The sequence below is a fragment of the Pan paniscus genome, chromosome 19, assembly GCF_029289425.2.
Source record: "Pan paniscus chromosome 19, NHGRI_mPanPan1-v2.0_pri, whole genome shotgun sequence".
Classification (NCBI taxonomy): domain Eukaryota; kingdom Metazoa; phylum Chordata; class Mammalia; order Primates; family Hominidae; genus Pan; species Pan paniscus.
The window spans coordinates 65,589,442-65,726,520 of NC_073268.2; the positions used below are offsets into that span (position 1 = coordinate 65,589,442).

A 137,079-nucleotide genomic window follows, 5' to 3' on the forward strand; every position below is an offset into this window, starting at 1 on the left:
AAGCCTGGGGCAAAGCTAGGTCTTGGCCAGTCAGCAGCCACCACGTGAAGCAGCCCCTGCCCCCATCACCCCCGGCAGCCTTGTGCCCTCCTCCTCGGGGTCCTCAGCTCACCCCACCTCAGTCGGGCCTGCTTCAGCGGTTAAGTACCTCTAGTCTGAACCTTAATCGTGAGGCGGGGCAGCCCCCTCCCCACACCCTGTAGACACTCCCCCGTCCTCCGCCCCCTGGACTTGTTTGGGCGGGAAGAGCCTGCCTCATCTTTTCTTCCTACCCTCCTACCCAGTGGCCAGGGACCCCAGGCTTCCTCTGAGACATCCACCAGCGGTGATGGGTTGGGACCAATCTCCCCCACTCCTCTCCACCCTAGCAGCAAGGTCCCCGCTCTCGATATTGCCCCAGCACCTGCACTGGCCCTCTCTGATTTCCCAACTCCAGCCCATTCCAAGTGCTGAAGGCGGGTCGCTAGGTGCTGGGACCTGGGCGCGGGGCAAGACCTTGGGCTGTGTGGGGTGCAGGCTGGTTTACTGGGTTCACGATTGAGGGAGTGGTCTGGGGGTTAGGTGTAGGGCCAGGCTGCGTTGTGCTCTAAGGGGCAGGTGGCAGGCGGTTTGGGGGCGGCTGTGGTCAGACAGGGTGGGGTGGCGGTGGGTTTGGGGAAACCGCAGCAGCCCACCTTGGGGTCCCGCGAGTGCCGAGGGAGCTGCCGGGGCATGGTGGCGCGGGGCCCGTGGTCCTGCCCGGCACGACCCCCGCCCCGCAGCGCCCCGCAGCGCCCCGCCCCCGCGGCCCCGCTCGCGACGCGTCTCCCGCGGCGCCCCGCCCCCGCCCGCAGTGCCCGGATGCGGGTGACGCGCGGCCGCCATCTTTCCGTCCCGGGCAGCCAGCGCCAGTCGGAGACAGCGCGAGCCGCCGCCGCCATCACTGCCGCTGCCAAGTCCTCCACCCGCTGCCCCCGCCATGTGAGTCGGCCGCCCGCCACCCTCACCGCGCTTCCCTGCGCCGGCCGCCGCCCTTGGCAACCAGCCGTGGGGAGTGCCCGGGGTCTCTCCTGCGTTCCCCGCGCCCCGGGGCCAGGCCCAAGCCGGTGACTGCGCGCGGGCGGCCGAGGAGCCCCGCGTCCTGGGCTGGCCGGCTCGGGCGATGGCCGCGGGAAGGAGCGGACCCAGTGTCCTCCTGCCCCTCCCCGCCCCTGTCACCGCGGCCGCCTGTCTTTTCGGGTCGACCCGGATCGCATCTGTGAGGTCGCCCTCAGTTGACAGGCGGGGAAACTGAGGCCGGGGGGAGGGGGGGCCTCGCTCAAGGTCACGCAGCTCATCGGCGGCGGGGCTGGACCGAGACCAGGGCTTACATCGGGTGGCCTTCCTCCCGAAAAGGAGGACTGGAGGGACGAGGATGGACAGGTGGATGGGCGGAGCCCTGGCTGCGGGGCCGGGAGGCTGCAGGCCCTGGGTCTTAATCCGTCCCTGCTCCTCAGGTCTGCTACCGCTGCCACGGCCCCCCCTGCTGCCCCGGCTGGGGAGGGTGGTCCCCCTGCACCCCCTCCAAACCTCACCAGTAACAGGAGACTGCAGCAGACCCAGGCCCAGGTGGATGAGGTGAGTGTGGGGGGAGTCAAAAGCAGTAGGAGGGACCCTGGGGGTTGGCGTATAGGTGTAGGGGCCCATGTTGGTTTGGGAGTGATGACAGTTCACGCCTGTGGGTTTGCGGACAAAGATACCATGCCCCATCCCTGTCTCCCTGTCAGCACGCACTTGGAAGGGCGCTGGGGGTGTTAATCAGCTTTGCTAGCCTGGGGTGTGCCAGCCTGGGCAGGTGTGCTCTGGTGATGGACAGAGCGCCTGAGGTTCCATAGAGGGAGGGTGTTGCTATGACATCTGAGATGTCACCAGCATGCCCCTGATGTGTGCTCCTTGCATGTCCCCAGGTGTGCTAGGCATGTTCTGTATGTCCTTGGCATGTTAACCTGGCAGCATCAGGGTGCATGTTCCATGTGTGGCACGGTGGGCACATGTTTGAGGATTGCCCTCACTGAGGTGGGCCTTGGCACACCCCCCTGCCTCGTGGGCCCTTCTCCCAGGTGGTGGACATCATGAGGGTGAACGTGGACAAGGTCCTGGAGCGAGACCAGAAGCTGTCGGAGCTGGACGACCGTGCAGATGCACTCCAGGCGGGGGCCTCCCAGTTTGAAACAAGTGCAGCCAAGCTCAAGCGCAAATACTGGTGGAAAAACCTCAAGGTAAGGGTGGGGACAGGAAGGAGGACTGGCGGGTGAATGGCGTATCATAGTTTGTCTTACTGATCCTCGCCTCTCACCCCCAGATGATGATCATCTTGGGAGTGATTTGCGCCATCATCCTCATCATCATCATAGGTGAGTAGGGTGAGAATGGCCGGGGCCCTTTCCCTGGAGAGGTTTCCCCAGTGGATTCTAGGTTTTGAAGGTCATTAACCTAGTTTTTACTTTTCAGCCAAAAACACATATAGCTGCTAATCGCAATTCTGATTCATCTAGAGCCAAAAACTTTGATGTTATTTAGCCTGCATTTTGCCTAGTTCTTGGCAGTTTTGTTAACATTTGGAAATAGGAAAGCTGGTGTATCCATTGAGGACCCTTTAGGCCTAAGAGCCCAGTCTGAGAACCCTGGAATTGAGGAGTGGGAGAAAGGAAAGGACCAGGGGCTTGAGACATGACCAGGAAGGCAACCACCCCATTATTTGAGAGCTTGCGGTCTCAGAGGCTCAGAGGATTAGGGTCTGTGGCTTCAAGGCCATACCATGGAGCGGAAGGGACCTCAGAACCTACCTGTCTAGCCCCTTGCTTTGTAGATGGAAAAACTGAGTCCAAGAGAGGGTGTCAGCCAGCTGGGGAGTGGGGAGGATTGGAGCAGGGCCAGGCCTGACACACTGCTTTCTTGTTCTCTCTCTTTCTCTCCCCTCTCCCTCTTCCTCATCTTCTTCCCCTCTCTCCACAGTTTACTTCAGCACTTAAATCCCTGAGGAGTCTGCCCTGCCTAGAGAAGGGCCTCTCCCCCCACCCTCAGCCGTTCCTCCACCTCTCAGCCATATCTTTCAGCCCCCCCTCCCCTGGATCCGTGTGTGTGTGTCCGTGTGTGTGTCCCCCTGTAAATAGCCAGCTGTTATTTATACATATATAATATTATATATATTTGGTCTGTTTGTAGTTTTATTACTAGATGATTTTTCCGGTTGTCCTTAACAACCCTTCCTGAGGTTCCCTTCACCTCCTCTCTCTTGCCTTCCTTCCCTTTCCCTTTCTTCCTGACTAGCCCCAAGTCCCTTCATTTGCATCTGCTATGCAATAGTCCCTCTCCTTTCCTTCTTCTTCCCTCAGATTTAGCTGATCCTTCCTCCCACCCTGGCCTTCCTTTCCTCTTTCCTCCTCACTCTCCCCGTCATGCTCCCTCTGCCCCGCCCTCAAAAAAAAAAAAAAAAAAAAAACAGCACCTGTCCAGGCTTCCTTAGGTGCATCTTCTTTGTATCCATTGGGAGGCTCTGAGACTGGCCCCACTTGGTCCTAAGAATCCCAAGGTCTTTGGGAGCGTCCAGCATGTTAATTAGCGTATCATTACATACTGCCATCCCTTTCCATTTCTTTTTGTTCCATCACTCTTCTCTCAACCTGTGTTTCTTTTTTTACTGAGAAGTTAGTCCCCATTAGTTCTTGTATCACATTTTCATTTGCACGACATTACTCGCAGGTGGTGGGGAGCCTGGGCTTTTGGGGAACCAGGCTGCCCTGGCCCCCAGCATTGCCTCCTCCTAGCCCCTCTAGTCCAGTTTGCCTCCCTTACCCTCATTTTCCAAACCTCTTGTACCCTCCTCTCCCTCCCCCAGCTGGTATGTAAGTGTCTTGAAGTTCAGTATGTTATGATGGACCAATAATTCTGCCACTTCGGGTTTCTCCCTACATTCCTGCTCCCCAGTTTTCATGTGGGGTACTCAACTGACATTCCCATGGGGTTTCCCTCCCATCTGCCTGATCCACCTCCTCCTCCCACCAGGAGAGTTGGGGGTTGGCCACAATTGATCTCTTGTGAGAGGGGTGGCTACCAGTGTGTGTGGGGGGGTCATCACTGCCTTGGGGAGGAGTGGGGCAGGGCAGAGAATCCCCCCAATTCCTGCCTGAAATCTCTGGCCTCACCCCTGCTGGGGGTTGGACTGAAAACCCTCCTCCCCAATTTGGGGGGTGTTGCCCCATCACTGCCCAGCTTCTCTGACTGCCCCCCCTGAATTTAGGGTGGGGGTACTAGTCACTGCCAATGTGTGTATGGGACTTGCTGGAAAACGGGGATGCTCGCCCCTCTCCAGGACTATTGAGCCCAGAGAGAGCTGTCCTCTCATTGGGTGAACTGATTGAGGAAGGGTCTATTGTCTTTTTAAATGGCACAATTTTAAGGGTTTGAGGGTACAGTCCCTTAACCTGCCACGGGAGGGGGCCCCCAAACTTTCTTCCCCCCACACTTCTGGTTTTCTGTGTGGAGGGGGAGCAGGGATATCTAAGCTGTGGTGTGAAAGGGTAGGAGAGATGCTGGAGGTGGGGGTGCTGTGTTCTAGACCCCCCATATTATCCCAGTGTCCCCTGCCCCCCTCTTCCCCCACCCCATGCCCCCAATTCTGTGGCGCATCCAGATTGTGAAAATGTACAATAAATGTGTAATGAGTATCCAGGTGTTGTCTAAGATCTTTTTTATTTTTTCTATTTTTTTTTTTTTTTTTTTGGTTGGGGGAGAATAAGATCTTTTCTTAACCAATGGGAATAATATTGGATCGGAAGGTATACCAGGAAGGTTGAGAAGATACATTGGTAATGGACTGGACTTTGCAAGAGGCCCTGACCTTGGGCAGGGCAAAGTGTGATTCTCAAAGTGGCCACAGGGGGGCACTAGGAGTTGGTAATGGGAAGTGTCATAGCCAGCCCCTGTGTCTCTAAGCCCGGTGCGCCCTATGGTCTAGGGGTTCCCAGCTTTCGTTTCCCTTTACTGGGGCATGTTCCTGCTGTTGGACTCCTTTCTACTCCTCGATTTAACTTCTAGACGCTCTGCAGTGGCTCCCGTGCAGCAGTAGATGAAGTAGTTGGCCATTTCTGTGAAGCATGTCTTCCCCTCTGTGCCTAACCCAGTGCCAGCGCCCAGACGGGGTTAGTAAATTGTGGTTTAAATAGGCTCACAGAGACAAAGCTGAGTATGTTGTGGAGCTGCCTGTAGATGGCCTACTACCCCTGTACTCTGTTGTATGACTTGTGACTTTAGACCCCACACTGAACTGCCACAGCCTGTAGGTCCAGGAGGCCCCGATGTGGCATCTTAGTATCCCTGTTCCCAGGTGCTTCAACAATGAGTGGCCGGCCGCGGTGGCTCACGCCAGTAATCCCAGCCCTTTGGGAGGCCGAGGTGGGCGGATCACGAGGTCAGGAGTTCAAGACCAGCCTGGCCAACATAGTGAAACCACGTCTCTACTAAAAATACACACAAAAAATTAGCCGGGGATGGTGGCGGGCACCTGTAATCCCAGCTACTCGGGAGGCTGAGGCAGAGAATTGCTTGAACCTGGGAGGTGGAGGTTGCAGTGAGCCCAGATCACCCCACTGCGCTCCAGCCTGGGTGACAGAACGAGATTGTCTCAAAAAAAAAAAAAAAAAAAAAAATCCACTTAACACGATGTTGAACACATGAGAGTATATTTTAGGTAGAGTGTGGTGGCTCACGCCTGTAATCCTATCACTTCGGGAGGCTGAGGCAGGCAGATCATTTGAGGTCAGGAGTTCGAGACCAGCCTTGCCAACATGGTGAAACCTCATCTCTACTAAAAATACAAAAAAATTAGGCGTGGTGGCATGCGCCTGTAATCCCAGCTACTTGGGAGGCTGAGGCAGGAGAATCGCCACCGCGCGCGGCCTTTTTTTGCTTTGAGACAGTCTCGCTCTGTCACCCAGGCTGGAATGCCCTGGTGCAATCTTGGCTCACGCAACCTCCGCCTCCTGGGTTTAAGCAATCCTTGTGCCTCAGCCTCCTGAGTAGCTGGGATTACAGGTACCCACCACCATGCCCGGCTAATTTTTGTGGGGATTTTTTTTTTTTTTTTTTTTTTTTTTGAGACGGAGTCTTGCTCTGCCGCCCAGGCTGGAGTGCGATCTCGGCTCACTGCAAGTCCCGCCTCCCGGGTTCACGCCATTCTCCTGCAGTAGCTGGAACTACAGGCGCCCGCCACCTCGCCCGGCTAATTTTTTGTATTTTTAGTAGAGACGGGGTTTCACCGTGTTAGCCAGGATGGTCTTGATCTCCTGACCTCGTGATCCGCCCGCCTCAGCCTCCCAAAGTGCTGGGAATACAGGCGTTATCCACCGCGCCCGGCCGTCGTTTTTTTTTTTTTTTTTTTTTTTTTTAGTAGAGACAGGGTTTTACCATGTTGGCCAGGCTGGTCTCAAATTCGTGACCTCAAGTGATCCACCCACCTCAGCCTGCCAAAGTACTGGGGTTACAGGCGTGAGCCACCGTGATTCTTATAATTAGGTACACAATCATTACCAGAACGTCCAACTTGATTGAAGTCTTACTATATGCCAGGCAGTGCTCAGGATTTCGCACTTCCAACTCAAATCCCTTCCAGGTTTAAGAGTTCCCATGGGCCCCAGGACCCGCCTGCTTTATGGTGTCGGGGACTTGGGTTCAAGTTTTCGCGTTGTTACTGACTAGCGTGTTACAGGCGAACAGATTATGTAACCCCCCTGGATCTCGGTCTCATTTGTGAGGCGGGGGGAGTATGTGAGCTGGCCTCCTCAGAGTTTGTGAGAAGCGCCTGGCCTGGCCCGCAGAAAACAATCAGGAAGAGGCTCTCTTATTTTCATCGTCACCAAGACACCGTGCTGAGATCTGAAGACCGCTTCACCCTAATACTCTCACCTTCCAGCTTCAGGGAGCCTCGGTGGGACCCAGGGCCGGAACCCCAGCGCCAGAGGCGCCCTTGTCACGCCCGGGTCTCTGTACAAAGTGCGCCTTATACGCTGCCACCGCTCACGTCTGCGCCTGCGTGCAGGTCACGCTCGCTGCGCCTGCGCAGATTTAGCAGCCGTGGTTAAGAGTGTCTTCAAGGAAAATCCCCAGCTTCTGGGTAAACAAGTTGCCGCGTGAGACCGCCTGCACGTGTACCCTACAGCTCCAAGACCTCTCAGCCTATGAGAAAGCTTGGAGAGCGGGACTGGCATTTACGTCACCAATCTTGGCAGGTCGGGGGTTATTTCCCCAGCCAATAAGAACCTCAGAAGTGTCGAGGGCGTGGCTTCCTGTCAGTCTTCCAATCCCCGCGTTGGGGCGGCCCCTCTCTCACGTGTATCTCTCCCGCCCCCGTTGGCCTGCTGACCAATGAGAAGACGATGGCGGCCGGAGGTGCCAATGGAGGCTGTGCGGGGGCCGGCGGCTGCACGCGGCACGGGGCATGGGTCGGCGCCCCTAAGCCAATAAGCGTGGGGGGCGTGGCAGCCCGGCCCGTGGGCGGGTTTGGAGGAGCCAGTGTAATGCTAGAAGTCCTAGAAGAAATTTGGAGTGTGCGTGCGCGCCGAGCGGTGAGTGCTTGGGGATGGGGGAGAGATGCGGGGCGATCGGTGTGGACTTTTCCGGGGTGGTGTGGTCGGTTAGGAAGGTGTTAAATAGAGTGTGTGTGTGGGATCATGCAAATACGTGATAACTGCGGTGGGAGCTCTGATGGTTGTGGAGAATAGGGACCGTGAACTCAGGTCTAGAGGGACGGGGTGGGAGTTAGTGACATCAGATCCCTCGCCCCCGTGGAGTCCCTGGACACTTGACTGCCAGGGGGGAAGGGCTCGGAAGCCCTCTGCGACCTGAGGGAGCTCCCTCTCAGGTCGGGACTGAAGGAGCCCCTGCTCCCAGGGTGTTTGGGTGGTCTCCTTAAACACTTGAAAGAGGCAGAGGTTCGGAGGCCGGAGGGAGGCCCTGGTAGGGCAAGTCGGAGGGTACCAAAGGGTTGGCATGCTGATATGAGAAAGGATGGTGTTTTAATTTGTGAGACCCAGAGCCAGTCACATTACGGCTCCGGGCGTCTTTCTCATGTTAAACGGAAGGGTTTAGGCCTCAGAGTCGTCCTTGAGAATAGACGTGGGGTAGCAACTATTGAGTCCTGAGAGGATAGGGTTGGGGTTTGGGCAGATTGGCTGTGCACGTCTTCCTGAGACCCTAGAGGTGGGGACGCACCAACAGGGTGTTTTGGTATCTGTCTGTACAAACAACCAGGCCAGGCGTCTGGTAAAGTTGGCCTGAGGTAAAGTAGAAAAGTGAGGAAGTGGGCTTCGTAGGAAATCATTGGGGCTGGTGGCTGCTTGGGTGATCTCAAGCACTTTGTGAGCCTGGGAAAACGGGCTATGATGTTAAGTGTGTGGGGAGTGCAAACAGTGGCTTGGGATCAGGCCTAAGGCAGAGAAAGGGGTTGGATGGAGTCTGTGTTCCTGGCACCAAACTTAGAATTGGCTGGATATTTGAGAGGCCAGGTTTGCCAGTGCTGGAATGCAGCTTACAGGTTGGTTAACACCTCACAGGTTCCTCAAGGGTAAGAAACCAGAATGACAAGCCATTATTAGAGTTCAGATTTTTGAATCCTGGGCTCCATTTGTTAAGAGCTTGAGACCATGTTATGAGGCACTGGACAAGTTTAGTAACTTCCGTGCCTTAGTTATCCCCCATGGAATGGGGATAACGATATCTATCTCACGGGGTTGTTCTGGGGATGAAATAAGATAATATAAAGTGCTTAGCATAATGCCTGGGTTATGGTGAGAGATTTATGTGAATGCTGTGGCTGGGAACTAGTCTCATATTCTCAAGTTTTTCTGCAAGTTTTGATGGCGTCCCATTTCTCTCTTCCTGGCTCTTTTGGTCTTCAGGCAGCAGTCCAAATTCCCTCATTCCTCCCTTCCAGCCCTCTCCCAGCATCCAGGCCCTAGACTGGGCCACTTGCTCTGTCCCAGTTTGATTTTTTCATCCTAGGCCCCTTCTCCTCCCTGTCCGCGCCCCTCTCCCTCTTCCCCCGCCCGCTGTCATAATAAGAGATTCAGGCTCTGAAGGGGCTTCTGGAAGGTAGCAAAGGTGCGTGTTCTCTCCCAGAGACAGGACCTCCAACTTCTCCGCCCTGGGTCTTTGGTACCAGGCCAGCAGATGTGTACAGTTTGGGAGAGAGGAAAAGCCAGAGCTGCAGGAACAAGCTGAGGAGCGGGCAGATGGGAGTCCTGAAAAGAGAGCCAGGCGTGGTGGGGGGAGGTGTGGGGAGGGGGCCCCCTTCCTCCTAATCCTCTCTCCAGGAATCCCTGGCTTTGGGACTGGACGGCTGTCGTTTTGTTGGGGGAGGCGCCCAGGCTGGTTGCATGTCCTGGGCCACCAGCCAAGAGAACATGATGTTCCCAAGTGCGCTGGCCGCCGCCCTCTCGGGCTGGCCGCCTCCCAAACCGCTGCCTCTCCAGTCTCTCCAGCCTCCCTGCCCCACATTCCGAGGCAGCTTCGCCCCGCCCCCTTCTTCCGCCTTGACGTCACTGCTGTCTCCCGCCCCCTCGCCTCCATTGACGGCAGCAGGGCCTGGTTACTGTGGGGACGGTGAAGCAGGACAAGAGTCTTGGGAGCAAACGGGGGCTGCTGGAGTGCTGGAGCCTTTTGTCTATGCAAAAGACAGGGAGATGGAGGCGGGAGATCAAGGACTGCCTGGGTTAGGGGAGATCACAGCTAAATCCCTGAAGGGGGAGAAAAACCATGTTTCCAGGGAAGAGGTATCTGCAAACGAGATAAGGCCAAAGCCACAGTATGAGTTGGGGTGGGGAGGATCATTTTCAGGGAGAGGAGACTGAGAATCCAAGCTCCTGAATCTTTTTTTTTTTTTTTAATAGAGACGGGGTTTCTCCATGTTGGTCAGGCTGGTCTCGAACTCCCGACCTCAGGTGATCCGCCTGCCTGGGCCTCCCAAAGTGCTGGGATTACAGGCGTGAGCCACCGCGCCCGGCCTCCAGGCTCCTGAATCTTTTGTTTTCCTGTTTCGATTTTTCTGGGTTAATTTATAACACGATCTTGTCTCAGCTTTTCCACAGAGCCCTCCCCTTCACCCTTCCCTCATTGTTCAGGAAAGCTTAGGCCACGTGACAGTGAGGGGAGTGCCCCCACAATGATTATGTCAGCAGCTGCTTGGAGGCCTGTTCATCTACTACCCACGTTTCCAGGGAGCCCTGCGAGGAACTACTCATCATGGTCCTGGATGGAGGGGTCTGTGTAACTGCTGCTCTCCTGAGCCCAGACTAACATTTTATTGCCTGCAAATCGTGCCCCTGTTCTCTTTCTAGGACTACTCCTCTCTTTTAGAGAATCAGAATTCCCAGCCCCCTTTCTCCTGTTGACACTCTTTTCCCACCTCCCCAACCTATCCTTGTTTTTAAAAAAAAAAAAAAAATCACGTTTATCGATCACTTGCCATGTGTCAGGTCCTGTCCTGGGCTCTGGAGACTGCAGTGAATGAGACAGATGACGTTCCGTCTGGGCCCCTGGAGTTTGGCTTTCTCTTTTCCAAGCAGTGGAAATATGAAGCCCTTGCCACCCCACCTTTCTCTGTCTAGGGCCCCAGCTGGCCTCTTCTCTGGGCCATCCCCTTGGTCCCTCTGTAGTCCTGGCTTCCTGGCCCCCACTTTTGGGGCAGCTTTAACTGTGGGTGGCTGCGTCCTCTGGAGGAAAGTACTAGACACCACGTAGGCTGCCTGGAGACCTTGTCTCTGAGTGGCCATAGAAGCACCTGCCATTGTTTCCCTTCACAGCCACTATTGGCTCTGGTTGCCTCTTCCATTGTCCGCATCCTTCCTCCACCCACTCACCCACCGGTCACACGTGGACCCTTAACTGTCCTCTCCCAGGATTTGAAGTGTCAGAGGAAGTGCTTCGGTTAAAGGGCTTCATTATGTAGAACGAAGGTTGGGAGGGAACAAGGTTGGGAAAGGAACCCAGGAGAGGCCCAGGCAGGTTTCTGTCTCTCCCCTCCTCTCAAGGACCACCCATCTCATCCAGCTGGCCTAACTTGCAGCGCCATTCCTTTTCCTCACCCTTGGAAAGGCGAAGATGCCAAGATGTTGTGTTCTGCAAGGCTAGTGCGTTCAGGAAGTAGACAAGTCTTGAGCACCTACTCTGGCCCGGGCTTTTTCCCTAAAGAGGCGCAGCGTATCTCCCTCTCTCCTCCCTTCCATTATTCAATGTGCAAGCGTCCTGCGCCCATTGGCTGGGCGGTGTCTGGGGCTCTTCAGCCCAGCACCAGCACCCAGGTCCACGTGCGCCCGTGTGTGTGACACAGCCCTGACCTTAGTGGAGGCCACTAGCCAATCAGGCGCCGGGAAGAGATCCCCAGCCAATCGGGGGCGGGGCCTGCGGCTCCATCGGCAAGAGGCCAATGAGGGGGCAGTGCCCGGTATTATGCAACCCGCCTCCCCGCCCGCCCGGTGGAGCTTCCACTCGGCTGCGGGCTGGAGCGGCGGCGGGCAGGCGGGCGGAGGACACTCCTGCGACCAGGTAGGCATCTCTGCGGCCATCCTGGGGCCGATCTCCGTCCCTGAGCCGGACCGCTGCCACTTCCAATCTGATGGGCTACTTTCGGCCCAGGCAGAGGGCACACTGTCGTCCTTACCGCTACCCACCCTCTCCCTGCCCCCAAGGACCGAAGTCCTCCTCGAAATCTTGCACCGGGAGTCTGCACTCCTGACCCACTCATCTTACCTCCAGCTTGTCCCCACCTCCCCGTCCCAGCTTTCCCGGCCCCACAGCCGACTCTCAGCGGGCATGCCCCGGTCTTCTTGCTCGTTACTCGAGGGGCCCTAGGTTTGCCCCGGTACCAGGACCCTATTAGGCTTTCAGCGCTCCCCGTGTCTCTGTTCTCCAGTCCCTGGCCCTGCGCCGCCTGTGATGTCAGCCCACTTCGGACTAGAACATCCCGTTCCCAGCGCTCGTTCCTGCTGTTGGCCACAACCTTCCCTTTTCCCCTGGCGCTCAGAAAATGCTCAGTAGTGGGGGTGTGGTTGGACGGGGAGTAGGGGAAGAAAGATCTGTTGACTGTTGTGCGTCTTCTGCCCAAGGCTTGGGGTTGGTGGGGGGGTCTGGCCAGAAAAGTAGGGGACTGAAGAGAGAGGATCCTCGGGTCCTTGACGATGGCAGGTTGCCGGCTTCGGTCCTCGTGGTGGGGAAGCAGCGCAGGGGCTAAAGAAGGAAAGGCTGTGTTGTCTTGACCAGAATGACTGGGATCCAGGCGAGAGTCAGGTTGAGGGGCTTTTGCGCCGAGGGCAGTGGCCGTTGTGTTTCGTCCTGGGGAAGCCAGGACCAACCCTGGAATCCTAATAGGCCGTCCCACTTCGTACGGCCACCGAGCCATCCTGGGACTGGGGATATGTAAGGGATGCGTGACCCCCCCGGCCGCGCCCACCAGTGTGAGTGGGCCGTTCCCCCACTTCCGCCGGGAAATGGGGGAGGGGTCGCTCCTCCCGCCCTCCTGTGGTCCCTCCAGCAACCGCTGAGCTCAGCAGCTGACGTCGGTTTCCCTGGCGACCGTGGCGGCGGCGGAAGCGCGTGGTGGGGCCGCGCACGTCGGCGCGCATGTGCAGCGGGGGTGGCACCGCCCCCGGATAAAATTAGCCTGGAGGCCTAAATATAGGAGGCGACCAGCTCACCTCCTGCTCCGAGGCCTTGGAGGCCCAGGCAGAGTGGACACCTAATGGGAACTTGGGAATGGGAAGTGTCCAGGTTTTTGCCTACAGCCGTGGTTCTCATTGATTGCTCAGGCCATGGTGGCAGGGGATGTGAAGGAAGGCCTCGGAGCACCTTCTCCCGCTGGCAGTCCCCCTAAGGGTACAGGAAACATCCTGACTCCCCATTGGAAGCCCCAGGCCTCGGTTCCACTCCCATCAGTCCTGCATGAGGCCAGGCAGGGGGAAGGTCTGAGTGAAGCCAGCAGGTGCTCTGGAGTTAACAAACCAGCTTTCTGCAAGCCCTGCTTCCTGGTCTCCCTCTCCAGGTACTGGCTGTGATCGAACTTCTCAACCCTCAGAGACTTAGATCTTCCACCTCACTCCCTCAGCCTGGCCTCCAGGCCCCCTCGTGCATCCGTGGTGGCCTCTCCGCCTTCTCTGTTCTGTTCTCCCCATGGCCCAGACATGAGTGGCCCCCTAGAAGGGGCTGATGGGGGAGGAGACCCCAGGCCTGGGGAATCATTTTGTCCTGGGGGCGTCCCATCCCCTGGGCCCCCACAGCACCGGCCTTGCCCAGGCCCCAGCCTGGCCGATGACACCGATGCCAACAGCAATGGTTCAAGCGGCAATGAGTCCAACGGGCATGAGTCTAGAGGCGCATCTCAGCGGAGCTCACACAGCTCCTCCTCAGGCAACGGCAAGGACTCAGCCCTGCTGGAGACCACTGAGAGCAGCAAGAGGTGTGTATGGATGTGTATGTTGGGTCTAGGAATGGTCTTGGGAGCAGGCAGAGCTGGGTGACAGGCCTCGCACTGCTGGCCCTACCTGTAACTGGGCCTGTTGCTGTCTCCTAGCACAAACTCTCAGAGCCCATCCCCACCCAGCAGTTCCATTGCCTACAGCCTCCTGAGTGCCAGCTCAGAGCAGGACAACCCGTCCACCAGTGGCTGCAGGTACATAGGGTGAGGCTGGAGGAGAGGTCTGGGGGCCCAGGCCACACTCTGGGACTAATGTCTTTATCTCTTTCTTCCCTGTGGGCCCCGCAGCAGTGAACAGTCAGCCCGGGCAAGGACTCAGAAGGAACTCATGACAGCACTTCGAGAGCTCAAGCTTCGACTGCCGCCAGAGCGCCGGGGCAAGGGCCGCTCTGGGACCCTGGCCACGCTGCAGTACGCACTGGCCTGTGTCAAGCAGGTGCAGGGTAAGTGGTGTGTCCCAAGAGGGAATGGCCTGGGCCTGGGCTCCTGTGTTGAGGCAGCCTCCTTACTGAATGCCTCACTGCCTCCACTCTGCAGCCAACCAGGAATACTACCAGCAGTGGAGCCTGGAGGAGGGCGAGCCTTGCTCCATGGACATGTCCACCTATACCCTGGAGGAGCTGGAGCACATCACGTCTGAGTACACACTTCAGAACCAGGTCAGCGGCGGCCTGGCCTCTGCATCCCGACGCACCCCTACCCCTTCTCCCACAGCTCTTGAATCTGCTCTTGCTCTCCCCCTCCTGCCAGGATACCTTCTCAGTGGCTGTCTCCTTCCTGACGGGCCGAATCGTCTACATTTCGGAGCAGGCAGCTGTCCTGCTGCGTTGCAAGCGGGACGTGTTCCGGGGTACCCGCTTCTCTGAGCTCCTGGCTCCCCAGGATGTGGGAGTCTTCTATGGTTCCACTGCTCCATCTCGCCTGCCCACCTGGGGCACAGGGGCCTCAGCAGGTGAGGTGCCCAAGCGCTGTGGGGAGGCATGAGCAGTCCCAGGAAATTCCTGCTGTGAGGGGCCAGGGAACCCAGACTTTCCCTTAGTGGGTTCTTCGCAGCCTAGGGAAGGGACAGGAAGCTGTGCTCACTCCTCTCCTGTCTGTCCCAGGTTCAGGCCTCAGGGACTTTACCCAGGAGAAGTCCGTCTTCTGCCGTATCAGGTAGGTGAGGGGAACTGGAGAAGATCTCTGCCTCCTTTTTTTTTGTTTTTGCTTTTTGAAAGGGAGTCTCACTCTGTCACCCAGGCTGGACTGCAGTGGCACAATCTCGTCTCACTGCAACCTCCGCCTCCCAGGTTCAAGCGATTCTCCTGCCTCAGCCTCCCAAGTAGCTGGGATTACAGGCATGCACCACCACGCCCAGTTAATTTTTGTATTTTTAGTAGAGACGGGGTTTCACCATGTTGGCCAGGCTGGTCTCGAACTCCTGACCTCAGGTGATCCGCCTGCCTTGGCCTCCCAAAGTGCTGGGATTAAAGGCGTGAGCCACCGTGCCCGGCCTACCTCTGCCTCCTCCTGCCCCCTCCCCAGCGTCTTTGCTGTTGTCTGCTGTGACCTTGTTGTTGGAGGAGTGGGTGGCTCTCTGTTGAAAGTCCCTAATGCTCCTCTCTCCTTTGCTAGAGGAGGTCCTGACCGGGATCCAGGGCCTCGGTACCAGCCATTCCGCCTAACCCCGTATGTGACCAAGATCCGGGTCTCAGATGGGGCCCCTGCACAGCCGTGCTGCCTGCTGATTGCAGAGCGCATCCATTCGGGTTACGAAGGTGGGCAGGTCAGGGCCCTGGCCTGGTGGGGGCTGGGAGGAAGGACATTTCCTCATGGCCAGACATGAATTTGGGAGGCGTGAGCCACACCCTTTGAATTTTGGAACAAGAAAAGCTATTGTAAAGATGAGGATTTGAGCTCCTCTTAGAGGTAGAGTTGAATAAGGTGCCCAAGCTAGAGGAGGGCAGAGAAGAATGCTTTGCTTGCTCTCAGTCGTGTTACTGATACAGGGCATAGGATTGGCCCAGACCATCTTTGGGCCCATAGTGCCCGGGGCAGAGCTGTGTGGCAGATCATCAGCCAGCCTGGGCCCAGGCAGAGTGGAGGGCTGAGGAGTTGGGCATTCTGGACGAAACCCAGTGACCACACTTTCTGTGCCTCAGCTCCCCGGATACCCCCTGACAAGAGGATTTTCACTACACGGCACACACCCAGCTGCCTCTTCCAGGATGTGGATGAAAGGTGAGGATAGGACCTAGAGGAGACGAGGGCAGCCAGGGCTGAGGCCATGGCCACTCTGATGCCTCCTTCCCGTTCAGGGCTGCCCCCCTGCTGGGCTACCTGCCCCAGGACCTCCTGGGGGCCCCAGTGCTCCTGTTCCTGCATCCTGAGGACCGACCCCTCATGCTGGCTATCCACAAGAAGAGTGAGTTCCTCTCGCCCTGCTCGCCCTTCCCACTGTCCTGGGCTTTTGAATGGCTGCCCTTGTGGTTGTATCTCTTGGTGCCTTGGTCTCCTGGATCTCTAGTGGCATGGCCTCCCTCTTACTCAGCTCTCCCTCCCTTTGACCGCTCCTCTTTTCCCACTTCCATCAGTCCTGCAGTTGGCGGGCCAGCCCTTTGACCACTCCCCTATCCGCTTCTGTGCCCGCAACGGGGAGTATGTCACCATGGACACCAGCTGGGCTGGCTTTGTGCACCCCTGGAGCCGCAAGGTAGCCTTCGTGTTGGGCCGCCACAAAGTACGCACGTAAGTGGGCCATGCCCCCGAGCTGGCGTTGGGGATAGGGCAGTGCGGTGGGGCACAGGACTGGGCCAGGGCTGGATTCACTCTTCACCCTACAGGGCCCCCCTGAATGAGGACGTGTTCACTCCCCCGGCCCCCAGCCCAGCTCCCTCCCTGGACACTGATATCCAGGAGCTATCAGAGCAGATCCACCGGCTGCTGCTGCAGGTGAGAGTAGCGGAGAGGGAGCGTGGGAGGTGAGAAAAGGTGTGGGAAGCGGGGTCAAGCCATCTAACCTGCCCTCTCCCTGCTGCAGCCCGTCCACAGCCCCAGCCCCACAGGACTCTGTGGAGTCGGCCCTGTGACATCCCCAGGCCCTCTCCACAGCCCTGGGTCCTCCAGTGATAGCAACGGGGGTGATGCAGAGGGGCCTGGGCCTCCTGCGCCAGTGAGTGACCTGCTCCTACCTCACCCTCTAATCGCCCTTTCCCCTCTCCTTCTTGGAACCAGCACTGCCAGTCCCAGAGTCTTGCCCGATTCTCCTTTGCCCTCTCCTTCCTGCCTTTTCCTTCTTGTCCTGCTCCCATCAAGGCGTCTGTGCCTCCCCACTGGTACCTTCTTGTTTTATTGTGCCCTTGGCCCCTGACACTGGCGACACCCCCTGGTTCTGCTCACTGTGGTGCTGTGTCCCACAGGTGACTTTCCAGCAGATCTGTAAGGATGTGCATCTGGTGAAGCACCAGGGCCAGCAGCTTTTTATTGAGTCTCGGGCCCGGCCTCAGTCCCGGCCCCGCCTCCCTGGTGAGTTGATGATGATGTGTGGGTGAAGAGACAGACCTGGGGGGTCCCCTGACCTTCACCCCCAACCCATTTGCTGTTTTTTTCCATGTGAGCTTGAGAAGGCTATTTTCCTCTTTCTCTCTTTGCCCCAGCTACAGGCACGTTCAAGGCCAAGGCCCTTCCCTGCCAATCCCCAGACCCAGAGCTGGAGGCGGGTTCTGCTCCCGTCCAGGCCCCACTAGCCTTGGTCCCTGAGGAGGCCGAGAGGAAAGAAGCCTCCAGCTGCTCCTACCAACAGATCAACTGCCTGGACAGCATCCTCAGGTAAGGCCTGCCAGGCATCTTCTCCACCTCGGGCTCTAACCCTGCCCACCCCAAGCCCTGCTCTGATGCCCTGTGCTGTGTCCATCCCCAGGTACCTGGAGAGCTGCAACCTCCCCAGCACCACTAAGCGTAAATGTGCCTCCTCCTCCTCCTATACCACCTCCTCAGCCTCTGACGACGACAGGCAGAGGACAGGTCCAGTCTCTGTGGGGACCAAGAAAGGTAAAGATCCAATGCACCCTGCTCCCACTGCCCTGTCCTGGCCTGGTGGCCCTGTGTCTTTTCCCTTCTGCTTCTGGGCCCTCTTGCTCTGCCCTGCCCTCCTCCCCAGCCTCCTGGTCTCCAGACTGTTCCCTCTGTTCCGTACCACCATCCCCTTCCCCTTTTCCCTGGGATCCTCTCTCCTGACTTCCCGGTGGGGGTGGGGATGGTAACTGGCACCATCTCTCTGCACAGATCCGCCGTCAGCAGTGCTGTCTGGGGAGGGGGCCACCCCACGGAAGGAGCCAGTGGTGGGAGGCACCCTGAGCCCGCTCGCCCTGGCCAATAAGGCGGAGAGCGTGGTGTCCGTCACCAGTCAGTGTAGCTTCAGCTCCACCATCGTCCATGTGGGAGACAAGAAGCCCCCGGAGTCGGGTATGGGTGTGGAACTGGGGGGCAGTGCTTGGGCTCCACCGGTCTCCCAGCTAGAGCTCCCTCCTGCCTTTCCCCTCCCCTCTAGGCCCTGATGGAGAGAAGGAGGCCTCCTGTGACCTGGGGCTTGGGGCTACTGCTTTTTGCTCTCCCCTCCCTGCCAGGCTTCTCGGCTTTGCCCTTCCCCTGTTCTGCTTCTCGTATTGTTACTGTCAGTTGAAACACAAAGTCTGGGGTAGAGGGTTTGCCCTGAGGTGCTGACCACACAGGGTCTGAAGGCAAGGAAAATTGAAGATCCCTGAAGGGTCTTTGGATATTGACCTTGAAAATCATGAGGGGCTGGGCATGGTGGCTCAGGCCTGTAATCCCAGCATTTTGGGAGGCTGAGGTAGGAGGATCACCTGAGATCAGGAGCTCGAGATCAGCCTGGGCAACATGGTGAAACCCTGTATCTACTAAAAATGCAAAAATTAGCTGGGCGTGGTGGCGCGCGCCTGTAGTCCCAGCTACTCGGGAGGCTGAGACAGGAGAATCGCTTGAACCCAGGGGGTGGTGGTTGCAGTGAGCTGAGATCGCACCACTGCACTCCAGCTTGGGAGAAAGAGTGAGACTCCATCTCAAAAAAAAAAAAAAAAAGAAACAAGAAAATGTGTGAGGGAAGGCCAAGGGGTGGGCTTCTCTTCCAACGAGAGTTGTGACGGGGTCATCCCAGTAGACTTCCTGGCAGGAAGTGGCCACTGGAGGGGCCTGAGTATCGTCTCTTCTTCTGGGCCAGCTTTGCATGGAGAGGAGGACCCAGGGCCAGCCGTTGGCAGAGAGGTGACCAAGAAACGTACATGGAGACCAGGCTTGGCTGTGGGGCAGAGCTGCCAGGGGTTGGCTAGGCTATCAGACAGGGAGGGTGTGGTATGGATGTGTTGACCCCTGAAGTGGTTCTGATGACTTTTCCCTATCTCACTCTCCTCAGACATCATCATGATGGAGGACCTGCCTGGCCTAGCCCCAGGCCCAGCCCCCAGCCCAGCCCCCAGCCCCACAGTAGCCCCTGACCCAGCCCCAGATGCCTACCGTCCAGTGGGGCTGACCAAGGCCGTGCTGTCCCTGCACACACAGAAGGAAGAGCAAGCCTTCCTCAGCCGCTTCCGAGACCTGGGCAGGCTGCGTGGACTCGACAGCTCTTCCACAGCTCCCTCAGCCCTTGGCGAGCGAGGTAGCCACCTGGGGCCTCCTGGAGCCTGCCCTCTGCCCAGTCTAGGACTGGATTGTCGGGGGGTGGGTCTTAAGGGAGGTGTTTCTGCTCCAGGGACCCAGGCTGGTGTTGCTTCCACCACTAGGCCCTGCCTAGGGACAGGCCCCTCGCTAGCTTCTCCCCACTAGGATGGGGTTCCGGGCTGCAGCCAGAGGAGGGCAGCCTGGGGGGATGGCAGTGGGATGGGCAGGCAGAAGTGCTGTCTCCAGGTAAGCGACTTCAGGCCTAGCCTGGGGGCAGGGGCAGGAAATATGCCCACTTAGGAGTCAGTTGTCACTGATGAAGAGACATGCATAGATTCTGGGCCAACTCTGGGTGGGGTCTGGGCTTCAAGGGCAGGTGGAAGGCAGCCCCTCCAGGTGCCTGAGGGAGATCCCCTGCAGGCAGACGCAGGACTCAGGACTGGGCTTTCCAGCCCCACTCTTCACTCCATTGCAAGCTAGGCAGAATACGGCCTCGATGGGCAGGAGGAATGCCTAAGCTGGCAGTGCCCACAGGAGTTTGGCGGATGGACCAGAGCCATCTGTCCATGTGTCCATGGACTCACCCTGCTTCCTCCATCTGCCAGCATGCCTCCATCTTCCGCACACCCCCAGCTCGACCCCTCATGTAACCTCTCCCTGGCCTTGTTCCTTTCTCAATAAATCCCCTTGTCCCTGGCTCCTGTGATTCTTCCCTGAAGGTGCCCCACCTCCTGAGTCCCCCGTTCTGTGTGGGTTGAGAAGTTCTCTCTGGGACCTTGGCCTGTCCTCTCCCTGGTCAGTGTGTCAGGGCAGTGTGGGTAGCAGGGGTACTAACCCCAGGTTGAGGCCCTTGCTAACCCTAGTCTCTACCCACAGGCTGCCACCACGGCCCCGCACCCCCAAGCCGCCGACACCACTGCCGATCCAAAGCCAAGCGCTCACGCCACCACCAGAACCCTCGGGCTGAAGCGCCCTGCTATGTCTCACACCCCTCACCCGTGCCACCCTCCACCCCCTGGCCCACCCCACCAGCCACTACCCCCTTCCCAGCGGTTGTCCAGCCCTACCCTCTCCCAGTGTTCTCTCCTCGAGGAGGCCCCCAGCCTCTTCCCCCTGCTCCCACATCTGTGCCCCCAGCTGCTTTCCCCGCCCCTTTGGTGACCCCAATGGTGGCCTTGGTGCTCCCTAACTATCTGTTCCCAACCCCATCCAGCTATCCTTATGGGGCACTCCAGACCCCTGCTGAAGGGCCTCCCACTCCTGCCTCGCACTCCCCTTCTCCATCCTTGCCCGCCCTCCCCCCTAGTCCTCCTCACCGCCCGGACTCTCCACTGTTCAACTCGAGATGCAGCTCTCCACTCCAGCTCAATCTGCTGCAACTGGAGGAGCTCCCCCGTGCTGAGGGGGCTGCTGTTGCAGGAGGCCCTGGGAGCAGTGCCGGGCCCCCACCTCCCAGTGCGGAGGCTGCTGAGCCAGAGGCCAGACTGGTGAGCACTGACCCCTGCGTCTGCCTGCCAGCCCCCACCCCAGCCCCGCCCCTCTGCCACCCTGTGCTGCCTGCTGTCTCTGCCAGGCTGGCGTCTCAGCCTCCAGGAGGTGGAGGGAGTCCCCAGCTGAATTTCTGAATGAGGCAGAAATTGGCTACCTCCTCTTTAAAGGGACAGTCCTGTCTGTCTGACAGGTGGTGAGGACATCTCAATAACTTCTGAGAGAGCATCTGTCACTTGGAAAGGGTCTGGCCTCACATCCCCACTCTTCGCCAGCTTTCTTCTCTCTCAGCCTGGCCCTACTGTCACGAAGTGGGGAGCAGAGACCACTGGGGTTGGATGTGCCTCTCCCCACAACCAGTAAGAGCAGTTGAAGGGAGGCCTAGGTGCTGACCCCTCCATCCCTCCTTGCCCCCCTCCCCTCCTCCAGGCGGAGGTCACTGAGTCCTCCAATCAGGACGCACTTTCCGGCTCCAGTGACCTGCTCGAACTTCTGCTGCAAGAGGACTCGCGCTCCGGCACAGGCTCCGCAGCCTCGGGCTCCTTGGGCTCTGGCTTGGGCTCTGGGTCTGGTTCAGGCTCCCATGAGGGGGGCAGCACCTCAGCCAGCATCACTCGTGAGTACCCCGCCTCCAGCATCTCCCAGGGTAGGGCAGTGATTGGGGAGCCGGGAGCCCAGGCCCCGTCTTGGCGGAGCTTCCTAAGGCCACTGGGATGGACATGTGGCCTTTGAGGGAGGCCTTGTGAGGTCCCAGGAGTGGGCATGCAGCCGGCCTGACTCCCATTGGTCTGCCCCCCACTTCACAGGCAGCAGCCAGAGCAGCCACACAAGCAAATACTTTGGCAGCATCGACTCTTCCGAGGCTGAGGCTGGGGCTGCTCGGGGCGGGGCTGAGCCCGGGGATCAGGTGATTAAGTACGTGCTCCAGGATCCCATTTGGCTGCTCATGGCCAATGCTGACCAGCGCGTCATGATGACCTACCAGGTGCCCTCCAGGTGAGGCATTTCAGAGGCCTTCTTGGCCTTCCTTTCAGAGGTAGTAGTGGGGGCAGTTTTCTTTTCTGGGGCTGGCTCTGCCCTGGATAGGATAAAGGTTTCTATCTTTCTTCCTGCTCCTTGGAGCCCTGTTACTAGTTCCTCCCAGGAGGAGAGCAGGTTTCCTGGTCTTGGAAGCCTTGACCTCCCATAGCCCTAGTTTAGGGGAGGAGCATGAGGTGGGAAGCTGTGGTAGAGGAAGGATGCCAGCTTCATGGGTCCTGGTCCGGGTCCTGGATCCCAGCCTCTGCCTTCTGAACCCCTTCTTGGGCAGGGACATGACCTCTGTGCTGAAGCAGGATCGGGAGCGGCTCCGAGCCATGCAGAAGCAGCAGCCTCGGTTTTCTGAGGATCAGCGGCGGGAACTGGGCGCTGTGCACTCCTGGGTCCGGAAGGGCCAACTGCCTCGGGCTCTTGATGTGATGGTGAGAGAAGCCTGGGACGGGGAGAAAAAAGAATTGAGCTCAAGTTCAAGGGGGAGAAAAAAGAATTGAGCTCAAGTTCAAGGGGGAGAAAAAAGAATTGAGCTCAAGTTCAAGGGGGAGAAAAAAGAATTGAGCTCAAGTTCAAGGGATCGAGGCCAAGAGCTGATCTCCTTGATGTCCTTGGATCATTAATTCTGAAGAATGTTGATTCCACTAAATTTGCTGTGGATTATAGAATATTAAGCCACATGAGTCTTTGCAGAACTTTTCACAGCCTATCCTATGCTAATATGCATTGTGACTGTCCTGTAACGGCATCTGGGTAGAGGGCACAAGGCACTGTCCAACCTTGTTGGACCGCAGGTGCATCTGTGTGGACTGGTGCTTCTTGGGAGTACATTTCGGGAAGCACAGTGGGCTGGGGGTGGGAAGCTGGGCTGGCAGGTTAGCAGTGAGAACCCTGTCTGACTCTCTCATGTCCATTTCTCTCACCAAGGCCTGTGTGGACTGTGGGAGCAGCACCCAAGATCCTGGTCACCCTGATGACCCACTCTTCTCAGAGCTGGATGGACTGGGGCTGGAGCCCATGGAAGAGGGTGGAGGCGAGCAGGGCAGCAGCGGTGGCGGCAGTGGTGAGGGAGAGGGCTGCGAGGAGGCCCAAGGCGGGGCCAAGGCTTCAAGCTCTCAGGACTTGGCCATGGAGGAGGAGGAAGAAGGCAGGAGCTCATCCAGTCCAGCCTTACCTACAGCAGGAAACTGCACCAGCTAGACTCCATTCTGGGACCATCTCCAGGAGTCCATGAGAGGCTTTCTTCTCCTATGTCCCAATTCTCAGAACTCAGATGTGGCTAGACTAACCAGTGGGAAACTGCCCCAGCTTCTCCCACCATAGGGGGCCGGACCCCCATCACCAGCCTAGGATCCAGGGGCTGCCTCTGGCCTCTTAGGGAGCAGAGAGCAGAACTCCACAGCCCAGCCCAGAGGAGTGTCACCTCCCACCTTTGGAGAGGAATCCTTCCCTCCCCTGGACAAAGTTGCTGACAAGCTGCTGAAGTGGCCTCTCCATATTCCAGCTGAGCCTGAATCTGACTCTTGAGGTTGGGGCTGCACTTATTTATTGGGGGAGACAGCTCTCTCTCCCACCTCCTCCCCAGATGGGAGGAGAGCCTGAGGCCCAAGCAGGACCCGGGGGTTCCAGCCCCTAGCTGCTCTGGAGTGGGGGAGGTTGGTGGACCATGGAGTCCCTGGTGCTGCCCCTCAGGTGGGACCCAGGCGTTCTCAGCTGTACCCTCTGCCGATGGCATTTGTGTTTTTGATATTTGTGTCTGTTACTACTTTTTTAATACAAACAGATAAAAACGCCCAGGACTTTGTGGAATGAAGTTTGGGGTTGGGGTGAGGGGAGCATGTCAAGGGGAGATGTGGCCCTGCTTTTGGGAAGGTTGTAGTGAGGGTGTACAGGGCCATCTCCGGACGACCCCCATTCCTCTTTTCCCCCATCCTGTCCAGGTGAGGGCCCTGCTGAGCCCGCTACGTCCACGTCCAGCTCAGACTCTGCTGTCCCCTCTAGCATGGCCTCAGCTGGGTTTGCCCTGGGAAGGAGAGCTGAGAGGTGCGTGTGGCCAAGGGCTTGGGTAAGCTCCAGCCCGGGTCACAGGTGGCCAAGGCAGAGGAACCCCGCTTAACTCCGTGGTGCCCTGAGGTATTCGAGGGTGTTTATCTTCCTTGGCTTCCTTTTTTTTATTTGAGACGGAATTTCGCTCTGTCACCCAGCTGGAGTGCAATGGTGCAATCTCGGCTCACTGCAACGTCTGCCTCCCGGGTTCAAGCGATTCTCCTGCCTCAGCCTCCCGAGTAGCTGGGATTATAGGTGCCTGCCACCGCGCCCGGCTAATTTTGTTTTTTTAGTAGAGACAGGGTTTTTTCACCATTTTTGGTCAGGCTGGTCGCGGACTCCTGACCTTAGGTGATCTGCCCGCCTTGGCCTCCCAAAGTGCTGGGATTACAGGCGTGAGCCACCGCGCCCGGCCTTCCTTGGCTTCTTGGTCACCACATAGAGAGAGCCCTTCAGCAGGTCAGTCTAGGTAGCTAAGGGACACATGGAGTCATGTGCTCACTCATGGTTGAGTTGGCCCCAAAGGTGTGGAAGAATGGAGAAGCAAAGCATTAACCCTTTGGCTCAGAACCTGAAAGGGAAGAGGCACCTTAGGAAGGGATGAGTCACTGAGGAACCACTGCAGGCAGTTTGCTGATTTTCACTTACTGTCACCCACTAAGAGCTGATTTATCTTGAGGCACACCTGTTTTACGCCGGCGCCGTGGCTTAGCTGGTTAAAGCGCCTGTCTAGTAAACAGGAGATCCTGGGTTCGAATCCCAGCGGTGCCTAAGTTAGCGGGGAGTGATACTTTATTGCTGCAAGTACACTTCTCCACTTTCAAAGGGCCTTTCTAAGCAACATTTCTTCTAGAATCTCCCTAAGATTCTTCTTACATGCCAATCCGTCTTTGGACCTCCGTTTCCCTGCACTTTTAGTGTGTATTGGAAACTACAGATTCTCACTTCGGTTTCATGAAGTAGCCTGAAGTAGGCATCTCAGGGTCTGTCCTCAAGAGTATGGAAGACAGGGCTCGGATTTGGACCCGTTTTGTTTCCATCCTATGCTCAGGGAGGAGAGGGAGAATAGGAAGGCTGCCGCTCCAATGGGGCTGCTAACGTCTGCTGGAGGGAAGGCATGGTCTGCGCCACCGAGCCGAGGCGCACGAGCGCAGACGTCTCTAGGCAGCGCGGGTGGAGCCGGGTGGAGCCGGCTGGAGGCGAGCGTGTTGATAGGCAGCTATAGTTGCGCAGGGCCAACAGCGCACGCGGCTGTGATGGCCGAGTGGTTAAGGCGTTGGACTCGAAATCCAATGGGGTCTCCCCGCGCAGGTTCGAATCCTGCTCACAGCGTCAGTAGTTTTGGTATTTAGGTAGCTCGGTCTCTGGGGAAGGAAAAAGCAGTTTGTTTTCTGGTCCTTTCCTTGGAGAATCTCCCGCGTTATTCTGAGAATCTCAGAGACTCGGCCGTCAGGGACTAGCCCGCGAGCGCCCTCTTGCGATTCTCATAGTCCTATCGACCTGCAAAAACTTTTTTACTGCCGATTTCAATTCCTAACGCCACCACACTCGGGTGGCTCCTTAGTGCTACTCAGCAATCGTTACTTTCCTCCAATTCATTCACTCTCATACTGCCCCATGAGACTGTTTCATTCCTACCCTCACCTCAAACTACGAATCCCTTCTCAGCTTTTACTTCCTGATTCACTGAGAAAATAAAGCATTCCGGAGTTCCCCATCAACATTCACATCGCACCTACCTACCTACCTAATTGAGTCGGTGACCACGTACTCTTCTTTTCCTTCATTATTGTAGAAGAATGCTTCCACCTAAAGCCAACCCCTACTTTTACTAGATTTCCCATCCCTCTGGCCATCTCAAAGACACTGCTTTTTCCTATACCATCAAAATTTCCCTCTCAGCCGGGCGTAGTGGCTCACGCCTGTAATCTCAACACTTTGGGAGGCTTGACAGGTGGATCACTTGAGGTCAGGAGTCCGAGACCAGTGAAACCCCAATCTCTACTAAAAATACAAAATTAGCTGGGCGTGGTGGCTGACGCACGCCTGTAATCCCAGCTACTCGGGAGGCTGAGGCAGCAGAAGCTCTTGAATCCGGGAGACGAAGGTCGCGCCATTGCACTCCAGCCTGGGCAACAATAGCACAACTCCATCTCAAAAAAAAAAAAAAAAAAAAAAAATCCCTCTCTACTTGATTTTTCTCTTCAGCCTACAGACACTAATTTCCCCCAATTTAGAAGCAAGACAACAAAAGGTATCTTGACCCCACACGCCTGTCCAGCTACCACTCAATTTCTCTACTCCCTTCTACAGCAAACAGAGCAAGTTATCCAATTCCATCTTCCCACTCTCCTTTGGACCCTTGCTAATCAGGTGTCCACCGCCCCCATCAAAGCTGCCCTTGTTAAGGTTGCCGAATGATCATCACATTGCTAAATCTATTGACCATTACTTCGTGGCAGCTGATACCGATGCTCACTCTTCCATTAGAAACACTCTTCGCTTGCCTTCTAGGACACTACGCCCTTCTGATATTCCTTCTATTTCATCAGCAGCTTATTCTCAGACTTCTTTGCTGTTCCTCACCTTCTGGATCTCTAAATGTTGGACTGTTCCCAAGGCTCAATTTTCCAACCTCTTCTCTATCTGTACCCACTACCTTGGTCATTTCCAGTTTCATGGCTTTAAATATCAGGTAATACATTATTACATCCCAGATTTTCATCTCCAGCTCCAGAACTCCCCCCTGAGTTACAGATGCTTATATATTATTGCCCACATATCATCTACACTTGGAAAAAGCTAATACAGATCACAAACTTAAAATGTGCAAACCAAGGCCGGGCGCGGTGTCTCGTGCCTGTAATCCCAGCACTTCGGGAGGCCGAGGCGGGCGGATCACCTGAGGTCGGGAGTTCGAGACTAGCCCAACCAACATGGAGAAACCCCGTCTCTACTAAAAACAGAAACTTAGCCGGGCGTGGTGGCACATGCCTGTAATCCCAGCTACTCGGGAGGCTGAGGAAGGAGAATCACTTGAACCCGGGAGGCGGAGGTTGCGGTGAGCCGAGATCGGGCCATTGCACTCCAGCCTGGGGAAAAAGAGTGAAACTCCGTCTCAAAAAAAAAAAAAGTGCAAACCAAACTCCTAGGCTTCTTCCCCAAACCTCCTTCACCTGTGATCCTTTCATCTCAATAAATGGAAATTCCATTCCTTCAGTTATTTAGACTAAAAACCTTAGCATCATCCCTGATTGTTCTCTTTCTCTCCCACTCTACATCAAATGAGCCATTTCTATTTAAAATATGTTAGGGTCAGGTGTGGTGGCTCACACCTGTAATCCCAGCACTTTGGGTGGCCAAGGCAGGAGGATCTCTTGCGTCCAGGAGTTCAGGACCAGCCTGAGCAACATAACAAGACCCCAGTCTCTGTGAAGATTTAAAAAAAAAAAAAAAAAATAGCTGAGCATACTTGTTGTCCTAGCTATTTGGGAGGCTGAAGAGGGAGTATCACTTGAGCCCAGGAGGTTGAGGCTGCAGTGAGCAGTGATTACACCACTGAACTCTAGCCTGGGTGATGGAATGAGACCCTGTCTCAAACAAAAAAAGAAAAAAGTCTAACATTTGACTATTTGCCATTACACCATGGTCCAAGCCACCCTCATCTCTCACCTAGATTATTGCAATACCCCCTAAGTTATTTCCTGGCTAGTTCCAGAGTCTACTTTTTTTTTTTTTTGAGACAGGGTCTTGCTCTGCCTCCAAGACTGGAGTGCAGTGGCGTGATCTGGGCTCACTGCAGCCTCCTGAGTTCAAGTGATTCTCATACCTCAGCCTCCCAAGTAGCTGGGTCTACAGGTGTGCACCACCACGCCCAGCTAAATTTTGTATTTTTAGTAGAAATGGGGTTTTACCATGTTGCCTAGGCTGGTCTCGAACTCTTGACCTCAAGTGATCCACACCCCCCCACCCAGCCTCCCAAAGTGCTGGGATTACAGGTGTGAGCCACCACGCCTGGCCTCTACTCTTTTTTTTTTTTTTTTTTTTTTTTGAGACGGAGTCTGGCTCTGTCACCCAGGCTGGAGTGCAGTGGCACGATCTCGGCTCACTGCATGGCTCCGCCTCCCAGGTTCAAGCGATTCTCCTGCCTCAGCTGCCTAAGTAGCTGGGACTATAGGCGCGCACCACCATGCCCGGCTAATTTTTGTATTTTTAGTAGAGACGGGGTTTCGCCATGTTGGCCAGGATGGTCTCGATCTCTTGACCTCTTGATCCACCCGCCTCGGCCCCCCAAAGTGCTGGGATTACAGGCGTGAGCCACCGCTCCTGGCTGGCCTCTACTCTTAATATATTGGGTAGATTGATCCTTTTAAAACATAAATCAGGGACCAGGCACGGTGGCTGACACCTGTAATCCCAGCACCTGGGAGGCCAAGGCGGGTGGATGACCAGCCTGGTCAATATGGTGAAACCCTATCTCTACCAAAAATACAAAAATTAGCCGGGCATGGTGGCGTGCACCTATAGTCCCAGCTACTCGGGAGGCTGAGGCAGACGAATCGCTTGAACCTGGGAGGCGGAGGTTGCAGTGAGCTGAGATCATGCCACTGCACTCCAGCCTGGGCGACAGAGTGAGACTCCGTCTCAAAAATAAACAAACAAACAAGAAAAGAAACATAAATCGGATTCTGTCATTTCTCTTTGAAGTCTTCTAATGGAGGTATCAATATGAATTCATGGTTTTTATGTGTACAGATACAGGAATAAATATAATAAATATATACACATACACAACATATACACATACACATATTTCCTAGCTCTGTCCACTGAGTGAGCCTAGAAACAATGATATCCCATACTAAATGCCCAGATCTTGGTTACTAAATGCCATTCTGTGCTAAAATTCCAGGACTGGGGCTGAAGAATTAGAAGATGATCTTGGAACATTTTGTTGCACCAGAATGTAAAGAAATGCTCAAAGAATATTGGGTATGTATATCAAAAAAGACAGCAGCTAGGGTCTGCAGCCAAAGGGGCTCCCATTGGCTAAATCTGGGACAATTTGAGCATTAAAATTAAGATTGTGATGGATTCTAATAAATGAATAAAATAAAAACCCAAAAGTAATACTGATATAAATAAATAAAGCACCGTGGCTCATGCCTGTGCAAATCCTGCAGTTTTGGAGGATTGATTGAGCCCAGGAGTTCTAGACTAGCCTGGGCAACGTAGTGAGATCCCCATCTCTACAAAAAATTAAAAAATTAGCCAGGCCTTTTGGTGTACACCCATAATCCTAGCTACTTGGGAGATTGAGGAGGATCACTTGAGCCCAACAGTTCAAGGCTGCAGTGAGCTATGATGGCACCACTGCACTCCAGCCTAGGCAACAGAGCGAGTCCCTGTCTCAAAAAATGAATAAATAAATAAATAAATAAATATTCTTTGTACTATTCTTGCAAAATTTCTGAAAGTCTGAAAATGCCAGACATATTGCCACCTCAGGGCTTTTGTGCTAGCAGTTCCCTCTGCCTGAAATGTTCTTCCCCAGTTATCCCATAACCTGCCCAGTCATCACTTAGATTTCGCCTTCTCAATGAATCCTTCGCTGATTGTCCCTGATGACATCTAAAATTACAATTCTCACTCTCCACTCCCCTTCTCTGATTGATTTTTTCTTTTCTTTTTTTCTTTTTCTTTTTTTTTTTGAGATGTAATCTAGCTCTGTCTCTCAGGATAGAGTGGAGTGGCCAGATCTTGGCTCACTGCAACCTCCGCCTCCCGGGTTCCAGTGATTCTCCTGCTTTAGCCTCGCGAGTAGCTGGGACTACAGGCATGCGCCACCACGCCCGGCTACTTTTTGTATTTTTAGTAGAGACGGGGATTCACTATGTTGGCCAGGCTGGTCTCGAACTCCTGCCCTCAGGTGATCTGCCCGCCTCGGCCTCCCAAAGTGCTGGGATTACAGGCGTGAGCCACTGCGCCCCACCCAAGCTTAATTTATTTCTATAGCACCATCTAACAAATGATTTGCTTTGTATAATGTACATTGACTGTTTCCCCTAAAAGAATGTATGACTCATAAGGGCAGAGATCATTGTCTGTTTCTTTTGGGGCTATATCCCCAGGGCCTAGGACAGATCGAGGCCCACAGTATGCACCCTATAAATATGTGCTGAAGAATAAAGGAGGTTCAGGGATCCAGACCTTTTGTGTTTGTGGGGCTTTAAGTTCCCTAAGTGGTTTCACTGCCCTGTTTTCTCTGCCTGGGTCTGTGCTGCCCCTTCTCTTTTCTTTGATTTTGCCACCCAAGGCAAGCTGAGCGGGGCAAGACCTTAAGTTTGCCTTGCGGGCCTGGAGAGCATCTATCCTGGTCTTTCCTTGGCCCAGGGTCCTGGTCCTCTTACTTCCCAACCCCCAATCCCCCAGGACCCAACCCTCCAGGAACTCCCTCTACCCAGGGCCCCGGGGCTCCCAGGAAACCAGCCTTCCTTTTGAAGAACTGAAGAGGGAGGAGCTAAGTCTTGGAAATCAGGACTGGGGAGACTTCACAATGGGGGAGGGGAGGCTGGGATGCTCTACCGGCTACTCCGTTCCTTCCCCACCCCCTGCGTTCCTTAAGCCCAGCGCACGTGGGACACGAGCTCCCCTCCCCCAAGCCCCAGTGTGGCCCACTGTTGAAAGGGCAGCCAGGAAGAGGCTGGAGGCTCAGACGTCCACACACACGCCATTAGGCCACGGTATAAATGGACACAGCCACAAACTGTGTCAGGCCCATGCTGACAAAGAGGCGTGCAACCACACAGAGACCCCCACTGACACTCTGTGACACAGATATGCTGGGGATAGGAGTGGGAGAACATCTTCATAGGCCACATCTGCACTGGACCAACGAGCTCCAGAAAATTACCCAGCCCTAGGTCCGGGAGTCTGAAGCTTAAATGATTTAGAAGGGGGAGGTGGGGAGGGAAACAACTATTTAAGTGTTTAAGGAAAAATACGGCCAGGTGTTGTGGCACAGGCCTAGAATCCCAGCGCTTTGGGAAGCCAAGGCCAGAGGATCGCTTGAGGCCAAGAGTTTGAGACCACCCTGGGCAACATATTGAGACCCTCATCTCAAAAAAGAAAAAAGAAAAAAAAAAGGGAAAAAGTACAAAATTAGGTACAAAAAGTAATATTTAGAGTGAAATGAGAGATGGCAACAACTTACAAATTTTAAAAGGTGACAAAGGCCGGGAGCGGTGGCTCATGCTTGTAATCCCAGCACTTTGGGAGGCTGAGGTGGGCGGATCATGAGGTCAGGAGTTCGAGACCAGCCTGACCAACATGGTGAAACTCCATCTCTACTACAAGTACAAAAATTAGCTGGGCGTGGTGGCACGCCCCTGTAATCCCAGCTACTCAGGAGGCTGAGGCAGGAGAATTGCTTGAACCCAGGAGGCAGAGGTTGCAGTGAGCCAAGATGGATGCCATTGCTCTCCAGCCTGGGCGACAGAGCAAGACTCCGTCTCAAAAATAAATAAGTAAAAATAAAATAAAATAAAAGGCAAAAATTTCACACTGTCCAGAAAAATAACTTAACAGTTTTAATTTTTTTTCTTTGAGACAAGGTCTCACTCCTGTTGCCCAGGCTGGAGTGCAGTGGCACAATTACAGCTCACTGCAGCCTCGACTTTCCCAGCTCGGGTGATTCTCTCACCTCAGCCTTCCAAGTAGCTGAAACAGGAACAGGCCACCATACCTGGCTAATTTTTTTTTTTTTTTTTTTGTATTTTTAGCAGAGATAAGTTTCACCGTGTTGCCCAGGCTGGTCTCAAACTCCTGGACTCAAGCAGTCCACCTGCCTTGACCTCCCAAAGTGCTGGGATTCATAGGTGAGCCACTGCGCCCAGCCAGCTATTTGTAGTACTTACTGCCTACACACCTCTATAGCACTTTCCATAGACTAGCTGCTAACTCTCTATATTTCAAATCTTGTTTCTCCTCTACCACCCATGACTCATAATGTCAAGAGCCATCAGACATTCATATCACATGTGTCCTCTGGCCCTGCACACTTCCAGCACGAAGCCTAGTGACTGGGCAAAGGAAATAGGAGTATCCCTGGAAGCCATTCCTACCCTAGATGAGGAGGCTAACTTAACTCAATATTGGCTGAGAACTGTGGCTCATGCCTGTAATCCTAGCACTTTAGGAGGCCAAGATGGGAGGAACACTTGAGACAAGCCTGGGCAACATAGTGAGACCCCAGTCTCACAAAAAATTAAAATTAAAAAAAAAAAATACCTGGGTGTGGTGGTGCATATCTGTTGTTCCAGCTACTCCAGAGGCTGATGTAGGGGGATTGCTTGAGCCCTGGAGGTTGAGGCTGCAGTCTCACCACTGCACTTCAGCCTGGGGGACAGACAGATCAAGACACCCTGTCTCAAAAACAAAGCAAAACAAACAAAAACACCAAAACCCCAAAACAAAAAAAAACTATATATGGAAGTGACTACAAATCATCTAAATGTATCCCACAAATCCAACTCAACTTCTCCACAGCTAGATCCCCCAAAATGCTCACAGCCAGCCACTCTAACACTGGGGATGAGTGGTGATGTGATGGACAGGCCGCAGGAGCAGCCAGAGTAGAGACTGGCCTTTGTCAGTTGCAGTGAAATGCCGAAGGTATGCACAATTTGTTTTTTTGAGACGGAGTCTTGCTGTTGCCCAGGCTGGAGTGCAGTGGCATGATCTCGGCTCACCGCAACCTCCGCCTCCCGGGTTCAAGCAATTCTCCTGCCTCAGCCTCCCGAGAAGCTGGGATTACAGGCACCACCACCATGCCCGGCTAATTTTTTTTTTTTTTTGAGATCTGCCCACCTCAGCCTCCCAAAGTGCTGGGATTACAGGTGTGAGCCACTGTGCCCGGCCTCACTTATTATTTTTAATTGACAAATAATTATATATATTTATGGGGTAAAATGTGATGTTTCCATATAAGGATACATTGTAGAATGATTAAGTCAAGCTAATTAACACATCCGTCACCTCATCTACTTATTTTTTCGTGGTGAGAACATTTAAAATAGACTTTTGAGACTCTGTCTCAAAAAAAGAAAAAAGAAAAAGGAAAAAATTACTTATTCTTGTTGGATACAGGTTAAAAAAAGAAAAAAGTGTTCATTCACTTATTATTATTATTATTATTATTATTTTTGAGACGGAGTCTTGCTCTGTTGCCCAGGCTAGCATGCAGCAGCGCTATCTCAGCTCACTGCAAGCTCCGCATCCGGGGTTCACACCATTCTCCTGCCTCAGCCTCCCGAGTAGCTGGGATCACAGGTGCCTGCCACCATGCCTGGCTAATCTTTTTTGTATTTTTAGTAGAGACGGGGTTTCACCGTGTTAGCCAGGATGGTCTTGATCTCCTGACTTCCTGATCTGCCCACCTCACCCTCCCAAAGTGCTGGGATTACAGGTGTGAGCCACTGAGCCCGGCCTCACTTATTATTTTTAATTGACAAATAATTATATATATTTATGGGGTAAAATGTGATGTTCCATATAAGGATACATTGTAGAATGATTAAATCAAGCTAATTAACACATCCATCACATCATCTATTTATTTTTTCGTGGTGAGAACATTTAAAATAGACTTTTAATAATTTCATAATATACAATACGTTATTACTAACCATGCTGTGGAATAGATAGCAAAATCTCCTTCTTCATACACCCTCTTTTCTGGATTTCCAGAACACCCCACTCCCCCTGGTTTTCCTGTTGCCTCTCTGACCACTCTAGTCTCCGTTGCCAATTCTTCCTCCTCAACCAATCTCTAGGTGTTGGGGTGCCCCTGAGGTCCATGTTCAGCCTTTTCTTTTCTTCTTCTTCTTTTTTCTTTTTTTTTTGTTTGAGACAGATTCTCATGCCCAGGCTGGAGTGCAGTGGCCCAATCTCGGCTCACTGCAACCTTGGCCTCCCGGGCTCAAACAATTCTCCTGCCTCAGCCTCCTGAGTAGCTGGGACTACAGGCGTGCGTCACTATGCCAGGCTAATTTTTCTATTTTTTGTGGAGATGGGGTTTTGTCATGTTGGGCAGGCTGGCCTCGAACTCCTGACCTTAGGTGATCCACCCGCCTCAGTCTCCCAAAGTGCTAAGATTACAGGCATGAGCCAACACACCCGGCCCATGTTCAGTCTTTTCCCGCCACATTTTCTCTCTAGGTGCTCCAGTCTTATAGCATTAAAAGACGTCTATCTCCCAATCACTCCAGCATATTTACCCTCCAGCTCTGATCCCCAAACTTGTATATCCCTAACCTATGTGTGACCTCCACTTAGATATCTTTTTTTTGAGCGGAGTCTTCCTCCGTTGCCGAGGCTGGAGTGCAATGGCGCAGTCTAGGCTCACTGCAACCTCTGCCTCCCGGGTTCAAGAGATTCTCCTGCCTCAGCCTCTGGAGTAGCTGAGACCACAGGCGCATGCCACCATACCCGGCTAGTTTTTGTATTTTTAGTAGAGACGGTGTTTCACCATGTTGGCCGGGTTGATCTCAAACCCCTGACCTCATGATCCACCCGCCTCGGCCTCCCAAAGTGCTGGGATTACAGACGTGAGCCACCGCGCCTGGCCAGGATGTCTTAACTAATATGGCTAAAGTATAATGCTTGATTTCTCTTCCTAAACCTCTCCCCGACCCCACAGGTTTTCCCATCTCAGTTAAAAGCCACCACCACCGTCTACCCAGTTACAGTCATGCGCTGCATAACAATGTTTTGGTCAATGATGGACTGCATATATATATATGATTATAATGGGGATTGCCAGATGCAATGGTTCACGCCTGTAATCCCAGCACTTTGGGAGGCCAAGGCGGGCAGATCACTTGAGGTCAGGAGTTCAATACCAGCCTGGCCAACATGGTGAAACCCTGTTTCTACTAAAAATACAAAAATTAGCCGGGCGTGGTGGCTAATGCCTGTAATCCCAGATATTCGAGCAGCTATTCGAGAGGCTGAGGCAGGAGAATCGCTTGAACCCGGGAGGCAGAGGTTGCAGTGAGCCGAGATCCCACCATTGCACTCCGTCCTGGGCAACAAGAGCAAGATTATAATGGGGCTAAAAAAAAAATCCTTATCGCCAGGCGCGGTGATAAGCACTTTGGGAGGCCGAGGCTGGCAGATAACGAGGTCAGGAGATCGAGACCAGCCTGAGCAACATGGTGAAACCCCGTCTCTACTAAAGATACAAAAGTTAGCGGGGTGTGGTGGCACGGGCCTGTAATCCCAGCTACTCGGGAGCCTGAGGCAGGAGAATCGCTTGAACCCGGCAGGCGGTGGTTGCAGTGAGCCGGGATCGCCCCACTGCACTCCAGCCTGGGCAACTGAGTGAGACTCTGCCTCAAACAAAAAGAAAAAAAAACCCGAAAAATTCCTATCACCCAAAGATGGCATAGCTATCATAACATTGTAGTGCCATGCGTTACCTTTTAGGTACACAAATGCTTAAAATTGTGTATAATTGCCTCCAGTATTCAGTACAGTACCATGCTGTAGCTGTACAGGTTTGCAGCCTAGGAGCACAATAGGCTGTACAGTGTAGCCTAGGTGTGTAGAAGGCTCTACCATCTAGGTTTACATCACTACACTCTGTGATGTCTGAATAATGAAATTGCCTAGCAACGCATTTCTTTGAATATATCCACACGTTAAGCAAATACATGATCGTACCTAAGACAAAGACCTAGGAGTAACCCCTTCATGTTTTCTCTCCCCACCACCACCTCAAGGCATTGCCTAAAAGACTGCTTCAGCACCCTAAATGAGCCCTCTGCCTTCATTCTCCAAATAGCAACAAAAGCGATCTTTTAATTTTATCTATCTATCTATCTATCTATCTATCTATCTATCTATCTATCTATCTATCTATCTATCTAGAGTCTCGCTCTGTCGCCCAGGCTGTAGAGCAGTGGCGCGATCTTGGCTCACTGCAACCTCCCCTCTCAGGCGCGGACCATCACCCCTGGCTAATTTTTTTTTCTTTTTTCTTTTTTATTTCATTGAGACAGAGTCTGGGTCTGTTGCCCAGGCGAGAGTGCAGTGGTGCGATTACGGCTTACTGCAACCTCGCCTCCCGGGTTCAAGTGATTCTCCTGCCTCAGCCTCCCAAGTAGCTGGGATTACAGGCCCACGCCATCACTCCCGGCTAATTTTTGTATTTTTAATAGAGACAGGGTTTCGCCATGTTGTCCAGGCTGGTCTCGAACTCCTGGGCTCAAGCGATCCGCCTGACTCAGCCACCCAAAGTGCTGGGATTACAGGCGTGAGCCACAGCGTCCGGTCCAAAGTGATCTTATTAATTATTATTATTATTTTGAGACAGAGTCTCGCTCTGTTACCCAGGCTGGAGTGCAGTGGCGCGATCTCGGCTCACTGCAAACTTCGCCTCCCGGGTTCAAGCGATTCTCCTGCCTCAGCCTCTAGAGTAGCTGGGATTACAGGCGTGTGCCACCACGCCCGGCTAATTTTTGTATTTTTAGTACAGACGGGGTTTCCCATGTTGGCAGGCTGGTCTCGAACTCCTGACCTCAGGTGATCCACCTGCCTCGGCCTCCCAAAGTGCGGGGATTACAGGCGTGAGCCACAGCGCCTGGCCCCAAAGTGATCTTTTAAAACATAAGTCAGAGAATATAACTTTGCTGATGAAAATCCTCCACTGGCTTCCAATTGCCGTTATAATCCAAACTCCTTCAATACTCTCCAAGATCCTGTGGGATGGGCTACGCCTGACTCTCCAATCTGATCTCTGCCACTCTGCAAATCCTCCATCCCGAGTTCGCCGGACCTCTTTCTCCAGTTCCCACCAGCAAATAGCTCTCCTGCCTCAGAGCCTGTACTTGCAGATCCTTTTGCCTGGACTCAAGGCTGCTGACTACGCTGGCATCAAATATCACTTCTTCATAGAGGCTGTCTCTTACCACCCAGAGTAAAGTAGCCCCTCACTTTCAAGTCATCGCCATGACCTTTTTTGTTGTTGTTGTTGTTGTTTTCTTCCCACAGCCTTATAACCATCTGAAGCTATCTTATGTTATTTTTTGCTTTCGTAGTTATTGTCTGTCTTCCCCTCTGTAATATAAGCTTCAGGAAGGCCCAGACCCAATGTACTCCTTACAGTACTCGGCACACAGGAGGCACCCCATAAATATGGGCTGACCGAATAAATCCAGCAGCTGCGCACACAGGCATATAGATAGATGCACTTTTTTTTTTTTTTTTTAACAGTTTCCTTCTGGAGGCCACGGTTACTACTTAGCGCTAAGAACAGAGCATTGGCAGTCACAGATACAATCCGAGGACGAGACAGAGACCCAGACCCTGGCGCAAATAAAACAGGTTGAAAGAAACGGGAGGGACAGCTCCAGGGTGAGTTCCAGAGAGAGAGACCCAGACAGACTAAGGCCGAGACCCAGATTCACTCAGCGAACCTGAGCCCCGAGCCCACAGGCCCCGGCAGCGACCGCGGACAGAGCCAGGAGGAGGCGAGCGGTGGGAGGCGGAGCGCGCCGGAAGGGAGCGGACCGCGGGGAGCCCCGCCGCCCCGCCCAGCCGGCCCGCCCCGCCCCGCTCACAAGTGGTCGCCGCAGGTGGCTGTGCGCCCACCCGCCCGCCCTCGGGCCCGACGCGTGCGGGATCAAAGCGGCCGGGAAGGGGCGGGGAGGGGAGGTGGCAGGAACCTGGAAGTGTCAGCGAGCTTCCCAAGGGATGGCAGGAGCGTGGGAGCGCAGAGTCCCGGGAGGCGACAGAGACTCGGAGAGACGACGAGATACCAGAGACCCGAGAGAGCCAGAGGCGGAGATGCAGACGCCAAGACGCGGAGAGACGCGGAATCAGAGATGCGGAGGGAGGAGACCACCGACACCAGAGAGACCCAGGGCAGAAGTCGCTGAAGATCTGGAAAAAACGTGAGAGATACAGAGATGGAGGAGCTAAGAGACACTCAGAGACCCGGAAAGGAGGCGAGACAAAAAAGGCATAGACCCATAGACTTAAGAAAAGGAAGCGTGCTTCAGAGAGAACGGAAAATAACAGAGGAAGAGAGGTGGAAAGAACAAGGGATGTAGAGTGGGGGGCGGGGAGACCTGGCCCTTCCCCCGCGGGGGGCCGAGATCCGAGCACTATGTCCTTTCTCAGGGTCACGCCTGCGGAGGTGCGGGCCGGGGGCGGAGGGAGGGGGGTGTGGAGGCTGCAGGACCCCCAGGCTGGGAGGAGGGGAGTGCGAGGGCGTGCGGAATCGGAGTTTAGGCCTGGGGCTGCAAACTCTGCTATAGTCAAAAGGTTAAGATTAATATTTGGTAGAAATATTTAAGTGAAGACGTTTCTTACAAATGCTACCAAATATATTATCCTTTTTTTGGAGGGGAGAAAAGAAAACTATATTCGTGCATTGGCCGGGAATCGAACCCGGGCCTCCCGCGTGGCAGGCGAGAATTCTACCACTGAACCACCAATGCGCGGCTTACAAATTGTGCCGGGATCCTATCTGAGATTGTAAGAGGTTGAGGCGGACCCGGACAGGCAACGGTGTAGGCCAGGGAAGTGGTCCCGAATGGTTGACGTGGGTGGAGCGCCAAGTCATCCTTCCTCTCGTCCGGATCCGGCCACCGGGCCATAAAGCCGCCCCATATGGCCAGGGGCGGCCCCACACCCGGGTGCGAACAGCCGGGGGCCCCCAGCCTCGCGTGCAGGTGAGAAAAATTCAGCCCGAGCCCAGGTTCCCAAGGAGGGGGGCGGCGGGGGCTGATGGGGACACACATTTGCGTTCCCATTTGGCTGAAGGACGGAGAGGTGGGATGTGCTGGGGGCCCTGATCCCAAATGGGAGCCCCCTCCTCAAGGTCTGTGCCTCTCCCGTCTCGGGCTATGGCAAGAAAGGCTCCGTGACAAAACCAAGGTGCGGAGGGCCGTTGGGAGGGCTTGAAGGAAACCCCATTGGTCTCTGATTTCACAGCTATCTTCCGTCTCGGTCTGCAACCCTGTCTTTCCGTGTCTTTATCCCTGGCAACCTGGCTGTTCCCTTCAGTTTCTGATTTATCTTCTCAGACACTTTGTCCTGAAGCCCTCGAGTGGTCAGGCATCGTTCTGCGGAGGGTCATGCTCTTGGTTTGAGGTGGGTGTTGATCCCTTTTTTGTACCCCTTGCTTTCCCCTTAGTAAACTGCCTGCTCCCTGCTACCCTACAGTCACCAGGGGCCTCCAGAAGCAAGCAATGCGGGCACACTTGCGTGAGGTGTCCTATCAGCCACACTCCTGAATCTCCTATGACTAGTTTTGAATCAAATACTTGTACTGTAAGTGGAAAGACCTCTCCACTCATACCTATGTTTCAAAGACTTGCTCCCTCTGCCTTGAAGATCCTCCTCAGTCCAGCCATCCTTAAGGAGACCTTTTCCCGGAGCACCTACTTCACTGGGCTTCTGTAATAGCTACTTGGTGTCACACGGTCTTTTCCATTAGATCCTGCAGGGATAAGCTGGCTCTCTCCTGCGTATCTCGCTATGACTCGCCCGAGCCTAGACAAGTGCCCTGTCCGCAGAGTGGGCGCGCAGATGTTCGCGGACTTCAATGTAACTGGCTTAGATAGAAGAGAGCGCCCCTCCAACCTCCCGGCAGAGATTCGGTTGAGTCGGACAGATTCACCCAGCGCACTCGGGTTGCTCCCTGTCTCGACTAGGAAGCGAACTTCAGAGATGATGTATAAAATTCAGCCTGGGGGCTGAGAGGTGCTAACTTCTATTTCAGGGTTAGTGAGGGTACAGTAAGCCTCCCAAAAAGCTGCAATTCTGGAGGAACTCTGAATTTCATCCCCAAGCGAGCTCTGCCCCAATAGCCTCCTCCTTTCAGCTGGGTCCCGCCTCCTTATACAGCCTTATGGTCTGTAAACCAGCCAGTGCCCCCATTCACCCCTCACTTCCCACACTCCCAGGCCAGTTTCTCTCCTTCCCCTCCCCCCTTCACTCCTCCTCTTTCCGGGAGCCTCGTGCCGGGTCCTAGAGGGGCAGAATCTGGATGTCGAAGGGGGCGGGGTCGGGTCCTATCCCTCCTACCCTTGGGCCGCGGAATATAAGGCTCCAGGCGAGCAGGGATCCGGTCCACACAGGGTCCGGAGGAGCAATGGTCACCCGGGATCGAGCTGAGAATAGGGACGGCCCCAAGGTGAGAGGCGGGAGGGGAGGGAGCAGAGGTCCCTGGTTTGGCCAGGGGACTGGGCCCCTGACGCTGTCGGTCTGGAGAGAGGCTGGGGACGCAGGGATGGAAGGGGAGCGGTGCTCCAGAACTCCAGGAGCCAGAAGCTGGAGAGGAAGCTGCAAAATATGAAGAAGGGGACAGGGGTCAGAGCCAGACCTGAGTGGGCGGCGGAAACATAGGACTAGGGGCCTCGGTAATGGGTGTCGGCACCTTGTGGCCTGGGGAGGGGGCCGGTGTTGGAGTAAAATAAGCAATTAGAGGGCAGAGCCAAGGGAGGAGGGTGGGAACGAAGAGAGAAGAGGATAGGCACTTGCTCCACTCTGGCTGTGAGCCGGGCGGGGCTGGCCCAAGGCGGTCTTGTACAGAAGGTCCCGGGGCGTTGGTTCCAGAGGCCCCAGACTGGTGGAAGATTTTAGGAGAACCGTGGAGAAGGTGAAGGCCTGGAGGGTTTTGAGGGAGAAGAGGCGGCGCGGTCGCGCTAGGTATCTCCCTTTCTATACTCAGGGCCGCCAGGTCTGAGCCCGGCACCGTGCGGCGCACGTGCGTGCGCGCAGAGAGTCCCCAAAGTTCTCCACTGAGACAAAGAGAAACTGCACCAGACGGAGACGTAGAGAGAAAAGAGGAGGAAAGACACAGAGAGGGGAGGAGGGAGGACGAGACTGAGAGAGGAGAATGCGAAGATCCGGGGAGGCGAGCTACAGAAACTGATCTAGGGGCATTGGGAGGGGGAGCGGAGAGGGATCGAATGGGGCCGGCCCTAGGCAATCTGGGGTCTTGGGGCCGGGGTGGAAGCCGGGCTCTCCCAGCGGCGGGATCCGACGCCGGGGCGGCCGCACTGAGTCTCGGTCTGGTCGGCCCGCTCTCCTTTTCTGGCTGGTCGCAGATGCTCAAGCCGCTTGTGGAGAAGCGGCGCCGGGACCGCATCAACCGCAGCCTGGAAGAGCTGAGGCTGCTGCTGCTGGAGCGGACCCGGGACCAGGTCAGTCCCTCCGCTAGCCCCAGGTCCCCAAGCTTCCCGTTTCCGCGTCCCAGGGCTTCCCACTGGGGTGGGGACACAAGCTTGGTTGGCAACCCTGGCCCCAAGGCATCCTCACCCGAGTCCCGCCTTTGGAATTCCATCCCAGACCCCCACTCGCTCTCAGAACGCGATCTTCTTCGCCACCCCTCGGGTCTGTAAGTTTCACGCCTGGTTCTGTAAATTTCGCTCCCGGGGTCGGTCAGTTTCACCCTTTGGGTCTCTAAGTGTCTGCTTCCCCCTCCCCTACAGCCAGCTTCTGATGAGCCAGCTTCTGTTATGGCGGGTGGTTAATTTCATTCCCTGGGTTGCGGTTTCAAATCTCCTCCTCACGCGTTGGGCATTGGTTCCAACCCCTCGGATTGGACAGTTTCGTCTCAGGGTGGGCCAGGACTTTCCTTGGTCATCTCCACTCCGCATTTGGTCGCGCGTTCTGTGGGCAGTGCGCAAATGCGATCGGGGGCACCACCAGCTCCCGCATCCGTCCCTCCCTTCTTCCCCCTGCCACTTTCCCCCTTTCTCCCCACCCCTTTCTGTCTCTGCGCCCTCCCCTCCCGTCTGTAGAACCTCCGGAACCCGAAGCTGGAGAAAGCCGAGATACTGGAGTTCGCCGTGGGCTACTTGAGGGAGCGAAGCCGGGTGGAGCCCCCGGGTACAGCGCGGGGGTGGGGCAGCGGAGGGAGGGAGGGGGGACGCTAGGAGGCTCCGGCCGGGGCAGAGCGGGCGGGCCCTGCGGTGGATGGTGGGCTTGGGGAGTGGCCGGTTCTGCTCCGAGGCGAGGTTAATAACACCCGCGCGTGTCTGTCTCTGTGTCGCCCTCATTTTCTCCCTCTCTCCGTCCATCTGGCTTCCTGTCTCTGTGCGCCTGTCCGGCCTTGGTATCTCTGCGCCCCGCCCCTTCCCTCACCCCTGCCGGGCCCCTGCCCTGCCCACCTGTGCTCCCGCCGGCCGCACCAGCCGCCGCGGCTCCAGGGGTTCCCCGGTCCCCAGTCCAGGACGCCGAGGCGCTCGCCAGCTGCTACTTGTCCGGTTTCCGCGAGTGCCTACTTCGCTTGGCGGCCTTCGCGCATGACGCCAGCCCGGCCGCCCGCGCCCAGCTCTTCTCCGCGCTGCACGGCTACCTGCGCCCCAAACCGCCCCGGCCCAAGCCGGTAGATCCGAGGCCTCCAGCGCCGCGCCCATCCCTGGACCCCGCCGCACCGGCCCTTGGCCCCGCGCTGCACCAGCGCCCCCCAGTGCACCAGGGCCCCCCTAGCCCGCGCTGCGCATGGTCCCCAACCCTCTGCTCCCCGCGCGCCGGGGATTCTGGCGCGCCGGCGCCCCTCACCGGACTGCTGCCGCCGCCACCGCCGCCTCACAGACAAGACGGGGCGCCCAAGGCCCCGCTGCCCCCGCCGCCCGCTTTCTGGAGACCTTGGCCCTGAGCCTTGGGGGGTGGTGGGGGCGGGGTCTAGGGGTGGGGTAGAGACTCCAGCCCGAGGGCAGCAGAGGGACCCGGGCGTCCGGGCGAGCAGGTGTTGGGGAGGGCGGTGGGGCGCGCGGGCTCAGCGCGCGGGTGAGATGTGGTCTATATTAGAGTATCTATATAAATATATATTTCCCTGGTTCCTGTCCCTTTTCCCTGCCCCAACTTCTCCCTTGCGTCTAGGATTGTACCCTCTCTGCCCCTCAGCCCAGTCCCTTCCCGAGTCCCTAGTGCATGGAATAAAGTGGTTATTAAATCCCCGTGTGTCCCCGAGCCAGGGGCCTGCCTTTATCTCGACGTCCACGCCCACTTTCCCTTCCCTTCTGTCTCCCACCCTCAGTCCTGCTCTCCATGGCCCAAGCCCCGGGGCAGACAGGTAAGTAAAGAAGAGAGCAGAGCGGGAACTGAGATCGAAATTGAAACCAGGTGGGAAGAGAGAGATAGGGTAGGGGGAGAAGGGATGGGGGCCTTTAAGAAAAAAAACGGATAAAAAGGAAAAATTGAAATAAAATCGACTCTGGTGGGATTCGAACCCACAACCTTTGAATTGCTTTTTCGTCACTAGAAGTCCAATGCGCTATCCATTGCGCCACAGAGCCACCCGGCGAGCGGCGGCGTCTTGTAGCTTACGGGTACTAGAGTGGGAATGGGGCAGGGTTGGGGAGTGGGGCTAAGGGACTTGGGCGGGACATGCCAGGAGGGCGCGGTTTGGATCTCAGAGGCCAAGCCAGGTAGAGGTAGCGGGCGCAAAGCATGTTAGCCAGGTGAGAGAGAGGGCGCACATGGGTCGAAAAAACAGGGAGGGAGAGCAACCGAAAATGGCTGAGCGAGCGAGTGCAGAGCTCCGGCTGCCCGCTTGGGGGGTGTTTCCGGCTCAGGCGCTCCCCACTCCCAGATATAGTCCCACCCAAATAAACTAGTTTTGTTGTAAATTTCTGTGTGTTTTTGTCTCTTCTCGTTTATCTGTTCTGCCATCTGCTGCTATGCGGTCCAGAGTCTCGATGGTTCTTCATTTCCAGTCTAAAAAATGTGGAAAAGGAGACGAATCAAATTGGCACTCTTAAGCTTTGCCCCATTCCTTACTTCTAGTCTCTTAGGAGGACAACGGGGAAAGTAAGCTTTCGTTCAGGTAGCGTGGCCGAGCGGTCTAAGGCGCTGGATTTAGGCTCCAGTCTCTTCGGAGGCGTGGGTTCGAATCCCACCGCTGCCAGGCTGGAGTTTTTCTGGTGGATTAAGCACCTGCTACAATTCTGTTAGGTTACACATAGTATTTACATGCAGAAAGTAATTTTACGAATTCCCCTGGTAATGGTTTCACCATCATCTTCCGTGTTTGGTCTTCCAGACAGATCATAGGCCTGCATCCATCCCTCAAGCTAAGACCTGATGGTAACTGCTGAAGCAATATTTCGTTTCTTCATAACATCTCTATTATTTCGTTTCTTCATAACATCTCTATTTTAACATGTTTTCAAATGTTAGCTCAACTTCCAACATATTTAAATAATTTATTGTATGTTCTCTTAACACTGTGTTATAGGACTCAATTGCCCGGTAGGAAAAGCACAAATAATTGGTAGTGTCCTAGTTTACTTTTTTTTGTCGTATTATCTTGGGTCATAGGAGTATCCCCTCTGTGAAAATCAATTAACAATATTCAACATGCTGAAAAGATTTAAGGTTCCACCGAGATTTGAACTCGGATCGCTGGATTCAGAGTCCAGAGTGCTAACCATTACACCATGGAACCTCCCTCGTGCTGTCTTTCAGGAGTGTGTACGTTACTGGACATTCTATTTTGCGTGTCTTCCACACCCGTCACTTAAAACGAAAACAAAACAAAGTCTGCTGTTGGATATGGTAGACACCGTTATCGAGCACTTGAAATATATGAATTCAGATGTATTGCCAGCTTCTAAATACACATCTTCTTTTGGAGGAAGGCTTTGTACAAACAAAAAGACTTAAAATTTCATTAATATTTTTAAAATGTTGATTATATGTTAAAATAAGATTTTGGTATATTAGGGTAAGTAAAATAGATCCGTCAAATTAATTTCGCTTGCTTTTTATTCTTTGTAATGTGGCTACCAGAAAATGTAAATTCGATAATACGGCTTGCGTTTGTACTGTTTTAAAGTATGTTTATTACCTTCCACCGTCGTTTGCTGTATTTTGTGGAAACCAAGTTTCTGTCTCACTTAGCTTTAAAAACTAGTAACTATTTTTGTTACCATTTTATGAGAAGTGCGGTACCCGAAAGCAAAAACGAGCCGCCCGAACAGGGACTTGAACCCTGGACCCTCAGATTAAAAGTCTGATGCTCTACCGACTGAGCTATCCGGGCTCTACATTTGTACTTAACTCTTTGCTTATAAGAGGGTTCTCTACAGGAAAAACCAGGCTTGTAGAACCGACAGAGGATTTTATCTGTGCAGCATAGAATATTTTGGCACAGATTTGGAAGCAGCGGGTGAAGCTCGCCTGCTGCTGATTGAGCTTTTTCTGCCTCCCGTTCTTAGAGCCCCAGCCGAGGCTGGGACGCAGGGACTGTACCATAGTAGAGGCTGGAACAGTGCGGCGCCGGAACCGGCCGCGCGGGGCCGCTGCGGGCTATGGGCTTCTCTGAGAGGTTCCTCCCCAGTCCCAAGTGGCCCAGATCCCGGACACCTGGGCTCCCGCCCAGGATCCTGCAGGCCCAGGGCGGTCCTGGAGCGGAAAGAATGCCACGCGGGGCATTCAGACCCTGTTTGCCGGCGCTGTATTTCGCTTTCCTGACCTGCCCTACTCCAGAGCAGAGAATGAGGTCGGGCGTGCCAAAGGCTGGGGACAAAGAGGGCCAGGCGTGGGGGGATCGGTGTATGGGGTGATAGGGGAGCTGTTCCTGACCATTTGACATGTGCTGGAATGCGTGTGCGACTCACCTACGTGTGGCTGCAGTCACGTGTGATTTATGACCAAGTGCAACTCTCCACTGTTTAGTGATTCACACGGATGATTCACACGTAGGAATGCAGGTGCCCTGTGCTCATCTCTGCCTGGGAATGGGGAGGAACAGATCTTGGGGGACATTGGGGAGTGGGCGGACAAGCACTCCAGGGCATCAGTCCGGGCCGCTGACCAGGCGGAGGGCAGTGTCCCAATTATACAGGCGTTACCTCCTCCTTTTCTCCATCTCAGCATCTGATCCCTCCCTCCGCAGTGGAACCCAGGCTCCTGATATCCATCTGGGTGAGCCAGCCAGAGGGACCGGCTGTGTCAGAGGCAAGCAAACAAGTATTAGAGTGCAAGACTGTGGGCGGGGAGAGGGAGCCCGAGCCGCCAGCAGGGAGCTTCGGAGAGAGAAAGCCCAGGAACATCCCAGAGAGAGCTGGGTCCATCCTCAGCCCTACCCAGCCCCGCAGCCCCTAGCCCTCCACCCAGAAACCCAGCCCTGTCCGGCCTGCCGCTCTTCTCCTCCAGGCCGGCTGCTGCTGCGGCCAGCGTTGCCGGGGCATCCCTTCCTCCTTCCCATCATGGCAGTGTACCGCCTGTGTGTGACCACTGGTCCCTACCTGAGGGCCGGCACACTGGACAACATCTCTGTCACACTGGTGGGCACGTGTGGTGAAAGCCCCAAGCAGCGGCTAGATCGAATGGGCAGGGACTTCGCCCCTGGATCGGTGAGTACAAAGGAGACAGGGAAGCGCGACCTCAGAGGGGCAGGGGCCGCAGGCAGGAGGAGTAGTCCTCCTGGACTCTTGAGATCCTGCTGAACTCAGGATACCGGCCTGACCTCCTCACCTTCCCTATTGAGGTCCCTGTCTTTCCTGGAGATGATGAACTCCATCCAGACAGGACTGTGGAGAGGAAGGAGCGTTGGACAGGGAGTAGAGGGACTTCCCTTGGCTCCTAAACTCCTCCCATAATTGACAGTGGGCTTTGGGCAAGTCGCTTCCCCTCTCTGAGCCTGGGTTTCCTCTTATCTGGAGGGGATCTGCCTGCCTCTGCCAGCCCCAGGTGGCCTCCACAAGAGTTCCCAGCCGGCCTAGGAAGTTAGTGAAATGCAGTGCCCACTGTGCTCGGGCACCTTTTTCTTTTCTTTTCTTTTTGAGATGGAGTTTTGCTCTTGTTGCCCAGGCTGGAGTGCAGTGGTGTGATCTCAGCTCACTGCAACCTCCACCTCCCGGGTTTAAGCGATTCTCCTGCCTCAGCCTCCCAAGTAGCTGGGATTACAGGCGCCTGCCACCACGCCCGACTAATTTTTTGTATTTTTAGTAGAGAAGCGGTTTCATCGGGCAGGCTGGTCTCAAACTCCTGACCTCAGGTGATCCACCCGCCTCGGCCTCCCAAAGTGTTAGGATTACAGGCGTGAGCCACCGCTCCCGGCCCGGGGAACCTTTTTCTAATTCATACAAAAGCCCGGTATGGGCTGGGAGCAGCTCAGGTTTGTATGCCCGAATAGGCTTAGGTGGAGATGCATCTTGCAAGGCGCAAGGACCGCCTTGGCAGTTCCCCGCCTCTCACCTGCTTGCTGTCTTGGTCCCCTCAGGTACAGAAGTACAAGGTGCGTTGCACAGCAGAGCTGGGTGAGCTCTTGCTGCTGCGTGTACACAAGGAGCGCTACGCTTTCTTCCGCAAGGACTCTTGGTACTGTAGCCGCATCTGTGTCACCGAACCGGATGGTACTGTATCCCACTTCCCCTGCTATCAGTGGATTGAAGGCTACTGCACCGTGGAGCTGAGGCCAGGAACAGGTGGGCCAGAGACGAGGACTACACTGTACTGCAGAAGGTGTCCTTTGGGATTAGGAGTGGGGTCTCACAGAGCCCCAGAGTATAGGGAATAAGATTGAGGTCAGAAACTCTGGGCTCCCAAGTAGATGTTTTCTGAAAAAAGGGAGCCTCTCAAGCCCTGAAATGCGAGGGTTTTGCAGACGGTATTGACTCTTCTGGAGACTCACATAGACACATACACTCATATAGGCAGGCACCCTTCTCTCATACACATAGGAAGCACTTTGCTTTCCACAGCCTCCCTCTGCACTTCTCCAGAGTGAGTTCCTCCAGACCCCAGAGAGGAACTAACCTGCACCCTGAGTCATTAGATTTTAACAGGTAGAGAAGCCCTGGCTGCTCAGAGATTTTAGCTGGAGAGGCCCCATTCTCTCCCCTACTACTAGCTTTTCTAGTGTGGATGAAGTCCCTGAGAGGTGCTGCTAGGATTCCTTGTTGAATTTCTGGGGCCTTCTGCGGATGCTGGGCTTGAGCATCTTCAGTTTCCAGAGCTATCTGATCTGGAGAGGCAACAGTAGGGCTGCTCTGGGTGTTGGGAGGAGGCTCAGGATGAAGGAGGGATATTCTAGGTCAAAGTGAGGCAAATGAATATTACCCCATGGTCCGTAATAAGTTTTCCATAGACCTCACTATAAACTCTCATCCATCTCCACAGCACATCCATCCATAGCTTCACAAAATATATTTGTTCATCAGTCTTTTAAAGTGCATCTTATACACATGGTGCCAGGCACCATGCTAGAAGCTGGGAATACAGAAGAAAAAAAAAAAGAAAAAGGAATACAAGACGACTTCTGCCCTCAGGGAGTTTATAGTCTGGAGGGGAGATAAACATGCCAACAATTGGGAAGGTTGCTATAATTTGGGGGTGAAGCTGTCTTGAATCCCTTCTACTGATGAATACACAAAGAACGTGGGGGCACCGCCATGTGTTTCACAGGGATGTGGCTGTCGGATTGGGTTCAAGGGTCAGGGGGTTCAGGCAAGGTTTACAGAAGATGTTGTTGGAAAAGAGATTTATACCAAGAGTAATTTTCATTCCCCACAGCAAGAACTATTTGTCAGGACTCTCTTCCCCTCCTCCTGGATCACAGGACACGGGAGCTCCGGGCCCGACAAGAATGCTACCGGTGAGGGTGGCCTAATTTAACTTCTTTCCCCATCTTTATCCTGACCTCAGTCTTAATCAGATTGTTCCTAACTCTAACCTCATTCTCAACCTTGGGTGCCTAGCTTGGATCAGGACTCTTATTTGGACCTAACCCCACTTTAATAGTGACCCTGAATCTGAACTGAGAACACCAATAGTAACAGTTGTCCCAACACCACCAATGAATCCATACTCAGCCCTCAACTGTCCCTGATGTAACCCAGATCCCAATATCAGAAGTGACCTGAAGTATCCACCAATCTCAGTCCTTTCTCAGCCTCCCCCACTAAACCGGCCATGATTTTAATCTCAACACAAACCCATCTCTAACCCAGTGTGGGCATTAATGCCATCCTCAAATGCTACCCTATGTGAAGCCAGTGCTTTCATGGAGAAATGTCCAATTCCTTGTCACTCATCCAGAAAGTAGGTGGTTTTTGAAGTTTTAATCTGAAGCCGTGTCTTTAAAGCTAAGACTTGTGTTTATCCCGAGCATGACCTGCCACCTCTGACCTCTTTCCCTCGGAAGCTGGAAGATCTATGCCCCTGGCTTCCCCTGCATGGTAGACGTCAACAGCTTTCAGGAGATGGAGTCAGACAAGAAATTTGCCTTGACAAAGACGACAACTTGTGTAGACCAGGGTGACAGGTGAAGATTAAAGCTTGGGAAGGAGGGGAAAGGAAGTCAAGTGGAAGGTCTGTCGGGAGGATGGGGTCCTGATAGCCAGGAAGTAGGGGTAGGGGTATATGACAATGCAGTTTCATTCAAGCATCAGGGTGGGAGATGGCCCCAAAGGGTCTGGCACAGGGGACAAGAGTGAGAGGTTATTTTAGCTCAGGAGCAGAGAGGGCAGGGGAGGAGCCGGGAGTAAGAGAGACCCGGGGACTTGGAAGGCAGGAAAGAGGGAAGGAGTTGAGCGGCTGGGCTCCAGGGCCCACTGACTGGTTTCTGTCTTTCTACTCCCCCGACCCCCAGCAGTGGGAATCGGTACCTGCCCGGCTTCCCCATGAAAATTGACATCCCATCCCTGATGTACATGGAGCCCAATGTTCGATACTCAGCCACCAAGACGATCTCGCTGCTCTTCAATGCCATCCCTGCGTAAGGCCATTGCCCCTCTAATGAACATCTCACATCTCTGCCCATCCATCCCCCTCCCCGTGCTCCCAGACTGCCCCTTCTCCCTATTCCCGGTATCCCCTCTCCCTGCCCCAGTCCCTCCTCTCTGGACTCATTCCCTCTCCCTGCCCCACAGTCTTCCCTCTCTACATGCCCCCTGCCCCCTTCCTGCCCTTGTCTCCCCCTTGTGCTCCCCAGTTCCCCTCTCCCTGCCCCCAGACTCCTCAGCCTCTGCTTTCATGATTGAACTCCTCGTGGTTTTCCCACCCACTGGGTGTTAATTGGGCCCCCAGCAAGTGTGTGTGCAGTGAGTGAGCGAGTGCTTAGGAGCCCAGGTGACATAGTTCCTGGGCCTGTCCGATCATTCATCCCCCCTTGCCACCCTCCCTTCCCCAGGTGCCCACATTTTTCAGGGCACATCACTTTTTTTTTTTTTTTTTTGAGACGGAGTTTCACTCCTGTCGCCCAGGCTGGAGTGCAGTGCCGCGATCTCGGCTCACCGCAACCTCTGCCTCCCGAGTTCAAGCGATTCTCCTGCCTCAGCCTCCTGAGTAGCTGGGACTACAGGCAGGTGCCACCATGCCGGCTAATTTTGTATTTTTAGTAGAGATGGGGTTTCTTCATGTTGGTTAGGCTGGTCTCAAACTCCCGACCTCAGGTGATCCATCTGCCTTCGCCTCCCAAAGTGCTGGGATTACAGGCATGAGCCACCACGCCCAGCCCACACATCTTTATACATCCTATGTTATTGACCTATTGCCACACGCCTACTTGTTCCATGTTCCATTCCTTTTGTTGTTGTTGTTGTTTTGAGATGGAGTCTCACTCTGTTGCTCAGGCTGGAGTGCAGTGGCTCGATCTTGGCTCACTGCAGTCTCCACTTCCTGGGTTCAAGCAATTCTCCCACCTCAGCCTCCCGAGTAGCTGGGATTACAGAGATGCACCACCACGCCTGGCTAATTTTTGCATTTTTAGTAGAGACGGGGTTTCACCATGTTGGCCAGGCTGGTCTCGAACTCCTGACCTCAGGTGATCGGCCCACCTTGGCCTCCCAAAGTGCTGGGATTATAGGCGTGAGCCACCGCACCTGGCCTCCATTCCCTTACCTTTGATTCAGCTTATTTAGTGAGTGCATATTATGAACTGGATATGGTGGGGCAGACATAGCCAAGTCCTTGCCCTGAGGAGCTCATAGTATAATGGGGATGATATATGTCCACTGGGCTTACAATACAATGTGGGAAATGATGAGTGTGAAAGATCCAAGGCATGTGTTCATGGAGGAGTTCATGTGTGCAAGGAGGAGTTCAGGCAATGCTCTATAAAGGACTTTGCTTCTGAGCCGTGCCTAGAAGAGATAGATTTTTATCATAGAGATGGAGTAGATGGCTTTCTACCAGAGGTGCAGCTTAAATGAAGACTTGGAAGTGGGGGAAAGCCGTTTTAATTTCAAGCATGCTTCTCCATATTATAAAATAACGTTGCAGGGCATGGTGGGGCACACCTGCTACTTGGGAGACACTACATGGTAGTGCCTGCTACTTGGGAGGTTGAGGCAGGAGGATTGCTTGAGCCCAGGAGTTTGAAGCTGCAGTGAGCTATGATTGTGTCTCTAAACAGCCACTGCACTCCAGCCTCGGTAACACAGGGAGATCCCATCTTAAAAAGAAGGAAAAAAAAATAGTGCTCACTGTAAAAATTCAAACAGTACAGACATCCACAAAGTGAAGAGTATGCATCTCTCCACGTGCCAGCCCCTCTTCTACCGTCCAGTGTACAAAGCATGTCTCTGATCATGTTTGGAGAGCGGGTCTTGGTTGGCCCTGTCTAATGCCTAGGGTGGGAGAAAATACTGGAAAGGTTGGTAGAAGCTGGCTGGTGGGGATCTCCATGGGCTAGTCAGGCTCGGCAGCTGGGGCTCTGTCCTGTAGGCAGAGGGGAGCCAGTGGAGGTCTGTGACAAGAGGGCAGCTTGGAGAATACAGGCCAAAACACCAGTGAGGGTGGCTTGTCTGCACCATAGGGCCGTGTGTGCCAACTTTATGTGCAAGTGCAATGACCTGTCTTAGGGATGGCTGCATATGAACCAGGGTCTTCCGAGGCCACAGAGCCTCCACCGGGCACTAGACTTTTTCTCCCATGTGGATTGTTAGGCATCTCTACTCTGGGGACGGACCCCGTCAGTTCCTCCAGGCAGAGGGGGACACAGTGATTCCCAGCAGACTCTAGCCCCCAGACCTCACCCTCATCTTTTCCTGTCCCATCAGGTCCTTGGGAATGAAGCTTCGAGGGCTGTTGGATCGCAAGGGCTCCTGGAAGAAGCTGGATGACATGCAGAACATCTTCTGGTGCCATAAGACCTTCACGACAAGTGAGCAGAGCCAGGCAGGAGATGTCTACCCCTCACCTTATCTCATGCTCAGACCCCTTCCTCTCCTTCCTGGGAAAGGGCCCTCTCCCAGCCCTCCCAGGGAGACTGCTGGATTTGAGTGGGAGGGGCTCCTGGCTTCACTGGTGGCGTCTCCCAGATTCCTCTGGAGAACAAAGCACCTTCTCTGAGGAGGGGACAAAAACAGGGGATTCAGGAGAGAGAGACACTCTGCTTGCCTGGGAGAGGGTCACAGTCATTTAGGGAATCTTGATCCTCATCAGGGACACACGACTCTCTTCCCCTACTCCAACCACCAAGTGCTCCGGGCTTTGGGTCCAGAAAGGCTTAGGTTCAAATCCCTGCTCTGCCACTCAGCTGTGCAAGTCACTCCATCTCTCTGACCCTTAGTGTCTAGTATTAAATTGAAGATATAATGATTCCTACCTCATAGAGTTTTTGGGAAGGAAACCTAAACCACAATGATAAGCAAAGTACTTGGCAGGACTAGGATCTAGGGAAGTAGTTTCTAGACCAACTGGTCCCCTCTCTTGTATCCCAGAGTATGTCACAGAGCACTGGTGTGAAGATCACTTCTTTGGGTACCAGTACCTGAATGGTGTCAATCCCGTCATGCTCCACTGCATCTCTAGCTTGCCCAGCAAGCTGCCTGTCACCAATGACATGGTGGCCCCCTTGCTGGGACAGGACACATGCCTGCAGACAGAGCTAGAGGTGGGTAAGGATCTGGGCAGTGGGCCTGATAGGTGGGAGGTGGGTGTGTCACCATTATGGACAAGGGATGTGTGTGGAGGGTATGGAAATGGCCTGGGCTGCATTTCACCTGTGGGCCTCATCCTCTGGGCAGCCATGGTCCTGCACACTTTAAGTAGAGCAGATACGGATGAGGGTCAGACTGGGGTTGGGAGGCTTTGAGGCCTGAGATGGGGCCTGATGAACTGGTGTGAACGCGCAGGGTGGCTGCAGGGACATCTTTGAGGAAGGCTTGCCCTTGTTTTGAGGCCTCCTGAAGAGGTGCTGAGGCCTAGAGGAAAGCTGTTTTAGGACAGGCCAATGGTAGGGCCACCAGATGCATCAGGGAAAATCACGGAGAACTAGGAGCTCTGAGGTTGTCGGAGACGAGGCTAACCCAGTCTTTTTGGGGCAGTCAAGCCCTCAGGCATTCTCCTCCAGAAAGCTAGAGACATGGTTGGTCAGTTCTCATGTGTTCATTTAGCTGTTGCTGGATACATAGTGCTCAGATGTCAGAAGGGGATTCCATCTGAGTTGAGAGTGGGAAGGACTAGGTATGAGGTGAGGAGGAGAGGACGCTGGCTTGTCCCAGCAGGCGAGCTGTTGCACAAGGAGGGACTCAGCTGGACCTCATTCCGGACATTTTGGGAAGGGCGGGGTACCCCACTTTGGCCATTAATTCAGGCACCAAGAATTTCTGAGACCTCAGCTGGGGGCCTCAGCTCCTCTCTGGGGTGGAAGTGGGCAGGGAAATGGGAGGGAAGTGGAGCGCGAGTAGGGAGGGACAATCAGCCTCTGTGTGCCTTCTGCAGAGGGGGAACATCTTCCTAGCGGACTACTGGATCCTGGCGGAGGCCCCCACCCACTGCCTAAACGGCCGCCAGCAGTACGTGGCCGCCCCACTGTGCCTGCTGTGGCTCAGCCCCCAGGGGGCGCTGGTGCCCTTGGCCATCCAGGTGAGCCCGGCGCCGCCGCCCCGGGATGGGGGCTCAGGTGCTAACCGCCAGCCCGGAGCCCCATCATCCCTCGTTCCTTTCGGACGCAGCTCAGCCAGACCCCCGGGCCTGACAGCCCCATCTTCCTGCCCACTGACTCCGAATGGGACTGGCTGCTGGCCAAGACGTGGGTGCGCAACTCTGAGTTCCTGGTGCACGAAAACAACACGCACTTTCTGTGCACGCATTTGCTGTGCGAGGCCTTCGCCATGGCCACGCTGCGCCAGCTGCCGCTCTGCCACCCCATCTACAAGGTCCGCGACCCCGGGTGGGGGCCCAGCGGGGCAGGGGCCGGGCGGCCTTGTCCCCGGCCTTCAGCTCACGTGATCCGCTCCGCTCGCAGCTCCTACTCCCCCACACTCGATACACGCTGCAGGTGAACACCATCGCGAGGGCCACGCTGCTCAACCCCGAGGGCCTCGTGGACCAGGTGCGGCCTCCCTGCCGGGTCACTGATCTCCGCCCCCGAAGACGCTTTGCCCCGCTACCCGCCCCCAAGCCCTGTTCTGCGCCCAAGCCCCTTGTGAGGACACCTGGGGTGTGAGAACACCTGTACAATCACTGCCTCTTCCACCAGCCCCGCCCACTCCGCCGGTCTCCGGTCTCCTACCGGCCCCCTTCACAGACCCTGTCTCCCCCGCCCCCGCAGCCTCACTGCCCCCGCCCACCGCCCCCAGCCCCGCCGGGCCACGGGTCCACAGGCAGGGCAGCCTCATCCTGAGCCCCAGCACTACCCTCAGCTGACCCTGAGCCCAGCCAGGCTCCCTGGCTTTCAGTTCATTCTTTTAGTTACCAAATACCTAAGGATCTTCTCCCACGCACATAATGGGGCGTCAAGCTGCGCAGCCTGCGTCAGGCAGGCCCTCGTGGGTATTTGATCCGTGGATTGCTTGGTGAACCGAAGAAGGCCCTCCTTGGGCCGAGTCCCCAGCCCCATCTCGTGCCCAGACACTAGGGTGGGGATTGGGCCGGCCCGGGAGCCGAGCTGTGCTGTGTCCTCAGGTCACGTCCATCGGGAGGCAAGGCCTCATCTACCTCATGAGCACGGGCCTGGCCCACTTCACCTACACCAATTTCTGCCTTCCGGACAGCCTGCGGGCCCGCGGCGTCCTGGCTATCCCCAACTACCACTACCGAGACGACGGCCTGAAGATCTGGGCGGCCATTGAGAGGTGCGAGGTGCGGGGCGGGACCAGCAGTCCCACCAGGGTCTCCTGGCCTGGGACACTGTGGTCCCCGCGCTCATGGCGCCTGGGGATTTCAGGTGTTTTCACACCCTAGCATAGGGAATTCTTGAGGGTATGAATTGAGTTTGGGGTCCCTTCTGAAATGGCAGGTAGCTGCGGTCCAGAGAGGGGCTTGGGGGTGTGTGGATGCAGGGGAAGGAGGGGGTGTCCAGTGGAGTCAGAGTATCAGAGCTGGTGCATCATTTAAGCATGGGCTGGGGCCTGTGGCAGGCAGGTCTTCCTTCCTCCTGGGTGGGGAGGGGGGTGGCAGCATGAAGCAGACTCTTCGTGCACTCCCCTGCCCACCCCCCAGGCCCCTGTGCAGGAAGGAAGTGTGGAGCACCCATGGCTCAGGAGTGAGTGGGACTTAAGGGAAGCCCGGCCACTCAGATTCCAGCTGCACCTGGGGGTCCCCACTGAACCCCCATGGCTATCTGTCTCTCTGCCGCCTGAGCAGCAGTGGGCCTCGGTTTCCTGGCCAGGACTGAGCCCGTGGTTACTCCAGTGGTACCAGCATCTCTTTCCTGCAGCTTTGTCTCAGAAATCGTGGGCTACTATTATCCCAGTGACGCATCTGTGCAGCAGGATTCGGAGCTGCAGGCCTGGACTGGCGAGATTTTTGCTCAGGCGTTCCTGGGCCGGGAAAGCTCAGGTATCCCCTCTCTATCCCACTTTCCGTGTAGCTCTGATGAGCTAGCACTTGCTTGGCCACACCCTACTCCCATCAGTTATTTATTGACCAGCCTTTGAAGTAGATACTATTAATATCCCCAACTAGCAGATATGGAAAGAGGCACAAAGAAGACTGTGCAAGGCGGGTTCCGAGCCAGCTCCGACTGCCTCCAAAGGCATTGCTGCATCCACTGCTCTGTGCCCCTCTGGTCCCTTGACCTTTCCACAAGCCCACCCATTCATTTTAGCTTCCTGAGCTCTGTCAATATTCTGCAACGTGCAGTGGAAGCCATCTCTGACTTCAGAGGATTCTGGGAACTTTCTCTCAAACCCCCCTTCCTGTCCTGCCACGTGGCCCCTCCAGCCACCAACCTCTCTTCATTTCTTTCTTTCTTTCTTTCTTTCTTTTTTTTTGAGACGGGGTCTCCCTCTGTTGCCCAGGCTGGAGTGCAGTGGCGCGATCTCTGCTCACTGCAAGCTCCGCCTCCCGAGTTCACACCATTCTCCTGCCTCAACCTCCGGAGTAGCTGGGACTACAGGCACCCGCCACCACGCCCAGCTAATTTTTTGTGTTTTTAGTAGAGACAGGATTTCACCATGTTAGCCAGGATGGTCTCGATCTCCTGACCTCATGATCCGCCCGCCTCAGCCTCCCAAAGTGCTGGGATTACAGACGTGAGCCACCGCGCCTGGTGCGAGACAGAGTCTTACTTTGTTGCCCAGGCTGGAGTGTGGAGGCACGATCTCGGCTTACTGCAACCTCCACCTCCTGGGTTCAAGAGATTCTGCTGCCTCAGTCTCCCGAGTAGCTGGGATTACAGGCGTCTGCCACCACATCTGGCTAATTTTTGTATTTTTAGTAGAGATGCAGTTTCGCCATGTTGGACAGGCTGGTCTTGAACTCCTGACCTCAGGTGATCTGCCCACCTCGGCCTCCCGAAGTACTGGGATTATAGGTGTGAGCCACCGCACCCGGCCTTGGAGTTTTTAAAGGGTGACCCTTCCCTGTGTTTTGCAAACCTGCTATTAATCATGATCAGTGCTGATCCTGACAGCTCCTCCCTCCTTGGGCAGTTGTTTCATATTTGGGGTGTCTGTTTCCTACTTAAGACCCAAAGGGGGATCTAATTACTGTTAATTCAACTCTCCTATCTTACTTTATTTCATTTTTCTCTGATTTAATGCATCAGAACACTCTTCAGATTGACAACAGCTCTTCCAACGAGTATAAACCTATTGTAGATTCATATACAGTATTTAAAAATGGAAAACACACTCATTAACCTCAGTCAGTCTGAGGTTAATTCAACTCTCCTATCTTACTGTATTACATTTTTTTGTCTGATTTAGTGCATCAGAACATTCTTCAGATTGACAACAGCTCTTTCAATGAGTACAAACCTATTATAGATTCACATACAGTATTTAAAAAGGGAAAACACACAAGTTAACCTCCACCTCCCGGTTCAAGCGATTCTCCTGTCTCAGCCTCCCGAGTAGCTGGGACTACAGTCGCACACTACCACGCCCGGATAATTTTTGTATTTTTAGTAGAGATGGGGTTTCTTTCACCATTTCGGTCAGGTTCCATATTCCAATGGGGGAAAAATAGGCAATATGAACTACAGAAAATTCCTATAGATGGTCTGTCCACTTCTTTGTTTTTATTTTTTGTTTTTGCTCATGTTTTGTTTTTTTGAGACAGGGTCTTGCTCTGTTGCTTAGGCTGGTCTCAAACTCCTGGGCTCTATTGATTCTCCTGTCTCAGCCTTCCAAGTAGCTGACACTACAGGTGTGTCTGCCTGCTTTACTTTTTTGTTCTCAGCCTCTGAGTTTAGAGACTCAACCAGGAACAGAACCTTCAGAAAACTCCCACACATTCCCAGGCGGATGTCTGGTCTTGCCTCCCAACCTCTCTGTTCTGTTGCATCAGCCTCCGTCCAGTCAGCCTGACTCCAAACCTTAGTTCTCTTTGACTCATGTTTCCCTCTCTGTCTTCCTAAATCCAGTTAGGTGGCTGATCCCTACTGTCACCACCCTAGTTGTAGTCTTCCTCATAGTGCTCTGGAATTGTGGCAGCTGCTTCTCAACCAGTCCCACCTCTCCCAGCCTCTCACTGCTTGCCCGCCAAGCCTGCAGGGCCACCACCCTGCTAATCCTCTGAAATACTGCCCAGAAACCATATGGCCCTGCATGCCGCTGCAGCCTCACCTCCAATTAGGTCCCCTCCCTGTTCCCTCACCCTGTTAATACCCCATGCCTTCCCACTCTGGCTTTTTTTTTTTTTTTTTTTGAGGCAGGGTCTCACTTTGATGCTCAGACTGGAGTGCAGTGGCGTGATCACAGCTCACTGCAGCCTTGACCTCCCAGGCTCAAGTGATCCTCATGCCTCAGCCTCCCTGGTAGCTGGGACTACAGGCATGCACCACCACATCACTGCATCCAGTTACCTTTTTTAAAAATGTTTTTTAGAGACAAGGTCTTGCTATGTTGCCCAGGCTGGTCTCAAACTCCTGGGCTTGAGCAATCCTCCCACCTCTGCCTCCCATGCTCTGGCTTCTTACCCTCTCATGCATTCCTTCATTCAACCAATAATTACCGGGCTCTTGGTATTTATTAAGTATTGTTCTAGGTGCTGAGGTTTAGTAGTGAAAAAGACAAAAATTCTGGCCTTAGTGGAGCTTAACATTCTTTTGGAGAGAGAAAGAGAGAATCAACAAACATATGTCAAGTGGTTATGAATGCTAAGAGGAAAACTGAAACAGCATCAGGGGATACAATGTGTCAAGGTAAAGAGATCATTTCAGGGAGGTGGCTAGGGCAGGCCTCTCTGGAGCTGATGCATTAGTAGAGGCCTGAAGGAAGTACAGGTGCTAGTTCTGAAGATAATTGGGGCAAGAGTAGCAGGCAGAGGTATAGTAAGTGTGCAGGCCCTGAATTCTGAATGTGCTGGTGCGTTTGAGAACTATCAGGAAGGCCTGCACAGCTGGAGTCGAATAAGTGAACAGCCAGGAAGGAAATGAAGTGGGAGAAGGGGCTGGGGCCCGATCAAGTAGGGCCATGACAAGGTGAGTGAGATGGGAAGCCCTCCGAGGGTTTTAGCGAAGGGTGACGTAATCTGACGGGCATTTGTCCTTGCCAGTGTGCAGTGTGAGGTGGTGTAGATGCTTAGGTGGGGACGTCAGGTAAGCTGCCTGCAGGGTAATGCCCACGGCTGAGTCTGGAGCTCAGAAGCCAGGCACAGCCAGAGATGGGAATTTGGGAGTTGTTGGCAAGTGGGAGGTGGTTAGAGCCATGGACTTGGATGAGATGAGTGAGGCACAGCATGAATGGACCAAGGGCTGAGCCTTGGAGCTCTCCCCTCTCCAATCCTGAAATGCTTTTCTCTGTTGTCTTTTTTCCATTCGAGGCTCATCCATTTTTCAACTCACAAGGCCCCTCTTGTCCTCCAGGAGGCCTCCACTAACCACTCTGCTCCTGGTGCCCCTTTCTGCCCTGCTTGCCCTCTCCTCAAAGAGCCAAGCTCTGGTCTTAGAAGCTTCCTTCTGCTTCTGTTACTGTGAGCTTTTGAGTAACACGCCCTCTGCATGGGTCTCTGCTGCTAAGCCCAGCAGAGGATGGTTGGATACTGGGTGCTTGAACAAATCTTGGTGAACTGGGTAGGATTAAATCATTACATCCTAATAGGGGCTGCAGATCGAAGTGCCTTGGAAGTCAGGGAGAGGCAGCTGGGCACTTGGGCTTGAAGCTGCCTCTGTCATTGGCCCTGCCTGCCGGGGATTTTCTGGCCAGATCCCAGCCCCCATCTCCTATCCTGACCCACTTCAGAGACCACAAATCTTGGTGATGGCCATCCCTAACCAGCCCAACAAGACAGTCGTGGCTCGGTGTTCCCTACTTCCTCACTTTCCCCCTGTGGTAAGCCCCAGTCCTGAGCTGGCCCTAAGAATCCAGTACCTTCCGTCCACACCCTCTACCCTTCCTCCCCACACCCAGGTTTCCCAAGCCGGCTGTGCACCCCAGGAGAGATGGTGAAGTTCCTCACTGCAATCATCTTCAATTGCTCTGCCCAGCATGCTGCTGTCAACAGTGGGCAGGTGAGGCTACAAAGGGCAGGCCTGGGGACATCAGGTCTCAGCAATGGACTTGAGGCCTGAATTCGGGTTGAGAGCTTGGGTGGGTCAGCGTTGGGGTGGGTTTATGATTAGACTTGGGGTTGGAGTGGCAGCTGAGTGGGGTGAAGGGTTGGCATTGGGTGATGACTGGGTGGAGCTGGGTCCAGGGTTGTAATGGTGATTCAAGTTGATGTTAATTTGGGAGAAGAACTTAGGGGCTCCTCTCATGGTTAGAACCCAGCCAGGTGGAGTAGCAGCTTGCTCTGTGTGGCATGGCAACCCAAGGCCCTTTTCTAGGATTACCTCCACTCTGGGGCCACCTCCTTCCCTAGTGACTCACCCCACCGAGTCCTGGAACACTGGGCGGGGAGTGACAAGGAGTAAGCTGGCTTCCTGCCCCACTTCTGGGACTTTCCACTCCCTACCCTTTCCTCTCTTGCCTTTCCATGATCCCCTCATTTCCCAGCTCTCTTGCCTTTCCGTGATCCCCTCATTTCCCAACTATCACCTCTAGGACGGCAGAGGTGGAATCAGGGATGGTGAAGAGGGAGGTGATACTCCCCTTCTGGCCAACTGACCCAACTGGGATGGGGGTCTCCACAGCATGACTTTGGGGCCTGGATGCCCAATGCTCCATCATCCATGAGGCAGCCCCCACCCCAGACCAAGGGGACCACCACCCTGAAGACTTACCTAGACACCCTCCCTGAAGTGAACATCAGCTGTAACAACCTCCTCCTCTTCTGGTTGGTTAGCCAAGAACCCAAGGACCAGGTGTGTATACGGGATGTTGAGGGGAGTAGGGTTCTTTAGGGCCACCAGTAGGGGTGGTGGTGGCTTCATCTGGGGGCTTGAGGACTGATAGACGGGATTTATGTTCACTGCAGAACTGCCTTGGGTTCTTCAATTTCTTCAGAAAATGATAATCCCAAAAGACATAGACTGAAGCAAATACCAGTTTAGTTACCAATCTGTCCGTCCATCCATTTATCCGACTGTTCATTCATCAACTACTCATGTGTTAATGTAAACATTCAATAAACATTTGTTGGATACTTCCTATGTGTCCACACAGCACTGGGCACCAGGCCTATAACGCTGGATGAGACCTTCCTGCCTTCAAGAAGCCTGTGGTCTAGTTGAGGAGACATACAGGTCAATGAAAAAGGGCACCACTGTGTTGTAGGAGTTACTTATATGTTAATTTCTCCATTCAACACACACTTCCTGAGTACCAGTGGTGACCCAGACACTGTTATGGGCAGCTATGAAACTTGTCCATGTGAGCTTACAGTCCAGTGATGGGGGTAAGGACAGGGCCCTGAGGAACCTAAATGGGTCTGGGGGAACCCAGGAAGTCTTCTTGGAGAAAGTGACATCTAAGTTGAAATCTGCAGGACAAGTAGGAGTTGGACAGAGAGGAAGAGCAGGGCTCTTTTTTAGGGAGGGGGAAGAACAGGACCAAGGAGCAAAGGTGAGAAATCACTGGTGTGTTTGTAGGATCACAAATGGAAATAGCAGAGCAGAGAGGAAGGTAGGGCTTTGTCTGCACAGTGTTCGTTTAGAAGACAAAGGGGAGCCAATCAAGGCTTCCCCCACCCCCCCACATGGAGTCTTGCTCTGTCACCCAGGCTGGAGTGCAATGGTGCGATATCAGCTCACTGCAACCTCTGCCTCCCAAGTTTAAGCGATTCTCCTGCCTCAGCCTCCCGAGTAGCTGGGATTACAGGCACTCACCACTGTGCCCAGCTAATTTTTGTATTTTTAGTAGAGATGGGGTTTCACCATGTTGGCCAGGCTGGTCTCGAATTCCTGACCTTGTGATCCACCCATCTTGGCCTCCCAAAGTGCTGGAATTACAGGTGTGAGCCACCGCGCACGGCCGCCAATCAAGACTTTTAAGCCTGAGGCCCAATGGTTAAATCTGCTTTAGCTAGGGTGCTCCTGTGGCTGCGTGAATGGATGCAAAGGGCAACTTTGGAGGCAGGAGGCTAGAGAGGGGCCAATATCTGAGTTTAGGCCAGGCAAGTAGCCCTTTATCACTGGTTCCCATCATCTTTGTTTCCGCCCAGCCGTCTTGCACACGAGCTCTCTAACAGGTGAATATTCTTATTTCTCACGCTTGACTCCCTTTGGTGCTGGAAAGATTCCAGATGTTGCTGGGCACATTGGCTCGTGCCTGCAATCCCAGCACTTTGGGAGGCTGAGGCCGGTGGATTGCTTGAGCCTAGGAATTCAAGAGCAGCCTAGGAAACATGGTGAAACCCTGTCTCTACCCAAAACACAAAAATTAGTCGGGCATATTAGTGTGTGCCTATGGTACCAGCTGCTTGTGGGGGGGCTAAAGTGGGAGGATCACCTGAGCCCAGGAAGTAAAAAATGCAGTGAGCCATGTTCACGCCACTGCACGCCAGCCTGGGTGACACAAAAACAAAAAACAAAAAACAAAAAACAAAAAAACAACAAAAAAAGAAAGATCCCACATATTTGATCTTCCTGGCAAGTTTTAACTTGCTACCTTATATCCTGGGAATGGCAGGACTCTGGGTCCTGTCCCTATCTGGTCCCAGAGGGATGACGGATAAGTAGACAACAGCATGAGGGTGGAGGGCTCTCTCCTATAAACTATAGAAAGTTTAACTTGGAAATTTATAACAACAATAATAATGGCAGCTGTCACTGATGAGCCATCATGTCTCAGTTATTAAATCAGATCCTTTGTGTACATGATTTTAAAATATGAAACAAATACATAGCTCTATTTAAAATGCTTGGCAGCCGGGCGTGGTGGCTCACGCCTGTAATCCCAGCACATTGGGAGGCCAAGGTGGGTGGATCACCTGAGGTCAGGAGTTCGAGATCAGCCTGGCCAACATGGTGAAACCCCCATCTCTACTAAAAATACAAAAAATTAGGTGGGCATGATGATGCATGCCTGTAACCCCAGCTACTCAGAAGGCTGAGGTAAGAGAATCACTTAAACCCGGGAGGCAGAGGTTGCAGTGAGCTGAGATGGTACCACTGAACTCCAGCCTGGGCAACAAGAGTGAAGTTCCATCTCAAAAAAAAAAAAAAAAGCAGCTTGGCACTGTGCTGGCATATAAATGTTCAATAAATGGTAGTTCCACTGCACAGGGGAGAAAACTGAGGTTCAGGGAGATTCAGCAATTTGTTCAACAGCACAGAGCTAGTAAGTAGGCTTTGAATCCAGTGTCATATTTCTGTCTTCTGCTGTGTTTTCTTTTTCTTTCTCTGGTGTGTGTGTGTGTTCTGTTTTTTTGATGGCTATACTACAGTTTTGGAAATCAAGTATTAAGCCAGGTGCAATGGCACAGGCCTGTAGTCCCAGCTACTCAGGAGGCCACAGAGAGAGGATTCCTAGAGGCTAGGAGTTCAAGGCTGCAATGTGCCATGACCATGCCTGTGAATAGCCACTGCACTTCAGCCTGGGCCACATAACAAGACCCCATCTTTAAGAAAGAAAAGAAAAAAAGAAATTAGATGTCAATCTGATTTTAAAAACATAAAACTTGTTATTTCAAAAAAAAACACAATACAATAAAATAAAAAAACTATAGACATATTTCTTTTTTCTTACGATTCTCTGGATCAGAAATTTGGGCAGGGCTAGGCTGGGCAGTCCAGAGGATACTGGCTAGGGTGAAACACTTGCATGCAATCAGCTGGTGACTGGGCTGTGCTGGAAGCTCCCAGAAGGCTTTGCTCTCATGTCTGGGGCCTCAGTGCACCTGTGTGGTTTTTCTCTCTCTCCATATGCTGTCTTATCCCCCAGGACTCTCCAAGGGGTCTCTCTCCAGCAGGATAGCTGGACTTCCTCATAGCACGGTGGCTGGCTTCCAAGATTGAAAACAAGCTTTCAGATTTCTTCAAGTCTAGGCCCAGAAGTGGCAGACTGTCACTTACAGCACTATTTTTTTGGCTTCCCTCCCTCCCTCCCTCCCCTCTCTCCCTCCCTCCCTCTCTTTCTCTCTCTCTCTTTCTCTCTTTTGACAGGGTCAGGTTGTCTGAAAAAAAGCCTGGTCAACTCCAGACAGGGTCACCCAGGCTGGAGTGCAGTGACATGATCATGGCTCACTGCATCCTCAAACTCCTGGGCTCAAGAAATTCTCTCACCCCAGCCTCTCATGTAGCTGAGGCCACAGGCACCACCACGCCTGGCTAATTTTTTGATTTTTGGTAGAGACAGGGTCTTGTTATATTGCCCAGGCTGGTCTTGAACTCCTGGGCTAAAGTGATCCTCCTGCCTTAGCCTCCCAAAGTGCTGGGATTATAGGTGTGAGCCACTGCATCTGGCCTAGACAATTCTAATCAAGGAGGAAAATAAAAAAGAGAAAGAAAGGGAACATAAATACACAGCATTAGGAATGGGAAAGGCATATAACCACAAATGCAGAGAAGATTTTTTACTTTTTTTTTTTTTGAGACAGAGTCTCACTCCATCACCCAGGCTAGAGTGCGGTGGCGCGGTCTCGGCTCAGTGCAACCTCTGCCTCCCGGGTTCAAGCGATTCTCCTGCCTCAGCCTCCTGAGTAGCTGGGATTACAGGCATGCACCATCACACCTGGCTAATTTTGTATTTTTAGTAGAGATGGGGTTTCTCCATGTTAGTCAGACTGGTCTCGAACTCCTGACCTCAGGTGATCCACCCGTCTCGGGCTTCCAAAGTGCTGGGATTACAGGCGTGAGCCTCCACGCCCGGCTGGTAGTACTCTTAAGAAGGGCAGTGGGTCTCCTTGGAAGGCTCTAGTCCCAGATCCACACCTACCACCCATATGACTTTAGTTATGTAATGGCCTCTCTAAGCCTTATTTCCTTATCTTTAAAGTGAGAATAATAAGAATACCTGTCTTAAGGGTTGATGTATGGTTGTGGTGGTTCACGTAAAGTGCTTACGTGTTAGCTGTTATTACGAAAATGAAATTATAAGGCCGGGTGCAGTGGCTCATGCCTGTAATCCCAGCACTTTGGGAAGCAGAGGCAAGAGGACCGCTTGGGCCCAGGATTTAAGACCAGCCTGAGTAATATAGTGAGACCTTGTCTCTCCAAAAAAAAAAAAAAAAAAGAAAACTAGCCGGGCATGATGGCGTATGGCTGTGATCCCAGCTACTCGGGAGGCTGAGGTGGGAAGATTGCTTAAATTTGGGAGTTCAAGGCTGTGGTAAGCTGTGATCCCATCGCTACACTTCTGCCTGGGTGACAGAGTGAGACCCTGTTTAAACAAAAAAAGAAAAAAATATATATATACTTATTCCACTTAGCTACAACAATCTTAAAAATATATCAGCCAATGAAGGCCAATAGTGAATAATAAAACAATAATACACCATGATAAAGTCTAATTTATTCTAGGAATGAAAGGAATGAAAGGTTGGTTCAACCTTATGAAATCTAGCAATATAATTCATTACGTCAATAAAGATGCATACCATATAATTATCTCAATATGTGCTGAAAAAGCATTTGATAAATGTGAGCAGCCATTACTAATAAAAACTCAGTGTAAAATGAAACCCCCTTAAGGAGTTTTGATTAGAAGTATATTTCAGGCTGGGTGTAGTGGCTCACACCTATAATCTCAGCACTTTGGGAGGCTGAGGCAGGTGGATCACCTGAGGTTGGGAGTTCAAGACCAGCCTGGCCAACATGGCGAAACCTCATCTCTCCTAAAAATAAGAAAATTAGCCAGGCATGGTGGTGGCTACCTGTAATCCCAGCTACTTGGGAGGCTGAGGCAGGAGAATCACTTGATCCCGGGAGACGGAGGTTGCAGCGAGCCAAGATCACGCCACTGCACTCCAGCCTGGGTGACAGAGCGAGACTCTGTCTCAAAAAAAAAAAAAAAAAAACAAAAACCAAAAGTATATTTCAGAAAACACTGTATTTATGGTGAGACCATAGATGTCTATTCATTAAAGTCAGAGATAAGAAAATAATGCCCAATGCCCACTATTACTGCTGCTATTTAACATTGATCTGGAGGGCTTCGCCAATGCAACAAAACGAGAAAAAGAATTTGTTAAAGATCAGTAGTATTGGCTGGGCGTGGTGGCTCACATCTGTAATCCCAGCACTTTGGGAGGCCGAGGCGGGCAGATCACGAGGTCAGGAGATCGAGACCATCCTGGCTAATACGGTGAAACCCCATCTCTACTAAAAATACAAAAAATTAGCCAGGCATGGTGGCAGGCACCTGTAGTCCCAGCTACTCGGGAGGCTGAGGCAGGAGAATAGCATGAACCCGGGAGGTAGAGCTTGCAGTGAGCCGAGATCGCGCCACTGCACTCCAACCTGGGCGACAGTGCGAGACTCTGTCTCAAAAAAAAAAAAAAAAAAAAGATCAGTAGTATTGGCAACAATTATATGAAGGTTCTAGTAAATGGGAAGTGTGTGCTGGTTAGGAGGCTGGACCTCTGTGTTGTCGTGATGAGCTGGTTGTGTGATATGATCATGAGGGACAGTCCTGTACACAGGATGGCAGTGACTGGAGCTCATTGTGATATTTCTCGATAGTGATTGGCTGTGCTGTAAAGTGTGGCAGTGGAGGATGATGGTGATTGTGTTGGCAAAAGTTCCATCATGATGGTTGATTGTGAAGGTACCTTAGAACCAGGATGCTGGTTGTTTTTAGTAGTTGAATTTTGTGAAATTATGAAGTAATTGTTATATTCTTGGGTATATTTCCTGGGCAATGTTTACGTTGATCTTGGTTGTATGAAAGGTGTGGTTCGTTCTTTTAGTTCACAGAGCAGTTGGATCAGGTATGAAAGGGACCTTTAAAGGTCTAGGCCAGGCACGGTGGCTCACACCTGTAATTCTAGTGCTTTGGGAGGCCAAGGGGGAGGATCACTTGAGCCCAGGAGTTTGAGGCTGCAGTGGGCTATGCTCACACCACTGTACTCCAGCCTGGGCAACAGAGTGAGACCTTGCCTCAAAAATTTTTTTTTCTAGTTCAACCCATCCATTTTCAGATGCAGGAATTGAGTCTCAAAGAGTCAAAGTAACAGGCAGAGGCTTGCCAGCAGAGGCAGTACTGAATTTGGGTTGGCTGGCTCCTACGTCACATTCTGTCCCCTACTCTGTTTGGGGTTTGGGGGCTTGGGGGCCTCGTGTCAGGATCATGGGGTGGCAGTTTGGGGCAAGTGTTTACAATGGCTGCAACTGGGTTGTGCTACTAGAAGCCACCTTGACTGGATTTGCTGTTACATGTGGTCCTCCTTTATTCCCCATCCCATCTGAATGTCATCCTGACCTCTTACCTGATGTCCTCCCAGAGGCCCCTGGGCACCTACCCGGATGAGCACTTCACAGAGGAGGCCCCAAGGCGGAGCATTGCCGCCTTCCAGAGCCGCCTGGCTCAGATCTCAAGGGACATCCAGGAGCGGAACCAGGGTCTGGCACTGCCCTACACCTACCTGGACCCTCCCCTCATTGAGAACAGCGTCTCCATCTAACCACCCCCAAATACCACCCAAGAAGAAAGAAAGGTCCAAGCATGAGGAGGACCAGTTCCTCAGGGTCCTCCAGACCCTTCCATCCTCCCTGTTCTCAGTTCACCTGAACCTTCTCTTCTGCACATGGAGACCTTTGCAGCCAAGATGGCTCTGACATCATACAAACTGGGCCCTGAGCTGTGAGAGACCAGCACAGCAGCGTCCAGGTTAAAAGCCGCTGACCAAAGTCCAATGCACAATAGCCCCTCTGAAAGGAAGGAACCGCTTCACTTCTTGCCCTACTTGGGGCAGCCTCTTGTTCCAGCCTCTTGGAATGCCCAGCTTGGGTTTCTGAGCTTTTCTCCCTCATCCTCCCCCATCCCCAAACTCCTTCTCCTACCATGCCTTTCTACGTTCTCTTTCTTCCAAGCCTAGAGCCACCAGCCCAGCTTCCTTCTCTGGAAAAGCCTAGAAACTGGGCACAGAAGGACTGTGTGCCTGGGTCTAACATGTGGTCCCCTTTGTCCCTAGCACCTTTAAGGGGAGGGGAAGAATTGGAGGGCAGCTTGCCTGGACCCCTAACGGCTGTTCTCAGGAACAGGTTCCCAGGCCTGGGGTGTTTGTGGAGATCTGTCTTTCTCCAAAGCTTTCATCCAACTCCCCTTTCATCCCATTCCCTTTCATCCCATTTTTTTCTTTTTGTCCTTGAGCCCAGTGAGTTCAATAAAAACCAAAATATTTGGCTCTCATTTTGTTTTGCTGCTTTGATGTGTGTGTGTGTATGGGTGGGTGAGGTTGGGGGTGCCAGGGGATTGCAGTGAGGGGCAGCAGTGGATCCGTGGATCATCTATTCTGGAGACAGAAGTGTCCCGGCTCAACGCACTATCCAGCCAAGCCATATATTCCTGCCCTCACCTTCCAGAGTGCATCATCAGGAGGTGAGGGAATGTCTGGATTCAGGGGACTGAGAAGTGGAATAGTGAGTATTTTGTGAAGCCTCAGAGTCTGGGTAATTGTTAACGTTGCCACCGAAATCCAGTTCTCCTCCTGGACACATGGAAGGCTCAGCCTCTGGCCCTCTTGTGGATGGGTACAGTCACAGGATGAGTTTTGGTTGAGTTGGGAGCAGAAGGGATGAGGATCGTCTCCAGGCCACACGGAGACCCCTGATTTCCTTCTCTCTGCCTCTCCCTTCCGGAAGCACATGTTGAGATGGCACTTGCTTGTGTGTCCAAGGGACTGTAGAAGAGGCCCCCGCTGACTGAGCCAGACATGGACTGAGTGAGAAATAAACTTGTCAGGTGAAGCCACTGGAATTTGGGGGTTGTTACTGTGGTATAGTCTAGTTGATCCTGGCCACATGGCTGGTAATATGGGGAGTCTGATTTTCTCCCTTCCAGCCCCACAGCCCTTAAACATAGAGATCTGTGCAGCCTCAAGTCAGTCTCCGCGGTCTTCTTAATCCACAGCCGCCCAACACCCTGGTTTTCTGCTTCCCCAGACCTCAGATCCAGCCCACCTTCCTTCCTTCCTCTGCCACCTGAGTCAAATTCTGTGCCTGACCCAACCCTGGTCATGGCCTCTCTCTGGCGGGATCACAGTGTCTTTGGACAATGACAGGGTAACTGCTCCCCCGTCCCTGTGGTGCCCGTGGTAGGGGGATCAAATGGTTTTAGTGTCAACGTAACCAGCGACCCACCCAGAGCTTCACGTGGCTGGGGGCTTTGCGGGCTGCAGTGTGTCTCAGCCCCAGTGCAGACCATGGTCAGTGTTCGTTCCTGGAGTTAGTGGGGATCCACAGGCTGCCTTGGCTGGGGCTGCCATCGTCTAAGAAAACAAAGAAATCATCTAAGAATCTAAGAAATATCTTAAATCATCTAAGAAATATACAGCCAGGCGCGGTGGCTCACGCCTGGAATCCCAGCACTTTGGGAGGCTGAGGCGGGTGGATCATGAGGTCAAGAGAGCGAGACCATCCTGGCCAACATGGTGAAACCCTGTCTCTACTAAAAATACAAAAATTAGCTGGGTGTGGTGGTGTGCGCCTGTAGTTCCAGCTACTCCGGACGCTGAGGCAGGAGAATCGCTTGAACCTGGGAAGGGAAGGTTGCAGTGAGCCGAGATCGTGCCACTGCACTCCAGCCTGGTGACAGAGTGAGACTCCATTTCAAAAAAAAAAAAGAAAAGAAAAGAAAAGAAAACAACATGTGTTTTCAGTACAACCGCAGCTCCACGAAGAGCTCCACACCTAACCACATTTCCTCCCTAACTAAATTGCCATCCCAAAGCCCTGGCATATTGAAATTCTGGGGCGGCCAACTGTCCCATTACATCCCAGCCCAAGAATATTCTCTGTTGTCAACCAAACCCCTTCTCCCTTTGCTCGTGTGTGTGTGTGTGTGTGTGTGTGTGTGTCTGTGTGTGTGGTGGGGAAGGCTGTCTTTGGCTGTTGAATTTTCACTTTCTGCATCTGTGATCCTTGGAGAAGAGGATCCTCATACCACTGTGCATAAAGAGGTGTGTTTGCAGATATCTCACATGCAGATTGCAACCTAAGGACTTATCCCAAATCACCAGTTTTTTTCACTGTAGAACAAATCAAAGGACTAAGAAATACTCAGGGGCGCCCCCTTGTGGCCACCAGGGGTGAGAGTGAGGCTGAGGCTAGGTGCGCAGTGCAGGCCCCTTTGACCTTGCGCCTGGCTGCCAAGCATTTTAAATAGAGCTATGTATTTGTTTTATTTATTTATTTATTTATTTATTTATTTATTTATTTATTTATTTATTATTCTTTGAGACGGATTTTCGCTCTTGTTGCCCAGACTGGAGTACAATGGCACGATCTCGGCTCACCGCAACCTCCGCCTCCCGGGTTCAAGTGATTCTCCTGCCTCAGCCTCCCGAGTAGCTGGGATTACAGGTATGCACCACCACACCACCCCGGCTAATTTTGTATTTTTAGTAGAGACGGGGTTTCTCCATGTTGGTCAGGCTGGTCTCAAACTCCCGACCTCAGGCGATCCACCCACCTCGGCCTCCCAAAGTGCTGGGATTATAGGCATGAGCCACCGCGCCTGGCCTGTTTCATATTTTAAAATGGTGTATGCAAAGGATCTGATTCAATGATAGAGACGTGATAGCTCCTCAGTAAGTGACAGCTGCCAGTATTATTGTTGGGTGCGCAGTGCAGGCCCCTTTGACCCTGGGGTTGGAAGCAGCAGCGAAAAGGGCATGGGCATGCTCAGGCACCCTGTCCCCCAAGAGGATGAACACTCCTTGGGCCTCCACAAAGGCAGCATTAGTAGGCATGCCTATCCTGAAAAATGCCCCTGAGCCGGAGAGGGAGGGACCAGGGCGGGTCATTGGAATCTGGTTTTCCAGAAAGGCAGCTTGGAAAGAGATTTATTGGGCAGACACACCTGGTACACTTAGGATGTCCTGCCCTGACTCTGGGGACAGGACATGGGGAGGAGGCTCACATCAAGTTTCTGGAGCCCTGTGAGGTCAGGAGCTCCCCTCAGCTTACACTCTGCCCTCCACTGTTTTTTGGTCAGTCTAAAAGGTCAACTGGTATAATGGGAAGCACACCAGCCTCCTTCCCCAGCTGATCTTGAGCAAGTCCCTCTGCCTCAGTGGTCCCAACCTGTCAGATACATGAGTGGGATGAGAAGACCTGAAAAGCCCTTTCCAGCGTTGACATCCTAGCATCGCTTTGCTTCGTGGCTCTTGTCTGCCTAGATGCTGTTCTAGATTTTGGGGGAGCAGCTGTGAGCTCCCCAGGCACAACCCCCTCTTTCACAGTTTATGGGTGCTGGAGAGACAGACAATAAACGCATCAATAAACAGATAAAGATCCTTTTGGGCGGTGGCAAGTGCAGTTGGAGATACAACCAGGTGGCAGGGTAGCATGATGGAGGGCGGAGGGTGGGGAAACATGAGGGACGGTGGTCAGGGAGGGACTCTGAGGAGGTGACACTGGAGTTGAGACCTGGATGACATGAACAACACACGCTTAGGGTCGGGTGCGGTGGCTCACTCCTGTAATCCCAGCACTTTGGGAGGCTGAGACAGGCGAATCGCTTGAGCTCAGGAGTTTGAGACCAGTCCCAGCCACGTGGCAAAATCCCATCTCTACCAAAAGATACAAAAAATTAGCCAGGTGGACTACGCCTGTGGTCCCAGCTACTCGGGAGACCAAGGTGGGAGGATCGCTTGAGCCTGAGAGGTGGAGGTTGCAGTGAGCTGAGATTGCACCACTGCACTCCAGCCTAGGTGACAGAGTGAGACACCGTCTCAAAACAAACAAACAAACAAACAAAACCACTCTTGAAACAGCTTGAACAGCTTGGTTGAAACAGCTTGAACAGCTTGGGGGAAGGGTATTACAAACCCAGGAATGGCAAATGCAAGGGTCCTGAAGGACACATGTTCTGGGTACAGCAAGAAGGCCAGAGTGGCTGGAAAGAGGTGTCGGGAAGGCATGGTCTTGTAGACATGATAAGTCCTTGGATTCGTCTCTTTTCTTTCTTTCTTTCTTTCTTTTTTTTTTTTTTTTTTTTTGAGATGGAGTCTCTCTCTATTGCCCAGGCTGGAGCGCAGTGGCGCTATCTCGGCTTACTGCAGTCTCCACCTCCCCTGTTCAAGCGATTCTCCCGTCTCAGCCTCCTGAGTAGCTGGGATTACAGGCGCGTGCCACAACGCCCGGCTAATTTTTGTATTTTTAGTAGAGACGGGGTTTTACCATGTTGGTCAGGCTGGTCTTGAACTCCCGACCTCATGATCCGCCTGCGTTGGCCTCCCAAAGTGCTGGGATTATGGGCGTGAGCCACCGCGCCTGGCCCTTGGATTCATTTCTACGGACAACCCCATTTTAAGCTCTGGTGAACTTTAAGCAGGGGAGTGGCATGATTTGATTTTTCTTTCTCTGTGTCTTAGAAGAGTGGGTCCCCAGGAGTTAGTTGCTCCTTGCCTTGCAGGGCTTGGGGTGGGGTCAGGCACGGGGGATACCCCAGCAGTGAGAACTCAGCTTCCTGTGTGGATGGCCCCTAGTTAGCAACCCCAGTGAGTGTGAATCCTTCCCAGGAACCTCTCCTCCTCACCGGCTCCCGCCCCTGGTCCAGGAGAACCAGTTCTTCAGCCCAGTGAGCACCTATCAAGAGTCACGCGTCTACGTTTTGGTCATAGCTGGGGAGTGCCCCGTCTACATCCTCATGCCTGATCCCGTCCCTGTCCCTGCCCCAGCCACATTCACATCCTCAGCATCCCTGCCTCCATCTCTGTCTCCCTCAGGAACCTAATTCCCACTCCAGACTGGAGCCCTGAGCAAACCCAGGGCCACCCTGGGATTTGGGTTGGAGGAGACCTATTGGTAGCAGGCTATGACTCAGTTTGCCCAGTCCACTGCCCTGCTTCTCACCAAGCCTCAGCAGCCCCCTGGGGACACAGGGCAAAGGGGAGAGATTAGAAAGAGGAAGCTGGGAGAATTTGCATGGAATTTGCATCTTAAGATTTGCATCTTCAGGCTCCCAGCATCCTCCAAGAGTCATCGAGGTGGTTGAGGAGGGAGATCCCAGGAGGGAGATCCAGCTGGATGGCTTCTGTCTGCAGCCCAGGACAGCCAGCCCTGCCACCCAGAGCTGGGCACAACCCTCATCCTCAGCCTTCTCCCCTCTCCTCCCTCCCTCCCCACCCAACCTCTTTCCCTCCCCTACACCACGCCTTGCCCCTTCTCTCACCCTGAGCCCAAGTCAGCTCTCTTCGGATCTTCACCATAACTCCAAAGCCATCATCGATTCAATCCCCAGCCCTGACCTTGTCCTTGTCATTAACCCATTCAACTATGTTTTTGGTGTCTCCCAGGTACCAAGTATGACACCAGGAGATGGGGACAAAGCCAAAAAAAATTATGGACTAATTTATTAGAGAAAACAGACATCAATCAAAGATGTTAGCTATAGTGCTGTGAGAGCCATGTATAGTGAAATTTGGCCTTCCTGGAAAAAACAATTATTGAGCTAAGATCAGGAGGAAGAGGAAACATGACCTCAGTTCGAGAGGTAGAGAGGGAACAGCATGTGCCAAGGCCCTGGGATGGCGATGAGTTGACTTCACTTCTTTCAGGTCTTTACTCAAAAGTCTTCTTCTCAAGGAGCCCTCCTTGGCCACTCTGTATCTAAAATATCCTCCTTTTCTTTTTTCTGAGATGGATTTTCGCTTTTGTTGCCCAGGCTTGATAGCAATGGCATGACCTTGGCTCACTGCAACCTCTGCTTCCTGGGTTCAAGCTATTCTCCTGCCTCAGCCTCCCGAGTAGCTGGGATTACAGGCATGCGCCACCATACCTGGCTAATTTTATATTTTTAGTAGAAACGGGGTTTCTCCATGTTGGTCAGGCTGGACCCGAACTCCTGACCTCAGGTGATCCACCTGCCTCAGCCTCCCAAAGTGCTGGGATTACAGGCATGAGCCACCATGCCCGGCACTCCTCTATCTTTTATATTATCCTTCCCTGTTCTCTCTTTTCTCTTCAGCACTTATCACTATTTAACATACTATTTAATGTATTTGGTTACTAGGTAATATTGTCTGCTTCCCTCACTCGAAGGCAAGCTCCATGGGTGCAGGGGTTTGCTTTGATCGCATTGTATTTTCAGGACCTGACACAGCGCTGAACACACAGTAGGGGTTCGGCCAGTGTCTGTTGATGAATGAATGAAAGGCACGTGGTCCCAGACAGAAGAGAGCAAAGGGGAATGTGAGGGGTGAAGCCAATCAGGCAGGCCGTGGGGGCCACGGGAGGGGATGGTGTCACTGTCCCAAAGGTAAAGAGGAGCCACTGCCAGTCTTGATCAGGGTTGGGAGGAGGGAACATAGAGAGTGATGTGAACAGATTTGGGTCTGGAAAAGATCATTTCAATCCCCAACTCCAGCCACATCTGTGTCTCTAACCTAAACCTGAATTGCAGTTTCGACCCCATTCCACATCCAATCTGGAACCTACTGGAACCTTCTCTTCATCTCACAATCCCAGCCCCCTCTGGCCCTAACTTGGCCTGGGCACTGAATGACCTTCCTTCGATGGTGATGGAAGCGTGCCATCAGGGAGGAAAGCAGGGCTGTGCTTCCTGGTTGACAGAAGCTGCTCCTGGGAGGTGAAAGGAAAGAGGACAGGTCCAGAAAAAGGGAATAGGAACGTGCCTGCCTCCTCACTCTCCCTGGGTCCCAAATCCTATCTTTGGAGAGTCTATCTCTGACTCTCTCATAATGCTCTTCACCTTACTCCTAACACCTTCTCCCTATCCTGCGGCTCTGACTTCTGTGATTCTATCAGCAACTAGTTCCCAATCCCAACCTCCCACGCTTATTTTCTTCAGAGCACTTAGTATCCAAAATTATAGTGAACAAATTCTTGTTTACTGTTTCTTTCACTTCTTTCCCAGATATTCCGTAAGCTCCATGTATGTTTCATTTCTTCTCTGCCTCTGCAGTGCCTAGAACGCCGTGCACCATGCTCACTACATATCTGAGGGAGGGAGGGAGGAACGACCTGGTTCCCAACAAACACAGTTCCACTGGAGCTCAGCCCTGCCTCCAGCCCTCTTCCTAGCTTCATTCTTTTTTGGGAGGGAAGTGAGGGTATGTACTTTATGAAATTAAAGGATAACACATAATGAAATGAATGAAGTACCCTAGACGCCCCTCAGATCAAGATAAGAACACCTCCAGCAGCCTATATGGCCTCCCTCTGCCAGGGATACTCACCAGTAGGGGTTGTCTGAGAATTGCTCAGTTTTGCTGGTTCTGGAAGTTCCTATCAATGGATAACAGAACGTATCCCCTTTAATGTCTGGCTCATTTTGCTCAATATCATCTTTGTGAGACTCATCCGCATTGCAGTTCATTCTTTTTATTCCTGGGTAGAATTCTATTTTATGATTATACCACAAAATACTGATCATATTAATCCATTATTTAACTTAATTCTTTTGTCTTTTTTTTTTTGGAGACGGAGTCTTGCTCTGTTGCCCAGGCTGGAGTGCGGTGGCACGATCTCAACTCACTGCAACTTCCGCCTCCTGAGTTCAAGCGATTCTCCTGCCTCAGCCTCCCAAGTAGCTGGGACTACAGGTGCATGCCACCACGCCTGGCTAATTTTTGTATTTTTAGTAGAGACAAGGTTTCACCATGTTGGCCAGGCTGGTCTCGAACTCCTGAGCTCAGGTGACCCACCTGCCTTGGCTTTCTAAAGTGCTGGGATTACAGGCGTGAGCCACCACGCCCAGCTATTTAACTTAATTCTTATGCCCCAGATTTCACTCTGTCTTCTAATTTAGTTTTTTTTTTTTTTTTGGTCTTCTGCTTTTATATCCAACTCCAATCCCTCACCAGTGGATCCTGGCCCCACAGGAAGCAACAGATCCCCTTCTCCTACCCTGATCGTTCCTCCCCGCAGCATCTTCAGGCCTTTCTGCACCCATGTGGTCCCCGAGCCCTAGCTTCAACACCTCCCACCCTTCCAGTCACAGACTCTGGGCCCTGGGGCAGAAGGACAGGCCAGCTTTCTCACTGTGGCCACTACCTGTCCCATTTCCCAGAGAGGAATGGCCTGGAGGCTGGCCAGCTGCGCTGCAACTTAGTGCCCCTCCCCCTCCCCTCCCCCGCCTACCAGTGGCCTCAGAACCAATGCAAGTCACTCACTGCCCATGGCCCTGCTTAGTAGGGGTGCCTGGCACTGTAGCCAATGGGGACTGGCAGGAGGAAGGAGCTTATTAGTCTGATAAAGATCTGGGGACCACACCCTGCCCCCTCCCGCAACTTCCCTAGGGCCCTGGCTCAGGCTGGACTGGCTCCCCCACCCTGAAGGCGCCTTCATCCACGGCATCTTCCATCCGCCCTTTCAGAGGCAGGCCCAGTGCCCTGCCTGCTCTTCCTCCCCACCAGCTCCCAGAAGGCTCGGAGCCCAGACACCTGCTCACTCACCACCAGCTGGGCTCCGCCTGGGCCTGCCTGGCACGCACCCCGGCCACCAAGGGCAGCAGCTTTTCCAGAATTTGGCTGGCAGGCCCAGTCACCCCACCTCGCCACCTCGCCACCTCACCTCTGCACCTCGGAGGCCAGCCCTGTCCACTCCACTCTGTGCCTGGCTTCTCTTGCCTGCCTTGGGCCTTCGTGTGGCCCCTCCACGGTGTCTGGGACTGAGTGCCCCTCTTGCCTCCTGAAGAGCAGCCATGGCCACCTACAAAGTCAGGGTGGCCACAGGCACCGACCTCTTGTCGGGAACACGGGACTCCATCTCACTGACCATTGTGGGGACACAAGGAGAGAGCCATAAGCAGCTGCTGAACCACTTTGGGAGAGACTTTGCAACTGGGGCGGTAAGAGTGTGTGTGTGTGTGTCTGTGTGTCTTTGTGGCCCCGGGAGGGGTGAAGGTGCGCAGGGGGAGCCAGGTGAGCTGAGCTTGGCAAGGAGAGGCTGGAGAGCTGAGGCACAGCTCCGAAGGCAGTGGGCTCCCCGGTGGCTCTACACGCCTTGTCCAGAGCTGGCTTCCAGCCCTCGCCCATGTCCCAGATCTCTGGGCCATCCTTCTCCATCCTGCTCCTTCATCTCTAACCCTTTCAGGCATTCCTCATCTCCCTCCCCATCCTTTTCTTCTCTCTCCCTCTTCCTCAGCCCTCTCTCCCTGTCTCTGCCTATCCTGCATCTCTCTTTTCTCAATCCTTTCCACCTGCTTTCCTTCCCCTTTGCTCTCCTCCCCTTTCTGTCTTACCCCCTCTCCCGCATCCCTCTCTCTTCCATTCTCAGTCACTCTTCCTAATTCAGCTGCCTCCTAACTGTCTCACATTTGCACTGGATTCTCTGTGACTTAAAATGGCATCAGACCAGCCTGTCTAGTGGAAGGCACGCTTTGCAGGCCCTCAGACCTGATTTTGAGTCAGACCCAGCCACCTGCTGCTAGGCGACCTTAATAGGTCACTCTATCTATGTGGCCATTCTGAATATCTGCATCTTCATTGATGAATGGGAGAAGGGGCTGGCTGGGCCTCTCCCCACTCGAAAACTGTAGAGTGGTACCCAAGTCCTCAGGGGTTTGAAGGGTTCCTGCAACCTCAGGTGCCTGGAGAGGGGAGTGGGAGAAGACAGGAGCTGGGGATGGAGAGGAGGGGCTGGAGTCCTACACAGCCCTGGGTAGAGGAGTCCAGTAGGAGACCCCCAAGCTGGAGAAGTCAGAAGGAAGCTCAATGATCAGGTCAATATCCTGTCCCTCCGTCAGTCCAGGGAGGTGAGCATTGCCCAGCATGAGCAGCGCCTGGGTGAGGGGCCAGAGGGGTGGGCGGCCTGGGAGCCAGGGTGAAGTCCTGCCCGCTCAGCCAGGCTTGCATCCTGCCTAGGTGGACCAGTACACCGTGCAGTGCCCTCAGGACCTGGGTGAGCTCATCATCATCCGCCTGCACAAAGAGCGGTACTCCTTCTTCCCCAAGGACCCTTGGTACTGCAACTATGTGCAGATCTGTGCCCCCAACGGCCGTATCTACCACTTCCCCGCCTACCAGTGGATGGATGGCTACGAGACCCTGGCACTCCGGGAGGCCACAGGTAAGCCCTCATCACCCTGCTCCATCCTATGGCCGTGAGGCCTCTAGCTCCAGCCTGCTACCCTGGCATGGCACCCAGGCTCCCATCAAGCCAGAGGGGGGCCCAGCCCCACCAGGGACTCCTGGGCTCTCCTGCCACTGTCACACATTTCCCTCAGTCAGTGCTGCTGCCCTGAGCTCAGCTTGGGGCTGCACACTGGAGGAAGAGAGGTGCCTGAGGCCCAGCGGCTACCCTCAGCATCCCCATCTGGCAGCAGACAGCATTCCCAGAGTGCGCTCCCCGCTACATCTCCAGTCTTCCCTGACTCCTATAAGATGCCCGGCCACGTTAAAAAGACCCCTTGTGATGCTAAGTACAGGCTCAGGACTCTCACAGGAGGCCTATTTATGATGCCAATCATATGCACTCCAGAAAGACACCCTGTTACTCCAGCAGGATTCTGTTACTATAACAGGATGCCCCATTATTCCAACCAGCACGTTGCTATCCCATTTAGAAGCCCTTTGAGTTCAACAGGTCTCCATGGTGCTGTGGTCTTATAATTATGACGCCCTAGCTTTCTTTTTTTGAGACGGAGTTTCACTCTTGTTGCCCAGGCTGGAGTGCAATGGCACGATCTCGGCTCACTGCAACCTCCACCTCCCAGGTTCAAGCGATTCTCCTGCCTCAGCCTCCTGATGCTAATTTTTGCATTTTTAGTAGAGACGGGGTTTCACCTTGTTGGCCAGGCTGGTCTCAAACTCCTGAACTCAGGTGATCTGCCTGCCTCAGCCTCCCAAAGTGCTAGCATTACAGGCATGAGCCCCAGTTTTCTAATTGAGCATTTTTTAGACTGATGGGATGTTCTATTGCTCCAAAGGACTCCCTATTTTCCCAACAGGATACCATATTTCTCTAACAAGATGCACTGTTACTCCAAAAGGCCCCCCTTAATCCAGTAAGGATCTATCTAATAGAGGCCCTGTTATTCAGATAGACTGTCAGGGTTTCTCCAAGGTTAAGGCTGGCTAAGGCTGCCCAGTGGTTTTTCCAGTTGCTTGGTTACTCCCATGGGAGAGACATAGGACCTGAGTGGCTGAGCTCCTTGCACCCACCCCTGCCAGAGCCCCTTGTGTGGTGGGCTGGGGTCAGCTTCCTAATTTGTGGTGCTGCATGAGGACTGGGGGCCTGTCCTCTCTTATCTCCCAGTTCCACCACCTGAGTGTCTGTTGGCTTCCCTTGAGGCGAATGGGAGGGAAAGGCTGAGCTGAGGACACCCAGGGCCCGAAGCCCCATCCTCCCTGCAGCTGACTACCTCTCTTCGGTTTCTCATTGCCCTGTGCTAGAATCTTCCCTCAGGATTGGGGTACAGGGCCTGAGCTGGGGAAAGGAAAGGCGAGGAAAGCCTGGGAGATGGTGAGCATGCCAAGGGGAGGGTCTCACTGGGGACACAGAGCATCTTCCTGAGTGACAGGTCTGGGTGACATGGAAGCAGGGGACAGGCAGGGTGACGCTGGTGGCCAGGCAGGAATGGGGTTGGGTGGGGCCGCTGCCATGCAACAGGACAGGGAGACTTGAGTCACCCATAGGGCCCTCAAAGGAGTGAGGCTTCCGCCCTGGGGATGAAAACGAGCTGGGTCTCTGGGTTGCACAACTCCAGGGAGCACTGTTCATCCAGAATACAACATGAGCTGAGGCAGGTGGAGGAGGGAGAGGGTGGTGAGGTAAGGGACTTGAGGGGAAATGATGGGCTGCAGTGGTAGGCACAGGCCAGCCTGGGGACTACCAGCCAGGGTGCTGGAGAAAGACGGACCTGGACTTAGGTCTCAGTTCTTCCGCTGACTAGCTGGACATTTGGGCATATTTCCAAATTCTTTTTTTTTTGAGATGGAGTCTCGCTCTGTCGCCCTGGAGTGCAGTGGCGCAATCTCGGCTCACTGCAACCTCCACCTTCCAGGTTCAAGTGATTCTCCTGCCTCAGCCTCCTGAGTAGCTGGGACTACAGGCGTGTGCCACCATGCCTGGCTAATTTTTTGTATTTTTAGTACAGACGGGGTTTCACCATGTTAGCCAAGATGGTTTCGATCTCCTGACCTTGTGATCTGCCTGCCTTGGCCTCCCAAAGTGCTGGGATTACAGGTGTGAGCCACCGCACCCGGCCACATTTCCAAATTCTTCTAAGCCTTGGTGCCCTCATCTGTAAAATGGAGATAACAACAGAACCTACTTCACAGGGTGGATGTGAGAATCCAATAAGATGACATCTGAACGGAGTTGTTTTTTTTTTTTTGAGACAGAGTCTCGCTCCGTCACCCAGGCGGGAGTGCAGTGGCGTGATCTCAGCTCATTGCAACCTCTGCTTCCTGGGTTCAAGCGATTTTCCTGCTTCAGCCTCCAGAGTAGCTGGGATTACAGGCGTGCAACACCACACCCAGCTAATTTTTGTATTTTTAGTCGAGATGGGGTTTCATCATGTTGGTCAGGCTGGTCTTGAATTCCTGACCTCATGATCCACCTGCCTTGGCCGTCCAAAGTGCTGGGATTACAGGCGTGAACCACCGCCCCTGGCCTGAACAGAATTTTAAAAGGCTTAACAACTGTTGGTGGTCAGAAGCAGCCCGCTACGGGGCAAATCCAGCCTTGTCCCCACGTAATACATAATAGTGACTGTTTCTCCTTGTAAAATGGGCATGGGGATACAGTCCTTTAGCTGAAACTGTTGATTCCAGGGGTGTTTTGAAATTCGGATTTTATTGAGAAGCTACATACACATGTATCTGTACACATGTGTGTATGTTTATATAAAATATGTATATGTATACATACATATCTTCATCTATAAATCTATATCACACACATACCCCATATATTATGTGCTATATCTACCACAGGGCACCCCAATCAAATATACTAACACTTCCCAGTAAAAACTATGGATAGTTAGACCCAGTGAGTTAAATAAAGATTGTATATAGCCTCAGGGAGATTCACAGCAGGCTTTGTCAACCAATGAATTTGTTGTGGAACAAACAGACAAACTTGATTTCCACAGCTTTCTGTACTTTGCAGTTGTGAAGAAGGGGTCACCAGCCTATAGTAATAGTCACCTGCCTCATAGGGTGCTTCTTAGGCTTAGATTAATAAAAGTAAAGTGTCTACAAAGTGCCTGGTGTTGGGGACCAGCCTCAACACCACCTGTAGGGTACCCAAAGTCCGGTGGTGACGAAGGAATGAGAAGAGACAGGTTAAGAGTGCAAAAAGAGTGGTGGCCAGGGAGGCAGTTGCAAAATGGAGGCTGCAAAAGGCCCAGAGTTCTGGTCTCCACACTATTTACTGAGTACAGTCACTTAGATCTAAGAAGCAGATGTTCAGGGCGAAACACTGAAAGGGAGGCAGTGCGTCACAGGCATAATCTATAGCAATAGCGGTTTAAACGAATCTCCTTTGTGCTCAAACAGCACATCTTTAACTTATTGGAGAGCAGCTAGTGGGAACAGGCTTAACTAGGAGCCTGCACCTCTGTCCACATTCCAGGTTTCAAAGGAGTGTCTTTCTCCTTGAACACAGTATTTATAGATAAGACAGCAGGTTAACGCTCAGAGCATGGGAACATAATGGCGATAAGAACGCTTTCCTCCTCAGAGGCCTTTTGTGACTTTCCACAGCTTACTGTCACATATTTTTACGGCCAGTTTATACAGGCACCCCACAAGCCCTTTTCCCAATACCTGGGACCTAGTAAGTGCTAAACAACCGTCAGTTATTAATATTTCAGTGGTATATACCCAAAGGAAAAGAAATCAACATATCAAAAAGATGCCTTATTTATTGTGGCGCTATTCACACTAGCAAAGATATGGAATCACCCTAAGTGCCCTAATGGATGACTGGATAAAGAAAATGTGGTATATATACACAGTGGAATACTATTCAGTCATGAAAAAATGAAATCATGTCATTTGCAGCAACATGGATGGAACTAGAAGTCATTATCTTAAGTGAAACAAGCCAGACCAGAAAGTCAAATACCGAATGTTCTCACCCATAAATGGGTGTTAAAAAATGTGTACACATGGGCCAGGTGTGGTGGCTCACACCTATAATCCCAGCACTTTGGGAGGCAGAGGCGGGCAGGTGACCTGAGGTCAGGAGTTCGAGACCACCCTGGACAACATGGCGAAACCACGTGTCTACTAAAAATACAAAAAGTAGCCGGGCATGGTGGCAGGCACCTGTAATCCCACCTACTCCGGACACTGAGGCAGCAGAATCGCTTGAACCCAGGAGGCAGAGGTTGCAGTGAGCCGAGATCATGCCATTGCATTCCAGGCTGGGTGACGAGAACGAGACTCCATTAAAAAAAAAATGTGTACACATGGACATAGCAAAACAATAGACAATGGAGACTCTCAAGGGTGAGAGGATGGGAGGGGGTGGATGATGAGAAATTACTTAATGGGTACAATATACTTTATTTGGGTGATGGGTAACCTAAAGCCCTAACTTGGCCACTATGCATGTAACAACATTGCTCTTGTACTCCATGAATTTATAGAAATAAAAAATATTTCAGAGGGTCTAGAGGAGGGACTTTTTGCAGCAGCAGAGCTTAGCTTGACAGTAGAGCAAGAGGAAAGAGGGTGGGTCCGTGATTCTTTTATCTGATATTTCCGGACAGGACGCACCTTCACTCTCCCAAGGTGAGCCTTCCCACTCCTTGGTCATGGGCCCCCCCAGAGCCGACCTGGGGCACAGAAGCTGAACTCCTGCTTCCTGAAGTGGGCAGGGGCAAGGGTCAGCCCTTGAGTCCGCTCCTTGTTCTCCCTACAGGAAAGACAACAGCCGATGACTCGCTCCCCGTCCTCCTGGAGCACAGAAAAGAGGAGATCAGAGCCAAGCAGGACTTCTACCAGTGAGGGGGCGGGTGGCAGAGTCTGGGCGCCCGGCAGGGGTCCAGGGAGGTGGGGGGCAGTGATGGCTCTGGTCCTTTGCCCTGGGGTGGTGCACGGGCATGAGGGTGACATCTCGGTTTCCCTTGCAGCTGGCGAGTCTTTCTTCCTGGCCTGCCCAGCTATGTGCACATTCCCAGTTACCGCCCTCCGGTGCGGAGGCATCGCAACCCCAACCGGCCTGAGTAAGGACCCGAAGCTGTGCTGCGCCCCGCCCATGGTTTTCCCCTGGGCGCCTGCCTCCTCCCCGCCCCCTGGATCCCAGTTGCCCTGCGCTTCTCCCCACAGGTGGAATGGCTATATTCCGGGATTCCCAATTCTCATCAACTTTAAGGCCACCAAGTTCCTGAACTTAAATCTCCGCTACTCCTTCCTCAAGACGGCCTCCTTCTTCGTCCGCCTGGGGCCCATGTGAGTGCGTGTGAGTGACGGGAGAACGAGGGCTCCTGCAAGGACTTTCCCTCTCCCCCAACCTTGGCGGCCTCCAAGACAGCCCCAGAGGTTGGAATGGCCAGGAAGGCAGAGGGAGCTGAAACCCAGACCCAGAAAACCTGAGACATGATCCCAGAGACCTAGAGATGCAAAGATCTTGAGACATGGGACCCAGAGACTTTGCGACGCACAGACCCTGAGACCCAGAGACCTAAGTGGATGGGGCGGCCCCGCCACCTGCCCCAGCCGGCGCTTGGCAGCCCCTCTGAAAGCCTCTTCCTGGAATCCCATCTCCTAGGGCACTGGCTTTCAAAGTCCGCGGCCTGTTGGACTGCAAACATTCGTGGAAGAGGCTGAAGGACATTAGGAAAATTTTCCCTGGCAAGAAATCTGTCGTCTCCGGTATGGAATGGGGCGTCCAGGATCGAGCAGGGGGAGCCAGGCGGTCTCCGGCGTGCTAGGCAGGCCCCCCACTTCGGGGCAGTGGGACGGGAGAGGCAGCGAGGCGCGCGCGCGCCCTCTGGCGGCTTCTTGGAAAATGTCGCCCCGGGCTCCTCCGGCCGCTCAGCGCGAGGCTGGGGGCCTCGTTTTCCTCCCCGACTCCTCTCGGTGCCCAGTCTTCTTCTGTCCCATGCCTCTCCGTCCCCGAGGGGGGCCGGGCCGCCTTGTGACGCCCTCGCGCCGTCCTCGCAGAGTACGTGGCCGAGCACTGGGCAGAGGACACCTTCTTTGGGTACCAGTACCTCAACGGCGTCAACCCCGGCCTGATCCGCCGCTGCACGCGGATCCCAGACAAGTTCCCCGTCACAGACGACATGGTGGCTCCGTTCCTGGGCGAGGGAACGTGCTTGCAAGCGGAGCTGGAGGTGAGGCCCGCTCCGGCGGAGACCCCGGCCCTCCTCCCGGCCTCCCTCGCCGGCATCCCCGTCTCTCCCCACCTCCGGCGCCCGCGCCAGTCCCAGGCAAGCCCGCACCCCGCGTCCCTGTCCCCGTCGCACCCCTGCCCCTAGTCGCCAGCGCCCTGTGCACCTGCGGCGCGGGTCACGGGCTTCCCGTGTGGGTGCCTACTTGCCACCCATCGCGGCTCCCCTCCAGAAGGGGAACATTTACCTGGCCGACTACCGCATCATGGAGGGCATCCCCACCGTGGAGCTCAGCGGCCGGAAGCAGCACCACTGCGCCCCCCTCTGCCTGCTGCACTTCGGACCCGAGGGCAAGATGATGCCCATCGCCATCCAGGTGCCTGGGCTGCAGGCGGCGCTGCCGCTGAGCCTCTGTGTGTGCGAATGTTCCTCCGAGTGTGCGCGCGCTTATGTGAGCGTGTGGACCTGTATTCAGCCGTCTCTCGTTATCCTTAAGAGATTGGTTCCAGGACCTCTCCGGGATGCCAAAATCTGCAGATGCTCAAGTTTCTTATATAAAATGTCCCAGTATTGCCGGACGCGGTGGCTCACGCCTGTAATCCCAGCACTTTGGGAGGCCGAGGCGGGCGGATCACGAGGTCAGGAGATCAAGACCATCCTGGCTAACACGGTGAAACCCCGTCTCTACTAAAAATACAAAAATTTAGCCGGGCGTGGTGGCGGGCGCCTGTAGTCCCAGCTACTCGGGAGGCTGAGGCAGGAGAATGGCGTGAACCCAGGAAGCGGAGCTTGCAGTGAGCCTAGATCATGCCACTGCATGTCGCTCTGGGCGACAGAGCGAGACTCCATCTCAAAAAAAAAAAAAAAAGTCCCAGTATTTACATATAACTTACACACATCTTCTTGTGTGTTGGGATCACAGGCGTGAGCCACCGCGTCCAGCCTGGGCACATTTTTCTAGTTCATACAAAAACCCGGTATGGGCTGGGAGCAGCTCAGGTTTGTATGCCCGAATAGGCTTAGGTGGAGATGCACCTTGCAAGGCTCAAGGACCGCCTTGGCAGTTCCCCGCCTCTCACCTGCTTGCTGTCTTGGTCCCCTGAGGTACAGAAGTACAAAGTGCGCGGCTCAGCGGAGCTGGGTGAGCTCTTGCTGCTGCGTGTACACAAGGAGCGCTACGCTTTCTTCCATGTTGCACTCCTGGGCTCAAGCGATTCTCCCGCCTCAGCCTCCCAAAGTACTGGGACTACAGGCGTGAGCCACCTCGCCCGGCCCTCTTGTGTATTTTCAATCCTCTCTAGGCCCGCTCTCTAGGCCCGGTGTGGTGGCTCACGCCTGTAATCCCAGCACTTTGGGAGGCCGAGGTGGGCAGATTACCTGAGGTCAGGAGCTCAAGACCAGCTTGGCCAACATGGGGAAACCCCATCTTTACTAAAACTACAAAAATTAGCTGGGCACGGTGGGGGGCGGCGCCTGTAGTCCCAGATATTCAGGAGGCTGAGGCAGGAGAATCTCTTGAACCCAGGAGGCAGAGGTTGCAGTGAGCAGACATCGTGCCACTGCACTCCAGCCTGGTGACAGAGCAAGACTCCTTCTCAAAAAATAAATAAATAAATAAATAAAATGAAATAAAATAGATCCTTTCTGGATTTCTTATAGTATCCAATACAAGACAATGTAAATGCTATGTAGATAGTTGTTACACTGTATTGTTTAGGGAATGACAAGGGAAAAGTCTGTACACGTTCAGCAGAGACACTTTTTTTCCCAGAATATTTTCCATCTGTTGCTGGTGGAATCCACTGGTGTGGAAGCCATGGATACGGAGGGCCAGCTGTACTTGTATGCCCCTATGTGTGTGCATCTGTGAGTGTGTGCATGTATATGTGTCTGTGGGGTGTGCTTGTCTCTTTGACTTCATCCATCCATCCACCTGGAAAACCAATCCCTGAAGGGGGTCAGGTCCCTACTGGAAATACTGAGATAATTAGACTTAGCCTCTGCCTTGGGAATCTGGTCTGGCAGAGGAAGGAACTGGGTGTTTCCTTCCCAGAGGTCCCCCCAAGGGTCATGTGCAAGTTAGAAAGAGGCTCCCTCTGGGGGGATGGGCCAGAGCCCCAGAGCCTGATGCTCCTGGCTCCTTAATGGAATAGCGTAGGCTGATTTCAGTGATCTGCCTGCCCCCTGAGGGGCTAGGAATCCTTGTGCAGTGCACAACCTGCGCACCTGAATGTGGTGGAGGTGTGGCTGAAGTAAGGAAGTCTTGCCAGAGGAGGCAGCTTGTGAGATGGTTCTTGAAGAATAAGTGGGAGCTGCCAGGTAGAGACAGGGGCAAGAGGAAGGTACTGCAGTTGAGCAGAGGGAACAGCAAGATCAAATGTGGGGAGGGAGGAAAGGCCCAGGGGTGCTCAGGGGACCAGTGGGAGCGGAGCTTAGGAGTGTTTTCACCTTCTCATACTCCCTTCTGCCTCCTTCCTGCGGTGGGGCCTTTATGTGTGTGGGTCTCTGCCCTCACCTAACCCTTTCTCTTTCACCACCCCTAGCTCAGCCAGACCCCTGGGCCAGATTGCCCCATCTTCCTGCCCAGTGATTCTGAGTGGGACTGGCTGCTAGCCAAGACGTGGGTACGCTATGCGGAGTTCTACAGCCACGAGGCCATCGCCCACCTGCTGGAGACCCACCTCATTGCCGAGGCCTTCTGCCTGGCCTTGCTGAGGAACCTGCCCATGTGCCACCCCCTCTACAAGGTATGGGCTTGGGAGAAGGAGCCTCCCCCAGGCATCATGGCCCTCACCTGGCCTCCGAAAACCCCCAGGCCCACTGAGCAGTCAGAGAGACTCCAGTCAGCCTGGGGGGCATCTGGGGACCACAAGAGAGGGCTTGGCATAGGGACTTCCCAGAGTGAGCAGATCTGATGTTACAGAAATGGGGAGCTGAGCTCTTTTGGGGGCCACTTCAGCCCTCTCTCTTCATCCTCCTTGCTCTCCCCACAGCTCCTCATCCCCCATACCCGATACACCGTCCAGATCAACAGCATTGGCCGGGCCGTTCTCCTCAATGAGGGGGGGCTCTCTGCCAAGGTAAGACTTCTGCCCCCAACCCCAACGAGACATTTGTTTTCCTCTGGCCTTTGCAGTTAGATGAAGAGGAGGACTTCCCATTTGCCTTTGGGTCATCATGAGGGGGCATGAAGGGAGGGAGCTGGATGAAGTTGGTTCTCCTGTCTAGAAAGGAGCAGAGGCAGGGCTGGTGTGCTGGCCCGGAGCAGGATTGTTCCTGGAGGTGGAGTGGGCTGGGTCAGGGGTTACAGGGGCACTTACTGGGATCCTAGAGGACCTGAAGGGGTGCCAGGGATGCCTGTCCGGCTCCAGGATCTGCCTCCTCCCTCACAGGGCATGTCCCTGGGCGTGGAAGGCTTTGCTGGGGTGATGGTACGGGCTCTGTCGGAGCTCACCTATGACAGCCTCTACCTCCCCAATGACTTTGTGGAGCGTGGGGTCCAGGACCTGCCTGGATATTACTACCGCGATGACAGCTTGGCGGTGTGGAATGCACTGGAGAAGTGAGCTCAGGACAGCAGTGGGTGGCTCTCAGGGTGGACACCCTGGGATGTTGGAGAGGGTGTGGGGAGCTTCTAGAGAACTGAGTGTGGGTCTGGTGTCATCCAGGGGCTTGGCCTTGGGGAAGGGGCCTGGGATCTGTGTGTCCATCACACCTACACCCTCAGCCCAGCAGGCCCCTTCCTTGCTTGGGTCCCCAGCCCACCTTTGCTGGCCAAATCGCTTCTGGGATCTGAGATGCCTGTAGGCCTTGCCCATCCCTTATAAGGGAGTGCTCTGGGTGTGTTCTGACCTTGCCAAGCCATCCTCTCCACTTCTGCCCCACAGGACTTGCCCTTCCACAGGCCTGGGGCAGCTCTGGGGCCAACTGAGGTCAGGGCACCCTGGGGGAGGTGGGAGAAGCCTGGCTGAGGAGTGGGAGGGGAGGAGGATCCAAATTGAGGCCCTGTCCCCTGGTCAGGTATGTGACGGAGATCATCACCTATTATTACCCGAGTGACGCAGCTGTGGAGAGTGATCCGGAATTGCAGTCCTGGGTGCAGGAAATATTTAAAGAGTGCCTCCTGGGGCGGGAGAGCTCAGGTATGGGCCTGGACACCTGGGCAATCAGGGGGAGCTGGGACTGAGGGGCAGCCCCCAGGCAGGTCTGCTAGGGCCCTCCTGGGCTGGATCAGAACATATTTTATTGTAGACTGAAGGAGACCAAATTGCTGCCCTAGGATTTTGACAGGCTCTTCTCTGGCCCCTGGAGCAGTGGCATCTCAGAGAGGTTGGGGAAGAAAACGTGGCTGGCAATGGGTCCCTGTCTGAGATTAGGGGCTGTGGGTCATCTCTGCAGAGATCTGGAGGGGTCCCAGCCCCACCCCAGAAACAAATCTTTGTGGACTGTGAAATGGGGTATGAGCTCCAACGGGAAGGGGCAGGAGGCCAGGGAGCTGGCAGCTCCAGGAGAGGGGTGAAAGCGCCCTGAGGTCCCGCCACCTGGGTACACACTCAACAAATATCCAGTGAGCATCCACAATGCAACACTGTGCTGGTTATTGAGGAGGCAAAAGGGAAAAAGACAGGTGGTGAAGGTGCCTGCCTTCAAGGAGTTCACAGTCTGGGGTGGCAGGTACTTCCCTAAAGTAAGTTGTGGGGAAGCCCAGGGAAGGCGCCTAACCCACTTTGGGAAGGGGTAGTGGAGAGAAGACAGGGCAGGAGCAGCAAGCTAAGATCTAGCTGAAATCTAACTTCTTGGCTAACATCTAGCTAAGATCTGCAGGATGGAGAGGTTAGCCTCGAGATGACTGAGGATGGGGACGGAGAGTTCCGCATGGGAGCAGTATGTGGAAAGTCGAGAAAGCCAGAGAGAGCATAGGGAGTTCCAGGAGCTGCTTACTGTAATCACGTTCTCTGCAACTGGAGCTTAGCGTGGGACGTGGGGAGGTTCCCAATGGGCTGAGGCTGAGGCCGTGAGCCACGGCCAGGCTGCACAGCCTGGTTAAGGGCCAGAGGGATCCAGGGAGGGTTTTGCAAGGAGATCAGACTTGTATGCTAGAATATCAGGCTGCACTGGCAGTCAGGAGACAGTTAGGGAAGCTGTTGTGGTGTCCAGGAGGGAAGACTGGGGACCTGACTAGGGTAAGGGCTGTGGGGATGCCACAGAGAATTCCAGAGCTAGAAATGACAGGACTGGGTGATGGTTTGAGTTTGGTGGTGAGGGGAGGGGGAGGGGAGGGAGGGGCCAAGGGCGACTCCACGTTTCAGACTTTTGCAACTGGATACGTGATGTAGGTCATCCATTGAGCTGGGGGCTAAAAGGAGGAGCGGTTAGGGAGGAAGATGATGGGTCTGGTTTGAATATGTGGGACTTTTGGAACCTGAGATCACCATGGCAACCAGGACACACCGGACAACAGGAAAGAGAAGCAACCTGAGGTTCACACGGGACAACAGGAAAGGGAAGCCAGCAGCTTGGTAGGGAAGATGTGTGGGACTGAGAAATCCATCTGGAGTGGGCACAGAGTCTGGAAGGAGGTGATGGGAGGGAGTGGAGAGGGGGCGCTGGGTTGAGTCGGGGCAGGACTCTTCCAAAGGAACCCAGGAAAGCCTCCTGCCTCTCCCAACATCCCCAGGTCTGGGACCAGAGCGGCATCCCCAGGGAAACTGGAAGAGAGATCTGAGGGCCACTGGTTAGGCAGGGGCCAGGAGCAGCCCTGGAGGACTTCTGGCCAAGTCCTCCGTCCCCAGCCTTATGATCTGGGTTAGGGGAGATGGGGTTGCTGCCATAGGAGGGTCACGCAGGCAGGATGAGGGTACGGATGCGGCAGCTTGAAGCTTTTGCAAAACGGTGAGAGCGGGGCATGGTGGCGCCCTCTGCCGGGCAGCCAGTACCAGGGCACGACTGACGTCGCCTGGGCTTTTACCCCGCCGGTCAGGCTTCCCTAGGTGCTTGCGAACCGTGCCTGAGCTGATCCGATATGTCACCATAGTCATCTACACCTGCTCTGCCAAGCACGCTGCTGTCAACACAGGCCAGGTACCGGCGGTCTCACCAGCCCAGGCCCAGCCCCAGGCTCAGACTTTCTAAATTTCGTCCATGCCCCAACCTCAAACCCAGCCTCAGCCATAATCCCTGGTCCAGCCTCAACTTGTTCCAGCTTCAACTCCAGTCCCAACGGAAACCGAGCCTCAGCCCCAACTCTCAGCCCCAGCCCCACACCCAGCCCCACCCCCAGTCTAACCAACCCAGCCCAGCCTCAGCGCCAAGGGCGGGGAGTCCATCTCAGCGACTAGAGGGCGGGTGGTCAGCACCTGGTGGAAGGAAACTCCTGAGGTACTCTTCCACCCAGACCCGCGCCTCTATCCCACCTCCAGATGGAGTTCACCGCCTGGATGCCCAACTTCCCAGCGTCCATGCGGAATCCACCGATTCAGACTAAGGGGCTGACCACTCTGGAGACCTTCATGGACACGTTGCCGGATGTGAAGACCACGTGCATCACGCTGCTGGTGCTCTGGACCCTCAGCCGAGAGCCTGACGACAGGGTGCGAGACGGGATGGGGGACTCTGAGCACAGGGAGGGGACCAGAAGCCGGGGATGGGGGAGGATAACTAGCGGCGTCAAGAGGGGAGCAGGGAGTGAGAGGCCACTGAAACCAAAGGGTGGAGGGGCCAGGGCCACCGGCAGGAGGAGGGGGTGCTGGCCGGCCCTGGTCCCAGCTGTCGAGCTCTCTGCCCGCAGCGGCCCCTGGGACACTTCCCGGACATTCACTTCGTGGAGGAGGCCCCGCGGAGGAGCATAGAGGCGTTCCGCCAGCGCCTGAACCAGATCTCACACGACATCCGCCAGCGCAACAAGTGCCTTCCCATCCCCTACTACTACCTGGACCCGGTGCTGATTGAGAACAGCATTTCTATTTAGGAGCGCGCTTCCCGTCTCTCCTCTCCCCATTCTGTGCCCTACTATTTTCAACAAAACAAAACAAAACAAACAAGCAAAAACCACAAAAACCTCAGAGACCAAAACACCAAACAAACAAAAAAACAAAAAACCTTCCTTTCCCTGGGTCTGGCTGTGAATGCGCGCGGCAAGTTACTGGGGCGCTGGCGGCAGGGCTGGCGCCGCGGGGTGCAGGTGCAGGCTGTGCGCGCCGCGCGCTCTCACCGCGATTCCGTTCTCTGCGGCCGCGGGGTTCAGGTAGGAGTAGGGCAGCGCCAGGCCCCGGCTCCACTCCAGGACGTCCGCCGAGATCTGGGCCAGGCGGCTCTGCCGCGGGGCCTTCTCGGTGAAGTGCTCCTCTGGGTAGGTGTCCAGGAGGGGAGACGGAAAGGCTGGGACCTTGGCCGGCTGCATTTTCAGCCCACAACGATTCTGTTCCATCTTAAGTCTCCCTCCCAGGGGACTTAGTCCACCCAAGCCCAGCCCACGTAGGGGTCCGGGACCACTCCAGACCCATCCAACTTGAAACATAAAACACCCGCCCACCTAGACAAAAGACTGCGGGCCACAAGAAACCCAGACCACCCCAAGCCCGGCTCACTCTGAAGCCCAGACCACTCTAAACTCCCCCTACTAGGAATCCACAGCACCCTAAACCACACCCACCAGCAACCTAGTGGCTGCAAGCCCTGCCACCTAGGAGCCCAGCCTGCTAAGCTAAGTGCACCCTCCTAGTAGCCATTGTCCCCAGGATCCCTTCCTCAATGTTCCCACTCTCTAGAAGCTGAGACCCCAGCCATCCCCTCCTGGGCCTTGCTTATGGTGGCCTTGGTTTCATTGCTGACCCCCCACAGGAGCACCAGGGTGTGGTGTGTGGCATCGACCGCAGGGAGTGAGGCTGCTTGTTCTGTCTGGCCCTTGGCGGTGGGCAGGGCAAGCCACAGGATGATAGGAATATTGGGGATCCAGGCACTGAATTCAGACCGACCCCCGCAAACTCAGTACAGAGCTTCCAGTGCTGCTAGGGCTGCTCCTCCCGTGACCCTGCTTGTCCCCCTGGTCTGGCAGTGGCTCACCTGGCCGCTGTTGATGGCAGCATGTTGGGCTGAGCAGGTGACGATGATCATCTTGAAACACCGGATGAGCCCAGCACAGTGGCCAAGGGTGGAGGGGACCCCCTAGATGGGAGTAGGGTAGAGAGAACAGAGCTGAGACCCAAGAGGCTGCTGCCCTGGGGCAGTGGACGCCACCTCTGAGAGCATTTGGCTTGGAAAACCCTCCTGGAAGATCTCCCTGACCCAGGCCTGGAGCTCTGAGTCCCTGCTCACTGCCGTATCGTCCGGGTAGTAGATGTTAACAATATTGGTCCCAAAGCTGGGGGGTCGGGAATACACGGTGACTAACAGCCGGGAGCCAACACTGCACAGGGGAGTGGGTTGGAAGGGGCCACTGAGACCTGCTGCCCACAAAGGGGGAAACTGAGGCCAAGGAAGGAAAACAGCCAACCACAGAGTGAACTGCAGAGCCGAGATCAAACCGGGAGGCTGTGCTCTTCACCATGCCATGCAAACAGAGGCCCGAGGGCCATGATTGATCTGCAGATGTGTTTTGATCAGCTGGCAAGGTTTTTCTGTTTGTTTTTCAAGTTGAATCACTTGCCAGCATTTAAATATTAGAAGATGTCTGGTTTCTGCTGAAAAATCAGAAGATCTGGTCACAGTGATAGCTGGGTCACCACTGTCCCCATCAGACAAACATGAGTTTCCCACTGGCCACGGTCCCTGCCCACTCTTCTTCCTTAGCTTTTCTCTGCTCACTGGTCCTGCAGGCATTTGGATTCCAAACCACAGGGAAGGATGAGACACCAGGTCCATCTGCCTTAGGACCGGCTGACTGGGTTCATCTCATCCACTGGTTCCCAAAGGGCCCTCCATCCCCAGCCATAGTAGGATGTGCAGACCCCTGCTGAGGAAGGAGCTCCTGCTGTGGATGTTCATATAGGGGGAGTCCCTGAGGACTTCAAGGGGGAGGTGGGACATGAGTTGGGCTTGAAGCAGGGGCAGAATTTGAATTGGGAGAGAGGGAGAAATTAGGGTGCCTCGTCTCCCTAGGCCCAGTGTGTGCTGAGGTGGAAGAATGGAAGTAGGGGCAGATTTCAGAGGGGCTGAGCTGCAGGGAATGCAGCATTGCATGTGGCGAGCCACTGGGCACCACTCGAGGCTAATGGGCAGCGGCACCGCCATCAATCTCGGTGCTGGAGGGAGGCCATTATGCAGGCTGGTGGCAGAAGCTGGGAACCCGTGGGAGGCCAGATGTTAAGAGGATCTGGCCATTGGGGTGGAGGCCACAGCTATACCCCAAGGCAGTCTCCTATGAGGAAGATTTCAACGGAAAAACCTGGAGACACAGTGACTTTATCTATGAGGTGAAAAATAATCTTTTTTTTTTTTTTTTGAGACGGAGTTTTGCTCTTGTTGCCCAGGCTGGAGTGCAATGGCACGATCTTGCTCACTGCAACCTCCGCCTCCTGGGTTCAAGTGATTCTCCTGCTTCAGCCTCCCCAGCAGCTGGGATTACAGGCGCCCACCACTACACCCAGCTAACTTTCGTATTTTTAGTAGAGATGGGGTTTTGCCATGTAGGCCAGGCTGGTCTCGAACTCCTGACTTCAACTGATCCGCCCACCTCAGCCTCCCAAAGTGCTGGGATTACAGGTGTGAGCCGCCGCGCCCGGCATAATAATCTTAATAGCTAATCTCAGAGAGCACTTTCTGTGCACTGGGGTTTGTTCTTAGGGTTTTGGATTGAATAAGAATAATAAGCTATACCATAGGTGCTCTTATTACCCTCATTGTCAGATGAGGAAACAGGCACAGAGAGGTTAAATAACTTCCCAACACAGCTGGGAAGGATCAAGAGTAAACAGGAAGGGTTTGGAGACAGCAGTGTGTTTGGGAAGGAGGCTGGGGGAAGGTTGAATAAACCAACAGGGGTCTAGCCGAGGGTGAGAGGGTTGGAGCCCTCAGGCCCCAGGGGAGTGTCACCTCTCCATGGCTGCCCAGATCTGGAGTGTAGTAGCGGGCGAGGTCCTGGACCTTGAAGTCAGCCAGCTGGTGGGACAGGTAGAGGGAGTGGTAGGTGGCAGCTGCCAGCCCTTTGGTGATCAGCTCCAGGCAGCCCATCTGTCCCAACAATGTTGACTGTAATGAGCAGAGAGCCCACTCCTGCTGCTAGGAGGGGCTCTGGACCAAATCTCAGGCCTCCCCAGGCCCTCTGTGCTCACCCCAAGATCCCAGGCCTCCAGGGCCTTGACCTGGTGGATGAGCTTTCCTGGTACAAAGAGCCCAGTGCGGGCTGGATGTTGATGTGGAAGGTGCAGAAGAAAGGGGAAGCCGGAGTCAGAGGTCAGATCAGGCAGCCCCAGGTCTCCCACAGCTGTGGGCACTGAGAGGAGGGCTCCTCCCTGCCTTGAAAATGGGTGGCTCATGGGCAGCTGCCACAGCATGGACAAAGCAAAAGCTCCACCACAAAGTGGGTTCGAAGTAGAAGAGTGACCGTCTTGTGCACCAGGAACTTTGAGGGTCACACCCAGGTCTTGGCCAGGAACCAGTCTTCAGCTGGGTCACTGGGCAGGAAGATGGGGCTGTCTAGGCTGGGTGTCTGAGTGAGCTGGAGTGGGGGCACAGGAGAGGGCAGGCACTGGGCAGAAACTGGGGAAGGGCAGCCCATCACCAGGTCCATGGGGCCAGAATAAGGGAGGAGACCACCCCTCATATTGTCTTATGCCCAATTTCTGCCTCCAAAGAAAGAAGAAGTAAAAACTAAGGCAGAAATGAAATCCACAGGCAGGCAGCCCTGCACCACACCCCGGGCCTGGTAGTTAAAGATCGACCCCTAATCTAATCGGTTATGTTATCTATAGATTACAGACATTGTATAGAAAAGCACTGTGAAAATCCCTGTCCTGTTCTGTTCCGTTCTAATTGCCAGTGCATGCAGCCCCCAGTCACATACCCCCTGCTTGCTCAATCGATCACGACCCTCTCAAGCAGACCCCCTTAGAGTTGTAAGCCCTTAAGAGGGACAGGAATTGCTCACTCTGGGAGCTCGGTTTTTGAGACGCGAGTCTTGCCGATGGTCCTGGCTGAATAAAGCCCTTCCTTCTTTAACTTGATGTCTGAGGGGTTTTGTCTGCGGCTCGTCCTGCTACAAAATCACACGACTTTTGACCAGCTGTGTGAACTTGGGAAAGTTTATTAACCTCTCTGTGATTCAGTTTCCTCATTAGTAAGACAAGGTTGATGAGAATAATCTCCTTGAGAGGTGAAGTGACCCAAGGCATCGTGTTGGCTGACTTCCCTGTACCAGTCCGGTCATCCAGAGCCCCAGTTGTGTGGGGCAGACTGGAAGGATGGGAAGGGACGGTGTGGACGCTTCCCGAAGGGGTTATGTTTTTAACTATTAGGAACACGGTTGAACTGCCAAAGGTGCGTGACTTAGTAGAATTGATTCTGACACCCTGTCAAGGGGCAATTTGTTCTCTTGAGTATCATAAACTTTCTATCAAGACGGAAATCAAAGAGGACAAAACAGAAAGACAAACTTGAGAGGGGCTGAGTAGGATTGGAGAGGTGATGTCACCAGGCACAGCGGCATTGGGAGGAGGCAACCTTTCAGTCATCCTGAGGATGTAATAGACTTCCCCCACCCCACCCATCAGCCCACCGAGGCCCTGCCTGGCTGACCAGAATGACAAGGGATAGCAAGGGCCTGTTGCCGTTGGGACGCTGGTGCAGCAGGATCAGGGGTGCGGTCATGAACTAGGGCCTCCCATGAATGATGCTGGGGTAGAGGCCTGAGAGGATGGCATGGTCCACCAGGTACAAAGAGCCCCTTTAGGGGAGGAGTGGAGGAGGAGGAGGGCTGAGCAGGCTTGGGTGAGGAAGGGGGAGTTATTATGAACCTTGGAGTATTTCACTTAAAGGAACTTCATTCTCTGGAGCCAGTGGGGTGTTCCAACTCAGAGCCACTTTGTGGTTCCAGAGAAAGAAGCCCCTCCCCTCTTCCCCCACCCAAGTATTGAAGGTGACTCTGCTGTGGCCAGGCCCAAGCATCAGTGAGAGACAGTGAGAGAAGTGCGCCCCGCTGGAGGTCAGCACGAAATGCACCCTCCTGGGGTCACAGCACACCCCATCCCAGTAGCCCAGGGAGGGGAGAGCAGCAGCTCTGGGGGGCACTCAGATTAGCTGCAGAGCATCCTCGGAAACCATGGCAACCAACGCATCACTATAGTTTCTGTGCTGGGAGGGCCTGTCAATGCATGGCTCCTGGCAAAGTAGCAGGAGAGAGCACATTCCTCACTCAGCCCTGTCCCGCAGCCCTCACCTTCTCAGAACAATGCCCCTCCCTCCACTGGCACCCGCTCAGCCTGCAGACTGGTCCCAGGGTCCAGCGCAGGGACCATCATGGCATCGGTGACCAGAAAATTCTCTGGGAGTCAGTGACAGCAGTGGATCAGGATGGAGTTGAGGTCATTCAGAAACTGGGAGGTGAAGGAGGCGAAAAAGGTGTCCTCATCCTCCTTCTAGTCTCAAATGCGTACTCTGCAGAGGGTAGGCGTGGGGAGAGTCACCCTGGTCCTCTGCCTGCAGCATGGCCACCACTGTCAGACCCATCTCCAACTTCCCAGCATAGCCACTTCCTGATGCTGATGGCTGGGCTGGGCTTCCCTCCTCCCTACCACAACGGGTTGGATGACTTTACTTTTCCAAGTGGTTTTCTTAGAAAACAAAGGATCGCAGGTTTGGTTTCTGCCTGAGGAGTCATCTGAACTCCCTTGGCCCCACCCGTTTTGAGGGAAGCCTAACATGCTCTGTGATGTGCACTAAGACCTCACCTAGGATAAGTTGAATTTGAGAAAACTGGAATACTAAAGAATGCTGGATACCAGCACGGCCCGTCCTTCCAGGCTTCTGCTCCAGAGAGGCCCTTTTGATTCCCTGCCAAAACTCACCAGTCCCGGGTCCCATTCTCCTGCTACTTTGCCACAAGGCAGTGTGGATGATTTGTTAAACCAGAGTGATCATTTAATAAGAGGTTGCATTGCTTTGGGGCGTGGCACTGGTGCTAGGGTTTCTGAACCAAGAGTTTGACCTGTATAGTTTAAATGCATCGTGCACCCAGCGGCAACAAGGATGTTGGAGAGTGAGCACTACTGAATCTTCCAGCTTGGTTTGCTTGTTTGTTTATTTATTTATTTATTCATTCGGAGTTTCGCTCTTTCGCCCAGGCTGGAGTGAAGTGGCGCAATCTCGGCTCACTACAACCTCTGCCTCCCAGGTTCAAGCGACTCTCCTGCCTCAGACTCCTGAGTAGCTGAGATTACAGGTGCCTGCCACCATGCATGGCTAATTTTTGTATTTTTAGTAGAGACGAGGTTTTGCCGTGTTGGTCAGGCTGGTCTCAAACTCCTGACCTCAGGTGATCCACCTGCCTCGGCCTCCTAAGCTTAGTTTCCTTCCTTCCTTCCTTCCTTCCTTCCTTCCTTCCTTCCTTCCTTCCTTCCTTCCTTCCTTCCTTCCTTCCTTCCTTCCTTCCCTCCTTCCTTCCTTCCTTTCTTCCTTTCTTCCTTTCTTTCTACAGTCTCTCTCTGTCGCCCAGGCTGGAGTGCAGTGGTGCGATCTCCGCTCACTGCTAGCTTCGCCTCCTGGGTTCATGCCATTCTCCTGCCTCAGCGTCCAGAGTAGCTGGGACTACAGGCACCCGCCACCACCCTGGCTAATTTTGTTTTTGTATTTTTAGTAGAGACAGGGTTTCACCGTGTTAGCCAGGATGGTCTCGATCTCCTGACCTCGTGATCCTCCTCACCCTGCCTGGCCTGCCTCGGCCTTCCAAAGTGCTGGGATTACAGGTGGGAGCCACCACGCCCCACCCAAGCTTGATTTATTTTCAAGTCTGCATGCCTAGGCCCCCAAGCAAGCAGGCACAATTTTGGAAGGAAAAAGTCTTTCTGCTTCAGCCTTTTTTTCCCCTTAAATTGCTGAGGATATTCAAGGGACAGGTGTTCCCAGTGTTGGGGACAGTTTGAAGAAGTAGGTATGAAGTGGGGTGTAGATCAGTACACAGACCCCAGTCCCCTGACTGAATTTCATCTGCCTCAGGAGCTTGGCTTCCTGTGGGTCCGAAGTCACGGGCATCCAGAGAGGGCAGAAAAGTAGCATTGGTGCTTGCCTTGGCAAAGAAGCAAAGTTGTTAGAACTTACTTTGGCCATTCTTTTGAAAGCCCTGATAGGTGAGAATGGCTGGGCAAACATGGGCAATTACCCCACGATGAGAGAGGACATGTTGGGTGGGGCATCCTCCCAGGGTCCTTCAGCCCTGACCTTCTTCCCACACAGAAGCCACTGCTGGGCTGGGTGCGGTGGCTCACCCCTGTAATCCCAACACTTTGGGAGGCTGAGGTGGGCGGATCAGGAGGTCAGGAGTTCGAGACCAGCCTGACCAACATGGTGAAACCCGGTCTCTCCTAAAAATAAGCCAGGTGTGGTGGTGGGTGCCTGTAGTCCCAGCTACTCAGGAGGCTGAGGCAGGAGAATCGCTTGAACCCAGGAGGCAGAGGTTGCAGTGAGCCGAGCACAATGGCAGGACGTGCACATTCTCAGGGCAGAAGTGAGCTTCTTCAAAGGACAGGTAGGAACTGGTGGCAGCACAGAACAAGTCCTGTGATTTCCAGAATGTTCTAATTTTGGCTTTCTGGTTCTCAGTCCCACAAGGTGGCCACCGAGGACCCTCTGGCCCTGCCGCAGCCACCTCGCCCTTCCTCCCTCACCCTGCGGACCTGACACCTTGGTGTGGGGAAGATGAAGGTACACTGATCCCTTTTCCAGACCCCTGGCTGCCCAGCAGCCCTGCAGTTTCAGGGCAATGTTCCTGCAGAAACAAAGACAGAATGGCCTGGGCTGCGGAGGGGATCCAGGTGCAGAAAGGGAGATCTTAGCCCCCAGCCTCTCCCCTCCTCTCCCCAGATCTGGGGTGGGAGCATCTTTGAACCAGAGTGTTGGCCAGCCCCTGGCCTCTGCATCTGCTTTGCCTCTTCCCCTAGGGATGGAGAAGCCCTGCCCACTCCACCTTCCCCCTACGGCAGACCCTGCTTCAGCACCTGCTTCAGCACCTGAGGTCGTCCCCATCCGTTCACTGAGCCCCAACTCAACAGCCCAGGCCAGAGGGGACCAAAGAGTAAAGTCGGTGGGAAGAGGAAAGAGAAGACATAGCTACACCCACCACCCCCAATACTGGGCCACAATGTTCTGCCCCCAACCCCTCTGCTTCACAGGCCTGTTCTCTTTCCACCAGCTTCTCCCTCTTCCACTCACTGATCCACCACTCAACTTCCCCACCTAATCCTCTTGTCAGAGCCGGTGCTCCCCTCTCCCCCACTTATCTTCCACCCGCCCCTCCCTGAGTATGGTTCCTCCCAACTATCCCACCTCCTCCTTCCCGTGCCCCTCATGTCACCTTTCTGCCTTCCCCCTCCCCACTGTGTCCACACCAGCCCCCCTCCCCTGACCCATGACCACCCTGGCCCCCCTCGCTCCCTCCATGCCCCTCCTGCAGCCCCGGCCCTGCCCTTTGCCTGCCCCCTCCAGCCACTGGTAGCAGGGGGAGCGGAGGGGGTCCCCAGCAGCCTCAGCTGGACCCAGCGGCAGACCCCGGAGTCTGGGCCGGACCTAGGGGGGGCGAGGCAGCGTGGCGGGGGGCGGGGGGCGGGGGGCGGAGGGGGTAGGGGTGAGGTGGGGAGGCGGGGAGGGGGGGAGGGGAGGCAGAGGGGAGGGGAGGCGGGGGACGCCTTGTGCAAACGCAGCAGCAGCACCTGGCCCGAGTCCTCAGGGAGCGTCACCTGGAGGTCTTCCTTTCCAGGGGCGGGGGAGTGGGCAGAGGGAGAAGGCATAGTAAAGAGTGGCTTATTACCTTTTGTTCCCCAGGACGCTTCCCCTTTCCACACTCTCATTCCGGAGGTCGCCATAAGCAACTTCCACAATTCTGGATGTTCCAGACCCACGACCGGACTAATTATTTTTGGTGGAGGGGGAGCAGTATCTTTATCTTCCCACTTTAATGGGTATATTGATTCAAATCTTCTAACTAAAGTGGGGGGATTATATGGATCATTTCTATATTCGATCATAAAGGAGTCCCCAGCGCACCCAGCGTTTTGTCCGGTGCAATTTCTAGCAAAAGATTCCTTAGGAGCCCAGTCTATAATGACCCCATGAGAACCATTTCGCAAAACTACCGCATTATCTGCCACACAAACTTCCCAAGTAAGAATTTCTCATTTTTCTGACCATTCCGGATTCCTTTTAGGGCAAGCCAATCCCTTAGGCTTGTAATTTTGGACTTTTATATTTGACTGATAATAACTATCCCCTTAAGTTGTTACAGTCCTGATGGGTTGAAAAGACATTCCACTCACTACGTGATAACTAGGTTGAGAACGATTATGAGGAGGTACGTAGACCATCCAACTTTGTATTTGTAATGGCAAACATCCAGGAGCAATTCCTAAACAAATTGGAGGGTATTTATACCCAATTATCCCATTCATTAACATGCCTTCCTCCTCAGGCTATGCAGGACAGCGATCATAAGTCGGCCCAGGCATCCAGATACTATCATTTGTATAAACTTCAGTAGGGGAGTCCATCCAAGTGACAGGTCTAATCAAAGGAGGAAATGGAACATAAGCCCAGTAGTAAAATTTTGCTTAGCTGAAACAGCAGAGAGACTTAGCCGTGGTGATTACCATCAAGGCAGCCAAGATCATATTACCCGGTGTAATCGCTAGTTGTTTCTCCTTTAGGGTGTCCTCTGCCAATTGAGTCAGCTTCTTTATCTGTCCCCATGTCAGTGGTGTAGCCTAGCGAGTCTTCTCCGTCTTCTGTTTTTTCTCCGAGACGCTCAGCCTCACCATTTTCCTCAGCTCCCGAAAAGACAGGTCGAAGGGACCGGTCTTCTTTCTCTTTTGATTCTTTCCTTTCTTCTGACCGGTCGGTGTAGGGTTCATTGTAGAATTTTAAATGTCTATTGGGTATCCAAATGAGTGTTTGATTGTCTCCTGGTGAAACACAAGGAAAACCCCTCCCCCAAGTAATAATTTTTCTTAATTTCCAAGTTTTGGTTCTGGTATCCTTCCACTAGACCATTTTTCCTTTGTGTGGCACACCCATGACTGCAAAACAAGATAATAGATGTCGTTTTACGTGAGCTGTGCTTTCTCCAGTTTGGCATGTAGCCCAGATAAACCGAGAAAAATTATTAACAGTAACATGTACGAAAGAAAGTTTTCCGAATGATGGGACATGAGTCATGTCCATTTGCCACACTGCATTTGGTTGAAGCCCCCTAGGGTTAACTTCAGGTTTTTGGGTGGGTAGCTGTAGCACTTGGCACTGAGGATGTTGTACTATATTTTTAGCTTGTTTCCAGGTCAATGAATATTTATTTTTTAATCCAGCAGCATTTACGTGAGTTAGGGAATGGAAGTTTTGAGCTTCTGTTCGCGTCTGTGTGAAGAGACCACCAAACAGGCTTTGTGTGAGCAACAAGGCTGTTTATTTCACCTGGGTGCAGGTGGGCTGAGTCCGAAAAGAGAGTCAGCGAAGGGAGATAGGGGTGGGGCCCTTTTATAGGATTTGGGTAGGTAGTGGAAAATTACAGTCAAAGGGGGTTGTTCTCTGGCGGGCAGGGGCGGGGGTCGCAAGGTGCTCAGTAGGGGAGCTTCTCAGCCAGGAGAAGGAATTTCACAAGGTAATGTCATCAGTTAAGGCAGAAACCAGCCATTTTCACGTCTTTTGTGATTCTTCAGTTGCTTCAGGGCATCTGGATGTATACGTGCAGGTCATAGGGGATATGATGGCTTAGCTTGGGCTCAGAGGCCGGACACTGTTAGAACAGGCGTCACTAATAAATTTGCTTGATTATTTAATTGGGTTAAAGGTCCTGGTAAGTTTGTGTGAGCCTCAATATGTGTAATATAAAAGGGAAAATTTTGAGTCCTAACTGCTTGTTGAAGTGAACTAAACAAGAAATTTAACTGATCATCAGAAATATGTTTTACTAAAGCTATTTTTACCATTTTGGCAGCTTGGAATACGTAAGCAGAGTCAGAGATTATATTAACAGGTTGATTACAATCTTCCAATACAGATATAACTGCTTGTAGCTCAGCTCTTTGTGCAGAATGAAACTGAGTTTGAATAATCTTTTCTTCCAGTCCTGTATAAGCTGCTTTTCCATTCTGAGAGCCATCAGTAAAGATAGTTACAGCTCCCTCCAAAGGAATGGAACTAGTTATTTTGGGTAAAATTTAGGTAGTCAATTTTTAGGAACTGAAACATTTTAGTTTTAGGGTAATGAATATCTATACTGCCAACAAAATCAGCCAGATTTGACTGCCATTCTGACGAATTAATAAAGGCTTGTCGAACCTGTGCTTTGTTTAAAGGAACTACATTTTTATCTCGATCGGTGCCAATGAGTCTGACTATTCTCAGTTGTACTTGGCCTATAAGAATAGCTATTTGATCTAAATAAATTGAGAAAGTTCTAGTCATACTGTGCGTTAAAAAGGACAATTTAACTAAGTCAACATTTTGAACAATCACTCCTATAGGAGAATGGAGAGTAGGGAACACCAAGAGCTGTAATGGAACACTAGGATCTCTTCTACTGACTTGAGCACTTTGAATTTTTTCCTCAATCATTTGTAACTCTTCAGCTGCAGCAGGCATCAGAGTTCTTTTGCTACATGAATTTGGATCCCATCTCAGCAAAGCAAACAGTTTAGACATTGCTTAGGTGGGAATTCCTAAAGTAGGTCTTATCCAATTAACGTCCCCTAATAATTTTTGGAAATCACTTAAGGTTTTTAAGGACTCTTTATGAATTTCCACCTTTTGAGGCTTTACTGTTTTCTCCTGTACCCTCATTCCCAGGTAATGATAGGGTGTAGTATGGATTTTATCTGGTGCTATAGCGAGACCTGTAAGTCCCACCACTTCTTGTAGCCTAGCAAAACACTCAATCTGTCTGTCCCTGCTTGCAGCAGCACATAAAATGTCATCAACATAATGAATAATATAGCAATCAGGAAACTGATCCCTGACAAGCTGAATAACCTTTCCAACAAAAGTTTGACTATTTAACATTCCTTGGGATACAACTTTCCATCGATATCTAGTAGCTGGTTCCTTGTTATTCATGGCAGGTATTGTAAATGCAAATTTCTCAAAATCCTGAGGAGCCAAAGGAATAGTAAAAAACACAATCTTTTAGATCAATTATTACCATCGGCCATTCTTTTGGGATCATGGCCGGAGATGGCAACCCTGGTTGGAGAGCTCCCATCGGTTGAATGGCTGCGTTAACCGCTCATAAGTCGGTCAATATACGCCATCTAGCGAATTTTTTCTGAATTACAAAAACTGGGGCGTTCCATGGTAAAAAAGATGGTTCAATATGTCCTTTGTCTAATTGTTCTTTTGCCAATGAATGTAATGCCTCCAGTTTTTGTTGAGGAAGCGGCCACTGATCAACCCAAACAGGTTTTGGAGTTTTCCATTTTAATGCATTGGGCTTTGGAGGCTCAACAGTGGCCGCACCTAAGAAGGATATCCAATTCCTCTTCGGTCAAATTTGACTGAGACCTCAATCGGCTGGGTTATTCCGTCCTCATTTTTTTCCTAATCCTTTCCCAGGAATATATCCCATTTTGGTCATCATTCTTTGGCTCTCAGGACTGTAAATTGCAGAGGGAATGGTGATTTCTGTACCCCATTGCTGTAACAAATCTCTCCCCTACAAATTAATGGGAATGAAAGTAATCATAGGTTGGATGGTGACTTCCTGCCCATCTGGTCTTAAACGATGTAAAATTATAGCACTTTGATAGACTTCAGATGCTGTGCCTACTCCAATCAAGCCCATAGAAGCCTTTTGTCAGGGCCACGCTTTTGGCCACTGATTTAGAGCTATAATTGAAATATTAGCACCTGTGTCTACCAGTCCTTCAAACTGTTTTCCCTGAATCATTGTGCACACAGGTCTGTTTTTAGAAGCTTGATTTACTCAATAGGCTGCTTTTCCTTCACTGTCAGTACTGCCAAAACCACTTTCTCTTTTTACTGTACTTTTTTCTACTTTTACATAAGGTAATAACAACAGCTGAGCAATTCTATCTCCTGGGTTTGCACTCCAAGGAATACTGGAACTAATAACCAATTGAATTTCTCCCACAAAATCTGAATCAATCAGCCCAGTATGAATCTGAACTCCTTTTAAGTTTAGACTAGATGTTCCTAAAACAAGTCCAACTGTCCATCAGGTAAAGGGCCAAATACTCCAGTGGGGACTTTTTGAGGGGATTTCCCTGGAAGCAGAGAGATAGCTTTTGGGAAACATAAATCTAAGCCTGTACTCCCTGCTGTAGCTGGCGCCAATTGTGTTACTGTGGTGGTTGGGCAAGAGACAATGATGGTGGTTGGACTAGAGGCAATAACCGACTGAGGGACCAACTGCTGGAGTGAGAATGCCCCCGTTTGGAGCGGGGCCTGAGGCTGGCCCCTCTTCCTGTTTCCCGACTGCGGTTGTAACGGTTGGCCGTTTTTGTCAAATTTGAAGTGACACTGATTAGCCCAATGTTTACCCTTCTGGCACCTGGGACATAAGCCAGGTGGTTCTTTTATTTGATTATATCTTGCCTGTTTGTTCGATTTGTTCTTATGTTCCTTTTTTGTGTGTCCAAATTGCCCACAATTGTAACAATTGCCTGAAAAGTTTTTAATTGGACCTCCCACTTTTAACTCTGTCGTGGCTTGAACCATTATCATAGCCTTATGCATGATTCCACCAACTCCATTATATCCCTGATATATTCATTAATCACATCAACTCCCACCGGAATCTTTCTTTTCACTGGGTAAATAGCTGACTGGCATTCAGGGTTAGCATTCTCACAAGCCAATAATTCTACACTCACCTTCCTGGCACTTTCTTTCTTTCTTTTTTTTTTTTTTTGAGGCGGAGTTTCGCTCTTGTTACCCAGGCTGGAGTGCAGTGGCGTGATCTCGGCTCACCGCAACCTCCGCCTCCTGGGTTCAAGCAATTCTCCTGCCTCAGCCTCCTGAGTAGCTGGGATTACAGACATGTGCCATCACGCCCGGCTAATTTATATATTTTTAGTAGAGACGGGGTTTCTCCATGTTGGTCAGGCTGGTCTCCAACTCCCGACTTCAGGTGATCCGCCCACCTCGGCCTCCCAAAGTGCTGGGATTACAGGCATGAGCCACCGCACCCGGCCTTCCTGGCACTTTCATCAGTGAGAGCCTTCTGAGCTGCGTCTTGAAGGCGAGCAATGAAATCAGGATATGGTTCCTTTGAGCCTTGTCTAATAGAATTAAAAGACGGATAAGTAGTTCCCACATCCTGAATTTTTTCCCATGCCCTCAAACAGCAATTGCGAATTTGTTCAATGGCACCATCTCGAAGTCCTGATTGTTGTTTACAGTTCCCCATTGACCCCTATTCCTAGAAGTTGTTCAAATGTAATGGCAATAGCAGGATTAGCAGAACGGTTTTTTCGATCTTGATTTTGAGCCTCATCGGTCCACCAAGTCTTAAACTGAAGAAATTGGGAGGGCGAAAGTGTAACTTTCGTTGAAATCTCCCAATCACAAGGAGTCAATCGCTTATTCTGAGCCACAGATTGCAATAGCGATCGGACGAAAGGCGAATTGGGACCATACTGACCAACAGCTGCTTTAAGATCTTTGAGCAGCTTAAAAGAAAATGATTCCCATACCGCCTGATGGGCTCCACCTTGCTGTCGTGGGGGTTGCAAAACTACTGCAAACTGCCAGGCATCAAGATCTCCGGCTAATCTAGCCTGCCGAATAGTAAACTGTAATGGCGATTCATTAACATTAGATGGCAGTGCAGCCTTATGTTGTACTGGTGCTACAACATATGCGCTCGTGGTTCCTGAGGCCACAATTCATTCATTCGTGAAACAGGGCAAATTTGAGATTCAGACCTCCAAGGCTCCAAGCTACATTGCTTTATTGGAGGTGGCCACTCCGGATGATCCCAATGAGGAGCCGACTGCTCCTCAAGGCTCTTCTTTATTTTAAACATCTTGGCATATATGGCTTCTCTATTTTAGGAGCAGCTGAAGGTCCCACGTGCTCCTCAAAAGAAATTAACTTATCTCCAGGTTTGTCTGTATTTTCCTCAAAATCTTCTTCACTATCCTCTCCTCCAGCAGCATCAACACCTTCCTCTGCAGAAATTCTTTCTGCTGGAGGATAAGCCTCATTTTCCGATTGAAATGGTTCCGAGGCTGCTTTAACTATAGCCCAGTTTGACCAGGCTGTTAGAGGGATAAATTTTCCTTCCTTACAAACTTGTTTTAAGGCAATTCCCACCTGTTCCCAATCTTTGAAGTCCATGGTACCATGTTCAGGAAACCAAGGACAATATTGCTCTACTGTTGGAAACAGAGTAATCAAATTTTCTGTGCTAGCCTTAATTCCTGCCCTCTTTAAGAGGAGCTTAATAAAATGTAAATATGCAGAATGTTTACTTTTGGATTGTCCCATGGTGTCCCTGGAATGCTCCGAGCGCACAAGCTTACCGCAAGGCCGACCACATGTTCTCAGGAGTTCCTGGACAGACCGTTCTTCACAACGACCACGCTCAGGTGTAACTTCACCTGGGTTCAAGGAGACCGTGTTGGGTGCCAAAGATGTAGGGGAACCGGCCTGATACACCACCCGCAGGCTCTCCCCTTCCCGGTGGAGACGAGGGAATGAGAAAAGAAATAAAGACAAAGACACAAAGTTTAAGAGTTAACAAAAGTGGGTCCAAGGGTCCATCGCAACGTGGAGATTGCAAAGGCCAGGAGCTCTGGGTTCCACTGATATTTATTGAGTACAGTTCCTTTGATCCTATAGGCTGAGGGTGGGCTGATGGTGAGGTGATCATTGGGTGAGCATAGGGAGAGGTGGCGGAGCCTGCTGTGTCCGTCATTAGCCAGTTAATACTATTTACTGTTCCACCACGTAAGCTAATACTCTATGTTTAACTTACAGATAATCATCAGAGTCCAACTAAGCGGCTAATAGAACAGAACAGGACGTGAAAGCAAACAGCCCTTCAAACCCACAGGCCTGTACATCAAAGGAGTGGTCAACTCCTGAGCACAGTCAGCAGAGCAGCTGCTTTGCCTCTGGGAACATGCGGGAGATAGGAGGCTTCCTCCTTAACCCTACTGCAGAGGACTTCTCCTCTTTTACCAGCAGCCTCCTGCAGTACCCTCCCGGGTAATGGAGCAGGGGTCGCTTCCCTTCCCATGAGACCTTTGTTCAGGCACTCAAGTGGAAGGTTGAGCAATAAGCCAACTTTCTTGCTCAGAGGCTCCGCAGACTTCCTGTGGTTGTTTGTTCCACTCTGTGGTCAGTGGAGCAAGCTCACCGCCTGATTCTCTTATTGTTGGACTAAGCACAAGCTATTATACTTATGATTCATAATCATATTAGTAAAGCACTATTCTAAAGCATATACTATTAATCTTTAAATGGGCACAGTGTAGGCTGGTCCTCAACCACCTGGGCCCACATCCAAGCCCCCTATTTCAACCCACACATCCCTCTCCATTTCTGCCACTTTTGTCTCTGTCCCAGGCTTCAGCACCTTCTTAGGTCAGTGGGGGATGCGGGTGGGGACAGAAGAGTCTGTTTCTCATTCCCTGGGGTAGTGAGCAAAGGCACCCCTGGGATGTCCAACATGGATGGGGGTGCGGTGAGGGGAAGGCGGGCACAAAGATAAAGAGGAGGCTGGAAGAGGACCTGGCAGAGAGAAGAAGGGATTGGGGTTCTAGGCACTGTTCTGGGGTGGCACACGTAGCTCTCCCTCCAGCCTGGGAGGGATTTCAAACAAATTAAAAACATGGTTCATACAAATTAGAATGTTCACAAGTCAAATATTTTATTCGACTCAGCCAGATGGTCATGCTGGTTTCAAGAACAATTGAGGAGCCGGGCACTTACAGACAATTTAATAAAGGAATGTTAGGATATGATTGTTGGGTTAGATATGAAACTAGTCAACATTCTACAGAGCAATGAACTATAATCTCCGGTTTATTTGCTTTTAAAAAAAGGAACAAATCATTTACATGAACTTCACATAAATCGAGGCCTTTATTAATAACACACAGAAAAGTCAAACAGTGGTATGCCGTGCTAGAAAATAAAACATCCCTCCCAGCACTTTGGGAGGCCGAGGTGGGAGGATCACTTGAGGTCAGGAGTTCGAGATCAGCCTGGTCAATATGGCGAAACCCCGTCTCCACTAAAAATACAAAAATTAGCCGGGTGTGGTGGTGGGTGCCTGTAATCCCAGCTATTTGGAAGGCTGAGGCAGGAGAATCTCTTGAACCCGGGACGCGGAGGTTGCAGTGAGCTGAGATGGCACCATAGCACTCCAGTCTGGGTGACACAGTGAGACTCTGTCTCAAAAACCAGAAACCACCCCCCCCCCAAAAAAAGAAAGAAGGAAAACCAAAAATTAAAGAAAAGAAAACATCTTTAAAAGGACAGGCAGTTGTCCTCTTGATTCTATTCATCAGTTTTGGATAATTTTTCTTAACAAGGCTGTTCCCTGTGAGTACCTCAAGCAATCAAATAGATCTCCTTTTCAGGGTTTCACCTCTCTCTCTTTCTCTCTCTCTCTCTCTCTCTCTCTCTCTCTTAGTTTAAGGCTCCCACTTCTTTACTCCTCACTGTGGCCCTGCTGTACAATCCCACTCTCCTTCTCAAGCAACAGCTAGGTGTGCATCCTTCTTTCCATACCTTTCCTTGCCATTTCTATTGATTTACATACTTCACTTAAAACAAAAACACACAAGGGGGCCCAGCGCAGTGGCTCACGCCTGTAGTCCCAGCACTTTGGGAGACCGAGGCGGGCAGATCACGAGGTCAGGAGATCGAGACCATCCTGGCTAACACGGTGAAACCCTGTCTCTACTCAAAATAAAAAAGATTAGCCAGGCATGGTGGCGGGCGCCTGTAGTCCAAGCTACTAGGGAGGCTGAGGCAGGAGAATGGCATGAACCCGGGAGGCGGAGGTTGCAGTGAGCTGAGATCATGCCACATGGTGGCATGTCTCGCTGGGTGACAGAGCAAGACTCCATCTCAAAAAACAAAAAACAAAAGGGATCATGTGCTTCTCATGGTGTGACTTGTTTTCTACCTATATTATATAACACTTCATCATTAATGTGTTCAAGTGCCAACTTGACTGCATTGAGGAATACCGAGAGAACTGGTAAAGCATTATTTCTGGTTGTGTCTGTGAGGGTGTTTCCAGGGGAGATTGCTGTGAGTCAGTGGGCTGAGTGGGAAACATCCACCCTCAATGTGGCAGGCATCATCCAATCATTGTGGGTCCTGGTGGAATGAAAAAAGGGAGAAAAGGATTTCCTCCCTTTCTCTCTGTCCTGGAGCTGGGACACTCTCCTCCTCCTGCTCTTGGTGATCAGAACCCTGGCTCTCTGGCTTTGGGACTCCAGGAACCATACCAGTGGCCCTCTGACCAGTGGAAGTATTCTCAGGCCTTTGGTCTTGGACTGAGAATTACACCATTGGCATCCGTGGTTCCAAAGCCCTCAGACTTGGACTGAGCCATGCTGCTACTGGCATCCCAGGGTCTCCAGCTTGCAGACAGCCTGTAGTGGGAACGGCCTATAGTGGGACTTCTCCGCCTCCATAATCACGTGAGCCAATTCCCCTAATTTCTCCTTATATATCTGTCTATAGTCATGCACCACATAATGACATTTTGATCAGTGATGGACCACATGTACAATGGTGGTCCCATAAAATTATAATGAAGCTGAAAAAGTCCTAATGCCTAGTGACATCATAGCTGTCATAATGTCATAGCACAATGCATTATTCACATGTTTGCGGTGATGCTGGTCTAAGTAAAATTTTGTGCTGCCAGTCACATAAAAGTGTACAGTAATGGCCTAGGTCCTCACATTCCCTCACCATGCACTCACTGACACACCCACAGCGACTTTCGGTCCCGCAGCTCCATTCATTACACCATCGGCATCCCTGGTTCCAAGGCCTTCAGTAAATGCCTTACTTAGGTGTACCACTTTTTACCTTTAGCAATATATTTTAATTGTACCTTTTCAATGTGTAGATATGTTTATACACACAGATACTTACCATTGTGTTACAACTGCTTATAGTATTCGGCATGGTAACATGTTGCACAGGTTTGCAGCCTGGGAGCGACAGGCTAGACCATATAGCCTAGGTGTGTGGTACGCGCTACCATTTAAAATTGTGTTAGCAGACTCCGCGGTGTTCACACAATGATGAAATCACCTAACACATTTCTCAGAACATATCCCCATCGTTAAGTAATGCATGGCTATATGTCTATTATCTATTTACTATCTATCTTCTATCTGCCTATCTTCTATCTGCTATCTTCTATCTATTTATCTATCTATCTTCTATCTACTATCTATCATCTATCTATCTACTATCATCTATCTATCTTCTACTATCTACTGTCTTCTATCTACCTATCTTCTATCTACTATATTCTATCTATCTATCGATCTATCTACTGTCTATCATCTATCTATCGATCTATCTACTATCATCTATCCATCTTCTACTATCTACTATCTATCTATCTACTATCTACTGTCTTCTATCTATCTATCTATCTTCTATCTACTGTCTGTCATCTATCCATCTATCTACTATCATCTATCTATCTTCTATCTACTATCTGTCTACTATCTACTATCTATCATCTATCTATCTTCTATCTACTATCTATCTTCTATCTATCTACTATCTATCTTCTACTATCTATCTTCTATCTACTATCTGTCTACTATCTATCTACTATCTATCATCTATCTATCCTCTATCTACTATCTACTATCTATCTTCTATCTATCTACTATCTATCTATATCTATCTATCTATCTATCTATCTATCTATCTATCTATCCATCATCTATCTATCTATCTACTATCTATTTACTATCCATCATAGCCCAAGGAGACCACCATTCTGGAGCATTAACTGGATATCCCTAGAGGTGAATGTTCTCTGTAGAGAATGTTCTCTGTAGAAGTGAATGTTCTCCGTAGAGGAGAAGAACCTTCTCTTCTCAAGGCGGGGAGGCCAGCTGAGAGCTCTAGGGCTAGGGTTGTGTGGTGTGTGTGGCGGGGGGACCTCACAGGCTCACAAGCTCACAGGCCCTGGGCAGAGGAGGTGGTGGTGGCTTCTCCAAGGGTGGTTAGGGACTGACTGCTTGGATTTTCATGGCTATGCTGCCTTGGACGCTGCAGTTTCTCCTGGAAATGATAGTTGATCCCAAAAGATATATACTGAAACAAACACCAGTTTATTGACTGGGGTGCAACTGCCCTCCAACTCACCAATACATCCACGCATGCAACCATCCAATCACTTTCCCTTCATCCAACATTAAACAAACATTTGTTGGGTATCACTCTGTGTCAATGCAGTGCTGGGCACGAGGCCTGGCAAGTTGAGTGAGACCCAGCTCCTGCATTCAAGAAGCTCACAGTCTGGTTGGGGAGACACAGGTAAGCGATGGGCACCACAGGGTTTTAGGAATTATTTGTGCATTAATTCCTCCATTCAGCACGTACTTACCGAGCACCTGCAGTGTGCCGGCGCTGTGATGGGCAGTTGTGAACCTTGTCCTCCTGAACTGGAAGTCCAGCAATAGAGGTCAGGATGGCTAGGTCAGCTGGAAATGCCTCCGAGGGATAGGCAATGGGGTAATAGAAGGATGAAGGAGGCACACCAGCTTGTAACTGTCCCATCTTGGAAAGGACACACATCATTCCTCTGCGAATTAGTGTTCTGGCCATAATTAGTCACATGGCCTCAATCTAACTTTAAGGCAGGCTGGGAAATGTTGGGAAGTACATGAGGTATTGGGTGAACATAAACTCTCTCTGTTCCAGGAACCAGTGGTCTCTGCTGCTCCGTGTTAAGTCAAACAGCCTCTCTCACGGAACTGAATATGGAGGCAAATAACTCAAGGATGAAAAATGGTAGGCACTTCATTATTCCCATGGCAGTGCCTGAGGACAGCATCCATCAGTTCTTGTCCCTTGTCCCCCAGATGCCTGGAGCTTCCTGGGTTTCAGTTTCTTTCCTGAAACTGCATGATTAACTTTTTTTTTTTTTTTTTTTTTTGAGATGGAGTTTCGCTCTTGTTGCCCAGGCTGGAGTGCAGTGGTGCAATCTCGGCTCACTGCAACCTCTGCCTCCCGGGTTCAAGTGATTCTCCTGCCTCGGCCTCCCAAGTAGCTGGGATTACAGGCGCCTGCCACCATGCCCAGCTAATTTTTGTAGTTTTAGTAGAGACGGGGTTTCACCATGTTGGTCAGGCTGGTCTTGAACTCCTGACTTCAGGTAATGCACCCGCCTCGGCCTCCCAAAGTGCTGGGATTATGGGTGTGGGTCACCGCGCCCGGCCTTTTTTTTTTTTTTTTGAGACAAGATCTCTCTCTGTTGCCCAGTCTGGAATACTAGAATGCAGTGTTGTGATCACTGCAACCTCTTCTTCCGTGGATCAAGCAGTTCTCCCTCCTCAGCCTCCCGAATAGCCAGGGCTATAGACGTGAGCCACCACGCTCTACTTTTTAATTTTTTTTGCAGAGATGGGGTCTCACTATACTGTCCAAGCTGTCTTGAAGTCCTGGGCTCAAACAATCCTCCTGCCTTGGACTTCCAGTGCTGGGATCACAGGCGTGAGTCCCTGCACCTGGCCTGCATAGTCAGCTCTTTAACTTCTCAAGGAACTCCATTTCTTTTCCATTAACTCCTTTATTGCTTAAGTTAGCAGGAATTGATGGAAAGAAGTTTGACAGATACATATATCTCTAAATCACTTTCGGTATACTCACTCTCAATGAGGAATGAGCATGTCAAATGCCACTTGCCAGTCAGCCCTACCCTTTCTGAGGCACTGTTCTGTTTTTTTCCAATGGTAATGTTTATGCAGTTATAGTATATAAATTGCATTTTTGTCCACATTGTTTTATAAAAATCAGTGAAACTGAAAAACAAAAGCACTCATGCCTGCAATGTGTAGTAGTGATGGAAATCATTAGATGAATTGTAAAGGATGCATTTTGTTTTTACACCAAAAAAGCAAAGGCAATTTTAAAATTTGGAAAGTGCTGGTCAAGTATTTTGCAGAATGTCCCTCAATCTGGGTTTGTCTGTATTTTTCTCATCACTAGACTGTAGTTATGAGTTTCTAGAAGAAACCACAGAGATGAGGTGCTCTTCTTACAACATTAGAGCAAAGCAACATGGTATAAGCAAGTTCACCTGGATTTTTTTTTTTTTTTTTTTTTTTTGACACAGAGTCTCTCCCTGTCACTCAGGCTGGAATACAGCAGCATGATCTCGGCTCACTGCAACCTCTGCCTCCTGGGTTCAAGCGATTCTCCTGCCGCAGCCTCCTAAATAGCTGGGATTACAGGCGCCTGCTACCAAGCCCGGCTAGTTTTTGTACTTTTAGTAGAGATGGGGTTTTGCCATGTTGGCCAGGCTGGTCTTTAACACCTGGCCTCAAGTTATTCGCCCACCTCAGCCTCCCAAAGTGCTGGGATTACAGGTGTGAGCCACCACGCCCGAACTCACCTGGATTATTTGATTAAGGTGATGTCTACCAGGTGTCGCCACGGGAGTTTTTTTTTTTTTAAAGGACATTTTTTTACCTTAATGGATGCTCACCGAATATGAGCCAGAAAAAAAAGAAAAACAGAATGAAAGAATGTGTATGAAATGTAATTCCATCAGTGAAGATGAAATCTAGCAGCAAAGTATGATTAGAGATATGACAATGTTTTCTGATTCTCTGGAAACGGAACCTGCCTTATAACGTACAAGTCTTTAACTTTAGGGGATGTTTTTAAGAAAGTATACATAGGCACTGCCTGTGCCGACTGGGTGTTCTCATTCTGCCTGGCTCCCAGTGACCCTTTTTCAGTGTTTTGTTCACTTTAAAGCTGAGACAGTAGGTCACAATCAACCTCTTGGGCATTTTTTGTTTTCATTTTTGTTTTTCTGAGACGGAGTCTCACTCTGTCACCCAGGCTGGAGTGCGGTGGCATGATCTGGGCTCACTGCAACCTCCGCCTCCCAGGTTCAAGTGATTCTCCTATCTCAGCCTTCCAAGTTGCTGGGATTATAGATGTGTGCCATCACGCCTAGCTAATTTTTGTATTTTGGGTGGAGACCGGGTTTCACCACGTTGGCCAGGCTGGTCTTGAACTCCTGACCTCAGGTGATCCGCCTATCTTGACCTTCCAAGGTGCTGGGATTATAGGTGTGAGCCACCGCGCCCGGCCTTGTTTTTTTTTTTTTTTTTTCTTCTTTTTTTTAATAGAAACGGGGTCTTGCTCGGTTACCTGGGCTGGAGTGCCGTGGCACAATCATAGCTCACTGCAGCCTCAAACTCCTGGGCTCAAGCAGTCCTCCCACCTCAGCCTCTCGAGTAGTTAGGACCACAGCCACACACCACCAGGCCCAATTTGTTTTTTAATTTTTATTTTTTGGTAGAGGTGGAGTCTCGCTATGTCGTCCAGGCTGGCCTTGAACTTCTGACCTCAAATGATTTTCCCGCCTCCATCTCCCAAAGTGCTGGGATTACGGGCATGAGCCACTGTGCCCAGTCTCTTTGGCAGCCACTTCTTGGTGGCTGTCCTTGAGTTGGGTGACCATAAGGTCCAATCAGTGGATGCTAGTGGGCCCTGGGGCAGGATTATGTGCTTCCCCCCACGGCTGTAAAACGCAAAACAAAACCAACTAGCAAAACCCTCAAGGTGGGCTCTGCGGGCACTTTGAGGCTTGGAGCCTCCAAAAGACTCAGTGGTTCTGTCCTGAGACTCTGTTCTTGGTAGATTTTCTGCTTTCTCTGTTTTGATTTTGTTTCTGTTTTTGTGTGTGTGTATGGTGGTGGGGGTGAGTTACAGAGTCTGGTTGTCCCAGGAGAGGTACATGGGGGCCTGTTTTTTCTGGGGAGTCCTTTTCTCTGGGTGCCAGTTATCCTAGAGCGATGTGGTCAAAGGGATGTCATCTGGGCCTGTGTTCCCCTGGGATTTAGATGGAGACGCTGTTCTCGATGAGGGGAGGGTCTAGGTAGGTGTAGGGCAGCACCAGGCCCCAGTTCCGCTCCTGGATGCCCCTCGAGATCTGGGCCAGGTGGCTCTGGAAGGTGGCGATGCTCCGCCGAGGGGCCTCCTCTGTGAAGTGCTCATCCGGATAGGTGCCCAGGGGCCTCTGAGGATCCACCACAAGGTGGGGTGAGGCGGCTGCTGAGGTCCTGCATCCCAGACTCCTGGTCCCCACTATCTGAGCAGCTGCAACTTGCCTTAGCCAGCTCTGGCCCTAGCCCCCAAGTGTGGGACCTGAAGTAGCCCTCGATGGGGCCTGATCCGTGTCCCTCCTCTTAAACAGATATCCATGTAAAGCTTATCTGCGGGAAGCTTTCGGGGAATGAAAGCTCAATTCGGAATTTCCAAGGAGCATAATTACACGTTCCCCTTGCTACTGAGAGTGGCTCCGCATCATCGCATTTGGCCATTTGACCTTCACTGTGAAATGTCCAAGGCTCATGTGTCCCACTGGAGGGTCAGTGGGGCAAAGGGACCCGCTACCTGATGGCAGGGTTGGGTCTGGGCCAGCAGGGTAAACATCACACCCTCTCTTACCCCAATTTGGCCCAGCCTGGCCCCCAGCCCCACACCCACTCGGTCTCCAGGCTCCTTGCTCAGCAACCAGAGAGCAAGGATGATATCACATGTGGCATTGACAGGTGGGAGGGTGGCTATGAAGCCCTCGCATGTTGCCAGGCCTTTGGAGGTGGGTGGTGGCAGCTGTATGCTGGGTGGCAGGTTGGGCATCCAAGCACAGGAGTCAAACTGAAGGCCGAGAGGGCAGAATGAGGCTGAGGAGCTGGGTCACCTCCAGCCTGCCACCCCGGGCGCTGGCCTTTCCTCACCTGCCCTGCACTGACAGCCGCATGCTTGGCTGAACAGGTGAATATCACCATGGTGACATACTGCACCAGGGCTTCCCGGGTCTCCAGTGAGGAGGGTATACCTGCAAGGAGAGCTGGGCTGGGATGGGGCTTCCAGGGACCTGAGGACCCTGCTGCGGAGGCTTGAGGGTGAGCCTTGAGGGTGGGGGACACGGGGACGGGGCCACTCAAATGCGTGCTCTGCAGGGGGTGGGGGACACGGGATGGGCTCACTCAAATGCGCCTGAGGGCTGAGGTCCCTGTACCTGAGCTCTCCTGGTTTAGGAAGCCCTTGGAGAAGATCTCTCTGACCCAGGCCTGGAGCTCTCTGTCATCTTGGACAGACTCATCACTTGGGTAGTAGATACCGATGATTTCAGAGACAAAGCTGCAATGCATCCAGGTTCAGGTCCAGCCTCCAACCCCGACCCGCTCTGAGGAATGCCTCTGCTTAGCATCATGAATGTCTGGCCCTCCTCCTCAACATGAGCCTCCCTGGGGCCTCAGTCTCCTCTCCTGTCTTCCCACGTCCCCGAACAGCCCTCGGCTCTCCAGGGATGGCCCCTCACCGTTCCACTGCACCCCAGATCTGCATCCCATCATCACGGTAGTAGTAGCCTGGGATGTCTTCAACTCCTCGGGTCCGGATATCCTCAGGCAGACACAGGAGAGAATAGTTCAGCTGCTTCATGTTCCTCTGTATCAACTCAGAGAAGCCTTCAATGCCGATGCCTGTGGACTGAGAGACAGGACTCTTGGGTCCTACAGACCTTGCTCCAGAAGCAGGAGGTAGCACTGGTGTCGGGGAGATGGGCCACTCCTACCCCAGGACCTCAAATTCATCACATTGAAGGAGTGGCCTGCCTACTCCCTCCCCAACACAGCTCTCACCCTGTCCACCACCTGCCCTGGCACGATAAGCAGCTCCCGGGCGAGTGTGTTGATGTGCAGGGTGTATCGGGTGTGCGGGATCAGCAGCTGCATGGCAGGAAAATGGCAGAGCTAGGGGAGGCCTGGGTTGTTCTGGCCCCAGACCTTCCCCCACACAGGCACCAGCCCTGCAAGTCACTTGGAAAGAGGCAAAAAGAATGAGAGGAGGCAGCCTGGGACAGGGGTCTGAGCCCTGGAGTTCCTGCTGGGCTCCACCAGCAGCTTGTTCTGGGAGCTCAGGCGTGCTCCTTCCTCTCCCTGAGCCTCAGGTTGTTTTGTCAAATGTGGGTGCTGATGTGGCTGAGCCCTGTGTCTTCCGGCTCTGGCATCCTGTGATTTCCTAGCCCCTAGGCAGGGAAGGCACTAGGAAAACCAGGGCCTGTGGGCCTGGCAATGTGGAGCCGTCCACCAGAGCCCACCTCTGAGCGCCAGGCCCCAGAAGCTGCAGATAGTCAGAAAGAACCAGCTAGGACAGAAGAGCACAGAGTAGGGCCCGCATCTGGGACCCAGGAGAAGTCTAGAAGGATCAGAGAATCTGAGCGGCGGCTGTGGGTGGACCCTGGGAGGGGGCCATCCTGCCCTTCACAGAGGAGATGCCTCGAATCCATGCCGTCTGAAAGCTAGCAGGGTCTAGGAAACCTACAGAACCCACCCTAGAGCACAGGGGCCTCCCACCCAGCCCTCCCCTACCCCAGAAGTATCTGCAGAGAACTTGTCGGTCTCTCAAAGCCATGTTCAAACTTTGGCACCTGCCAGCCCCAGGTCCTTCCCCTTCCTAAGATTTGGGCTTCTATGATGGCTGTTGATGCTGCCTGATCTCCCTTCGAGAGCCTTTCTGGGGTGCTGCATTTATGTTACTTAGGGCCTGCTGGAAAGCAGGCTTCCAGGGGAGTTGTGCCAGGAGATGCTGCTGAAGCGGACGGGGGCTCTGCATCCCAGCTTGCATGGATAGGGCCATGTGAGGAAAGGCTGCTTAGAAGAGGCACAGAGGCATTGGCACAGGCTGGGCCACCTTGTCAAGCCACTGACCTTGAAGAGAGGGTGGCAGTGGGGCAGCTGACGCAGGGTAGCCAGGGTGAAGACCTCAGGCAGCAGGTGTGAGTGCAGCAGGTGCGTGAGGGCCTCATGGAAGGAGAACTCGGCATTGCGCACCCAGGTCTTGGCCAGCAACCAGTCCCACTTGTCATCAGTGGGCAGGAAGATGGGGCTGTTTGGGCCGGGGGTCTGGCTGAGCTGGGGGGAGGCAGGTGGGGAGAGAGGCAGCCATGAGTGTCTTCCAACCATTCTCCTGACTCTTCTTCACGCTGCCCTGCCCCTGCCTGACTGCATACCTGGATGGCGAGAGGCAGCAGCGGCCCGCAGCCCGGGCTCTGATATAGCAGGGTCATTGGGGCCGCAGAGAACTGAGGCTTCCCATTAATGACATTGGTCTGGATGCCAGGGAGGATGCCGTGATCCACCAAGAACAGGGAGCCCTTCTGCAGAAGAAAGGAGATCTGGGGCTGCCACCTGGTTTTCTAAATGAAGGGGGTACAGTTGTAGAAGGGAGAGGATTCAGGGCTGGGAGAGGAGTGTGTTTCAGGAGAGTGTGCTTGGCACGCAGCACGCGGTAGGTCCCTAACAAATGTGAGTGTGCCCCTCTGTCTCCAGTAGGGGACGGGTGTGAAGGCACTGAGATGGGACTGTGCAGAGCCAAGATCCCTGCACCCCTCACCTCTAGCTCAGCCTGCAAGCTGGTCCCAGGACCCAACACTGAGGCCACCATGGCATCAGTGACGGGGAAGTTCTTTGGGAGGTAGTGACAGCGGCGGATCAGGACAGGGTTGAGACCATTCAGGAACTGGGAGGCGAAGAAGGCATCCTCCTGCCAGTGCTCAAATGCGTGCTCTGCAGGGGGTGGGGGACAGGGGCACGGGGTCACTCAAATGCATGCTTTGGAGGGGGTGGGGGACAGGGGCACGGGGTCACTCAAATGCGTGCTCTGCAGGGGGTGGGGGACAGGGGCACGGGGTCACTCAAATGCACGCTTTGGAGGGGGTGGGGGACACGGGGACGGGGTTACCCCAGCTCCCACAGGCCTCTGGCTAATCTTCACAGTGTGTCCTCAGGGTTACCTCCCCTGCCCCTTGTCTTCAGTCGCTGCCTCTTCACCCAGCAGCAAATCATAGTCCCCAGCCCATGCATCCCAGTGTCTGCCTGACACTCCCCCTGAATAACTCACTAGCCTCAAATGCAACACGTTGCAGGCCAAATACAGATTATTCCTATAGCTCAGGTCAGTCCCATTGCCTGATATTTGGGAAGTGGCAGCTCCATCCCCCACCCAGTTGCCTACAGAGGAGACTTGGGACCCTTTCTTTTTCTTTCCTTTTTTTTTTTTTTTGAGACAGACTGTGTCGCTGTGTTGCCCAGGCTGGAGTCCAGTGGCGTGACCTCGGCTCACTGCAACCTCTGCCTCCTGGGTTCAACCGATCCTCCTGCCTCAGCCTCCCAAGTAGCTGGGATTACAGGCACACACCAGCATGCCTGGCTAATTTTTGTCTTTTTGGTAGAGACAGGGTTTCTCCATGTTGCTCAGACTGGTGTCGAACTCCTGGGCTCAAGTGATCTGTCTGCCTCAGCTTCCGCCTTTTCCTTTTTCCTTTCCTTTCCTTCCTTCCTTCCTTCCTTCCTTCCTTCCTTCCTTCCTTCCTTCCTTCCTTCCTTCCTTCCTTCCTTCCTTCCTTCCTTCCTTCCTTCCTTCCTTCCTTCCTTCCTTCCTTCCTTCCTTCCTCTCTCTCTCTCCCCCGCTCCCCACCTCTTTCTCTCTTTACAGGGTCTGACTCTCCTGCCCGGGCTGGAATGCAGTGGGGCTATCTTGGCTCAGTGCAACCTCCATCTCCCAGGCTTAAGCAATTCTCAGGCCTCAGCCTCCTGAGTAGCTGGGACTACAGGCCCATGCCACCACACCTGGCTAAGTTTTGTATTTTTAGTAGAGATGGGATTTTGCCATGTTGGCCAGCCTGGTCTCAAACTCCTGACCTCATGCAATCTACCTACCTTGGCCTTCCAAAGTGCTGGGATTACAGGTGTGAGCCACTGCGCCCAGCCGGAGCCTGGGGACCTCTCTTGGCAGTACCCCTCACATATCAAATCCCATTGATTCTCCATCCTGAGTACCTCTCGGTCCACCCATCCTCTCCATTGCATTGCCACTGCCTTGCTGAGGCCACCATCCTCTGGTGACCACAGCCAGAGCCTCATAGCAGATTCTCATAGTCTCTTGCCCCCCAGCAGTGCACAGTGACCACATTATTCCCCTGCTGGCAACCAGTCAAGCACTGGGCTGAGGAAAGACGCAAGTCCTGCCATGGCCCACACAGTCCTGTGCGACCCCCGTGCACCTTCCTGCTCCTTCTCTCGCCCTCCTTCTCTTGCTCATTACACTTTGACCACAGTGGTGTTTTCTTTCCTCCAAAGGTGGCTGATCCTTCTGTCTTCAGGGCCTTCACACTCACTGTTCCCCGAACTGCTCTCTGCCCCCACGGCCCATCCTTGGCACTGCTAAGGCCTACTGAACTTTGAGGTCTCAGCATAGTTCACCCCCTTGGGAGAGCTTTCCTGGGGCCCTCTCCAGGGTATGGCAGGTGCCCCCTTTACACACTCACTGGATCCAATGAGCATGTTTCACAGTGAAATGAATTATTTGATTTTGAGTCTAATTAACACCAACTGGCCTGCTCAACTGTGAGCCCCGTGAAGAACCATGTAGCCCCTAACCCGGTGTCTGATATGTAGCAGCTCAACAAATGTCTGTTGGATTAGAAGGCGTTAGAAGGTCAGGGATCCCCTACGTCCATATTCTCTTTTGTCTCTGTGGGGAAAAGTAAGGTCTAGCAAGGGCCTGCTCAGGGTTACATAGCAAATTGGTGCTTGGTTTTCTGAGACTCTGGGCAGCCACAGGAGCTGATGCCCCAGGAAAGAGGTCAGGATTCCTGGCCCAAGCTCCTCACCAGCTCCTGGGGTCCTCCGGAAGTTGAAGATCCTTTTCATCTCATTCAGACTCCTCCAGAGCCCCTTGCGGTCCAGCAACCCCTTGATTTTCATCTCTGCAAAACTGCTAGGGGATGTGAGGGGTGGGGAGTGGGGAGGAGGCCCTGGGAGACCCTTCCCTGTCAGCCAGCCTTATGCCTCTTGGGATCCTGAACCAGCCTCCAGGCCCAAGGTAGTCACTACCCCTAAGGTAGCTGTTGCTCTGTGGGATTGGTAGTGGGAAGGAGGCTGTTTCCTGGGCAGGACTATGTGACTCATATCACTGAGGGTGGGGGAACTGACTAGGGGAGGGCAGAAGGCAGAGGTCATAGGGCATCTGAGGCCCAGGGGCAGGGAAGGGTGGGCATCCTTACGCAGAGCCAGCCTGTAGATAAAAGTTGGCATTCTTGGCTGTGGAGTATTTGATATTGAGCTCCAAGTCTTCCACTGTCTTTTCATCCAGGCAGTGAGGCCAACCTGGGTTGTAAGCCTTCCACCTGGAGGGTAGAGAGGGAAGGTGGTCAGCAAGAGGCCTCAGGGAGACTCTTTGCTAGGGCAGGTGGAGTGGCAGTCCCCTTGGGGGGCCTGGTCACAGCCAGACCCCTTCAGCCAAGAGGGCCCTCCTGGGAGCTGCCCTTCCATTCTACCCAAGGAGGCTGCAAAGGAGCTGCCATTTTCCCACAGTGAGATGGCTCCCCTGGTCAAGGGTGATTGGTCCAGAGTTGGGCACCTGACTAGAGCTGGGCCAATCAGAGTCCTTTCCAGGGAATTTGCCATTGGGGCTGAGCCAGAGAGGTGGTCTCTCTCTGGATATGTAGATTATAGCAGTAAACACAGACTGTTAGTTATGGCCATTTTCCACTGGGTGGACAATTCCTGCCTGTGTTTCTGTAAGTGCCTCTGTGTCTGGCCGAAAAACTTTTTTTCTGCCTGCTAGTTGGAGTTAGCTTTTGTTCTTGCAACTACAGAAGTCCCGACTAACACAGACGCATCTTGTAGAGGCGAGACTATCCTGGGACAGGGGCTGCGCAGAAGGTTTCAGTTGCCTTTGGTAGGTGTCCCATAGAGAGGCACTTCAGCCTTCATAGTTTAGGGGGAGCCGCCTGAGGCATCTCTAAATTCTATTCTCAAACAAGCAACACAGCCAAAGACCTTCCAGGGAAATGGTAAATTCATGTATCTGCAAACTTGATGACCCCTAGCCAGTCATGCTCTCACTCATTCATTCTTTGATTCATTCAAAACTTGCTTTTGGGTTTGAGCTTTCAACTTCAAAGAAAAATTTGCAATTAAAGTACACTGCCACCAGGTGGTGGCCAAACCCTTCCTCTCAGACTTGAATCCCTCTCACATAGAGATCTTGGTTAAATGCAGATTCTGATTTCTAACAAGCTCCCAGGCAATGCTGTTGCAATGGATCTGAGACCTCACTGTACGTTTTATAAGAGCCTAGAGTGTTGGAACAGAGTGAACTGAAAGACAGGAACAACAGCAAGAGCACACAGTTGTGCAAGACTTAGCAGCTGACCACCTACATTCTTAACCATTTTCTCATTTGTTCCTCCTAACCCAAACGAGATTGGTATTCTTAGTTTCTTTTACAGAAGAAAATAAGAATTGAAGAGATGAAAAAATTGGTCTAAGATCTCACAGCTCGTTTTGGCAGGGCCTAGGCTGACTCTGGGTCTCCATGGACACAGTAGATCTCAATGTCTATTCCCTCTCTTGGGGCTGTTGCTGCCAGATTTGGTGCAATGGTTTCCTTAGGGGTGGAATTCATGACACATGGAGAATCACCAGGAACCAAATGAGCCTGTGGCTGCTCTGATCCCACAGACCAGGAGCAAAAGCCTGCAGCCCAGGCTTTAGATAGCAGATGAGTTGGCCGGATCAAGATCTTTTGAAAATCTGCTTCGGAATGCAGTTCCTGGCTTTGTGCCAAGGGAATCCTCACTAGCGGCCCCAACTCCTCTGCTATCTCCAAGTCCCAGTTTTCCCCTGTGATCTCCAATGCTGAGCCCAGAGCACAGAGAGAGCCCCCATCTCACCCCTTGCTAGCCCTGGAGGGTGAGTTTCCTGGGGCTTGAAGGGCATGTTTCTGGCTCTACTCAGATTTCTGGGAGGACACAACAAGCCGATGCATGAAAAAGTCCCAGGGCAAGGAAGACACCAGCAAAGGTAAGGCATTTAAAGCATTTTCTTTTTCTTTTTCTTTCTTTCTTTCTTTCTTTCTTTCTTTCTTTCTTTCTTTCTTTCTTTCTTTCCTTCCTTCCTTTTCCTTCCTTCCTTTTTTTTTTTTTCTTTTTTTGAGATGGAGTTTTGCTCTGTCCCCCACGCTGGAGTGCAATGGCGTGATCGGCTCACTGCAACCTCCACCACCCGGGTTCAAGCTATTCTTCTGCCTCAGCCTCCCATGTAGCTGAGAATACAGGTGCCCGCCACCCTACCCAGCTGATTTTTGTATTTTTAGTAGAGATGGGGTTTCGCCCTGTTGGCCAGGCTGGTCTCGAACTCCCGACCTCCGGTGATCCGCCTCCCTCAGCCTCCCAAAGTGCTGAGATTACAGGTGTGAGCCACCACGGCACCTGGCCCTAGAGCAGTGTTTTTCAAACATCAGTGGCCACCAGAGTCATCTGGAAGGCTTGTCAAAACAAAAATTCCCACTCTCCACCCTCAGTGTCGTAGTAGGTTGGAGGTGGCCTGAGAATTTGCATTTCTAATATGTTCCTGTAGACGCTGCTGATCCTAGGAGCAGCTTTGATAGGAGAGGTGGAGGCAGGGGCTTTTAATCTCTGTCATGACCAGGACACTCAAGCTGCCCCTCATCCTTTAGGCACACCCTCCCCCATCAGTAACCCCCTCCTCACTGGTACATCTCCTGCCGGGCCTGAAGCTCCTCCTGGCGCTGTTGCTGGAGCACAGGGTGGTGGTCTGCCCAGGACACCTTGGCTGTGGGAGAAGGGGAGTAGGTTGGGGTGGGGAGAGAAACTCACCATCACTACCACCAGCCACACAGTCTCCACGATTGCCACCCTCTACCAGGTCCCCTCCTCCCATAAGTACAGTTTCTCCTACACCAGGCTGCTACCTCCCGCTCCCCAAGGCTCCACCATCCCCTCTCCTCTGCCCGCTACTCTGTGGCCACACCAGCTCACCTCTCCATTTCACCTGCCCTTCTCCCCAGCCCCCAGTCCCCTACCCCTTCCTGTGCTCCCCCTGCAGGCCCAGCCCGGCCCGCCCCTCACCTGTACCCTCCTGCAGCACCAGGGTCCCCACTGGTAGCAGGGGAAGAGGAGGTGGCCGCCCCGCGGCGGTGTCAGCTGGAACCAGCGGCAGAACCAGGCATCCGGGGCCAGGGGCCCCAGCAGGGGCAGCACTGGGGGCGCCTTGTGCACGCGCAGCAGCAGCACTCGGCCTACGTCCTCCGGGAGCGTCACCTGGAAGTCCTCCTCCTGAGGGGAAGTTAAGTATGCGTCAGGCCGGACCCTCCTGCTCGCCCCCTTCACCTCCACCCCTATCCACTCCCACGCACTCACAGCGCCCGCAGTGAACTCCTTGCCGAGATTGTCCAGGGGCAGTGGGGGGCTCTCTCCCCGGGTCCCCACGATGCTGACAGACACTTTGTCCCATGTGCCAGCCCCGAAGGCTTCTCCGGTGGACACCCTGACCCTGAACTCGGCCATGCTGCCGGCCTAAGTCCAGCTCTCTACGGCGCACAGGGCTGCAGAGCTGGGCTTCCCCCTGGGACACGCCTGGTTATTGCCCCTGGTTATTGCCACTGACTCCAAGCCCAGTGGACTCCTCTAAAAAGCACGTCCGTTTCAGGGCGGGGAGGGGCGGGGCGGAGAGGCTGGAACACGCAACTAAAGTGGGGGTGGGCGGGGGATTGGCAGCGCTGGGAACAGGAGGGACTAAGAATACCCTGAGGTTTGGGGAACGGGGCCTTTCAGTGGTGGTGCCAGGCCAGAGAGCCCAGAGTTGGGACCCAGTTGGGGTGGGGGTAGATTTGTGCCTACCACGTCTGTTTGTTTTCCTTCTTAGCCTTAGAAGTCTATGCAGAAATATCACCCCATTTCCCACAACTCTTGGGCCTGCGTTCATTATTTTTTAAATTTATTTATTTATTTATTTTTGAGACAGAGGCTTGCTCTGTCGCCAGGCTGGAGTGCAGCAGCATGATCTCGGCTCACTGGAACCTCCTCCTCCCGGGTTCAAGCGATTCTCCTACCTCAGCCTCCCCAGTAGCTGAGACAACAGGCGAGTGCCACCATGCCCAGCTAATTTTTGTATTTTAGTAGAGACGGGGTTCCACCATGTAGGCCAGGATGGTCTTGATCTCTTGACCTCATGATCCGCCTGCCTCAGCCTCCCAAAGTGCTGGGATTACAGGCGTGAGCCACCGTGCCCAGCCTACATTCGTTATTTTATTTCATTCAATAATTAATGTTCAGAACTACCTCTGTGCCAGGTGCTATGCTCACTGCTATTGATAAAGGCCCAGGCAAGACCTAGTGCTTGCTCTCATGGAGATTAAAAATCAAGTGTGAGGCCAGGCACAGTTGCTGGCCAACATGGTGAAACCCCATCTCTACTAAAAATACAAAAAAAGTAGCCAAGCATGGTGGCGGGCGCCTGTAGTCCCAGCTACTCAGGAGGCTGAGGCAGGAGAATAGCTTGAACCCGGAAGGCGGAGGTTTCAGTGAGGTGAAATTGTGCCATTGCACTCCAGCATGGGCGACAGAGCAAATCTCGGTCTAAAAAAAAAAAATCAAGTGTGAGAGAAAATAAGTAAACCAACACATAATTTCAGATGATAATAAGTGCAATGAAGGAAATGAAACAGACTAATGTGAAGGAGTGAGAAGCAGAGGTGGGAAGGGAGGCCCGCAGAGGTGGAAAGGGAGGCCTTCAGAGCCTCAGAGGAGGTGAAAGGATCTGTCTGGGGAACAGAGTTTTGTGCAAAGGAAACTGTTCCTGAAGAGGCCCTGCGGTTAGGAAAAGCTTGGCTTGTTGGAGGAGGGAAAGGCAAGAGTGCAGTGAGGGAGGGATTTGGGGGAGAGATGCCAAGGGGAAGTTATGGATTTGGGCTTTGGGGGAATAACATAACAGATTTGGGGTTTTCGGTCTGGAGATGCTAAGTTTGAGATGGCCATTAGACATCCAAGTGGAGAACCCACGTCTGGGCATAGAGCTCAGGACTGCAGGTGTGCATCTTTGAGTCACAAGCACACAGGTACATCTATACCACAGGCTGGTGGAGATCACTAGGCAGAGAATATCCTATAAGTAGGGAAGAGAAGAGGCACAAGCTGTGCCCTAAGGTCCTCTGATATTTGGAAGTCATGCAAAGGAGTGGAAGCAGCAAAGTTCAGTCATTGAGGTAGGAGGAGAACGATGCCGGCAGACACTTTGTCCTCTTGTGCCTGTCACAGTGTTTCATGAAAGCCAACTGAAGTGAGAGTGACTTATCATGTATATTCCATATACACCATGGAATACTATACAGCCATGAAAAAGAATGAGATCATGGTCAGGCATGGTGTCTCACACCTGTAATCTCAGAACTTTGGGAGGCTGAGGCAGGCAGATCACGAGGTCAGGAGTTCGAGACCAGCCTGACCAACATGGTGAAACCCCATCTCTACTAAAAATACAAAAATTAGCTGGGTGTGGTGGTGACTGCCTGTAATTCCGGCTACTCAGGAGGCTGAGGCAGGAGAATCATTTGAACCCGGGAGGCAGAGGTTGCAATTCCAGCTACTCAGGAGGCTGAGGCAGGAGAATCACTTGAACCCGGGAGGTGGAGGTTGCAGTGAGCCAAGATCGTGCCACTGCACTCCAGCCCGGGTGATACAGCGAGACTTCGTCTCAAAAAAAAAAAAAAAAAAGAATGAGATCATGTCCTTTGTGGGAACATGGATAGAGCTGGAGGCCATTATCCTTAGCAAACTAACACAGGAACAGAAAACCAATGTTGCACGCTCCAGTTCTTACTTTCAATTCTTTAGGATATATACCTAGTAGTAGAATTGCTGGATCATGTGGTAACAGTATGTTTAATTTTTTTTTTTTTTTTTTTTTTTGAGACCGAGTCTCGCTCTGTTGCCCAGGCTGGAGTGCAGTGGCACAATCTGTGCTCACTGCAACCTCCGCCTCCTGGGTTTAAGCGATTCTCCTGCCTCAACCTGCTAAGTAGCTGGGATTACAGGAGCCTGCCACCATGCCCAGCTAATTTTTGTATTTTTAATAGAGATGGGGTTTCACCACATTGACCAGGCTGATCTTGAACTCCTGACCTCAGGCGATCCACCCACCTCGGCCTCCCAAAGTGCTGGGATTACAGACGTGAGCCACTGTGCCCAGCCTGTATATTTAATTTTTTGAGGAACCGCCATACTATTTTCCACAATGGATGCAACATTTTACATTCCCACCAGCAATGCAGGAGGAGGGTTCCAGTTTGTCCACCGATGCTTGTTATTTTCTGTTTATTTGATAATAGCCATTTTAATGGGCCTGATCTGGTATCTCATTGTGGTTTTGATCTGCATTCCCCTAATAATCGGTAATGTTAAGCATCTTTCCATTTGCTTGTTGGCCATTTATGTATCACCTTTGGAGCAATGTCTGTTAATGTCCTTTGCCCAAACCATCCGTTCTTAATTCTTATCCATTGCTAGGTTGAATTTTAGATTTATCATGTGAATCGTATGCAAGACCCACACGTTTTCAAATACGTCAAATGTTTTTATTTATAGATCACTCTTTTTTTTCCTAAAGTAGTATCTATAGTACATTTCTTTATTCATATATCTTCACATGGTCAAGTTTTCTTTCATACATCCAAAATGTAGTGTGATGTTTTCTTATTCACCAAATGTTAGCTCTACTTGTAGTCTGGTTCCAAACTAATCAGCCCGCTTTTAAATTTTAAGACATTTGTTGAAAAAAAATTTTTTTTTCTTTTTTCTTTTTTTGAGATGGAGTCTCGCTCTGTCGCCCAGGCTGGAGTGCAGTGGCGCAATCTCGGCTCACTGCAAGCTCCGCCTCCCGGGTTCACGCCGTTCTCCTGCCTCAGCCTCCCGAGTAGCTGGGACTACAGGCTCCCACCACCACGCCTGGCTAATTTTTTGTACTTTTAGTAGAGACAGGGTTTCACCGCGTTAGCCAGGATGGTCTCCATCTCCTGACCTTGTGATCCACCTGCCTTGGCCTCCCAAGACATTTGTTGAAAGTTTATAGGATCAAACCAAACTCAAGTTGTATCATTTTTAAACATTGGATTGTACATTATTGTAAAGGTACCAGTAACCATTATTATTAAGAATAAGTTAGTGATTATAGCTCCTTTTGTAATAATTAGATCACTCTCATAATACAAATCAATATTGCAAGTATCCATGTGCCGAAATCTAGTGAGTCTAGGAAAAAGTGAAAATGCTTTATTGTCTCTTCATCCTAAAATACATCCTTGGATACTTAGAAATTTCAGTGAATCTATTTTAAAGGAAACTTTGTGTCACTATTGTAAATCGAAAATTCGTTTCATTTCCCATAATAGAAGGTAAGAATAAAGGAGAATGCAATGAAAACCGAACAGTGTAATTCAATTCCAGGTAGATTCTTTTGCCTGTGGCCAGCTCCCTGTTCCAGGAGATTATCTAATGCTAAAGGGGTGCTAAAAACATATCAATACCAAATTGACACTTTCTCCCTGAAAAGGGGAATTGATTTGCCGTTTTATCTCAATTAAACCTGTGATCTTGCACCTCCAAGGACTTGTCCTGGAGTAGCGTTGCTCAACGTGTGGCAAGCAGATGGCTGGCATCAGATGTCTTTGAATGCTTATTAAAAATGTCAGTTCCGGGTTGGATGTGACTCCTGCCTATAATCCCAGCACTTTGGGAGGCAGAGGTGGGTGGATCACTTGAGGTCAGGGGTTTGAGACCAGCCTGGCCAACATGGCAAAACGCCATCTTTACTAAAAATACAAAAATTAGCTGGGCCTGTTGGTGGGTGCCCATGGTCCCAGCTACTCAGGAGACTGAGGCAGGAGAATCGCTTGAACCCAGGATGCAGAGATTCCAGTGAGCCGAGATCATGCCACTGCACTCCAGCCTGGGCAGCAGAATGAGCAGTGTGAGACTCTGTCTCAAAAGAAAAAAAAAATGCCAGTTCCTCATCCCTGCCTCACACCAAGGAGGCAGACTCCCCAGAAGATTAGCCAGGGAATCTACATTTTACAGTAGGGTGATTCTTCTTTAGAACCACTGCCCTTGATCCTTTTGTACTTGGTAAGCATGATGATTGGGTTTTTATGCTTATATATGAGACATGCTTGTCTCAAATCTTGTTACAGCACAGTACCCTTCCTACTTAAAAGGTTAAAAAAAAAAAAGAGATTTGAGATCAGCCTCGGCAACACAGCAAGACTCAGTCTCTATTCTTGAGAGTAAAAAATGTTTTTTAACACATATATCGATATTCAGAGAAGGACTGTGTGGTAGATAGAGCTCCCTCTCCCCTCTCCCCTCTCCCCTCCCCCCTCCCGTCTCCCCTCTCCCCTCTCCCCTCTCCCCTCTCCCCTCTTTCCACGGTCTCCCTCTGATGCCGAGCCGAAGCTGGACGGTACTGCTGCCATCTCAGCTCACTGCAACCTCCCTGCCCGATTCTCCTGCCTCAGCCTGCCGAGTGCCTGCGATTGCAGGCGTGCGCCGCCACGCCTGACTGGTTTTCGAATTTTTTTGGTGGAGACGGGGTTTCGATGTGTCAGCTGGGCTGGTCTCCAGCTCCTAACCGCGAGTGATCCGCCAGCCTCGGCCTCCCGAGGTGCCGGGATTGCAGACGGAGTCTCGTTAACTCAGTGCTCAATGGCGCCCAGGCTGGAGTGCAGTGGCGTGATCTCGGCTCGCTACAACCACCTCCCAGCCGCCTGCCTTGGCCTCCCTAAGTGCCGAGATTGCAGCCTCTGCCTGGCAGCCACCCCGTCTGGGAAGTGAGGAGCGTCTCCGCCTGACTGCCCATCGTCTGGGATGTGAGGAGCCCCTCTGCCTGGCTGCCCAGTCTGGAAAGTGAGGAGCGTCTCTGCCCGGCCGCCATCCCATCTAGGAAGTGAGGAGCGCCTCTTCCCGGCCGCCATCACATCTGGGAAGTGAGGAGCGTCTCTGCCCGGCCGCCCATCGTCTGAGATGTGGGGAGCACCTCTGCCCTGCCGCCCCGTCCGGGATGTGAGGAGTGTCTCTGCCCGGCCGCCCTGTCTGAGAAGTGAGGAGACCCTCTGCCTGGCAACCGCCCCGTCTGAGAAGTGAGGAGCCCCTCCGCCCGGCAGCCACCCCGTCTGAGAAGTGAGGAGCGTCCTCCCTCCTCATCTGGGAGGGAGGTGGGGGGGTCAGCCCCCCGCCTGGCCAGCCGCCCCGTCCGGGAGGTGAGGGGCACCTCTGCCCGGCTGCCCCTACCGGGAAGTGAGGAGCCCCTCTGCCCGGCCAGCCGCCTCGTCCGGGAGGGAGGTGGGGGGGTCAGCCCCCCGCCTGGCCAGCCGCCCTGTCCGGGAGGCGAGGGGTGCCTCTGCCCGGCCGCCCCTACTGGGAAGTGAGGAGCCCCTCTGCCCGGCCAGCCGCCCCGTCCGGGAGGGAGGTGGGGGGGTCAGCCCCCCTCCCGGCCAGCCGCCCCATCCGGGAGGGAGGTGGGGGGGTCAGCCCCCCGCCCGGCCAGCCGCCCCGTCCGGGAGGGAGGTGGGGGGATCAGCCCCCCGCCTGGCCAGCCGCCCCGTCCGGGAGGGAGGTGGGGGGATCAGCCCCCTGCCCGGCCAGCCGCCCTGTCCAGGAGGTGGGGGGGGCGCCTCTGCCCGGCCGCCCCTACTGGGAAGTGAGGAGCCCCTCTCCCCGGCCAGCCGCTCTGTCTGGGAGGGAGGTGGGGGGGGTCAGCCCCCAGCCCGGCCAGCCGCCCCGTCCGGGAGGGAGGTGGGGGGGTTAGCCCCCCGCCTGGCCAGCCGCCCCATCCGGGAGGTGAGGGGCGCCTCTGCCCGGCTGCCCCTTCTGGGAAGTGAGGAGCCCCTCTGCCTGGCCAGCCGCCCCGTCCGGGAGGGAGGTGGGGGGGTCAGCCCCCCGCCCGGCCAGCCGCCCCGTCCGGGAGGGAGGTGGGGGGTCAGCCCCCCGCCCGGCCAGCCGCCCCGTCCGGGAGGGAGGTGGGGGGGTCAGCCCCCCGCCCGGCCAGCCGCCCCGTCCGGGAGGGAGGTGGGGGGGTCAGCCCCCCGCCCGGCCAGCCGCCCCGTCCGGGAGGGAGGTGGGGGGGTCAGCCCCCCGCCCGGCCAGCCGCCCCGTCCGGGAGGGAGGTGGGGGGTCAGCCCCCCGCCCGGCCAGCCGCCCCGTCCGGGAGGGAGGTGGGGGGATCAGCCCCCCGCCCGGCCAGCCGCCCTGTCCGGGAGGTGAGGGGCGCCTCTGCCCGGCCGCCCCTACCGGGAAGTGAGGAGCCCCTCTGCCCGGCCAGCCGCCCCCTCTGGGAGGGAGGTGGGGCGGTCAGCCCCCCGCCGGGCCAGCCGCCCCGTCGGGGAAGTGAGGGGCACCTCTGCCCGGCCGCCCCTACTGGGAAGTGAGGAGCCCCTCTGCCCGGCCAGCCGCCCTGTCCGGGAGGGAGGTGGGGGGTCAGCCCCCCGCCCGGCCAGCTGCCCCGTCCGGGAGGGAGGTGGGGGGGTCAGCCCCCCGCCCGGCCAGCCGCCCCGTCCGGGAGGTGAGGGGCGCTTCTGCCCGGCCGCCCCTACTGGGAAGTGAGGAGCTCCTCTGCCCGGCCACCACCCCATCTGGGAGGTGTACTCAACAGCTCATTGAGAACGGGCCATGAAGACAATGGCGGTTTTGTGGAATAGAAAGGGGGGAAAGGTGGGGAAAAGATTGAGAAATCGGATGGTTGCTGTGTCTGTGTAGAAAGAGGTAGACATGGGAGACTTTTCATTTTGTTCTGTACTAAGAAAAATTCTTCTGCCTTGGGATCCTGTTGATCTGTGACCTTACCCCCAACCCTGTGCTCTCTGAAACATGTGCTGTATCCACTCAGGGTTGAATGGATTAAGGGCGGTGCAAGATGTGCTTTGTTAAACAGATGCTTGAAGGCAGCATGTTCGTTAAGAGTCATCACCACTCCTTAATCTCAAGTACCCAGGGACACAAACACTGCGGAAGGCCGCAGGGTCCTCTGCCTAGGAAAACCAGAGAACTTTGTTCACTTGTTTATCTGCTGACCTTCCCTCCACTATTGTCCTGTGACCCTGCCAAATCCCCCTCTGCGAGAAACACCCAAGAATGATCAATAAAAAAGAAAAAAAAAAAAAAAAAAAAAAGAACCATCGCCCTTGATCGTGTAAATATTTTATTACATTCTCTCCTACAGCTCATGATGATCTCAGACAGGTTGAACAGGAGTTGTCACCCAACCCCTCAAGATATAGATGAAGAAATCTGAGCCCTGACTGGGAAAGGGGTTTACTTGAGATTTTAAAATGTCCATTAAGTCATGTGCACCCCATCTTTGAGCCCCTGAATGATTTGGCTCCTGCTTGCCTTCCTTTTTTTTTGAGATGGAGTCTTGCTCTGTTGCCCAGGCTGGAGTGCAATGGCACCAACTCGGCTCACTGCAACCTCTGCCTCCTGGGTTCAAGCCATTCTCCTGCCTCAGCCTCCTGAGTAGCTGGGATTACAGGTGCCCATCACCACGCTCAGCTAATTTTTTTGTATTTTTAGTAGAGATGAGGTTTTGCCACATTGGCCAGGCTGGTCTCAAACTCCTGACCTCAGGTGGTCCACCTGCCTCAGCCTCCTAAAGTGCTGGGATTACAGGCGTGAGCCACTGCACCGGGCCTTTGTTTCCCTCCCTCCCTTCCTTCCTTCCTCTTTCCTGTCTTCTCTTTTTCTTTCTTTTAAATTCTAATATTCTCGTCAAAGCTGTAGATGCATATGATTTAAAGAGTCAAATAGTTCTACAAATCTCTCACCAACAACTGCTTCCTGCTCCACTTCTGTCCTTTCCCTCTCATGAAAGACAATAACTTTCACTACTTTCTTTGATAATCTAAACCACTGCATCTCAAAATAGCATGCATGATTGTTTATTTAATGATTTTTCAGCTTTAGGCAAATATTGGCTTCTCCCTGTGGAAGATAGGATTTTTTTTTTTTTTTTTTTTTGAGACGGAGTTTCACTCTTGTTACCCAGGCTGGAGTGCAATGGCATGATCTTGGCTCACTGCAACCTCCGCCTCCTAGGTTCAAGTGATTCTCCAGTCTCAGCCTCCTGAGTAGCTGGGATAACAGGCATGCGCCACCACACCCGGCTAATTTTTGTATTTTTAGTAGAGACGGGGTTTCACCATGTTGGTCAGGCTGGTCTCGAACTCCTGACCTTGTGATCTGCCCGCCTCGGCCTCCCAAAGTGCTGGGATTACAGGCGTGAGCCACCGTGCCTGGCCTGGAAGATAGGATTTCATTTTCTTTCCTAGTCTTGCTCCCATTTGCAAACCTTTCTCACCCCCATCCTTCTAATACAGTTTTATTAGGACCGAGCAAACTTGACACTCAGTGTTTACGTGATTTTTGTTATGGATATGCTATTCATAGGGGACATTTATAGTATACTGTAATTATTTTTTTCTTCCATACAAAACCTTTTGTTGTTTCTCTAGATAATAATGATTATATTATTGGTCTAGTTTTCTATATATTTTTCATTAGTTTAATCCAAAACTTCACCACTTGTTCAGATTGCCTCTCTATCAGTTCAGACACGTCCATTTCCCAGTTGGTTCCACTGCGTGAAGGAGTCTCTCCAGTGTGTCCTGTTGGCTTCTTTCCTGGTCCTCCTGAGCTCTTGCTTCACCACCATCCTTTGCCTTCCTTTTACCTCTCTGCTGTGCTGGAGATTTGTTTCCTGGATCTCATGTTTTGTTATTTCCTGGCTTATTTCTTGGGCTAAGCAAGAAAGGGTATGTGGGAGGGAGGAGAAGTTTTTAAGACTTTGCATGTCTGGAAATGCCTATAATCTATCTATACACTTGAATAGTAGTTCTGAAATCAATTTTTTTTTTTTTTTGGTTCGGAATTTTGAAAGCACTGCTCCAATGGCAGCAGTGTTGCTATAAAGAAGCCTAGAGCTATTTGCATTCCTGATTATTTTCATATGACATGACATTTTCTCCAGAAGCTTTTAGGAGCCTCTCCCTGGCCCAGCTTCCATAATTTCACAGTGATGTGCCAAGGTGTAGTCAATTTTTATTAATTGTGCAGTACTCTCAGTAGGTCCTTTCAGTCTTGAAATTCATGACCCTCAGTGTTGGGAAGATGTCTTGAATTATTTCATCGATTATTTCCTTCTCTTTATTTTTTCAGTGTCTCTTTTTTGAACTTATACTTTAGATGTTGGGTCTCCCAAACTGGCTCTCCAGTTCCCATTCTTGATTTCATTTATTCTCCATTTTATTTTATTTCCAATTTCCCATCACTTTGCCTTTTGTTCTGTTTTCTAGTAGATTTTCTCAACTTTCTCCTCTAGTCCTATTGAGCTATTATTCCTCCTATCATATTTTTTTCAGAGGTGGGGTCTTGCTATGTTTCCCATGCTGGCCTTGAACTGCTAGACTCAAGTGACCTTCCTACCTCACCCTCCTGAGTAGCTGGGAATATAGACATGGGCCACCATGCCCAGCTTGTGTATATTTGTTTTATTAGTAATCTGTTTGTGTTTCATGCTTGCGATATTTGATCTTGTTTCTCTGAGGATATTAGTGATAAGGTATTTTGGATTTTTGTTTGTTTCTTTTTTTTGTTTTTGTTTTAAGATGGAATCTCTCTCTGTCACCCAGGCTGGAGTGCAGTGGCACGATTTTGGCTCACTGCAACCTCTGCCTCCTGGGTTCAAGCAATTATCCTGCCTCAGCCTCCTGAGTAGCTAGGACTACAGGCATTCGGCACCATGCCCAGATAATTTTCATATTCTTAGTAGAGACGGCGTTCGCAATGTTGGCCAGGCTGGTCTTGAACTCCTGACTTCAGGTGATCCAACTGCCTTGGCCTCCCAAAGTACTGGGATTATAGGCGTGAGTCGCTGCGCCCAGCCTATTTGTTTCTGATATTTGTGGTATGTGGGTATTATCTATTGCTGCAGAATAAACTACTATAAACCATAGTAGCTTAAAACACCAAGAACCATGTATTTGCAGATGATTTTGCAATTTGGGCAGGAGTCCATGCAGTGTCAGCTGGAGTCCTTCATGCAACTACATTCGCCTGGGAGATAGGCTGGCACTGGAATATCCAAGAATGGTTCCACTCACATGTCCAGCATGGCTGGGGGCCGGCGGGGTCTTTCTCCACGTGGTTGCTCATCATTCAATAATCCTTCCTGAGCTTCACTACATGGTGCACGCATCCCAGAGGCCTCTTGCAGCCCAGACCAGAAGCTGGCGCAGTGTCACTTTTGATGCATTGCATGGGTCAAGGCAAGTCACAGACCAGCCCAGAGTCCATGTGGGAGGGGAAATGGACTCAACCTCTTGATAGAAGGAGGAGGAAAGAATCAGTGTACATGTTTAATCTACCACACCATTTTTTGTTTTTTGTTTTTGAGACAGGGTCTCCTTTGTCACCCAGGCTGGAGTGCAGTGGCATAATCACAGCTCACTGCAACCTCAATCTTCCAGACTCAAGCGATCCTCCCACCTCAGCCTTTGGAGTAGCTGGGACCACAGGCACATGCCACCATGCCTAGCTAATTTTTAAATTTTTTTTGTAGAGACTAGGTCTCCCTACATTGCCCAGGCTGGTTTCAAACTCCTAGGCTAAAGCAATCCTCTTGCCTCAGCTTCCCAAAGTGCTAGGATTACAGGTGTGAGCCACTGCACCTGGCCCACAACACCATTAAAAAAAAAAAAAATTATTGGCTGGGCGCAGTGGCTCACGCCTGTAATCTCAGCACTTTGGGAGGCTGAGGCCGGTGGATCACCTGAGGTCGGGAGTTCAAGACCAGCCTGACTAACATGGAGAAACCCCGTCTCTACTAAAAATACAAAAAATTAGCCGGGCGTGGTGGCACATGCCTGTAATCCCAGCTGCTTGGGAGGCTGAGGCAGGAGAATCACTTGAACCTGGGAGGCGGAGGTTGTGCTGAGCCGAGATCATGTCATTGCATTCCAGCCTGGGCAACAAGAGTAAAACCTCGTCTCAAAAAAAAAAAAAAAAAGTTCTTTTACTGCCATTTGAATGGGGTTTTGGAGGGAGAAAAAGTCCATGTTTGTGTTAAATCTTCCACTTTTATCCATAATAACTTAGAAGATCAACCTGTTGCCCTTCTCCACCTCTAATTCCCTACCAGTTGCATCCATAGCCCCATTCTAGCACCTTTTACTGTTTTCTACATACTTCTGCTGAAGCAGGGAGTACCTTGGAAGAGGTAAAACTGAAGTCTTCTTAGCTGAATTTTGTGGAGAATCCTAAGATAGGGCTAAGCAGAATGAGATAGGCCTTTGATAAAATGTTTGAATTCATTTTAATTTTGTTTTGCATCATCTTATTTGTTTTTTCAAACTTGTAAAGTTATAAAAAGAAATTGTGGCCAGGCATGGTGGCTTACACCTGTAATCCCAGCACTTTGTGGGGGTGAAGGCGGGAGGATTATTTGAGGCCAGGAGTTTGAGACCAGCCTCGGCAATATAAAAAGCAATGCCTAGGTCCCTCCCCAGATTCCGGATATTGGACCCAGGTATTAAGCTTTTTTTGTTGTTGTTGTTGAGACGGAGTCTTGCTCTGTTGCCCAGGCTGGAGTGCAGTGGTGTGATCTCAGCTCACTGCAAGCTCTGCCTCCTGGGTTCACGCCATTCTCCTGCCTCAGCCTCCCGAGTAGCTGGGACTACAGGTGCCCGCCACCACGCCCGGCTAATTTTTTTTGTATTTTTAGTAGAGACGGAGTTTCACCGTGTTAGCCAGGATGGTCTCGATCTCCTGACCTCGTGATCTGCCCGCCTCGGCCTCCCAAAGTGCTGGGATTACAGGCGTGAGCCACTGGTATTAAGCATTTTTTAAAGCTTTCTGGATATTCCAGTATGCAGCCACCATTGAGAACTGCTGCCCGTGAAGCGTGTTTATGTCTTCTTGGGAAC

General features: G+C 52.8%; 6 protein-coding genes, 1 long non-coding RNA gene, 7 other non-coding genes and 1 pseudogene across 20 annotated transcripts; 9 read left to right on the forward strand and 6 right to left on the reverse strand.

Moving 5' to 3' along the window:
• The first annotated feature begins 470 nt into the window (after positions 1-470).
• VAMP2 (vesicle associated membrane protein 2) lies at positions 471-4,685 on the forward strand. 2 transcript variants are annotated; one of them, XM_034942416.3, is made up of 5 exons: positions 471-960; positions 1,476-1,596; positions 2,079-2,237; positions 2,321-2,372; positions 2,974-4,685. In XM_034942416.3, coding segments are annotated over exons 1-5 (351 nt in total). In that variant the 5' UTR covers positions 471-958; the 3' UTR covers positions 2,991-4,685. The 2 variants fall into 2 exon arrangements, with proteins under 2 accessions (XP_034798307.1, XP_003818104.1); XM_003818056.6 differs by lacking the exon at positions 471-960 and adding an exon at positions 962-1,401.
• Positions 4,686-7,427: 2,742 nt separating this feature from the next.
• On the forward strand, positions 7,428-23,443 carry PER1 (period circadian regulator 1). 5 transcript variants are annotated; one of them, XM_003818054.5, is made up of 23 exons: positions 7,430-7,580; positions 13,049-13,462; positions 13,577-13,675; positions 13,769-13,923; positions 14,018-14,139; positions 14,231-14,432; positions 14,584-14,635; positions 15,095-15,237; positions 15,622-15,700; positions 15,778-15,884; positions 16,054-16,207; positions 16,303-16,411; positions 16,500-16,631; positions 16,879-16,984; positions 17,116-17,287; positions 17,379-17,509; positions 17,744-17,923; positions 18,888-19,130; positions 20,009-20,619; positions 21,050-21,236; positions 21,427-21,616; positions 21,930-22,080; positions 22,577-23,443. In XM_003818054.5, exons 2-23 carry the CDS (start codon positions 13,188-13,190, stop codon positions 22,847-22,849), a joined length of 3,873 nt encoding a protein of 1,290 aa, XP_003818102.1. In that variant the 5' UTR covers positions 7,430-7,580; positions 13,049-13,187; the 3' UTR covers positions 22,850-23,443. The 5 variants fall into 5 exon arrangements, with proteins under 5 accessions (XP_054957887.1, XP_003818102.1, XP_024781810.1 ...); XM_003818055.7 differs by lacking the exon at positions 7,430-7,580 and adding an exon at positions 10,980-11,556; XM_055101912.2 differs by lacking the exon at positions 17,744-17,923 and having other exon boundaries at positions 7,428-7,580.
• A 949-nt stretch (positions 23,444-24,392) lies between these two features.
• Positions 24,393-24,466, forward strand: TRNAT-AGU (transfer RNA threonine (anticodon AGU)). Its single transcript has one exon. It is a non-coding gene; the product is annotated as a tRNA-Thr (tRNA).
• Positions 24,467-24,945: 479 nt separating this feature from the next.
• TRNAS-CGA (transfer RNA serine (anticodon CGA)) lies at positions 24,946-25,027 on the forward strand. The gene has a single exon. It is a non-coding gene; the product is annotated as a tRNA-Ser (tRNA).
• Positions 25,028-37,632: 12,605 nt separating this feature from the next.
• Positions 37,633-42,912, forward strand: HES7 (hes family bHLH transcription factor 7). Of its 2 annotated transcripts, XM_034942419.3 has the most exons (5): positions 37,633-38,433; positions 38,788-38,854; positions 40,816-40,911; positions 41,512-41,599; positions 41,905-42,371. In XM_034942419.3, the coding sequence occupies exons 1-5, from the start codon at positions 38,372-38,374 to the stop codon at positions 42,369-42,371; spliced, it is 780 nt and encodes a 259-aa protein (XP_034798310.1). In that variant the 5' UTR covers positions 37,633-38,371. The 2 variants fall into 2 exon arrangements, with proteins under 2 accessions (XP_034798310.1, XP_034798309.1); XM_034942418.3 differs by lacking the exons at positions 37,633-38,433; positions 38,788-38,854 and having other exon boundaries at positions 40,234-40,911; positions 41,905-42,912.
• On the reverse strand, positions 38,129-38,199 carry TRNAG-GCC (transfer RNA glycine (anticodon GCC)). The gene has a single exon. It is a non-coding gene; the product is annotated as a tRNA-Gly (tRNA).
• A 12-nt stretch (positions 42,913-42,924) lies between the features above and the next one.
• TRNAR-UCU (transfer RNA arginine (anticodon UCU)) lies at positions 42,925-43,011 on the reverse strand. Its single transcript is given in 2 exon segments — positions 42,925-42,960; positions 42,975-43,011. It is a non-coding gene; the product is annotated as a tRNA-Arg (tRNA).
• Positions 43,012-43,540: 529 nt separating this feature from the next.
• Positions 43,541-43,622, forward strand: TRNAL-UAG (transfer RNA leucine (anticodon UAG)). Its single transcript has one exon. It is a non-coding gene; the product is annotated as a tRNA-Leu (tRNA).
• A 468-nt stretch (positions 43,623-44,090) lies between these two features.
• On the reverse strand, positions 44,091-44,162 carry TRNAQ-CUG (transfer RNA glutamine (anticodon CUG)). Its single transcript has one exon. It is a non-coding gene; the product is annotated as a tRNA-Gln (tRNA).
• Positions 44,163-44,686: 524 nt separating this feature from the next.
• TRNAK-UUU (transfer RNA lysine (anticodon UUU)) lies at positions 44,687-44,759 on the reverse strand. The gene has a single exon. It is a non-coding gene; the product is annotated as a tRNA-Lys (tRNA).
• Positions 44,760-45,480: 721 nt separating this feature from the next.
• Positions 45,481-67,785, forward strand: ALOXE3 (arachidonate lipoxygenase 3). Its single transcript, XM_003818052.6, has 15 exons — positions 45,481-46,074; positions 46,944-47,148; positions 48,236-48,317; positions 48,867-48,986; positions 49,314-49,439; positions 51,724-51,827; positions 52,387-52,559; positions 53,390-53,533; positions 53,623-53,826; positions 53,916-54,002; positions 54,575-54,744; positions 55,329-55,450; positions 59,467-59,567; positions 60,189-60,359; positions 66,878-67,785. Exons 1-15 carry the CDS (start codon positions 45,928-45,930, stop codon positions 67,055-67,057), a joined length of 2,136 nt encoding a protein of 711 aa, XP_003818100.4. The 5' UTR covers positions 45,481-45,927; the 3' UTR covers positions 67,058-67,785.
• Positions 67,786-73,068: 5,283 nt separating this feature from the next.
• Positions 73,069-95,007, forward strand: ALOX12B (arachidonate 12-lipoxygenase, 12R type). Its single transcript, XM_034942421.3, has 15 exons — positions 73,069-76,410; positions 77,426-77,630; positions 82,440-82,521; positions 82,651-82,743; positions 82,847-82,969; positions 83,289-83,392; positions 83,684-83,856; positions 84,086-84,229; positions 86,397-86,600; positions 86,847-86,933; positions 87,246-87,415; positions 87,874-87,995; positions 89,834-89,934; positions 90,273-90,443; positions 90,641-95,007. Exons 1-15 carry the CDS (start codon positions 76,264-76,266, stop codon positions 90,818-90,820), a joined length of 2,106 nt encoding a protein of 701 aa, XP_034798312.2. The 5' UTR covers positions 73,069-76,263; the 3' UTR covers positions 90,821-95,007.
• On the reverse strand, positions 81,418-83,715 carry LOC129394465 (uncharacterized). The gene is made up of 2 exons (XR_008621759.2): positions 82,295-83,715; positions 81,418-81,939 (listed from the first exon to the last, which is right to left on the reverse strand). It is a non-coding gene; the product is annotated as an uncharacterized LOC129394465 (long non-coding RNA).
• Positions 95,008-114,905: 19,898 nt separating the features above from the next.
• Positions 114,906-126,497, reverse strand: LOC100971127 (arachidonate 15-lipoxygenase type B). Its single transcript, XM_003818047.5, is given in 15 exon segments — positions 114,906-115,261; positions 115,732-115,902; positions 115,983-116,083; positions 116,267-116,388; positions 116,570-116,739; positions 116,892-116,978; positions 117,960-118,163; positions 118,262-118,408; positions 118,645-118,817; positions 120,923-121,026; positions 121,316-121,438; positions 123,809-123,890; positions 124,187-124,213; positions 124,216-124,393; positions 124,478-126,497. Coding segments are annotated over 15 exon segments (2,016 nt in total). The 5' UTR covers positions 124,625-126,497; the 3' UTR covers positions 114,906-115,081.
• A 2,723-nt stretch (positions 126,498-129,220) lies between these two features.
• On the forward strand, positions 129,221-129,318 carry LOC112437690 (small nucleolar RNA U13; annotated as a pseudogene).
• Positions 129,319-137,079: the final 7,761 nt, after the last annotated feature.

Bases quoted from the DNA above. Each gene is read 5' to 3' on its own strand.
- PER1 (XM_003818054.5), top strand. From the start codon at position 13,188: ATGAGTGGCCCCCTAGAAGGGGCTGATGGGGGAGGAGACCCCAGGCCT. The intron at 14,433-14,583 runs GTGAGGTGCCCA...TGTCTGTCCCAG, and splicing joins GGGCACAGGGGCCTCAGCAG to GTTCAGGCCTCAGGGACTTT. The intron at 16,985-17,115 runs GTGAGTTGATGA...TCTTTGCCCCAG, and splicing joins GTCCCGGCCCCGCCTCCCTG to CTACAGGCACGTTCAAGGCC.
- HES7 (XM_034942418.3), top strand. From the start codon at position 40,678: ATGGGGCCGGCCCTAGGCAATCTGGGGTCTTGGGGCCGGGGTGGAAGC. The intron at 40,912-41,511 runs GTCAGTCCCTCC...TCCCGTCTGTAG, and splicing joins TGGAGCGGACCCGGGACCAG to AACCTCCGGAACCCGAAGCT. The intron at 41,600-41,904 runs GTACAGCGCGGG...CGGCCGCACCAG, and splicing joins AAGCCGGGTGGAGCCCCCGG to CCGCCGCGGCTCCAGGGGTT.
- VAMP2 (XM_003818056.6), top strand. The intron at 1,597-2,078 runs GTGAGTGTGGGG...CCCTTCTCCCAG, and splicing joins CCCAGGCCCAGGTGGATGAG to GTGGTGGACATCATGAGGGT. The intron at 2,238-2,320 runs GTAAGGGTGGGG...TCTCACCCCCAG, and splicing joins ACTGGTGGAAAAACCTCAAG to ATGATGATCATCTTGGGAGT.
- ALOX12B (XM_034942421.3), top strand. From the start codon at position 76,264: ATGGCCACCTACAAAGTCAGGGTGGCCACAGGCACCGACCTCTTGTCG. The intron at 82,744-82,846 runs GTAAGGACCCGA...TTCTCCCCACAG, and splicing joins CGCAACCCCAACCGGCCTGA to GTGGAATGGCTATATTCCGG. The intron at 87,996-89,833 runs GTATGGGCCTGG...CCCGCCGGTCAG, and splicing joins CCTGGGGCGGGAGAGCTCAG to GCTTCCCTAGGTGCTTGCGA.
- ALOXE3 (XM_003818052.6), top strand. From the start codon at position 45,928: ATGGCAGTGTACCGCCTGTGTGTGACCACTGGTCCCTACCTGAGGGCC. The intron at 53,534-53,622 runs GTGAGCCCGGCG...TTTCGGACGCAG, and splicing joins TGGTGCCCTTGGCCATCCAG to CTCAGCCAGACCCCCGGGCC. The intron at 55,451-59,466 runs GTATCCCCTCTC...CCCCACACCCAG, and splicing joins CCTGGGCCGGGAAAGCTCAG to GTTTCCCAAGCCGGCTGTGC.